Below are 144,179 nucleotides of genomic sequence, written 5' to 3' on the forward strand. Positions count from 1 at the left end.
GAAACAGGCTCCAGGCTCCGAGCCATCAGCCCACAGCCTGACGCGGGGCTCGAACTCACGGACCGCGAGATCGTGACCTGGCTGAAGTCGGACGCCCAACCGCCCCTACCACGTAGCACTTCTTATTTGAAGAGCTAGTCAAAGAGGAACTATAGAAAGAGAAAGAATGGTCAGAAGCCCAAGATTTGAAGCTGAGATTTTTCAGGTAGGAATGTGTTCAGTGTGGTAGGAAGAGAAAAGGATAAGGGTTGAATTTATTCCACTCCATTTTGAAATGTGTGCGTTAGTGATTTTTAGAGAAAAGTTTTAGTGTTTGATAACTAAAAACACATGTCAGTGAAGTGAGAAATAATTATTAATCGGGAAAATAGAGTTGACATGTATCATCTACATTAGGCTGGGAAAAGAGGTACTGACTCAAGGTCAGAAGAGGATTATTTGCTTATCGTGTGTGTGTGTGTGTGTGTGTGTGTGTGTGTGTATGTGTGTGTGTCTGTGTAATAGAAGGAAAGAGACTAGAGCATGCTTATAGTGTAAGGGCAAAGATCCGATGGGGAGAGAGAGAAAAAGGAAGTAATTTTTGAGGTAGATCAATTCCAAAGTACCGGTCTTCAGTTATGAGAAGAGCCCTTCTTCTCTAAAAATACAGAAAAGGATGGGCACTCTTATAAATATCTGTAGGAAGTGGTAAATCCATTTGGATCCTGATTACTTCTGTTTTCTTGATAAACTAGGAGACAAAATTAACAGTTGGTGAGGGTTAGGGATCATCCTTGAAGACTAGACACGTTTGCTGTATTGAGGGAAAGCTTTAAAGAGCAAAGAAGAATTGGAGAAAACGGGCACTGATGTAGACAAATCTGTTGTGAAATCTGAGGTAATTAAAACGAACCAACTACTACAAGGTTAAAAAAATCAAACAGTGAGGAATAGTATACCATAAAAATGACTCTTGACACAACTCTCCAATCATTATGTTTGTATACCTACACATATATTCCCTTAGAATCTTATCTCAAAAGGTAAACACTAAATAATTTATTGAATCTTATATCACTAAAACATGGTTTTTGCCTGTATAAATAATACACATATACTATTAAAAATGGCATAAAAATTGCATTAAAGCAAGTAAGGTAAGTCCAAGAATAGAGTCAGGGTACTATGAAAATCCAAAGAACAGATCTGTAACTAAAACATATTGGAACAGAAAATACTTTTATAAAAATTGACGACTAAGCTGAAGACCAATAATTAATATAATTTAGCAAGATGAGGTTTGAACACTTTTTTTCCCAGTCAGAAGACAAAGGCCTAAAAAGTCCTATTGGCAAGAGAAAGTATGATTTACGTGGTCAGACTCAGATACTGCTCCAAAGTCGCATGTTGGGTGTCTTCAATGCCTGTTAATGATTCCTTCATGTATTATGTTTCCAACAGAATGTTTTTATTGATTATCGACAGTGTATTAAGCACTGTGCTAGGAACTACAGATATAATGATGAATAAGCCAGGCATGATACCTGTCTTCCTAGAAGTTGGACTTATAGGGAGAAAATTAAATAAGCAGTTATAATCATGCATGTTAATCTCATAGTTTCTTTATCCCCTCAACTACAATGAGCATTTCTTCTACTCCACCCACTGAGATTCATCACCATCCCTGCCTAGATTCTCAGTTTGATTTAGCAGACTTTTTTATCCATTATTTTCCAATTCTTTGACATTCTGCCACCTTCCTCACCCTACCGTGCTCACAAACAATTTCTTCGATCCGTAGAAACAGTCATCCTACCAATTACTTCATTCCCTCCCAGTTGTTCTGTTTGGTCCTGGCCTCTCCTACTTCTCTGTCCATCTTGGGCTGCGTGGACTACAATTTAAATCACTCCCTCACTAGCACTTTCAATAACCATGAGTACTCATCCTTAGGCCTAATTGCCTAGTAAAAAACTGAATTGTAATTCAGCTTGAACTCTGCCGTCTCATGTAGGAAGCTGAATGCAAGAAGACTTCACACAACCATGATGATTTTTGTTAGAACAAATTTATGTTCTTTAACCTTAGCCGGATTCATGGCATAACTCACCAACCATAGTGTGGTGACACTATGTTGAAATATATTAATTTTCTATCTTAGAGTTCCTTTACCACGACTTTCTGTCTAACGAGCCAGAGTCACCCAGGAGCACTGTGATAAGTATTTTGCAAGGAGAAAAAAGAAAATCAATATTTAGCCTTTTACCTTAAAATTGGGCTTTTGAAGCTCATTTATGAAAAAAATACAACTGTGAAAATGAAGACTTATGATTTATAAAAGTAAGGATTTTTAGTAAGAAGACAACCACTAAAACCATTTTGCAAATGAAAAAGCATAATTCAGTAACAGCCTGTCATATTATCAAAGGTAATTAGTAGATTAGGAAGAAAACAGATGAAGAGTTGGGCTACAGTATGAATCACAAGGAAGCACAATGTGAGAATCGCTGTGCCTTGTGCTGAGGGACACTGTAAGCTCCTGGGGCTCTCTGGAGAAGGCACATGTCAACAGCTAACTGCATATCACCTCTCTAAGGTTTCACAAGCATCTGTGCTTTGAGACATCCCAAGATCATCCAAATTCTCCCACTCTCACCCAATTCCAAAGCTCCTGATACCTATAGGCATCAAGGATCAGTAAGAGGGACTTTAGATGGCCAGAGAAGGCATGGAGGTATGGAAGGGAAAGCCCCCGGCACGTGTCTTTTCTTGGATTAAATGGAAACAGCTCAAGATTTCCTCCCAAATCCAAGAGAATAGGTAAATCCAGTCCTTCACTATACAATCATAGGATCTGGCACATCGTAAATATCTATTGAATAAACACATGTGTAAATGAATATAGGGAAATATGATGAAAGTCTAGTTCTAAAAAGTGATATTTGGGGAACTGACAGATGGTCAGGAGATGAATAGGATGAAGAAGGATAAAGGGGCTATAGCTGGATAACAAGACATCAGAGGAAGGTTTTACATGAGAGTGGAGGAAGAGCTGCTCTAGAAATTAACAGGTTCCAGGTGTATGATTAGTAGGGGCAATTATTGGTATGGAATGAACACACATATCAGACATCTGTATGGACATTAATGAATGCATTTATTGAACCAACAGTAATGGGGAGTGGGGGTAATGAAAAAAGGCAAGGATATGGAATAGGTATGCATTCATCTAATAAACATACATTGGACACAATATATTCCAGGCATCCAGTTAGCCTCTAGGAAAAGGCAACAAACCAAACAGATGTGATTCCTGTCCTCTCGTGACTTACCATCTACTGAAGAAAACTAACATTAGACAAATTGATTCAAGTTGTATTTACGCATAATGTTAATTGTGAAAATATCTGTGAGGTAGAACAGAGTGACATTTGAAAGCATTGTAAGGAAGTTGAGGAAGATTTCTCTAGGAAAAGGACCAATGAGCTCAGGCCAAAGGAAGGGAAAGGAGTTAGCCAGGCATAGAGAGTTCAGAACTTTCCATTTCTTTCGACCAAGGTTAAAACGATAATGTACTGGCAGGTGGAAAACAAGCTGAAGAAACTTGTCCCAGTCAGAGCAAATATACATATGTATGCATACATGTACAAACACACACGCACATGCATGTATATATAATATGTTATAATGATAAATATAAATATATATCATGTGCCATATATAGCCTCATATACACATCTAGAAATGGGTTTATTAAGAGAATTCATTCTTTTTTTTTTTTATTTTTTTTTTTAATTTTTTTTTTCAACGTTTTTTATTTATTTTTGGGACAGAGAGAGACAGAGCATGAACGGGGGAGGGGCAGAGAGAGAGGGAGACACAGAATCGGAAACAGGCTCCAGGCTCCGAGCCATCAGCCCAGAGCCTGACAAGAGAATTCATTCTTATGAAAGGTAGTAGCTGGTTGAATAGCCCATGAGAAGCCATTATTTTTGCATCTGGTGCCAAGCAGGTAGATGGGAAAGAAAGATAGATGTGAAATAAGTAGCAACAAGGACACACTGCAGCCCACAAGAGTGAGCTACAGCTCATGCTTTCCAACTGGAATCTTTTGTTCCTCTCACCTTCTCCAAGCGTCCACCTTTGATGACTATTGGTGACCTAGAAAAAGCTGGCTCACTTTCTTACTGTGCCAAGCACACACCTGACCCAAGATTCATAGAGGTTGAAGGGCGATCAGGTGAGCGCTGGGGAATCTGCAGGTACAGCCGCTGCCCCACATCAACAAGGTAAGCGGGGAGATTTGTGGGAATTTGCTTTGCGCGGCAATTCAGCTCATGCCCTGCACCAGTCTTCCAAAGACGAAATGAATGTGGCTGCTGCTTCGCATGTCCCCTTCGAAATCCCATGCATGCCCACAGGGACGCAGGGAGGGAAATTCTGAGAAATATATTTCCGGCTTAGATAAGCTGACACAATACAAATCTATAGTACTGATCCTTATTATTAAAAAACAATCTTCCTGGAGGTCTTTAAGGATAGAAGAGACAGTTGAATAACTCTTATTGCTAGGAACTGAAGGTGGGAAGATGAGAGACTTGGCCACGTGCCCTGCAGCTGGAATGAGAGCAGACTCAGCTATAAGACAAACAGAGAATATTAAAGTTATAGTAATTCTAGTATTAGAATGGAGGACGGCTCTGTGATCCAGATCTCTTACTGGGATGGGGTATTCTGTCAAATAGAGCTGACCAGGCTAGTCTCTAAAGGAAATGGGGGAAGAAGGGAACTAAAGACAACCATAATCACATCAATTTAATAAAGTTCATCTGGGGAATACCACAAAGAAATACAAGAGTTTTATGCAGCCAGATCATGTTTCCTGTAACCCCTCCAAAAATCCGTTCCTTCTTGAAGCATCTCTAAACTAACCCCACTTGGCTTCTTTTCGTTTCAATCGCCCTAAAGTTCTTCCTGTCCACTTCCTTGAATACTGAACGCTTACTAAATGTCTCTTTACGGCTGCGGGCTTCCATCTGGCAGATGTTTCTGTCACGCGGGTTTATAATTTTATAGGTCTACCTTGCGTCTTCATGGGGCTGTAACCTCCTCAGGAGCAGCACTGGGCTTCTTGTTCCTTTTATAATATTCTTTTGGATCTTACTCTCCACATGTGGGTCCCTCTGAAAATGTTATTGACTTCCTGATTAAAGGATTGTCCTATTTGGAGGAACTATTGGTCCAATCTGAACATTCTGACAAAACCTTGCTTTCAAACTGCTGAAACAATGTAATAAAAGGTAGTAGCCTTCTAGGTAAAAGGTACTTAAGGAGTTGTTATCATGGAAACTTTTATAATTTTGATGTGAGATATTCTTTTTTTTAACGTTTATTTATTTTTGAGAGACAGAGAGAGAGAGAGAGAGAGAGAGACTGACCCTGAGCAGGGAGTGGCAGAAAGAGAGGGAGATAGAATCCAAAGCAGGCTCCAGGCTCTGAACTGTCAGCTCAGAGCCTGACGTGGAGCTTGAACCCATGAACTGAGAGATCATGACCTGAGCCAAAGTCGGTTGCTTAATCGACTGAGCCATACAGGTGCCCCAATGTGAGAAATTTAAATCCAAACTGAATCTTTTTGTTTGTTTTGGTTTATTATATCAGCACATCTTTATTATCATATTCTTTTCTTAAAGTTTGCACCCCTTTCCCAAAGAAAGTTTCTGTGACCTTTGCAAGAAGAAAGATCTGCCCCATTTACTCTGCCTGAGGTACTGCTGGTAAGTCTTACTTCTGGATTATCACTGGGTTTTGAACCTATTGCCACTTTCTCTATAAAGTCTTTCCTCCTTCTTCCCCATCAGATGTCAGTTCTCCTTTCTGATCTCGTAGGATATAATATATATGCATATATTATATGTTCTACCTCTACTGAACTTATTGCTCTGTATTCTGCATCCTGACTGGTACCTTTTCTATGTGGTAAACAGGCCACCATAGCTGGGCGCTTGTGTCTTGAATGAAGGGATGTTGTAAACCACCTACCATCACAGATCATATATGCTTTATCTCTGTACCTAGAGCCATCAAATTTTTTTTGAGGGATGACAAAAACGAGGATAATAAAGTAAACTGGATCCTGGGAAAACAAATGTCCTCCATCAAACCAAAATAGTAATGAATTAGATAGTTCCCGATCGCGGGGAATGCCAGGGGTAGGCGAGAGACATGTGTGCTGTTCCTGGTCTCAGCATATCTCATTCCATCGTCTAGTAGTTGTATAACCTTGAATTTGTGAATTCATCTCTCTGAGCTTTATTCTCTTTTGGATAGAAATATCACTACCAAGTTCATAATGATGTTATAATGGATACATAAGTTATCATGTAAAATAACTAAAATATCACAAAGCACTTAGGGGCTCCAAGCTTATAAATGTTAATTCCATCTATAACGCCCCTTTAACTTTTCTGTTCCCAGACAAATGCTAGTCATTTCTAAGCGCCCAACTCAAATCCCATTTTTTTCCTGAAAGTCAACCTCATATACACATGATTGCTCTTTTCTTTACAAGTCTAATGTACTTGAAATATTTCCCAATGTGTTTCAACTTTTGAAGAGGATTTCTTTCAATGTCAAAAGAGGTTTTTCCCCACATGATCATAATTGTTTTAAGAATTCATTAATTTAGGCAATGAATATTGACAAAAAAAAAACCTATACAGGTAATTAAAATCACCATTAGTTACAACATCATTGCACATAAAGGAAAACTCTCTTTGTAAACGTATGCAATTGTGTATTTACTCAATAGTCATGCCTAGAACACATGAAGATTTATTGGCTCCGTGAAAAACTTCAAACAGTCATCACCCGGCTTCATCTCTCCATGTCTACCCTCCTTACTCTCCTCTCTCCTAAATCTATCTGTGCTCATATTATTGGGTCCACAGTTTGTTAGTAACTGAACTATATTTTTTCCACTGGTTAGTACCTGCGTACTTTATTTACACATATGCCCCATTTGTTTAATAATTATTTTTAAAATGTTGAATATGGATTTCATGATGGCAGTGAATTTATATAGTTTACTTCTTTGTCTACTCACTATCAGCCACGTGCGGTAGTGATGTTCAATAAATACTGAATGAGTGGATGGGTGGATGGATGGATGAATCTCCAATATATTTTGTCCTAAATATAAGAAATATAAGATTTTATTAGTTAAGATGGCCGACATCAAGAAAAGTATGTTCAAATTTGGATGAGCTGGGATAGGAACTTAGGGAGATACTCTAATTCTGACTCTTCGAAAAGCAAATGTCAAAGTGAGATTAATTGTGCCAGGATTTTATTGGGGAAATATTTGCAAGAGAGAATATGGAAGGAACCAGAAAAACCTAGGAGAATTGTCACATTGGGATGTGGGGTTAATTCCAAATGAAAGAGCAAGAAAAGGAAAGCTGGGCTGGAGGGAAGTATCCTAGATTGCGATATGGTAGAAGGAAAGTTTGGCGAGGCCAGTAGGGGGCTCCTCAAGCCAAAGGCGGAGGACAAAGGAGTCTCCTCTCTCCCGGAAGGGGGCCCATGCTTCCTTCAGGCTGCTCAGAGTCAGTGACTCTGTTAACGTCCCTGCGGCGCGTGTAGCAGTCACTGGCTGTGAGCAGCCTGAAGGAAGCCTAGCCTCAGAGCAAATGTGGCAATAGATTTCTGCGTGCAGCCTCTGGGGTCCGTCTGCAGGGTGTAGTCTCATGTATGTCACAGGTGGTTCGTGGTGGAGCACGCACCCAGTAAAATAAATTAATTCAGTTTACTATGCAAGTGGCTTACAAACATTTTCTTTGTACCTGCCACTGCCTGATATATGTGCATAATACCTGCCACTGTGCATGGACCTATAGACATACATTTTTGTGTGTGGGAAACCCTCCTTCCAAATACGAAGCTTTACTTTATTTTAACTCAGTTTAACTTACCTCAACTGTAATGTATGAATGCCAGGCTATTTATTCTGTGGATGTTTCCAGAAGACAAATTTTCTCTGAGCTTTAGTTTCTCTATGTAAAAAAATTATAGATAAGCCTGCCTGGTCTTTAGAAGTCTCTTACTTCTGGGGTGCCTCGGTGGCTCAGTCAGTTGGGTATCTGACTTCAGCTCAGGTCATGATCTCCTGGTTTGTGAGTTCAAGCCCCATGTCAGGCTCTGTGCTGACAGCTCAGAGCCTGGAGCCTGCTTTGGACTCTGTCTCCCTTTCTCTGCCCCTCCCCTGCTTGTGCTCTCTCTCTCTCTCTCTCTCTCTCTCTCTGTCTCTCTCTTCTCTCTCTCAGAAATAATAAGTGATTAAACTTTAAAAAAAGTCTCTTCCATTGAAGGGGACTAACATTGTTGAATGCCTACTCAACTGGTTTGTACCATGAAATTTCAAAACATATTGTATTTAATTCTTCAAAAAAATCATTGGAGTAGATATTGGAAGTGTTATTGTCTTCATTTGGACAGATAAGAATTCAGACAAACTTGCCCAAAGTCATAGACCTAGTAGTGGATCTAGGATTCAAAGTAAATCTGAATGAATTCTTCCATGCTTTCTGAGTCAGAGAGAGAGAGAGAGAGAGAGAAGAGAGAGACTCAGGTTCCAGATTCCTCCTGTTAATCAAAAATAGTCACAGCTACAATAGCAGTGGTTCTCAAATTTTAAATCACATAACAGCATGCAGGGAGCTAGATTAAAATGAGTTTAAATAAACTTACCCCCTCTCACGTTGAATGCTGGATGAACCTTCAAATCTTCATTTGAAGAGGTCCTCAAAGAGATGATGATGCAGGTGGCCCGACGGACCATGTCTTAGAAAATATGGGTGCAGTATACACTGCAGTTAAGTAGTAAGTAAATAAAAGAAACAGAAGACTGAGTTATTGCTTCAGGATAACAAAGAACAAAGCTGATGAGGACTATGAAGTTACCACAAGACTGTTCTACACACCTTTACCCTACTCCCCATGCATATACTTTCAACCTTTTTCTTCTGAAATTGCTTCCAGATATCTACCCTAGGGAAATAAAAACTGATTCATGGAAGAAACGTTTACATAAAACGCTTATCATGATTGTTATATGACGTATTATGCTCATTTTATATCATAACAATCCTATATAGTATTCTAATTCAATTTATCCCTATATTTCATATGTAATAAAAATACTGGAAGAACGTACATCAACTTACTAAGGATGGTTGCTCACCAGTGATGGCATTATAGGAATTTTTATTTCCTCTGTAACTTCCAGTGATTTCTAAATGCTCAACAAGGCGCACGTATGAACTTTGTATTAAGAATAGTTCTTTAAAAATTTGTTAAAATTTCTTTGACAAGTTTTTCTGAGTATTTGAATGTACAGTGTACAATCCTGAAACATCAGAGCAGCATACTTGACAGAAAGTTTCACTGACACGTATATTCAGACAAAGGAGTTATTCCAGTCTACAGAGATAATCAAACAGTGACATTGATTTCTACAATGTTTTTGAAAATAAGTTCATTTTTCTTCTACAATATGCTCTGATTTAATGAATATTTAACTATGTGTAACGAATACAACTAATTACAGTAGTTTTCCTATAAAGTTATTAAAATACTAACTGGAGTGTCTTGGGAGAATTCTCAATGCCCATTTCTACATCAAATACTTTTTTTTCTATCATTGTTTTCCAAAGAGCACAGTCTGTTTTTGAGATCTAGTAAAGAATTTCCTCAGTGGAGAAAAAAAATGGCAGATTTCATTATTTTGATGTTTCCTTTTTAATTTGCATCCTTAAAGAAGTGTTACTTCATTCCAATTCATGAGTTTACTCGTTTGCATTAAGTTCGATGTGTCTAGAATTTCATGACAGTGCATTTAAACTATTCAGTCACATCTACCTCTTCTGGGAAATTTTGACATCTTTCTGTAGTGTGCTTGTAAATTTTTTGTGGTTTTCCCTTTCAAATTCGGTAATAGATCATCAAGCCTTTGAATATGGTAGCTCTGGCAGTTGTCAAAGCAAAAAGCCATATATGTTTCCAAATATAACTGATGTTTTTCCAGTGAAACGCAAGTTTCTATTTAATGAAGAGTAAATTAATCACATTTTTTCTGTATTTCAGAGGAGTGAATTACTACAATTAAATTATTCATGTAGATTAGATCATTTAAACAGTAACAGCTATAGCATTCAGAAATATATTAAGAAATCTATTTGGAAATTTAAATCCTAGAAATATAATTGAGAAGCATCTTCCCCAGAGGAAATACATGAGCACCAAATAAGATTAGAGTACTTCTAAATAATGGAGATTCTGATAATTATTTCTCCAACCTGAATATTTCCAAACTGAATAGTAAACCCTGAAAAGTGATAGTTATTTGTTTTATTTCTGATCTTATCTATGCACGAACACCTTCCTTCATTATTTGATATTCATTAAGTACCCACACTAAGTTAGACTTGTATCAGTCATACCTGCAATATAACCATGTTGGAGCACCTGAGCATAGGTCAAAACCATCCAGTATCATACAAATACAAATGAGATATTGTACAGTTCTTTAGTAGCCATATAGCCTTTATCTTCCCCTCTGTTTTGGTTTGTTTTCAGGTAAGAAAAAGAGATCTTGCACTTTCTGAATAAGATAATCTTGAGCCTATATACTATGCTTTATTTTATCGCCTATGTATATGTGAAAAACTTATTTAACCTGAGTTCCAATTTCCTTATACACAGAAAAGAAAATAATATACACCACTTTGCTGAATTGTTGAGAAGATTAAATTTAAGTTTTGTAAAGTACTCATGCAAAATGAATATATGCAAGGATAATTAGGATCATTTTTTTGTATTAGCAAAGATTATACACAGCCCAAATATACATCAGTAAGAAATTAATAACATACATGCAATAAAGTATTACATAGCCATGAGAAAGAAAAAACTTACATACTGATATCAAATTATCTCCAATATAGAATAGCATATGAAAAAAAAACGTGCCAGAAGAATGTTTGTAATACACCAATGGAAATCATTTTTTTAATGTTTATTTATGTATATTGAGAGAGAGAGAGAGAGAGAGAAAGTTTGAGCAAGGGAGGGGCAGAGAAAGAGGAGGAAAGAGAATTGCAAGCAGGCTCCACGTTCAACATGGAACCCAAAGTGGGGCTTGATCCCATGACCGACCACAGGATCATGACCTGAGCTGATATCAAGAGTCGGATGCTTAACCAGCATGAGCCACCCACATGCCCCTAAAGGGAATCATTTATTCAAGAATTTTGCCTTCAGTCTATTTTTCATGTGTGAAACTTCTAATATGTTAAAATGTATTCATTTCTTTAAGGCATTTTTGATAGTTTTAAAATTAGAAATAATTATCTAAAGTCCACACCATATTAAAATATTGATTTACCAAAAATATTGTTTATATTCTTTTTACAGTCACTTCAGTTTAATATCTGAATATTCTGAATATGTCAGGGTTCTTATAAAAATTGCCATTATCACATAATTATAAACTTGAGACTATATAAAATATAATTCTCCAGAAACACTTATTTGGGACTTCTACAAATTGGTTACTTGACACAATGGGGCCATTCACACTTATCATGTAACATCAACCTTAAGAAACTTTTGAAAGCATTTGCTAAGAAGAATGGCTATTTTAGAGGTACTGGTGAGAATTATGCAGATTCATTGTTCACACTAGGTAAGAATAAACCCTTAGACTATGTGAATTGATTAGATGATTAGACCAATCTAGATAAATTTCTAATTTTCCAGGTGCTAATCTATGTTGTATATGGTCAATTATAGCAAATTATTTCATGCCAAGAAAAGTAGGTGAACAAGGCAGGGAAGACTGTAGCATTTAGGGACTGTTTGCCCTTAGTTTGAGAGATTGAGGGATGTTTCTCAAAAGTAGTTTGACATAAAATTACTAACTAAAACCTGCAGACGTCCCGACATATTCCTTTCTTCAGTCTTTAAAAATGTTAAGATTTCATATTTTGAACAAAAGTGCAACTTCCAACTTCTTTGCCATATTAAATACAAAAAAGAAAATAATTTATTTCATCTCTTTTTTTTCCCATATGCCAGCTTTTCAGGTAGCTTGGTAAATTCAATTTTTTCTGGAAAAATTCTTGGAACAAATTTGAATATTTTCAGAATCAAGTAGCACTTTTACTATGTGAAATTACTTTAAACATTTTTTTAACACACAAATGTTTCACTTTAAGGATACTAGATTGGGCCGCCTGGGTGGCTCAGTGGGTTGAGCGTCCAACTTTGGCTTAGGTCGGCTCTGTGCTGATAGCTCGAAGCCTGGAGCCTGCTTTGGATTCTGTGTCTCCCTCTCTCTCTGCCCCTAACCCACTCACATTCTATCTCTGTCTCTCTCAAAAATAAGTAAACATTTTTTTTTTAAAAAAGGATACTAGATAAAATACCAAAGGTACAGAAGAGATCATTTGCAATATGTCTTATTCGAGAAACAAGAGGATTTAGTGTCATACAAATATGTTCTCCATAAGATGACTTAAAAATATGTTTATTTATTTATTTTGATAGAGAAAAGGAGAATGTGAGCGAGGAAGGGGCAGAGAGAGAGGGAGAGGAAGAATCTTAAGCAGGCTCCACACTCAGCATGGAGCCCAACACAGGGCTCAATCTCACAACCTTGAGATCATGACCTGAGCCAAAATCAAGAGTTGGTCACTTAACCAACTGAGCCACCTAGGTGCCCCAAAATGACTTTAAATATTGAGTTGCTAGGGTATATTTAAAATAGGGTGCCTGGGTGACTCAGTTGGTTGAGTGCTGGACTCTTGATTTTGGCTCAGGTCATGATCCCGGGCTTATGGGATCAAGCCCCGGCTTCTGTGCTGAGTGTGGAGCCTGCTTAGGATGCTCTCTCTTTCTCTCCTTCTGCCCCTCTCCCCAACTTACACGTGCTCTCTTGCTCTGTCCCTCTAAAATTAAGAAAAATTCTTTAATTAAAAAAATAAAATAAAGGCAAGTAAAAGAAAATAAAATTTATTATGCACACTCTTGGTTTACTCATTTATTGGGGTTAAGTATATGAATAAATAACCATGCCATTTAAGGAGGGAAATTTGTTTCCCATAAATTAGTCAACTCTACCTTAATATAATATATATATATATATAAACTTATATATATATATATATAAACTTATATATATATATATATATATATAAACTTATATATATATATATATAAACTTATATATATATATATATATATATATAAACTTATATATATATATATAAACTTATATATATACATATATAAACTTATATATATATATATATAAACTTATATATATATATATATATATATATATATATATATATATAAACCATACATATATATATGGAAACTTTTATTTTAAACACATATTTGAGGTAAACTGTGGTTTTTTTCAAGTTTATGTATGTATTTTGAGAGAGAGAGTATGTTCTCAAGTGCGTGTGTGATCAGGGGAGAGGCAGAGAGAGAGAGGGAGAGAGAATCCTAAGAAGACTGTGCGATCAGCTCAGAGCTGGTGGTGAGGCTTGATCTCACAAATATGATCAAGACCTGAGCCGAAAATGAGTTGGATGCTTAACTGACTGAGCAACCCAGGGGCCTTGAGGTACACTGTGTTGTTTTTTTTTTTAATAACACACTGTGTGTTTAATACAGTTGTCTTTTCTTTCTGTTTACTGTAGGTGTGTGTGTTTCCTAAAATGTGTGATTGAAAGAGAAAGTCTAACTAGACTCTATTTTCATATATATATTGAAGAAAGCACTAAAATTTTTCAGATGATTCATTTGGAAGATTTCTCACTTTTGCAAGCAAAAAATAGTTTAAGATCTCTGTAGCATTCTTAACTCATTTGGTAGTGAAAGAGCTTTGGAGAGAGACATATTCTCTTAAAGAAAGTCAGTTCTACCAAAATGTCCAAATGTGTTCATCGACCTTATAAATAAAGCTAAGATAGAAATAAATAAATTTGAAAAATAAAGCTAAGATAGAAGTAAAACAATGATTTGACAAATAAAGCTAAGATAGAAATAGAACAATGATTTGAAAAAGGGGTATTGGTAGTTGTAGGATGAAATCTGTATGAGTATTGAGGAACCAGTAAAACTTCTAGAGGCCAAATGCTATTTTGAAAGACTCCTTGAAAATGAAACAAACTCCTGTTTCACATACTTTAAATATATAATGTAGAGAGAAGTACACACTATCATTTAGCTCCTTTCTGGTTAACTCCTCTTAAAACTGCAGATGTTTGATGAGGAATGTAAGTTCAGTTTAATACTCGGCTAAGCAAACCATAATGGATATAATACACTAGATTTTGGATTATCTACAACTCCATAGCAGACAACTGAAAATTTATATGCTACAAAATATAGCACTGTATTTAGTTGTTTCAGAGTTACAGAAACATCACTAGCTCTCCTAATTGAGGTAACCAGGTGATTCCCTGGAGAAATTGTTAATTGTGGAGGATCTACAGACAGGAGGGTGTATTTTATAAACGCATCCTTAGAGAACATCTACGATGTCTCATAATATAATTGATTGTAATAAACTATATTTCAAACATGTTGCAAAATCCAAGGGAATGCTTTAGTAGTCAAAACAGAAACATTATTCCAAGAAAAACGAATCTTCAAACATGTTTCATATGAAGGCACTACAAAATATATCCTTCTAATATCTCAAATCTCTAGAAATTCAAAATCCCATCAGGTTTCTTAGAGTTGCGGAGAAAAGCTATTAACTTTCATTTCTTTTCAAGACCGTGTATTTGTGTAGGTCACTTTTTAATTTAAACTGCTTACCTAACCTATAAAATGCAGTTAAACTGAGCAATTGTTATCAATCACGACTCTAGAAATGTAACCTTTACTTTTATTTTTATTACTTGTTCAAAATGTAAAACTTTATTCAAATGTCACATTTTCCCTACCCTCCTTTTCATGAAAAGAAAAGCTGTTTTACTAAACAGTATAAAAACCATCTTTCAATGCTTATTATTGCTGAAACTGTGGGAAGCTTTACTCTAAATTTCAAAATGCACAGTAGGCTTCTGTTGTCTATTTACCTATAAAATGTGGTTTGTACATGTTGTTTCACTCTTGTGGAAACCATTGTAATCACAATGTATACCTGAAGTCTAAAACACTAATTAATAAAATATTTGCAGAGAAGATGTTTAACACCTTAATACTGTAGAGTTTTCCCGAGGCAGGTACCTAAAGTAAAGTAGAGATATGTTTCTACCTTCTGAGGACAGATTTTCAAGTTGCATGATTTAAAAATAGTATGTTGTTATAAAGACAGCATTATTCAATATCCAAATCCAGAATCATTTACATACTTATTATAATAAAATGCCTTCGAATTCAGAATAAACATTCAGATAGTATGAATATTGATTTTAAGATGCATAGGAACAAAAATAGAACATTCTAGGAGATTTTTAAGAATAGGAAGATTATTTTTTATGACCCAGAGCCAGAAAGAGGTGAAGCAAAATTTTCAGAAAAAATGAAATTTGGAGCTAAGAGAGTCTAAGAATCATTGATTCCGTTGAAGACACCCAAAAATAACAAGTATGATCTCCTTAGAACATAGAATTTAGAAGTTTCTTGTCAATACTAAAAACTTCACTGTAATGCACATTGTACAATCTAGTTTAAGTGTTATCACTGGCCATTTCTCTTTACTTTTCATAAAAATACATTTGCAAAGGAAAGGACTCCACATCTTACAGTTCCATTGTGCAGACTATGTCTACGCTAAAGAAAAAAAAATGTTCAATTTCTTTAAAATAAGTACAAGAGTATCAGTCAACTATTATCTATATTGGAGGGAATTCTTGGTTATCCAGTTTGTATTCAGTAAACGTCTTTCTATTAACTACCCTTTTATTTTACAAATTTTTAATTTAAAGTCTACTATGTGGCACTTGGAAGTCCACAATGAACAAGAGACTAAAGTTCCTATCTCAAGGAGCTTATATTTTAGTGGGGGAAAGGAACAGAAAGTGTTGAGGATGGGATGGTTCAAACTTTAACCACTAGGTCTCTGAGTGGTTATAAACATGACTGAGAAAGTCATGTTTGAGTAAAGATCTGAAGAAAGTGGGGAGCCAACAATGTGGATATCTGGAGGATCTGGTCAGAAGGAACAGTAAGGGCGAGGATCCTGAGTCAGAGACCTGGCAGTATTTTTGGAGGAAAACTGTAGAGGCCACTGTGGTTGAAGCTGAGTAAGAGAGGAGAGTAGGAGACAGGCAAGGGCACCAGATTGTCCAATGATTTATAGATTCTTATAAGGTTTATGCTTTCTCTTTGAGACAAGAAGCTATTGAAGAGGAGCAGGATAATTAACTTTGTATTTAAAGGATTACTTTTGGGGCTGGGATAAGAACAGATTTCAAGAGACCAAGTACTGAAGCAGAAAAATGACTTAAGAGACAACTGAACTAATCTGGGTGAGGACAACAAAAACTTGGACCAGAATGATACTAATGGAGTACTATGAAGTATTTGAATGTTTAAACATATTGTGGAGATGGAACCAATAAGATTTCCAGATGACCTAGATGAGACAGGTGAGACAAAGCAGTCAAGGAGATTTTTTGATGGGTGGTAAGAGTCATTAGCATACAGATTATATTTAAAGCCATGAAAACTGATAAAGTTACCAATGATATAGTGTGACAGAAAAGAGAAGTTGTTCAAGGACTAAGCTTTGCTTATTCTTTTGCAGGTTCAAGAGAGTAAGGAGAAATATCAGGGGATAAAAGTGCTTGATTGTTTCAGTACCTAATAATATAGTTTATAATTTACATTATCCAGGAAATAATTCATTAATTATTTTTTTGGCTTTGTTGATTAATTATTTGAATAAGTTGGCCAAATGGAAAAATCTGTATTTTATTTATTTTTTAAAATTTTTAATTGTTTATTTTATTTATTTTAAAAGAGAGAGAGAGCAGGGAAGGGGAAGAGAGAAAAGGAGAGAGAGAATTCCAAGCAGGCTTCACCTGTCAGAGCAGAGTCCAGCGTGGGGTTTGAACTCACAAATCATGAGATCATGACCTGAGTTGAAATCAATAGTGGGGCACTTAATTGACTGAGCCCCCAAGGTGTTCCAAAATCTCTATTTTAAAATGAAAAGCAATCTTAGTCTACTAGGGAGACAGACACGCAGACTGATGATCATACGACTATAGCATGGTGCTGAAGGAGCTGTGATAGAACTATAAACAATGTGTGGTGAGGACAGAGTGATATTTCTTAATTAGACTGGGGATTTTGTGTAAGCCATATTTGATAAAGTTGATTTGGACTGTTTTAAAGGAGTTATCAGTTGTTTAATGGGCACACAATATTTAATGAACAATAACACCATGTGCAATAGTTTAGAAACATGAAATAACCGATCCTATGTCTGAAGTAACGTATACATGTGAAGGAAGATGGCAAAAATGAGAATAGAAATATAGGTAGAGCCTACAGTTAGTGGAAGATTTTTTTTTATCCTTAATCCATTTTGAGTTTATTTTTGTGTATGATGTTAGAAAGTGGTCCAGTTTCATTCTTTTGCATGTGGCTATCCAGTTTTCCCAGCACCATTTACTGAAGAGATTGCTTTTTCCCCATTGTATAGTCTTGCTTCCTTTGTCATAGATTAATTGACCACACAAACATAGGTTTGTTTCTGGGCTCTCTCTATTCTGTTCCATTGATATAAGTGTCTATTATATGCCAGTGCCATACTGTTTTGATTACTACAGCTTTGTAGTGTATCTTAAAACTCCAGAATTAAGATACAGCTTTGTTTTTCTTTCTCAAGATTGCTTTGGAATTTCAGGGTTTTTCGTGGTTCTGTACAAATTTTAATATTATTTGTTCTAGTTTTGTGAACAATGTTGTTGGTATTTTGACAGGGAATGATTTGAATCTGTAGTTTGCTTTGGGAAGTGTGGACATTTTAACAAAATTAATTCTTCCAATCCATGAGCATGGAATATTTTTCCAATTTCTTGTGTCCTCTTCAATTCCTTTCATCAATGTTTTATAGTTTTCGGACTTGAAGACATAAAAATCCTAGAATAATTACACAGGCAGTAATTTCTCTGACACTAGTCATAGCAGTACTATTCTAAATATGTGTTTCAAGGCAGAGGGGGGAGGCAAAATTAAATTATTGGGACTACACCAAAATAAAAAGCTTTTGCATAGCAAAGGAAACCATCAACAAAACAAAAAGGCAACCTACTAAATGGGAGAAGACATTTGCAAATGACATATCCCATAAGTAGTTAGTATACAAAATATATAAAGAACTCCACATTAAAAAACTAATTAAAAAATGGGCAGAGGACCTAAAAAGACATTTTTCCAAAAAAGACATTACAAATAGCCAATAGATATGAAAAAATGCTCCACATCACTCATCATCAGGGAAATGCAAAGTGAAACCACAATGAGATATGACCTTACACCTGTCAGAATGACTAAAATAAAACAGACAAGAAATAACTTGCCGGTAAAGATGTGGAGAAAAAGAAACGTTTGTACACTATTGGTGGGAATGTAAATTGGTACAGTCACTATAGAAAACAGTGTGGAGGTCCCTCAAACAATTAAAAATAGAAATACATATGATCCAATAATTCTCCTATTGGGTATTTACTCAAAGAAAATGAAGACATTTATTTGAAAAGATACACATATCCCTATGTTTATTGAAGTATTATTTACAATAGCCAAGATATGGAAACAACCCAAGTGTCCATCGATAAATGAATGGATATGGAAGAAGTGGAATATTACATAGCCATAAAAAGGGATAAGATCATGCTATTTGTGGCAACATGTATGGACCTAAGGGTATTATGTTAAATGAAATAAGTCAGACTAGGAAAGATAAATACCATATGATTTCATTCATATGTCAAATCTAAAAAAAATTAATAAATAAACAAAAAGCAGAAACAGACCTATAAATATAGAGAACAAACTGATGGTTGTCGGAGAGAAGGAGATGGGGAGATGGGGAATATGGGTGAAGGGAAGAGGGAAATACAGGCTTCCAGCTGTGGAATGAATAAGTCTTGTGAATAAAAGACACAGCATAGGGTTAGTCAGTGGTATTGTAATAGCGTTGTATGGGCAGAGATGGCAGCTACATTTACAGTAAGCATAGCATAATGTGTAAACTTGCTGAATCACTGTATTGTATACCTGAAACTAACATAACATTGCATGTCAGCTATTTTCAAATATAAGAATTAAAAAAATATATCCTTAAAATTTTGGTGACCATGGATTTGCACTTTTTAATTGAAGACAGCTTTATTGATGTAAAATAGGTATCAAATAAACGGCCATACTTATCATGTATAACTTAACTAGTTTTGACCTAGTATGCACCCATACATCCATGGCCACAATCAAGCTAATAAACTAATCACTTGGCCCCAAAAGTTTCCTCTCACCCTCTATAATCCTTCCCTCACACTCCTTTCCAACATGTTTTTAGAATATCACAGTTTGTAGGATGGCTGAATCAGTCAGGATTCTCCAAAGAAACAGAACCAATCAGATATATGAAGATATATTCATATATAAGGAGACTCCTGTTACCGTGGGAGTTGTGAAGTCCTATTACCTGCTGTGTGCTGTGCAAACTGGAGAGCCAGGAGGGCTGGTGGTATGATTCAGGCAAGGTGTGAGAACCCAAGTGACGGGGCTTCTGGTGTAGGCCCTGGCGGTCCAAGAGCCAGGAGCTTCAATGTCTGAGGGCAGAAGAAAATGAACACCGCAGCTAGAGAGAATTTGCCCTGCCTCTGCCTTTTGTTTTTATCTGTGCCCTCCAAAGACTGGATGTCACCTGCCCACACGGGTGAGGGTGGATCTTCTTGACTTAGTCTAATGATTCAAATGCTAATCTCTTCCACAGATGACTTTACAGACACATTCAGAAATAATGATATCCGGGTATCCCTTAGTCTAGTCAAGTTGATGCATAAAGTTACCATCGCAATGACAGATGGATGTCAGGAATTAAGTGTATGGTAGGATGAACGGTTAGAAAATTTTACAGCCTTTGGGGCAAGAAATGAACATTGTCTTTGGAACTGAGGGAATAGAAGATGAGTTGGAGAAAAGTGTCTGCATTTAAGAAACATTCAGAAGGTGGAATATGCACATTTGGGAAATAATACGGTATGGAAGAAAAGAAATACAGAGCAATTCAGGAGTCCGGATTTCTAACCAGATGGATCAAACACGGAGCAGGGAAGGAGATGTTTGGGGTGAATGAGCTGAGTTCATTTAAATAATTTGAAGAAAAACAAAAAACAGAAACAAAACAAACAAAAATGGGCTGAGTTTAGTTGTAAACGTGCTAACTGTAGGTTGCTTTAATGACTTCTAACTAAAGTCGCGTGGTAAACGGTGCAGATATGTTGGGCCTGCAGTTCAGCAGAGTCCATGGCTAGAGACACCCATTTGGGACGTTTTCAAATAACCAGCGTTGGAACAGTGGATTCAGATGGGATTGTCCGCGGTGAGAAGAGGATGCAGAGAATACACGTCAGAAGCTGGAGGATGCCCCAACATGACAGGGCTTCGCAGCCAAGAATTTTTCTGTTCTCGGTGATCGAGGAGATAGCAAATCCCTCGCGTGAACGCTGCTTCCATTTCTGCCACCCTCCAATACTCTCCCATTACTCCAAAAAAAATGTCCATTTCCTTTTTTTGTGAGTGTCAGAAGTGATTTTTTTGTTATACAGCAGCAATTTCCAAACTTCTGCCTTTCCACATTTCCATTCCCTTTTTCTTATAGATACAGCAATGGTTTCAGAGATGTCAACCAAATGTAGGCTCATTCACACGTGAGAATGCTAAGGAAGGATATCCTGGAGCATGACTTCCTGAGATAGGCGCCCATGATACCCCTCCATCCAGACACACACTTAGGAGGGAACCTTAAGTGACACCAGTGATGCCTTAGGTTTTTCTTTCATTTATGGGGAATACGTTATCTCTTTCACAGAACCTACATACGACCTATATAGAGTTTATACATTTTTTATACGTATCAACTTTTGCAAAATTCAATAAAGCAATGAAGCCTAATATATATAGGAATAAAACAAAATAAATAGGATGCTATTTCCATGCTAAACTGATCATGAGCAATTTAACTTTGCACCTTCAATATTTGATAAATAGACCAGGCCAGCCAATGGTTCATGGAATATAAATGGCTTACGGTATACTTCCCTCAGCCCGCTATAGTCCTTTTCAGCAATTAGGTTTGGCTATTTTGGACAATTCCCTGTGACAATTTTATTTGAAAGCTCAGACTGACAGAACACCTCATCTCTGCTCCCACATTTACTTTGGGGTTTAGGATACAGTGATTCCATTCACACTAAATATTCAGACTTGTCACTTTAAAATATGCGCGTGGCGGCTCTGCTTCTCTTCTGCTCTGGAACGGAAGCCTTTCAAAGACCCATCAGAGTGGAAGCAGTCAAGCAAGCATATTTTAAAGTGACAGGTCTATATCCAAACTCTATGGTCTTAATGAAATCTTTATTCTAAAAACTGAACTTTTTAACTCCACTAGAGCCACTGTGGTCTCCGGCCTTTCTCCGTTAATCATTTCCAAATCAAGTTCATGGGCAGGAGAAATATCTCTAGGGTCCTCCCGAGATGTGGCTGAACTCAGCCATCAGTGGAAGCAGGCACTTCTGAGCGCACTGAAACCTTTTTTCAAATATCTTAGGCTGCAACTTTGGAGAGCCTCTTTGGGTTTCAGTTTTTATGAGGAAGAAAGACAGAAAGCCAGTTTGCCAATAGAAGTTTCAAAGGCTCTTGCATTACTAAATCATAAACAATGTTCAGTGCGGAGCCTGGTGGATATTTGTGCAATTATTACATTTTGGCACAGCACAATTAGCTTGGCAACATTTGCTTGTGAAGACCATGGTCGCTAACAGCAAAGGATCGCAGGTCAACTGCGTGATTCACTGCCAAAACTGCCTGGACACTGCTTGCGTGATGTTTGGAACCAGTCCAGGTATTTAGTCTCTAGGGAAGTTTGCATAAATGATGCTTATCCTCAAATTGACCTCAACATTTTAAAACTGTGGCAATGGAAATGGTTAATCTGAGACTTTTCCTAATTGAATTTTTGCCAGTTGCCAACTGCAATGCTTTCTCTTTCTTGCTTAACACGGATCACATGCATGAGCTTCCCCAGTGCATATATGGCCAGCTATCATTTGGAGTAGCAACCAAACATTTATGTCAAGAGTATAGAACTAACTCAAATGCAAAGGCGGTTGAAATCACAAGGGTCAGGCATTATAACAGTCAACTCACTTGCATAGTACAATGTTCTGAGTTTACTGCCCAACACTCAGTCTAGAGGGTGGACACGAGACTGTTGTTGACGGTCAAATAGTTAGAAGAGGGAGATATAATTTGAATCCCTAATAGATTGAGAAGGTCTCTAGACACCGTGACCCGTCTCGTCTGCATTGCATATTGTCACCATAATAATATATTTCTCATTAAGAATAAGAAGTCTTCTTTTTGTTATAGAACTAATACAGCACAGAGGCCAAGCATGTGAGCAGTAGAGCAAGACCTCCATGAGTTGAATTTTTGTTCTCCCACTTTCTAATTGTATGATCATGATCAAGTTACTCCCTGTGCCTCAGTTTCTTCATCGATAAGATGGATTTTGTGTGTGTGTGTGGCCCTAGGTGTAAAGGATTTGGAATAGTATCTCACACGTTGTAAGTACCATGTGTGTGTTAAGCTATTCTTATTATTGCTTAAGGATCATTTTTTGTTTGTTTCATTCCACAAACCCTTAAGAGGCAAAAACAAACCTACATTGTCTGCAGGTAAGAAATAGTTTACATAAAAAGGGCTGGATCTGAGTATCTCATTTGGCTTATTTTATAAGGTTGCTATGAGACTTCATCATTGTAAATACAGTACCGGGTCTGAAATCTGCTAATGATAAATAGTCTTATCAGTAGTGCTATTGTTGTTGTTAATGTTTTCTGCATAACCTAAAAATGCACCCCAATATTAATGAGGAATGGATTCCATTTTACTTTTTTTAAGTTTATTTATTTTGAGAAAAGAGAGAGAGAGCACGTGAGCATGTGAGCCAGTCAGAGGGAGAAGGGGCAGAGAAAGAGAACTCCAAGAAGTCTATGGCTGTCATCACAGAGCCCCATGCAGGGCTCGAATTCACAAATCGTGAAATATCCATGATTTAAAAACAACATTTCTGGCCAAAACTGCTCATACAAAAATGATCTAGTCTTCTCTCAACCTAGGCTATCGGTCCACTATCAGCTATCCCCCAGATCTTTCCAATAGATTAATTATTCTTGCAGCTTCTGCCCTTTTCTCCTAAAGTCTATTCCAAACATAGTAGGCAAAGAGATCTTTATGAAATCCAAGTCAGATCATGTCACCCGTGTGCTTAAACTCTTCCAATGACTACTATAATAAAATCAAAGGATAAGTATGCCCGAATAATATTCTAGAATAAAATCAAATAATAATAATTATATTAAAAATGATATCACAAAATAAAACCAATGTCCCCCAAACGCCTCCTAGGCCCTCTAGATTCTCCAACCTCACTTTACTAACATTCTGACCACATTTCTTCAGACCACTCTGCCCTAAAGATATTGGCTGCCTTGCGATTTTTCAAACATTCCACCAGCCTTCCACCTCAGGCCTAGGCATTTGTGGCTTCTTCTGCCTGGAACGTTCTTCCTACAGATAGCCATAAGTCTCCCCTTTGGTCCTGGTTTCATTTTCTTCACAGCACTTATCACCATGGGTCATTCCATATATTTATTTATTTGTGTAATAGCCACCTCCTTGCACAAAAATATAAGCTCCACGAAGGCCTGAATTTTGTCTGTTTTTCTATTCAATATTCCCAAATATTTCCCGAGATTGAAGTACTGAAAACAGAATCAGAGGAGGGAAAATTTTCGTGGGTGTCATTTTATGATGAATCTAGTATTCTGGTTTTGGAAGAATGGACTTCACCTTTTTGGCAAAAAGAAACTGTTGAATGACGTGGAATCTTTTGGAAGGCAGAAGTGAAATCTTTGAACTTTCTGCACCTTCAGGGCCAACCACCTTTCTTTTCAGGTGAAGCTTCACCCCAATATTATTCCCAGGTACACAAGCTCTGAAGAGGAAGCTAAGCTACAGCTAACTGGGTTCACAAAGACTTTAATGTTCTATAATAATATCCAACATGGCCTGATGAACCTTACCAGCTCCTTTTACTGGCTACTAGGAAACCACTGAAGCATAAGAAATTGAAATCATTGCTATTTACATATTTGAATCAAGAATGAGAAATTAAAAGTCATAAGTTAACATAATTTTAAAATGTAGTAAGCCTGTTTTTGTCACTGCTGACCAACATGAAAAAACAATTTGCATATTACAAAGATAACAGACCTGCTATGCAGTAAACTTCTGATATTTTCAAGGAAACAATAATAAACACATAATTTTAGTTACAATGCTGACTTTGTCATATATGACACATAAAATATGTGAAACCAAAGTCTGCAAACAAGGGCTGTGTATGGGTTTCTTGCAGTAACAAAAGTATATGTCAAGTAGATGGTGAATATATAGCAGTTGTAACCCAGCAGGCAACCAAAATTCAAGGTGAGATTCTAGGAATAGATGAGGCATTTGTCCTCCGTATGAGCAGAGAGCTATGAGTTACAAGAATTATGGAAATGTTACTTGCTTTCATAAAATATCAAACTACAAGAAATACTCCTACAGTGTGTTGGTAAACTTCCTCAGTTATTTGGTTCATTATTTTCAAGGTCAATATTGAGTGGCCTCCTGACCTTGACTCATTAATTGCCTCCTCATATAGTAGATGTTCAGTCAGACAGGTACATTTCTTAGATTCCAAAAGAGAAGGTAAATGAGAGCTGTATTCATGAGGGGCTACACTGTAACTTGCATAACTAATTATCTTTCATACTTTTTGCCAATCACGAGCTGCAGTACATATGATCCTCACATTTCCTTCCACCCCTGTCAAAGTAGCAATCCAATTCTATAATTTTGTATTTAGAGATAAGAATTCTATAAAAGAAAAAGTGATTTGGAAAAGAAATTCCAGAGGAATATCATGCAAATAATATTATATTGAGAAAAAGTATTACAAATTTTGTTTTTGACAAATACAAATAAGTGACTTTTTTATGTTTATTGATTTATTTTGAGACAGGAGGAGAGAGAGAGAGAGAGAGAGAGAGAGAGAGAGAGAGAACGCGAGTGGAAGAGGGGTAGAGAGAGAGGGAGAAAGAGAGAATCCCAAGCAGTCTCCACCACCATCACAGAGCCCAATGAGGGGCTCAAACTCATGAACCATGAGGTCATGACCTGAGCCCAAATCGAGAGTTGGACAGTTAACCAACCGAGCCACCCAGGTGTCCCAAAATAAGTGACTTCTAAAATAGAGACATTTTCTCATTTATCTGTGAGAGTTTGGACATCGTGAATAAGTTAGGGACTATCTCATGTTATTTTGTGAATAACTCTAAAGGTTAGGTAATATCTTTTTTTTTCCCATTGAGATATGAACCCAGGATTGTCTGGCTCTACCCTTTCAAACTCCCTAATAATGTAGGTGACATTACACAGCGTGTACTTTTTCTGAAGAAGGAGTTAATAATTTTCATCAGGTTCTTAATGATATAAGATGTGAAAGATACAGTAGTCCTGGTTTTCCTTGGGATGACAGAGTTAATGCAATACAGGTGGAGATGAGTCAGGCTGGCTTAGTCTCATTGGCCTCAGGATATGCCCAGCATCATGGAATAGTTGAAATGAGCTTAGAAGCTCCCTCTCTAATGCAGGGTTGGGATCTGCCCAGTATGCTCTGGTACAGACAGTATCTGTTCTGATTGGTTGGGTGTCTGACCTAATGTTTCAGATGTCTGTTCTGATTGGTCAGTGTCTTCCCTATGTTTATTGGGACATATTTGAAAAATTAAGTAAGTTTCTTCAAGTGATAAACAATATAAGCACCATTCCATACTACAAATATCGTTTATAATCAGTCACATGCTGCAACCTCTCATCACCATGCAGATCAAGTTTTCTTCATGCGTTTCTCTTCAAGGGCTTCATAATTTTCTTGTGGGATCACTTGTTGCTTCAACATTCATTTGAAAGGCCAGGAGGTAAGGGCAATTCCTCTATCTGTCCCAACTGATTGTGTTCAAAAGAATGTGAGTACTTTCCAATATGCAGCATCATTTCTTAGAACACTAAGATTACATCTTAATAAAATGAAAAAATAAAATAAAAAATACAGAAATGAAAAAGTAAAGAAATTTAAACATGTCAGTAAAAATACACCCTAATCCTTACAGAAGATCGTAAAATTTGGGGGATGGTTGAAATAGATAAAGGGGAACAACAGGACACTTATTGTGATGAGCATTGAATAATGTATAGAATTGTTGAATCACTATATTGTACATCTGAAATGAAAGTAACATTGCGTATTAATTATACTTCACTAAAAATAAGAAAAAAATAGTATCACACAGTGAGATAAGTTTGAAATATTTACACATTTTAGACCTCAGCCTCCTCACAGCATAATTGGAATTTTATTCATTTTCTGGGTCTTTTGTTTGTTTTGTTGGTTTGTTTGTTTGTTTGCTACTGGGATGTATGAGTCCTGTATATATTTTGGATGTTAACCCCCTTATAGGTGTATGATTTGCAAATATTTTCTCTCACTCAGTAATTTGCCTTTTCATTTTGTTGACAGTTTCCTTTGTGGTACAGAAGCTATTTATTTATTTACTTATTAGTGTCTCTCAGGATTTTTAAAATAATTTACTCTCTACACATCCAGTTTATCTACCCCCAAATTGTATTTATTAAATTTTAATAGGCTATTTATTTATTTATGTATTTATAAGTTTATTTTATTTATTTTTTATTTTTTTAACGTTTTATTTATTTTTGAGACAGAGAGACAGAGCGTGAACAGGGGAGGGGCAGAGAGAGAGGGAGACACAGAATGGGAAGCAGGCTCCAGGCTCTGAGCCATCATCAGCCCAGAGCCCGACGCAGGGCTCGAACTCACGGACCGCGAGATCGTGACCTGAGCTGAAGTCGGCCGCTTAACCGACTGAGCCACCCAGGCGCCCCTGTAAGTTTTTGTTTAATTCCAGGTAGTTAACATACAGTGTAGTATTAGTTTCAGGTGTCCAATCCAATGATTCCAGACTTCCATACAACACTTGATGCTCATCACAGCAAGTGCACCCCTTAATCCCTATCACCTATTTAACCCATCCCCTCTGGTAATTGTTCCCTATAGTTAAGGGTCTGTTTCTTGGTTTGCCTCCCTGTCTCTTTTTTGTTCCCTTTGTTCATTTGTTTTGTTTCCTAAATTCCACATGGAGTGAAATCACGTGATCTTTGTCTTTCTCTGACTTATTTTGCTTCATATAATATTCTGTAGCTCCATCCATGTCATTGCAAATGGCAAGATTTCACTCTTTATATGGCTTTGTAATATTCCATTGAATATGTGTGTGTGTGTGTGTGTGTGTGTGTGTGTGTGTGTATCTTCTTTAACCATTCGTCAATTTATCCACATCTTCTTTATCCATTCGTCAATTGATGGACACTTAGTCTGTTTCCCTAATTTGGTTAGTGTACATTATGCTGCAATAAACATCAGGGTGCATGTATTCCTTCGAATCAGTATTTTAGTATTCTTTGAGCAAATATTTAGTAGTGCGATTGCTGGATTGTAGGGTAGTTCTATTTTTAACTTTTTGAGGAATGTCCACTCCGAATCAGGCTCCAGGCTCTGAGCTGTCAGCACAGAGCCTGATGCAGGGCTCGAACCCACCAGCTGTGAGATCATGACCTGAGCCAAAGTTGGATGCTTAACTGACTGAGCCTCCCAGGTGCCCCATTACATCCTTCCTTCTATTGACCTTGGGTTTAGCTTTTTCTTCATTTTCTAGTTCTTTACAGTATAAATTTTGGTTTATTTGAGATCTTTATTTTTCTTAATGTAGGCATTTATTGCTATAAACTTCCTTTTTCTCAGTGCTTTTGCTGCATCCCATAAGTTTTGGTGTTGTGTGTCCATTTTCACTTTTCTCAAGATATTTTTTTTTATTTCTCTTCTGATTTCTTCTTTGACCCATTGGCCAGTCAGGAGCATATTGGCTAGTCTCCTCATATTTATAAATTTTCTAGCTTTCTTTTTGTAATTGATTTATAGTTTCATACTATTGTGTTGGAAAAGATGCTTGATATGATTCCAATCTTAAGTTTATTAAGACTTATTTGTGTCCTAAAATATGATCTTACAGAATTTTTCAAGTGTCCCTGAGAAGAATGCATATTCTGCTGTTATTGAGTGGAATGTTCTCTAAATGTCTGTTAGGTTCATGTAATCTAACACATAGTTTTCTTCCAATATGGCCTTATTGATTTTCTGTCTGGATAATGTACCCATTGAAAGTGGGATATTTAAGACTCCTACTATTATTGGATTGCTATTTCTCCCTTCAGATCTATAATTTTTGTTTTATATATTTAGATGTTCTATGTTGGATGCACAAATACTAACAAATCTTATATCTTCTTGATAAATTGACTCCATTGTAGTATATTTTGTAAGGGTTTTATTTTTTTTAAATAATGTGTGCATGTAACCATGACCTACTTCTTTATCAAAACATTAAATGCCTTTCACACATTGATCAAATAAGAATATGGATACTATTGGGGCGCCTGGGTGGCTCAGTCGGTTGAGCGTCCGACTTCGGCTCAGGGCACGATCTCGCGGTCCGTGAGTTCGAGCCCCATGTCGGGCTCTGGGCTGATGGCTCAGAGCCTGGAGCCTGCTTCCGATTCTGTGTCTCCCTCTCTCTCTGCCCCTCCCACGTTCATGCTCTGTCTCTCTCTGTCTCAAAAATAAATAAAAAACATTAAAAAAATTTTTTTTTAAATAAAAAGAATATGGATACTATTTATAGGGGTGCCTGGGTGGCTCAGTCGGTTAAGCATCCAACTTTTTATTTTGGCTCAGGTCATAACTTCACGGGTTCATGAGTTCAAGCCCTGCATAAGACTCTATGCGCACAAGGCGGAGGTTGTTGGGATTCTCTCTCTCCCTCTGTCTTTGCCCCTCCCCCCCTCTTGCTCTCTGTCTCCCTCTCTCAAAATAAATAAATCAATATTTAAAATAAAACTAATATGGATACTAATTATTGATCACCCTTTCTTTGCCAGGTTCCATCCTAGGCAGTTGCATATTATTCTCATAATAATCGTAAATAGTGATTTCTATTATCCTTATATTTTAGAAGAGGTTAAACAATTTACTTGAGGTCAGCCATCTAGTAAGTAGCAGTCATAAAAATTTATACCTAAATTTAATTTATCCCCAAATGCTTTGCTCTCCACCATAAACATGTCTACAGCCTTTGATAAAACATTACCATCATGTTTGAAAATTCTCTGATTTTACAATTGTCATTGTGTGAGGAATCTCCTCATCTGGTGAAACTCTCATTAATGGGCTTAGGAAAGATAGAAGGCTTGGGAAAACAACATACCCAACCTTGTTTCTCTTGTCTAAAGAGTAGGCCAAAATCTTCAGCCCTGGGTTTAGAAACATGCTATTGATAGTTTTATTTGGCTTGAAATCTCATTGAAAAATATCCTACATTCTTGGAAGAAATTAGACCTGTGAGTTTATCTCACTGAGAAAAATCCTTCAAAATATGTAACAGAAAGAATATGCCAGAATTTCTTTGTTGGCATAGTTAGCATGGTAAACACACACAAGTCAAAAAATAAAGGCAAAAATTTCATCATGCAAAACTTTTCAAAGAATAGGTTAATTTAATGTAAATTTCAACTTGAAAGTATTATTCCACAGATAATTAGCTCTGTAGTTGCTTGTCGTTTGATATATTGTTCCAATAACAAGACATGATATTATTTCAGTTCTAAACACTGATGGATAAAGCACGTATAGAAAATTAATTTTATTTTCAGAGGAAAGAAACACACCACTAAGATAAGATTTCTTCCTGGCATGTAGAGTTATGTAATGCTTGCAGTTTTCTAACAATGTCTCAGATTTTATTTGTATCAGGATTGTTCCTTACTTATTTGTGTTTGTTTTTTTTTAGTCTCATTATAAGAAATTTAAGCTTCTTGAGACTAGACAGTTTAATCTGTTTATTTTAAGTTCCATTCAAAATAATAAACACTTACTGAAAACTTACAATATTGCTAGCTAGAAGTATTATTTGGATGCATATGTTTAAAACAATATTACTTAGGAGTCAAATCTTTAATGTAAGGAAATGAGAGAGCTACTCAATTAATTTCATAAAACAGAACACTCTAACCTGACTGGCACCAAGTAAGTATGATCATAGTTTGGTTAAGAAGTCACAAAGCATTAAAAAAAATTTTTTTTACATTTATTTTTGAGAAACAGAGTGAGACAAAGCATGAACGGGGAAGGGGCAGAGAGAGTAGGAGATACAGAATCTGAAGCAGGCTTCAGGCTCTGAGCAAGTGGTCAGCACAGAGCCTGATGCGGGGCTCGAACCCACAAACTGTGAGATCATGACCTGAGCTGAAGTGGGACGCTCAACCGACTGAGCCACTCAGGCACCCCAAGAGGTCACAAAGCATTTATAGTTTGGGTCCTAGACATGTGGGCAGGCAACCTAAGCTTCTCAAATTCATCTAATATCGTAATTAACCATATGCTTCATGTAGGGAATGCACAGTAGCTAAAGCAAGAGTACAACAAGTCTAACTGCAATTTTCCACTTTTCTGAAGAAGAGCAAATAAGTTATGACACTATTCAGTCTGAGCTAATAATTATTAATTATAACAATTCAAAAATATTTTTCAGAGGCACTTATTTTCAAGACTAGAATTCCGCCATTTAAATATATTTTCTTTTCTATCATTAAATTTGTTATCATACATTTATTAAATCAATTTTAGAGATTTATTTTTAGTACCTACAGACACTTAGATATGTTCAAAACAAATTGAATGAGAAAGGGAACTATGAACATATTTCATAGTATGTATTTGCAAACTGTGAAATATGCTTGGATCACTTTCCTGGAAAAGATCCACAACTGAAATTATACTCCAGGAATTTTCTGGGTGAACCTAACAGCTTGATATGAATAAGTCTAAAGTCATTTTGTTGATGAAACAAATCTTTGTTTTGAGGGAATAAATAGTTATGTTGCAGAATATTTCACACTGTCCAAGTAAATGGTCAGCAAACCTTTTTATGAATATTTAATTAAACTTATCTAGTTAATAATGGTTCTTTGAAAAACCTAAAGCTGAAAATTAAGAGAAGCCATGCACCTGGGCATCTGATTGACACCACTTTTATTTAATATAATAATACCAATTGAGTTCCATTGAGAAGTTCATAATGGTCTTTATTTACATTTAATTAGCACCTCTCCGGATTAATTCTTCATTTTATAAACCTAATACAACCTTAATACTGGAAGATGTGAATCGAATATGATAACAACATGTACCTGGTTGTTTTAATTAATCTGTCTAAACTGAGCATGCCACTTCAAATTCATAAAGATCAAGCTTTATGCTACCTTTAGACTTCTCATCATATTAATTGGTTGCTCTGCTAGAAAATGATCTTTATACTATTCTGACTCTGTGGCAAGTAGGACATTTCCAGTTGGTTATGATAAGCATGGAGAGTAAACATAATCTTTTTTTTTTTTTGAGATATTTATTTAGGCTAGAAGAAAACAGAATATTAACATTGGTTAATTCTAAGTGTTGAAAGTGTAGATGATTGAAAATAATTTCCTATAGTTCCCAGAATTTTTATAATGAACATTAATTCATTTTGTGGAGAGAGGTAATTATATTACATAGAAAAATCACATATATGAAATATATATATAGTTCTATAGTTTAAATCTGTCTTGGAAGTTCGAGGAAAACTTCATACATATTTTATATTCATATTTCTACTTGATTTCAGCATTGATGAAGGTGAAGGTGAGAAGCAGGTCAAGAAATATGAGACAATGTGAACCGTAATTGTATGGTTTTTATAAAGGACAATAAGAATGATAAATCTGCAAATGAATGAATGATGTCTTATGAGCCTTCCTTTTGGAAAAGTAAATGGGAACCTTAAATATAGAGTGGTAGCTTGCCAAAATGTCTTTTTTTTCTTTCTGAAGCTGTTTGTTCAGTTGTTCTCATGGATTGGAATCAAGACAATTGGATTTACCATCAGATTCTGAGATTTGAGTTTGTGGCCACTAACTACATAAATGATCACAGGTTATATCAGAGGCACATTCCACTAATTTGTGATCATAAATTAACCATATTCAGATTAAGAAGAAAAAGAAACAATCTAGTTAAAGAAACAAAGCATTTGAAATGTAAAATAATATATCAACAAGTAGAAAGTAGCAACCAAAGGAATGCTATACAGTTCACAAATTCTAAAAAAAATAGAGCTTACGGTGTCTTATCCTAGTTGATTCTATACATTGGAATTGATGCCAAAAACCAACCAGAATTAATGCTGAAAGAGCCTAATACATAACATAAACAGTTTCTCATGGAAACATTCTCGGATCCAAGAACTTGAAGAACATAATGTTGTCATATCACAGGAGTATTTGTTGCCCTGTCATATTTGATAACGGGATTTAAAAAATTTTGTCATTACTGGAAAAAGGATAGTTGCATTTAAATTTCAAAGTTTATTTTTAAGTGAAGTTGTTACTTTATATTTGTGAGAATATTATTTTTAGGTTTTTGTCATTGTGTTTTCTTGACTGCCCCAGTGATCTCTTACAGCAGCATGCTTTTCCCTCATCTTTAACTGTCATCTTTAATTATATACTATTACTAAAATAAACTTTCATGCATTGAAGCTACAGACAGGGAGCAAGGGATAGATTGTTCCCTGGAGAAATAGGGAGGAAAGCAATGATTAAATAAATATAAGACTCAACTGGGAAAAAATTAATATTTCTGTATAAAATGTGATTAACTAACATTGCGTTTACTCCAACATTTGATAACAATAATTTTCCTACTTTGTCTAGTATAAATAAAGGCTGTATAACCACATTAAATGAATGTTCTGTGTCCAGTGGGATTAAATGGGAAATGGCAGCATTGTAACCAGGCTGAGAACCAACACACTTGTATTCCAGTTCTGGTTCTGTCTCTGCTTAGTTCTGTGACTTTGGATAAAGCACACCATTTTGAACCATTACACTTTTCATCTGTAAAGACTTACTTAATCTGTATGATTTGGGCCTGTCCTTGAATCCTTACATATAAAACTCTTGGAGGTTATAAATGAGTGATCCCACTTAAAGGTAAACCTAAACCAAACTGCTTACCAATTTGGAAGAGTACATAATGTCATCTGTTGATTCACTTTTCATCACTTCTCATTTTGTTGACCATCATTAGCTGGTATTGATAATATCTTCCTTTACTTGAGTTCAATATCACGATCTGTATTTTTACAACCTCACCATGCACACACTGTGCAGATAACAAAAGGGAATCCATAAAGACATTTTCGAAATGAGTCTAATTTGATGTGCTGTCATATTTGAAAATAAAGATAAAACATAGAGCACTATAAATTATCCTATGTGCTTATCATACCTCCATTCAGGCCAAAAAGTTAGAGCTAACAAGCAATCTGTATTGTTTAATATTACAAATTTACTATTTTCCAGTTAAAATCCCCTTTGTGAAACTAGCATTACAATATTAGTCTGGAAGTTTTAAATTTCCCCAAGAAGGATAGAAATTTTGTACAATACTCAATGGTGTTGGCCCTTTATAGTCAGAAGCAGTTAGGTGCCATATTTGAGGGGAAAGGAAAGGAATGCAGCATTATGGCTAAGAATTTGGCCGTGAGACTTCACAATGATGGGAACTTAACAAGTGATTTTCGGGGCGCTTAGGTGGCTCAGTCAGTTGAACATCTGACTCTTGATTTCAGCTCAGGTTATGATCCCGGGTCTTGGGATAAAGCCCGGTGTTGGGATTCATGCTGAGTATGGAGCCTGCTTAAAACTCTCTCTCTCTCTCTCTCTCTCTCTCTCTCTCTCTTTCTGCCCCTCTCCCCTGCTCACACTCTCTGTCTTCCTAAAAAAAAATCCTTTAAATGACTTTCATTTTTCTCAGTTTTTGTTATATTGTCTAAAAAGCAGAGGTAATAATACACTCAGTTCATGGAATTGCTATTGTTATTAAGTGAAAATATATATGTGAATTGCTCATCCTCATGGCTCTTATCACCCTTTATGTAAATGAGAAGAGCCAAGAAAAGCATTGCAATGTTTAAAAATAAAATAGAATTTTCTCAGGTGTTTATTTTTCTTCTGCTATTAAAACTTTATTGAGATATAATTAAGATACCTTAAAACTCATCTGTTTAAGTGTACAAGTCAATGTGTTTAATATATCCATAGACTTTTGCAATGGTCACTACTACATAATTGTAGAATATTTCTTCACTCCCCCCCAAAAGCTCCATACCTAAATTTATTTTCTGTCTCTATGCATTTAGCTATGCTGGACATTTCAAGTCAAAATAATACAATATGTTGTCTTTTGTGACTGACTTCTTTCTTAAAATAATATTTTCAAGTTTTATCTATGTTAGAGCATATATCAGTGCTTCATTCCTTCTTTATCAGTGAATAATATTTCATTTCATGTATATATCACAATTTATTTATCCATTTGTCAGTTGATGGATATTTGAGATGTCTTTTGCTTTTTTTTGGCAATTATAAATAGTGCTGCTAAGGATATTTATGTGCAAAATTTTGAATGGATATATATTTTCCTTTTTCTTGTGTATATACACATGAGTGGAATTACTGGCAATCATATGGTAATTCTGTTTAATATACTGAGGAACTCCTAGACAATATTTTTCCCCCTGTTATTAGCAATATCAGGGGGTGATTAGCAATAATCACACGTTGGATAAGCCATATTGGCTATGATACTGCCACTGTGCAAAGCTTTCCCTGTGGTTTCTAGTCATCCTAGTAGGTATGAAGATGTATCTCATTGTAATTTTGATTTACATCTTTTTAATGACTAATGATATTGAGCATCTTTTCGTGTGTGTGTGTGTATATATATATATATATATATGTATATATATATGTGCATATATATATATATATATACATGCCTGTTCACTTTTGCTCTTTTAAAATTCAGTTACTTTTTGGGTGTTTGTTTTATTTTGTTTTATAATTGAGTTCTAAGCTTTCTTTATATATTCTGGATATTAATCCCTTATCAGATATATAATTTTCAGACATTTTCTCCTTTGAGTTATCCCTGTACTTTTTAAATTATATTCTTTGAAACATAAAGTTATTTGATAAAGCCCAATTTATCTCTTTTTCTTTTACTGTTTGTGCTTTTAGTGCTGTATCTAGAAATCATTACTTAACCCAATGTCACAAAAATTTACTCTTAAATTTAATCTAGGATTTATAGTTTTAGCTGTCACTAAATCTGTTACTAGATCTGTGATTCATTTTGACTTAATTTTCATAGTGGTATCAAGAAGGGATCCATCTTCCTTCTTATTCTTTCTCCACCATCAAAAAATCAGCTCATTATCAATGTAAGCATTTATTTCTGTGTTCTCAATTCTGTCCCATAACCTGTATGTTTATCCTTATGTTAGTAGCACACTGTTTTGATTACTGTAGTATTCTAGTAAGTTTTGAAATTGAGAAGTATGAGTCCTGGCACTTTGTTGTTCTTTTTAAAGAATTGCTTTTGTTATTCTGGATCCCATCCATTTTCATATAGATTGTAAGATCAGCTTACTAATTTCCACAAAAAGATACTTGGGATTTTGATAGAAATTCATTGAATCAGCAGACCAATTTGGGGACTCTTGCCATCTTAACAATTTAAGTCTTTTGATTCATAAACATGAAATATCTTTTTATTTATTTAAGCCTTCAATATCTGTCAAAGGTTTATAGCTTTCAGGGCAAGTTTTGCACTTCTTTTGTTAAATATATTCCTAAATTTTAAGATTACTTTTGATACTACTATAAATAGAACTGTTTTCTTAATTTTATTTTCTTCTTTTTTTTTTAATTTTTTTTTAATGTTTATTTAATTTTGAGACAGAGAGAGACAGAGCATGAACGGGGGAGGGTCAGAGAGAGGGAGACACAGAATCTGAAACAGGCTCCAGGCCCTGAGCTGTCAGCACAGAGCCCTACGCGGGGCTCGAACTCACGGACCGCGAGATCATGACCTGAGCCGAAGTCGGCCGCTTAACCGACTGAGCCACCCAGGCGCCCCATCTTAATTTTATTTTCATTGTTAATTGCTAATATGTATAAAGACAACTGACTTCATATTATTAGTCTTCTATTACCCTGCAATTGTTGCACTTGCCTATCAGTGCTAATAGTAATATAGTAAATGTTTGTTAGAACTCACCAGTGCAAGATCTGAGCAAGGGCTTTTTGTAAAAATTTTTAATGTTTATTTTTGAGAGAGACAGGGAGGGAGGGAGAGAGAGAAAGAGCGGGGGGAGAGGTAGACACACACACACACACACACACACACACACACACACAGAATCGAAGCAGGCTCCAGGCTCTGAGCTGTCAGTACAGAGCCCGACACAGGCTTGAACTCACAAACTGTGAGATCATAACCTGAGCTGAAGTCGGACACTCAATTGACTGAGCCACCCAGGCACCCCCAGGCAAGGGCTTTTTATAAAGGTAAGGTTTAAACTTGTCTATTCAATATCTTTATTATAAGTCCATTCAGATTTTCTATTTCTTTTAAAATCACTTTTGATTGTATGTGTCTTTCTATGCTTTTGTCCATTTCAACTAAATTATCTATTTTTGGCAAACATTTTTTGATACTATTTCCTTATAATCTTTTTCATTTCTAAAAGGTTGATAGTGAGGTCTCATCCTTCATTCTTGATTGAAGTAATTTGTATCTTCTCGCTCGTCTTCTTGGAGTTCTGTCAATTTTATTGATTTGTTACAAATAATACATTTTACTTTCTTTACTTTTTATTTTGTATTTCTATTCTCTCTTTCATTATTCCTGATTTGCCCTTTCTTAGTTCTTTCATCCCACTTACTTTTGGTTTAGTTTGTATTTCTTTTCTAATTTCTTAAGATGGAAGTTTAGGTTATTAATTAGGTTATTAATTTTTTAGCTGTAAATAGCTGTAAATTGCAATGTTAGGCTCTGATTAAGCTGTATCTTGTGAGTTTTGACGTGTTCTTTCTTCATTTTCAGTCATCTCAAAGTATTTTCTAATGTCTCTTGTAATTTATTCTTTGGTCTATTTTATTCAGAAATGTGTTGCTTGATTCCACATATTTGTAAATTTACTGTTTCCTTTTATTTTTTCATCTAATTTCATTCTCCCATGGTCAGAGAACATACTTTGTGTGATTTCAATACTTTTAAATGTAATGAAGTCTGTTTTATGGGCTAGTATATGATCTACCCTAGAGAATCTTTCATATGTGCTTGAGACAAATGTACATTCTGTTGTTGTTGGGTAGAGTGTTCTACAAATGTCCATAAAGAATAGCTGGTTTATTGTGCTGGTCAAGTCTTATAAGCCTTTGTTTATATTCTTTCTACTTTTTTCTATGCATTATTGAAAGTTGGATATTGAAGTCTTCAACTGTTATACTTGAATTGTCTGCTTCTCCCTTCCATTAAGTCAGTTATTGCTTTATGTACTTTAGGGTTATGTTCACTGAAACCTATTTCTCCTGCAGTGTACAACCTGTAATGTTGTTCTTCAGAGTGTGCAGTCTTGGGCATTCAGTCACCTTGTCTCCTTGCCCCCACTCCAAGGATAATAGAGGTTTTATCTGAGCTATTCAACTGTCTTCCCTGGTCTCCCTTATCTCCCTGTAAGTTTCTCGCTTGTCTCTCTATATTGGTATCACACCCAGATATTAGCCCTTACAATTGCTAGCTGATTCCACTCTTATTTATAAGAGCATACATTGTTCCACAGTCTGATCAGATTAATCTCTGGCCCCTTTGTATGGGTAGTCTTAAACTCTAGTCTTTGAAGTTTGCTTAGACCCTGGTGTGGGAAAGGGGGGGTTCTTGTCTAAAATGTCCATTGTTTGAAAATGCCTTTAGGCTCAACTTCTCATACGTTTTTTTCAAATACAGTCAGACTTCTAAGGGTACCCAAGTTCTTGGCTGTGCCTGCCTTGAGTAAGGCTTTTATTTTTTATAACACTGAGCTGGGTGGGGGAAGGAAGCTGGCCATGGCTTGACTCCCATAGACTCTTACTATTTTTTATCAAGATTTAGTAGGTTTTCTTGAATAAATATGCCTCAATTTCCTTAAGACAATTTCCAGAGACTTGATATTTTTTGTTTGTTTGTTCTCAAGTTTTACCTGCTATAGCTGTTTTTCTGGAGAAAGAATTTGCAGAGCTCCTCCTGCTGCCATTCTGGAGTGCTTTTCTTCCCCAACATGTTTTTAATTGGTTCACATACATTGTTTGTATTTTTTCAGTAGCAATATATGGAAAAAGCTCTTAGCGGTACAATTTTTGTCTTCCACAAATATTTTCTGGCTACATCAGGCTGTGAGATTACTCCAGTCAGCAGTCCAATGACCCCAAACCCAAGACAAACCCTAGAGCTGTGAATAAACATGAAAGAGGACCTTGGGAATCTGCCTGCTCAGGACTTCCTCAGCAGATGGCTCTCACTTTATGTCCTGATTTATAATTTGTGGGAGGAATAAGAGTAAGACCAGTATTTTACTGAGGTTTTAGTTTGGTTCATTACCTAAACAGACTGCACAGAACCTTTGGGAGTCATGGCAAGCACCTCAAACAAACATATTCTGCTTATTGGTCATCTGCATCAACACAATGAGTGTGGACTTAAAGTCTGGCAGCCTCCAAATCTATATAATGAAATGACACTCAGTGCTTCATATGCTGGTTAATTGTATCTGCGATTTCTGGAATTTTCTAAATTCCTATCTTTATGCATTCTGATCTATAGTTTCATAGCTATAAACCCGCAGTTTGTTTGTTTGTTTGTTTGTTTGTTTGTTTGTTTTTTCTGTCCCAGACACCATTAACAGTTTTGTTAAGGTTCTGCTGATAAGAGGCATGGATGGGATATTGGAAAAGGAAAAGAAGGGAGGAGTGACTTCTTTCTCTCCTGTTTCCAGGGGCATCAGCAGCAATGATGGAGCAGGATCAGGAGGTGATCCTGCAAATGTCAGAGCAAAGGCCTTGGTGGGCAGCTCCCAGTTCTTAGTCACTATGGACAAGAGCTTCCTAGAGCTCTCAGGTGCTAGGAGAGTTCTGCTGCCATTTTGCCCCTCCAGGTCTGGTTTCCATAGCCACTAATCTTCAGGTAAACTTACTTTCCCTCCTTTTGCTCTTCCTGCCCCCACAACATCCTCATAACCAGTTCTGAATTAAATTCTATCTAAATAATAAATATACTACAGGTGGTGTCTCTTTCTGACTAGACTCTAACCCATATACAGTATTTATGTAGATCTTTCCCTCTAGAGTGGGAAAATGAGGAGGAAAAATGGAGTCAAGTACTTGCAAAAGAGTTATGTTACTATGATTCATTAAAAATAAATGAGGGATCCTGGGAAGATGGCGGCATAGGAGGACACTGGGCTCACCGCGCGTCCTGCTGATCACATAGATTCTACCTACACCTGCCTAAATAACCCAGAAAACCACCAGAAGACTAGCAGAACAGAGTCTCCTGAGCCAAGCGCACACGAGAGGCCCACGGAAGAGGGTAGGAAGGGCGGCGAGGCGGTGCGCGCTCCATGGACTGGCAGGAGGGAGCCGGGGCGGAGGGGGGGCCTGCCAGCCAAGCAGAACCCCCGAGTCTGGCTGGCAAAAGCAGAGGGGCCGGACGGACTGTGTTCCGACATCAAGCGGGACTTAACATCTGGAAGGTTATAAGCTAACAGCTCTGCTCAGAGAACGGGAGGGCTGGAGGACAACAGGAGGGAGAGTTGAGCCCCAATGACAGAGCTCAGCTTGGCGGGGAACAAAGGCACTCGCCAGCGCCATCTCCCCCGCCCATCCCCCAGCCAAAATCCCAAAGGGAACCAGTTCCTGCCAGGGAACTTGCTTGCAGCGCACAAACACCCAATGCTGTGCTTCTGCAGATCCATCCCTCCGGCGGGTCTGACTCCCTCCCTGTGCCACAGGGCCCCTCCCGAAGCAGATCTCCAAAGGAAAAGCGAGCTGAGCCTGCCCCTCCCGCCCCTGTGCACCTTTCTGGTCCACCCCAGCTAATACGCCAGATCCCCAGCACCACAAGCCTGGCAGTGTGCAAGTAACCCAGAGGGCCCACGCCACCCCACAGTGAATCCCACCCCTAGGAGAGGGGAAGAGAAGGCACACACCAGTCTGACTGTGGCCCCAGCGGTGGGCTGGACGCAGACATCAGGTCTGACTGCGGCCCCGCCCACCAACTCCAGTTATACACCACAGCACAGGGCAAGTGCCCTGCAGGTCCACACCACTCCAGGGACTATCCAAAATGACCAAACGGAAGAATTCCCCTCAAAAGAATCTCCAGGAAATAACAACAGCTAATGAACTGATCAAAAAGGATTTAAATAATATAACAGAAAGTGAGTTTAGAATAATAGTCATAAAATTAATCACTGGGCTTGAAAAGGGTATAAAGGACAGCAGATAATCTCTTGCTACAGAGATCAAGGGACTAAGGAACAGCCAGGAGGAGCTAAAAAATTCTATCAACGAGCTGCAAAATAAAATGGAGACAACTACGGCTCAGATTGAAGAGGCAGAGGAGAGAATAGGTGAACTAGAAGATAAAATTATGGAAAAAGAAGAAGCTGAGAAAAAGAGAGATAAAAAAAAATCCAGGAGTATGAGGGGAAAATTAGAGAACTAAATGATGCACTAACGAGAAATAATCTATGCATAATTGGTATTCCAGAGGAGGAAGAGAGAGGGAAAAGTGCTGAAGGGGTACTTGAAGAAATAATAGCTGAGAACTTCCCAGATCTAGGGAAGGAAAAAGGCATTGAAATCCAAGAGGCACAGAGAACTCCCTTCAGACGTAACTTGAATCGATCTTCTGCACAACATATCATAGTGAAACTGGCAAAATACAAGGATAAAGAACAAATTCTGAAAGCAGCTAGAGATAAACGTGCTCTAACATATAAAGGGAGACCTATAAGACTCATGACCGATCTCTCTACTGAAACTTGGCAGGCCAGAAAGGAATGGCAGGAGATCTTCAATGTGATGAACAGAAAAAATATGCAGCCGAGAATCCTTTATCCAGCAAGTCTGTCATTTAGAATAGAAGGAGAGATAAAGGTCTTCCTAAACAAAACAAAAACTGAAGGAATTTGTCACCACTAAACCAGCCCTACAAGAGATCCTAAGGGGGATCCTGTGAGACAAAGTACCAGAGACATCGCTACAAGCATGAAACCTACGGACATCACAATGACTCTAAACCCGTATCTTTCTTTAATAACACTGAATGTAAATGGACTAAATGTGCCAACCAAAAGACATAGGGTATCAGAATGGATAAAAAAACAAGACCCATCTATTTGCTGTCTACAAGAGTCTCATTTTAGACCTGAGGACACCTTCAGATCGAGAGTGAGGGGATGGAGAACTATTTATCATGCCACTGGAAGTCAAATTAAAGCTGGAGTAGCCATACTTATATCAGACAAACTAGACTTTAAATTAAAGGCTGTAACAAGAGATGAAGAAGGGCATTATATAATAATCACAGGGTCTATCCATCAGGAAGAGCTAACAATTATACATGTCTATGCGCCAAATACGGGAGCCCCCAAATATATAAAACAATTAATCACAAACACAAGCAACCTTATTGATAAGAATGTGGTAATTGCAGGGGACTTTAACACTCCACTTACAGAAATGGATAGATCATCTAGACACACGGTCAATAAAGAAACAAGGGCCCTGAAGGATACATTGGATCAGATGGACTTACAGATATATTTAGAACTCTGCATCCCAAAGCAACAGAATATACTTTCTTCTCAAGTGCACATGGAACATTCTCCAAGATAGATCACATACTGGGTCACAAAACAGCCCTTCATAAGTATGCAAGAATTGAAATCATACCATGCATACTTTCAGACCACAATGCTATCAAGCTTGAAATCAACCACAGGAAAAAGTCTGGAAAACCTCCAAAAGCATGGAGGTTAAAGAACACCCTACCAAAGAATGAATGCGTCAACCAGGCAATTAGAGAAGAAATTAAAAAATATATGGAAACAAGTGAAAATGAAAATACACCAATCCAAATGCTTTAGGATGCAGCAAAGGCAGTCCTGAGAAGAAAATACATTGCAATCCAGGCCTATCTCAAGAAACAAGAAAAGTCCCAAATACAAAATCTAACAGCACACCTAAAGGAAATAGAGCAGAACAGCAAAGACAGCCTAAATCCAGCAGAAGAAGAGAAATAATAAAGATCAGAGGAGAAATAAACAATATAGAATCTAAAAAAACTGTAGAGCAGATCAACGAAACCAAGAGTTGGTTTTTTGAAAAAATAAACAAAATTGATAAACCTCTAGCCAGGCTTCTCAAAAAGAAAAGGGAGATGACCCAAATAGATAAAATCATGAATGAAAATGGAATTATTAAAACCAATCCCTCAGAGATACAAGCAATTATCAGGGAATACTATGAAAAACTATATGCCAACAAATCGGACAACCTGGAAGAAATGGACAAATTCCTAAACACCCACACCCTTCCAAAACTCAATTAGGAGGAAATAGAAACCTTGAACAGACCCATAATCAGCGAAGAAATTGATTCAGTCATCAAAAATCTCCCAACAAATAAGAGTCCAGGACCAGATGGCTTCCCAGGGGAGTTCTACCAGACGTTTAAAGCAGAGATAATACCTATCCTTCTCAAGCTATTCCAAAAAATAGAAAGGGAAGGAAAACTTCCAGACTCATTCTGTGAAGCCAGTATGACTTTGATTCCTAAACCAGACAGAGACCCAGTAAAAAAAGAGAACTACAGGCCAATATCCCTGATGAATATGGATGCAACAATTCTCAATAAGATACTAGCAAATTGAATTCAACAGCATATAAAAAGAATTATTCACCATGATCAAGTGGGATTCATTCCTGGGATGCAGGGCTGGTTCAACATTCGCAAATCAATCAATGTGATACATCACATTAATAAAAGAAAAGATAAGAACCATATGATCCTGTCAATCTATGCAGAAAAGGCCTTTGACAAAATCCAGCACCCTTTCTTAATAAAAACCCTTGAGAAAGTCGGGATAGAAGGAACATACTTAAACATCATCAAAGCCATTTATGAAAAGCCCATAGCTAACATCATCCTCAATGGGGAAAAACTGAGAGCTTTTTCCCTGAGATCAGGAACACGACAGGGATGTCCACTCTTACCGCTGTTGGAAGTGCTACCATCAGCAATCAGACAACAAAAGGAAATCAAAGGCATTAAAATTGGCAAAGATGAGGTTAAGCTTTCACTTTTTGCAGATGACATGATATTATACATGGAAAATCCAGTAGACTCCACCAGAAGTCTGCTAGAACTGATACATGAATTTAGCAAAGTTGCAGGATACAAAATCAATGTACAGAAATCAGTTGCATTCTTATACACGAATAATGAAGCAACAGAAAGACAAATAAAGAAACTGATCCCATTCACAATTGCACCAAGAAGCATAAAATACCTAGGAATAAATCTAACCAAAGATGTCAAAGATCTGTATGCTGAAAACTATAGAAAGCTTACGAAGGAAATTGAAGAAGATATAAAGTAATGGAAAAACATTCCGTGCTCATGGACTGGAAGAATAAATATTGTCAAAATGTCAATACTACCCAAAGCTATCTACACATTCAATGCAATCCCAATCAAAATTGCACCAGCATTCTTCTCGAAACTAGAACAAGCAATCCTAAAATTCATATGGAACCACAAAAGGCCCTGAATAGCCAAAGTAATTTTGAAGAAGAAGACCAAAGCAGGAGGCATCACAATCCCAGACTTTAGCCTCTACTACAAAGCTGTAATCATCAAGACAGCATGGTATTGGCACAAAAACAGACACATAGACAAATGGAATAGAATAGAAACCCCAGAATTAGACCCACAAATGTATGGCCAACTCATCTTTGACAAAGCAGGAAAGAACATCCAATGGAAAAAAGACAGTCTCTTTAACAAATGGTGCTAGGAGAACTGGACAGCAACATGCAGAAGGATGAAACTAGACCACTTTCTCACACCATTCACAAAAATAAACTCAAAATGGATAAAGGACCTGAATGTGAGACAGGAAACCATCAAAACCCTAGAGGAGAAAGCAGGAAAAGACCTCTCTGACCTGAGCCGTAGCAATTTCTTACTTGACACATCCCCAAAGGCAAGGGAATTAAAAGCAAAAATGAATTACTGGGACCTTATGAAGATAAAAAGCTTCTGCACAGCAAAGGAAACAACCATCAAAACTAAAAGGCAACCAACAGAATGGGAAAAGATACTTGCAAATGACATATCGGACAAAGGGCTAGTATCCAAAATCTATAAAGAGCTCATCAAACTCCACACCCGAAAAACAAATAACCCAGTGAAGAAATGGGCAGAAAACATGAATAGACACTTCTCTAAAGAAGACATCCAGATGGCCAACAGGCACATGAAATGATGCTCAATGTCACTCCTCATCAGGGAAATACAAATCAAAACCACACTCAGATATCACCTCATGCCAGTCAGAGTGGCCAAAATGAACAAATCAGGAGACTATAGATGCTGGCGAGGATGTGGAGAAACGGGAACCTCTTGCACTGTTGGTGGGAATGCAAATTGGTGCAGCCGCTCTGGAAAGCAGTGTGGAGGTTCCTCAGAAAATTAAAAATAGACCTACCCTATGACCCAGCAATAGCACTGCTAGGAATTTATCCAAGGGATACAGGAGTACTGATGCATAGGAGCACTTGTACCCCAATGTTTATAGCAGCACTCTCAACCATAGCCAAATTATGAAAAGAGCCTAAATGTCCAGCAACTGATGAATGGATAAAAAAATTGTGGTTTATATACACAACGGAGTACTACGTGGCAATGAGAAAGAATGAAATATGGCCTTTTGTAGCAACGTGGATGGAACTGGAGAGTGTGATGCTAAGTGAAATAAGCCATACAGAGAAAGGATACCACATGGTTTCACTCTTATGTGGATCCTGAGAAACTTAACAGAAACCCATGGGGGAGGGGAAGAATAAAAAAAAAAAAAAGAGGTTAGAGTGGAAGAGAGCCAAAGCATAAGAGACTCTTAAAAACTGAGAACAAACTGAGGGTTGATGGGGGGTGGGAGGGAGGGGGGGGGTGATGGGTATTGAGGAGGTCACCTTTTGGGATAAGCACTGGGTGTTGTATGGAAACCAATTTGACAATAAACTTCATATATTGAAAAATAAATAAATAAATAAATGAGATGAAAATAACACTTGAGTATTCATATAACCCATTGCAAAGTATAACATTATTTTCACAACAAAAATGAGGAAAAGCTAAAATTATAAAGGTTTAGGACAAAACACAAGGAGAGTATCTTGCAATCTGCAATTAGCCAAAGATTTTGTAGACAGTACACAGAAAGGAATAATCATAAAAAATAAAATAATAAACGTTATTAGAATGAAAAATTCCTTCTTCCCATAATGTACTAAGGAAATGAATAAGTAAGCCACAGGATGGGAGAAAATATTTGCAAAACACACATATCTAAGAAAGCACCTATATCCAAAGCATATAAAGAATTCCTGCCATAATAATAAGACAACACATTTGTGGAGGGGAAAGACTAAAATATACTTTGTGGAAGGATGATAAACAATTAGACAATAAGCACACTAAAAGTCTTCAACATGAGCAGTCACCAGAAAAACGTAAATGAAAATCACAATGAAATACCACTTAACAACTACTAGAATGGCTAAAAATAAAAGACTGACAACACTAAGTGCTCACAAGGATGAGATTACTGGAAGAAAATCTGAATCTCAACACCAGGAGAATGGAAAACAATTTGTTATATACATACAGGGGAATGTTATTCAGCAATAAAAATATAATGGATGCCTGGGTGCCTGGGTGGCTCAGTGGCTTTAGCGTCTGACTCTTGTTTTGGGCTTAGATCTAAGGGCTCGAGTCTGCGTCAAGCTTTGAGTTCCATACTGACAGGACAGAGCCTGCTTGGGATTCTCTCTCTCTCTTTCTCTCTCTCTCTCTCTCTCTCCCTCTCCCCTGCACACGCATGCATGCTCGCTCTATCTATCAAAATAAATAAATGAACTTCTGAACTTCAAAACAAATAATGGGGGCGCCTGGGTGGTGCAGTCGGTTAAGCGTCCGACTTCAGCCAGGTCACGATCTCGCGGTCTGTGAGTTCGAGCCCCGCGTCAGGCTCTGGGCTGATGGCTTGGAGCCTGGAGCCTGTTTCCGATTCTGTGTCTCCCTCTCTCTCTGCCCCTCCCCCGTTTATGCTCTGTCTCTCTCTGTCCCCCCAAAAAACAAACAAACAAACAAACAAACAAACAAAAAACGTTGAAGAAAAAAAAACAAATAATGGATTGGGGTGCCTGGGTGGCTCAGTCGGTTAAACATTGGACTTCGGCTCAGGACATGATCTCGTAGTTTGTGAGTTTGAGCCCCGCGTCGGGCTCTGTGCTGACAGCTTGCTCAGAGCCTGGAGCCTGCTCTGGATTCTGTCTCCCTTTCTCTCTGCCCCTCCCCTGCTCACACTCTGTCTCTGTCTCTCTCAAAAATAAATAAACATTAAAAATTTTTTTGAAAAAACAAAACAAAACAAATAATGGATCATTTCTATAAGTAACACCATGAATGAATTTTACAGATAGTATGATACATGGAACTAATGAGATAATGAAGAGTACTTACTGTGGGATTGCACTTAATTTATAGTAAAAGCAAACCATAGTGGAAAAAAATGGCAAAGGTTTTCTTTTGGAGTTTGGGGAGGATCGATGGAAAAGGTATATGAAGGAACATTCTGGGATGAGGGATATGTCTTAACAGGGGTGTGGATTATATGAGTGCATGCATTTGCCAAAACTCTTCTTTTTTTTTTAAGCTTATTTATTTAGTTTTGAGAGAGAATGAGTGACTGAGAGGGGAAGGGGCAGAGAGAGAGGAAGAGAGAGGATCCCAGGCAGGCTCCACAACTGTTAGCACAGAGCCTCCCATGGGGCTCAAACCCAAAAACAGCAAGATCATGACCTGAGTGAAAATCAAGAGTCAGATGCTTACCGACTGAGTCACCCCTATCAAAACTCCTCTTAAAGTTCTCTTTAAGGAGTTATGCATTTTACTTTATGTAAACTTTTCTAGTAAAAGAATTTTTTAAAACGATGGGTATAAAAGAGTCAGAAATCCACTCCTTCACTTTTGTCTAACTCTATTGCAGAAGTAAGAATTTTACTTATTTGGTAGTTGATTGTGAACAAGTAATAAATACAAAGTGTAGTCTCCTTGAAAGTTAAATAATTTGAAGCAAGAATAACTATTAGCACAGTCTAGATTCAGTATTTGGTGGGAAGAGGCAGACTATGGAAATTCACAGCAAATGTATGGGCAGGAACTTGAAGACAGGCCATGTCTGTAAACATGCAAGCTTGACCTGAAAAACAAACAAACAAACAAACAAACAAAAAAACAACAAAGAAAACCCCCTGTTATTCTAAAAAGAGACACAGGAAGTTATCAATCTGAAAATTATTTGTATTAAATTAAGAAGAAAAAATAGAAGATGAGATATAATTAACATGAGAGAAACCAGATTATAAACACAGACAAGAAGACAGAAAAAAGAAATAATTTCAAATAAAACTAACATGCCTTAGATTTGCCTTATATTTGTGGTTTGTTTGTTTTGTTCATTTGTTCGTTTTAGACTTACTCTCCCTAGTGTACCAAACTTCAATGCAATCTGTTAAAATCTTTGGAAATTCTTCACTTTCGTTCCAAATCTACTGAGACAAAGTCTGTTTCCTGTCAGACTATTTCTGCTAATTCAAATTGTTTGTAGGGTTGCTTGGGTGGCTCAGTCGGATAAGCATCCGACTTCAGCTCAGGTCATGATCTCTGGTTTGTGAGTTCGAGTCCCGTGCTGGGCTTTGTGCTGACAGCTCAGAGCCTGGAGCCAGCTTCGGATTCTGTATCTCGCTCTCTCTCTGCCCCTCCCCTGCTCACGCTCTTTCTCTGTCTCAAAAATAAATAAAACATTAAAAAAATTTTTTTTGTTTGTGTACTCTTCTCATTTTATTTACTTAAAAACGTAATAGAAATGAAGAAAAATAAGTTCCATAGATAAAACCTTGACCTGCTGAGTAGACTCTTGAGGCGAATATGTAACATTCAGGTTTTCTGACACGTAGAAAAAAATTCCTATTCGGATACCATTTGACAAGCTCTTCACAAAACTGATAAAGCAAAAAACACAGTTGTGCACCAGACACACTATGTCTAGGACAGCACAAAGTTGAGAACATGAGCTGTGCAAGAACCTACAGCTGGGTTCAAATTTCAGCTCTGTTGCTTAACAGCTAAATACCTTCACACCAATTACTTAACCTCTTTGAACTTCAATGTCTTCACCTGCAAAATGCAAATAGTGTTTACTGCAAAGGGTTAACAGGATTAAGTGAGAAAAATAAATGAGATTACTCAATACCTGACAGTAATATTAAGCATCATTATTTTCAAAGATATCACTAACAAGAAGGCTCTACACAGTTCAGATGCCTGCTTTTATTATAACTAAAGTTTATTTGAATCAGGGTTTAGCAATCACCAAGATAGATCTGGGGGAAAAAGCAAGGCAACCTAAGGGCACACTATGTACAGATTCTCTTCCTCTAATTTATTACCAGCCTAAATGTAGTGCAGGATTTTCAAGCCTCAGAGTATTCCCCTAATAGATGGACAAACTTCTAGCTTTAGGTAGACTGGTGGAAAGTTCTATTTAATTCTTCACTTAGGCTCTTTTTGTTCCCTTTCCCTTTTGTCCCAGGTAATGGATTTTCCAGATCGTCATCTATTGTTGCCACTAAGGCTTTTAGTCTTAGGCTCTTAACTCTGTCTGATTATTATTCATTCAATCATTTAACAAATACGTATTAATTTCTCATCTTATGCAAGCTGCCATGCTAAAAACTGATGAAATACGTACTGGCTGAATATGATAGGCGACGTCTCTCTCCTCCAAAAAAAGTTAAGAAGCTTTAAATCACTCATTAAACATTTAGTCATTTCACAAAATTACTATTACTGACAAAGAGAAAAAGCGGCCGAATGACAAAACATTATTTTGGCAAGGATTAGGGCTTTGGGCAGAAAAGAATTCCCTAAGAGAGTAGCATTAAACTGAGATCAAAGGGGTGCAGGCATTTGTAAGTGCTGCCTAAGCAAAAAGCCTACCGTACGAGGCACGTGATGCTTGAAGATACTCAAAGCCTATTGGTTGGAGCTCAGAGGGAAAGAAGGCAGTGGCTCCAGATGAGGATTATGGAAGAAGACTGGCGCAGGATGATAGAAGTCCTTTCGGACCACGTTAGATATGCTGTACTTTGTAAATGCTGACGTTTCCTAGTAGGGAAAGGTTTGGCTCTGATGCTGCAGTGCATTGCCTTTGTTGACCTTCATCAATTTATGTACGCCATCAACCTGTGTGCTCCCTCGGTGCTGTGGACTCAGTCTGCTCTAAAGGCTGGACTTCTCCGTGGCTGCCTACGCCCTTGGCTCTAACTCACGTTCCCTAGGCTTCTGAGATGACTCTCCAGGCACAGGTTAGTGATAGCGCTGGCTCTAATCCTTGACCCCAGGGCAGTGCCCCCTCTCAGCCTATTTTCTCAACCAGGACCAGGATCTCAGCCATGATTAACTCTCTGAGTGTGTTGGATTCTGTGCCGAGGAGTTCGCCCTCAGACTGGTATCACTTCTCCATCTGGTCTCCATCGTTTATAGCAGCCTCACCAACCACACAGTTCCCTTTTATTAGACATTTATATGTGCCCAGCCCTATTACATCTTACTTCTCTTCTTCCAATAGCTCTGCAAGGTGAGTATTCTTAGCTACGACTTACCAGTGAGAAATGTGAGCGTAAAGGAGATATGTTCACTTGCCCAAGGTTACACAGCGAGAGCAAAGTACTAAATCTAAACCCAAGTCTCTGGTTCCAAAGAAAAATAGCAACAGCAGCAACAACAACAACAAAAAGCAATGCTAATTATTTTGCCCCTGTTACAGAAGAAAAGCCCTGATTCAGGGCTCTGGGCACCAAGTAGAATAAAGAGTATCTCCAAAAGTACTATCCCTCAAGAGACAAGACCTCTTTCTTACTCTTCTTTTTCCTTTTTAGCTATTTGCTTTTCTATTTATGGATTGATCCCCACAACCAGTCACTTCAAAAGTCTTGCAATACTTCCCAAGTTCTTTAGCCCTCTTCTTTCTCCCACTCAGTACTGCGAGTTGGTACCAAACATCTGATAATTTCACAAAATAAACCACCAGAGCTTCAAATCAAAGTTTTAATTCTGTATTCGACAGGTCCCACCTTTTGGTGACACGTTTCTCTGGTAGTTTTCAAATTTCTTTCAGCAAGTCCAGCAAGATTAAGTGAGGTGGAAGAAAAAACTATTTATTACTTGTAAGGTGGAAAAACACATTTTATTTTGATTTTCTTTTTCTCTAATTGCTGATGTTGACCCACCCCAAGGTGAAGGAAATGGGCTTCATGAAGGAGAAAGGCACAAAAAGTACCAGATAACCCAGGATAAACTCAAAGGAAGGCAAGAGGTTATTAATCTCTCTAATATGCATCAGCACTGGAGCTATAGACAGACTCCAGAGTTGCTATCATTACTAACGAAAATCCTTATACTTGCCTCTATTTTTTTGAACCAAAAAAATATTTCAAGAAATTTTTCTATTAAAGATGACTACGTACTTGACCTTAATTTTTACCTCTTCAGAAAACTGTAGTCCTTAAAGTGATTACTATAAATTGTACAGTGCCAAAATCACAAAGTCTACAATAAAACAGAATTGCATAAAACCCAGGAATACTGTGTTATATAAAGTAATAGCCCACTAGGGTTTACCCATCAAAAATATGTGACAACTGGGACTAGACCTTAGCGAAAAATGTATGGATTTTAATTTCAGATGATGAGATGGAGAATTGTCGAATGGTTTGTTAGATGTGTGTTTGTTGTGATGAGCCACTGTAATTTATATTGTATTTCATTTGGGGCTTCTCGGTATTCAAAATTGACTCCTTATTGAAGCTTTTTGTATGAATGACATCCTTTCTGGAGCATCTATTTTCTAACATTTAATTAATGTGTCCTTTTGGCACTTAAAATATCATCTGACTAGGTTTTTGTGTGTGGGAGATGTGGTAGTTTAAACCAAAGAGGAACGAAAATAAACACTGGACTCATTTTCATCATATTGCCAAGAGACCCAGCTCTAGACAAGCATCCACTGCTATGATAAGCAAGAAATGGATCTCAAATCCCATTCAGGGTGCTGAAAATACCACCCTTAATATATTTGTAAACACATTGTCATAAAATTAAACTCTTAGCCTGATGTTGATGCTACATCACTGAAAATTGTGCAGGGGACTTGAATCTAGGAAATGTAATTTCCCTGTTGCTTACCTTGTGAGAAACCCTGTTTTTAATATCAACTGGATATGAGCTAGAATGATTGTGACAACCTCATCTCTAATGCGACAAGAATTGTGGTTATTGTATAGAGGTTTGCTTATAGAAAAACACAGAAGTTCCATGTAGAGAAATACATACTTCATGGGTCTGATGCTGATGATTCTGAGTAGACAATCTACATTCATAATGCAGAAATACAAATGTGCAAAAGGCTTTCATGTTGGGGGACTTTTGGGTCAAAAAGAACCTAGTCTGTACAAATTCTCATGATGCAATTCAGTGTAATTCACTTAAATAAATAGTATTTTCCATATGCAAGTAGTATGCAATTTAACAGTTCCTGTTTCTGTTTTAAGCATGATAATATGTGGTGTTGAAGTACATTCTTTGCATAGATGGAATATATTGCCATTCAAATTTGTCCACTGTAGTATTGTTTGTTACCTTCTTTTTATAGGCTGATGAATGCCCTATGTATTAGATGTTCCACCTTAAACCACCGAAGAAAGTAAGATAACTTACCATAATATTAGACACATTCCATGTAAACATATTTGTTAGCATCCACTATTCAGGTTGAAGACTATTTCAACCTGGTCCATGGCAGTATTTGTTTTTTTATTTTATTTTATATTTTTACCCTCTCACATATTTGATTTAGAAATGTACATTATTCTCAGTTTACATTATTCTCAGTCACTTTTAAAATCATGAATTTAGCAATGTTAGTGGTGATTTCTTTAGTAGATTGCTAACAATTCTGTTTAAAATTATTTGTTCTTAATGATGAATATTTTTAATGTTAAGAAATCATTAATAATGGAGAGGAAATGATATTCTTTATTCTTCCTTTCAGTAAATATTCAAGGTTTTTTTTTTATAATGTTTGTAAAGTTGATTTATTTATTCTGACAGAGAGAGAGAGAGAGAGAGAGAGAGAGAGAGAGAGAAGCAGAGAGAGAGAGTGGGGAGACAGAGAATCCCAAGCTGGCTCTGTGCTGTCAGCGCAGAGCCTGATGCGGGGTTGAACTCATGAACCACGAGATCATGACCTGAGCCAACATTAGAAATCGGACACTTAACGGACTGACGGACTGAGCCACCCAGGTGCCTCCTCAGGGTTTTTGTTTTGTTTTGTTTTTTTAATAGGTGACGATTTAAGTATTGGATGCCCATTCAACCTGTGTAAGAAATCCAATGAAATTCTTTTACAGTTGATTACACTTTCTGGTTCCTCCTAGCTGAACTGAGGCCTTATCTCATTTGTTTTTACTGACTGAGTGCTATTTCCAAAGTATTAACTCTCTGCTGCTAATGCCTTTTATGTCCCAGGACACTGAACAGTGCCTGCCATTTAATCACACTTCTGAGAGCCTGGCAGGACTGCAATTCTTTCCTTAACCCAGAGCTAGTCATCTTAGATTTTTTTTTCCTTGGGAATTACAATTAGACACCCACCCTCCATGAGTGATATCCTACTCTGCCAGCCTGTTGACTGCTGTCTAGCCCTCTCTGCACCTCCCAGAATCTTAGCAAAAATCCCTAATAAACAGTAATGAACTTCATATAGTGGCCCTGACTGGTATGTGAGGCCTCCTGTGATGCAAGAGTCTCACACAATCTTTCCAAATTAAGCTTTAGGGCTATTCTTTACTAAATTAGTAGTAAATTACTCCTTTAAGCGATAGCTTGAGATATCTAAAAAGAAAAAAGTGGGTAAAAAGGACTAAAATGGAAACATGTGAACTCCTGGACTACATCAACCTTTGACAAACCAAATGTAGCCAAATACCATCCAAGACCAAATCTCTTACTGTGCTCAGCATACTGAATGGTATAAGAAGGAATTTTAGCTCCAGGTAGAAAGAAAAAAAAAAAAAATGGATAGCTTTACTCTGGAGGTGGGTGTAAAATAATGGGAGTAGTTACCATAAAGTTCTCAAAACGTGTTTTAATAAAAATAATACAAGTTTTCTATAAGTTCAATATGTTTATTTCATCCATTGCCACATCCTCAACGTCTAGAACACTGGCGCACACACGTTGCAGAGCAGATATCAGTTACATGAACATTAAATAAACAAATCAATTCCGGGGGAATACCTTAAGGCTATCTGTCTGGTACTCCTCTGTTAGTAACTGTTCTCTTCACTTTCACATGGTTGGAACAAGAACAAACAAATTAGTGGTGACCCAGATCCCTGACCACAACTCATTCACCCAAACCGGGCTAATCATACTGCCCTCCTTTTATCCTTTCCCACTGCAGTAGGAGTGAGTGGAATCGAGGCTCCAATCTGACAGAATCCGGGCCAGTGTGTCCTTTTACTAGGAACCGCGGCTTGAGTAAAGAAGGGAGTCAAGTCAATATTTTGGGGATGATTGATTCTGAGATGTAAATTTCAGGAACTCTAAACAGCCTTGTGTCCCACAATAACATGATATGAAAAAGATGTGTTATGGTATTTCTGCACTTGTCCTAATTGTCCTCAAGACCCAAATGCATGTATGTTCTTAAGTTGTGAAACACTTAAGCATTCACAAAATAAATTCTTCGGTTTTCCTACATAGCCCAAAGTTTGTTTCTCTTTACCTGTTACTTGCAACTAAAAGAGATCTAAATTTATTCTCTCTCCCTTCCTTCTTTAATTTTCTTCCTTCCTCCTTTAAAATTTTTTCAACGTTTTTTATTTATTTTTGGGACAGAGAGAGACAGAGCATGAACGGGGGAGGGGCAGAGAGAGAGGGAGACACAGAATTGGAAACAGGCTCCAAGCCATCGGCCCAGAGCCTGACGCGGGGCTCGAACTCACGGACCATGAGATCGTGACCTGGCTGAAGTCGGACGCTTAACCGACTGCGCCACCCAGGCGCCCCTTCCTTCCTCCTTTAAAATCAGCCATTGGGGTGTGTGGGTGGCTCAGTGGGTTAAGTGCCCAACTTTGGCTCAGGTGATCTCATGGTTCTATTTGTAAGATTGAGACATGCATTGGGCTCTGAGCTGACGGTGCGGAGCCTGCTTGGGATTCTCTCTCTCTCTTTCTAAAAATAAATAAACAAACAAACAAACTTAAAAAAAAAAGCCATTGATCTGTTTTTTCCCTAAACTGAATATCCTTTAAAAGACAGGTAAAATGTCAAAATGGAAAGCCAATGATAAATTGTCAGTTCCCCAAAGACAGTCACCTCTGGTATGGGCATGCAGAGCCCAGCCATGGATTGGGGAGAAATTTTAGTCCCTCAAATATGCTTTTGTGGGTTGTGTATCAACCCATTTGTGTTGATACATGCTTGGGGACTTAAAAGAAGATTAACATTATTAACGGAATATTCTTTCTTAATAAGTTGTGGGTTTTTTTCCCATTAAGTCTAAATACTGCATGTTTCTTGACAGCATGACTGATGTAATTATTATCTCTAAGTGCCAATTATTGAGGAAAGAGAGCACCCTATGCTTAGTCTGAAACTGCCAGGAAGCTTCTGGGTCAAAATGTCTGAATATCTGTAAGTTCAAAACACACTCAGGACTTGTAGCACTCACCCTCATTTCCGAACTCCCACCCTGGAGGTTATTTAATCTTAATAAAAATTATCTTTGCTGTTTGAGAATCTCCGCCTTTAAAATGATATTGTGAATATTTTTGAAAGAAAAAAATGGAAGTTTATTTAAATGTATGCGATTTTAAAAATCTTTTACTAAAAAGACATCAGTTAATACATATTATCTCTGTAGCATTTATTAATAATAGTTAATGATGGCTAATGCTGATAATGCTTACTAGGTGCCATGAATAGCTTTATAAATATTGATTTACTTAACTTTCTTAAAATTATCTGAGTATCCTTATAATCCCCATTTTATACTTAAGAAAACTTCAAAGCAGAGAAGTTAAACAACCTGCCAGTTTCACTGATGATCTGTTATGCAATTTGCTAGGATTTTAGGGAACTCAGATGCCAGCTTTCTACACATCCATACTTGTTTGTAAGAGAGTAAACTGACTGAATTAAACCTTCCACGATCCTTCTAGAATCAACAATTCCTCCTGGTTATTTGCTCTTCTTTGTTATATCATAGGAAGTGTTCAGACTACAAAATAAAATGAATAACGAACCTGAAGGATTTATACAGAAAAAAAATTCTAGTCTTAAATAACAAGACTAGTCAAGAAGAATGTCCTTTGGGTCTTCATTTGATAAACAACTATTTGATTTACCTTCAGGACAATGAATGTGCCCTAATGCAACAAAGATGAATTTGGGAATCGGTAAGCCTGGATTCTGGTTCCTGGATCTACTGCTTCTATCTGGGTGAGCTCTTTCACAGCACATCACATTTCCAACATTAGACGACTCATCTTTAAAATGAAAGTAAGGATTCATGCTTGACAACCCATAGTGATTTTCTTAAGGAACAGAAAGGCCATCCATGTATACTGCTTTATAAAATGTGAAGCACAAGAGTGCATTACAAATATAAGGTATTTTACATTAAAGCTATAGGCTTTGAAATGTTAAGTATCAGAATTTCCAATTAACCCCGCTGAAACACACTACGTAATATTGTCTTTATTGACCTTGACATAGTATTACTTGCTTTAAAATGTCTCATTGGAACGTGTTTTGTTAGATGTAAAATACATTTGATGACTCAAATAGTTGTTCGATTAGTCACAAAGGCTTAAATATTAAAATTCAAGTTTAAATACGTCTAAGTTTGCTTACTGATATTCTGAAGATTACTTCTTATTTTAATCATGAGTAATATTAATACAATCCCATGTCAATTGTTTTCGTATTAGATAGATAAAGGATAATATTAGGCAACTGGTTTTAACATTTACTGCAGAGCTGGGGAGAAGCAGAGGTGATGGTAGCATTGAACTATTTGGCACTTATGAATTTATTTATTCATCTGAGTTATATTACCAATTCAAAGCTTACAGAGTAAGAGGGAGTCTGTCTTCAGAAATGTTTATAGGTTCCCTTAAGAATGTTGACATTCATTAGTATATTTACACATCATTCATTTATGACTTACTAAAAAACATTTTTAAACAGATTCAGCTATATCAAAAATATCAAAGCTTAACTTGGTTTTAAAAGGTATATAACTTCGCTCTAACAGGACCGTCAGCTAACCATTGAATACATTCTCATTCACAGAGCTTGCCCCTCAGAATGAAGGTTTAGAAAAATTGAATTGTATCATTACCTCTGAATAGGATTTTACAAAGTCTGATTATTTTTCATTGCTTTTTAAAAACAATTTTTTAAGTTTATTTATTTATTTTGAGAGAGAGAGAGTGAGCGAGCATGAGAGGGGGAGGGGCAGAGAGAGAGAGGGACAGAAACAGAATCTAAAGCAGGCTCTGCATTCTGTCAGTGTGTAGAGCCTGATGTCAAGCTTGAACTCACGAAACCAGGAGATCATGACCTGAGAGGAAACCAAGAGTCAGTTGTTTAACCAAGCCACCCAGGCACCCCAGAGGAAACAAAGCAGGCTCTGCGCTAACAGCAGAAAGCCCAATGTGGGGCCTGAACTCAGGAACCGTGAGATCATGACCTGAGCCAAAGTCAGACACTTGACCAACGGAGCCACCCAGGCGCCCCCTTCTTTGTTAATGTTATAAAGTATCATGGAAGATACCCATTTTTCAAAAATAAGAAGAATTACTACAGATGAAAGAGGAAAGGAAGGAAATAACTTTAAAACATGTTCCCCAGCAGTATTTAAATTTAGTTGTATGCCTGTATACGTAGGTACTGCCCAGAGGTAAACTGGAACAGAGAGAAAATGTTGGGGTAGTGGGAACATTTTGGGTTTTTTTTACTTTTTAAAAAAGGTTTGTTTTATTTCATATTTTTTTTGAGAGAGAGCGAGAGTGAGAGAGAGGTAGAAAGTGAGGGGGAGAGGGACAGAGAGAGAGGGAGACAGAGAATCCTGCACAGACTCTGCACTGTCAGTGCAGAGCCCTACGTGGGGCTGAACTTCACGAACCGAACTCGACCCTGAGATCATGACATGAGTCAAAATCAAGAGTCAGTTGCTTAACCTACTGAGCCACCCACGCACCCAGGATGGTGGGAACAGTTAAAAGCAACTCTTCTTAGATAAAAGTAACTCTTCTTACTGTGGTGAGGTTACAGCTTTAGAAATGATAATATCTACTACTCAAGAAGAGTTTGTAAAAATCTTTTTTTAAAAAAATTTTTTTAACGTTTATTTATTTTTGAGACAGAGAGAGACAGAGCATGAATGGGGGAAGGTCAGAGAGAGAGGGAGACACAGAATCTGAAACAGGCTCCAGGCTCGGAGCTGTCAGCACAGAGCCCGACTCAGGGCTCAAACTCACGGACCGCGAGATCATGACCTGAGCCGAAGTCAGCCACTTAACCGGCTGAGCCACCCAGGAGCCCCTGTAAAAATCTTTTAAGGCCACAACTTTCTCTGTGGAGCATCCACACTGTGCCACCCATTCTTAATTTTGTCATCCTGTTCCTTGTCTTAACTCCTATGTCAGATGTTTGAAAGAATTTAAGCATCTGGCTTCAGAAGGTATACTGTGTTCTATGCAAGTTCATGGATTCCATGGAAACTAAATACAGCCATGTTTAAAATGGCTTTAAAATATATATATATATATATTTAATATAAATAAATTTTATATTATATATATATAATATAAATAAATTATATATATAGATATATAGATAGATAAATGTTGTAAGAAAACTCCACTTTCCCCAATTTTTATCAATTTTCTCAGGCTACTTTCTCAGTAAATGAATTTGGAAATTTCCACTGCAAGAGTTTTCACTTCAGACTCACAGGAGAAAAAAAGTCAGTAGTATTTTACTGTCTCTACCAGTTACTAATTGGTGACTCTGCCAAAACTACTTAACTTCTCATGGCCTTGGCTTCACAACAGATAAAGTTAACATATTCAGTTGTATCTCTCTCATAGATTGGAGTAAAGATCAGTTATTATAAGTAAAATTGGTAGAAAAGTGCCTGCCACATAGGAAGCCCTTGAAAACTTTAGCTATTGCTTACTATCGGATTCATACTTTCTTTGTGCACAAGAAATAACGGAAATCTAAAGACGTACTGGGCCTCACCAACAGTGCTCAGCAGTATCAGGAGGAGGCGAGCCACTCAGCTAGTCTTGTTCAACTGGATTCTTCCTTAAATCAATACCAATCAGCTCCTCCTTTGTGTTACAGTGTTCCTCATACACAACTCTGTCACAGTTATCACACATTGGATTTTGATTATATATTTCTGTCTTGACCCATACCTCCCCTTGTTCTAGCGACACATGAGATCATTGAAGCAGGAAAAAATGTGTCTTAGTCCTTAGCACAGTGCCCTGGAATATGCTGTTAGCTCAATAAATATTTATTGAATGAATGAGTGACTGTATAAGTTAAGAGGTTTTGTTGATCGAGGAAACCGACCTTGTAAGTATACTCCAGATGAAATGATAAAGGCTCTTCCTGTTAGTCTTTTGTGGTTGTTCCTAGTATAGTTCAAACCAATTCTGAATGGGTAGGAAGACAATCTCAGTCACACTGTCACCCCTCTTTAGTAAATGATGCAAGTTCTGAGTAAAATAATTCAACTTCTCTTAGTTGTTGTAATTATTGACCATCTGATTACAAGTGGGTCTTGCTTAAGTGAAAACTTGTTCTCACGTGTTGTTGCAATAAAGGAATTTAGATGAACGCCATATTGATTCTGCTGTATACTGAATAGAGTCCTTAACCAGGACTCTGTTAGGTTAGCTTCCGGAACCTAACTAAAGTGATGCCCAAGGACTGTTTAGATTGGCATAACTATTCACACTAATTATGAAATCAATTTAGACCTTGTAGACGGAGAATTAAAAAATGACAAGCTACTAATTATCTCTAAAGCAGAGAATACCAAATAAAATTAAAGAAGGGCATTGAAAACATAAATGGGGAGAAAAGCATGAGGAAAATGAGAAGATGAAAAGTAAGAAAACTGAGTAGTTTTTAACATTCACATCTCAAATGATGTATGTTTTTTAAGCCTCGCTAGTTTTGCATGTTTAAGGAATAAAGAACAATTAGTCTAGTAAAGATGGAAGGTTGTTATCAAGGGGTCTCCTGTTAATTAAGTGACAAGTGAAGAATATACTACGGAAGAGAGTAATGGGGAAGAAACTCCAAAAGAAGAAATAAAGCAGGCTAGAATAAATGTGAAAATGATTTTTAAAAATGGGAAAAGCCATTAAATAAATTAGTAAGAATTTATTTCTTATCCTTCTTTTTGTGCATTGCATAAAAACGAAAGAAATATTTTGGTAGAGGTCTTCATTATAAGCATTCAACCCCTTACTGCCTGAATTGTTTTGCTTTCTCAAATGTGGCTCAACCTTGAAAGAGTATCTAAGGCAGAGAAACCCTTTTTCCCCCTCTGTATGAGGTCTCTTTCTCACCACTTTGAAGTAAAAAGATTAGGGAATAAAAGAGAATACAAAAAGAATTGACATCATTATTCAATGAATCTGTGTTAAGCACCCACTCTATACAGGGCATCAGGAAACAAAGATGGATGACAAGTTATCTTTCCACACACGGCTTATGAACTAATATTTTGACAGATTTAATGTGGTTGTTCAACAGGATAAAATATTCATTTATGGCAATTGAGCTGGTCAGTTTTACAAACCAGGGTTAAACATTTACAATTGCTTAGAAATGATTTTTTTTTCAAGTCAGCCATGGATTAGGAATCCATATCTCTCTCAACTTTTAAAAATGTCCTGGCTTCTAAATTTTTTTATTAGACATTGTTCCTTTGATAGTTCCATTCTGTGTCCTTTCCTGAAGGAAAATATACCATAAAGTGCTAAATCTTGAAATAAGGAAAGCAAAATCTAAAATCTAGATTTAAAGTAAGAAGAATAGCCCATTAACATGACTAAGAAAAAATAGGTTTGTTCTAGTTACAAATCCCTAATGATCCCTCAAATGCCATGCTAATGACTCAGTGCTTGTTCACCCATCAGACAAAACACCCTATACTTAGAAGCCTTCGAGCCTACATTAGATCCTCACTTGTCTGAAGGTCACCTGTAATTATTCACTCACCCACCTCACAGGGGCACTGGCTGGAATGGCTAATGTATCATTGATAACTACTTTAAATGGTACATATTAAAACCAGATTCACATCTTGTATTCCTTTATGGAAAGTCATTGAAAAGGTAGGATAATGAAATAGTCTTTGGAGACTTCGAGCAAAAGAACCTGTTTGAATGGATGAGAACTCATTTTTAAAACCAAACTCACCAAGGAAGGAGTGCAGCTGCTATAAAGCGTCAGCCCCCAGTGGTATCTTAACAAATACTCTCGACATACATTACATTACATCACTGCTGCCACCTGTACGTAACACTATTTTCTGGTGAGAAGTGAGTGAGATCAGACGCAGCTCTTGAGACTATTATGACTTTATTTTCAAATGGATGTGTTTTAGTGCTTCAGCTTTTAGCACAAAACACTATTGTATTTTAAGCCAGAGCTGTTTCTTTTAAAAGTGAAACCAGTCTTGAAGTTGTGATTTAAATGTACATTGTTTTCTTTCAGTATACTCTATGAACACCCCCCCCAATATTCCGTTTATTTTTTTGCATTGAAGGAAACAAATTATAGCTTAAATCCATGGGGAATCACACATTTTAAATTGCTCATGCTCATTCTTGTAAGTTAATAGGAAAGAGTATTTGAAGAAATGGAGAAAAATATTCTCTGTAGTTTCTAAGGGGAAGGGAAGTTATGAGCTCAGAGATAATTAAACATGAAGCCAAGGTGTTCTGGATCATGGTGTGATATGGCTCATAAGGAACAAGGATAAGAAAAAAGAAAACCAGCTCCAAATGTCACTGTGTCTTTGGGAGGGAAAAGAGGTAGCTGTATTGAAAATGTACAGCTCACTGACCTTTTGATTCAGCGTTTGCCTCATCAGCTCTAAAAGCAAATGATACATGATGGCAAGATTCTTTATGAGTTAGAGTGGTAAACATAAAATGGATAGGAAAAAAGTGAAGTGCTAATAAACACACAGAAGTCTAATAGGCAGAGTGTACCCATTTCCTCTAAATGTGTCCGTAGTCTAATCCCTGAGACCTGAGAGCATCTTACATTTCATATCAAAAGGGAGATTGCAGATGTAATTATTTTGGATTAGCTGGGCCGAATCTAATCACATAAACCCCTAAAGGCAGAGAACTTTCTCCAGCTGGAGGCAGAAGACATGCATTAAAAAAAAAAAAAAAAGAAAGAAAGAAAAAGAAAAGAAAGGAAAAGAAAAGAAAAAGAAAAGAAAAGGAAATCTGAGAGATTGGAAGCATGAGAAAGTCTCATCCTTACTGACTTGAAGACAGAGGGGATAACAAACATGACCAAAGATTCAGGTGGTCTTAAGGAGCTGAGAGAGGTTCCAGGCCATCAGCCAGCATGAAAATGGGGACCTTAGACCTACAACTGCAAAGAACTGAATTCTGACAACTTAGAAAGCTTGGAAGTAGACTCGTCTCCAGAACCTCCAAGTAAATGTGAACTGACACCTTAATTTGGTCTCGTGACATCCTGAGCAGAGGAACCAGCCACATCCACCGGGACTTCTGATCTGCAGAAGTTTGAAATGATATGTTTGTATTGGTTTTAGTCACTAAATTTGTGGCAGTTTGTTACAGTAACAATAGAAACTAGTACAAAATGGTAGTTTGTTATCCCTGATTGCATATTTACTTGGTTAACTAATTTATATCAGTATGGACCTGAGACTCAGCTTATATTCAGGTTTTGGAGGCATCTTTACACTGAGTACACCTTATTGAAAGGCACCATGCTGCATGTCAGCATGGAAGTTTAAGTGCTAAAAAGACGATGTCCATAAACTCAAGGGAAAGACCAATGGAGAGACTGATAAATACATGACTCGCTCTAACCCACCAGGATGATAAAAGCTATTTATAGAGATTCAAACAAAACTCGATGACAGCCAATATGAAATGACCATCTGAAGAAGCAGGGAAGTTTTCACAGTAGTGTAAATGGAGTTGAGTCCAATGGGAAGAGAGTCTTGGAATTGTCTGGGAATCTCACTGTTGCCATACCAGTCTAGACACTATCACATGTAATGAAGTACCTTGATGTGCACCACATTGGGTACCATTGTGATGCTCAAGGGCCACTGCGAGCCAAATGAATACAAGGAAACTCAGCAGATTCCAGAAGGGTGGCCAGGGTTATTCTCATAGGTACAGCCTCCGAGTTTTAGCTGCTAAGAAAAAAGTCAAAAATCAAATTTGAAGCTTGCTGTCACAGTGGGTATTTGAGGTTCTCTGACAGGATCCAGGAATGCTAACTTAAAGGACTTAGAACAGTTGTTCTTAATCTTAATTATACTTCAGAATCAACCATAGATTAAAAAAAAATAAGGTAGCCGTATTCCTAGCCCAGGATTATAGAATCAGAATTTCCATGTATGAGGCTTGGGCATATATATTATTTTTAACTTCTCAAGTTTATGAACTTCATATTTTTGTGAACTCCTCCAGGAATATTGGTTGCATAGCCACATTTTAAAACATATTTTATTTACTTTTGAGAAAGAAAGAGAGAGAGAAGCAGAGTACAAGCAGGGGAGGGGCAGAGAGAGGGGGAGACACAGAATCCAAAGAAGGCTCCAGGCTCTGAGCTGTCAGCACAGAGCCTGATGCGGGGCTCTAACTCGTGAACCGCGAGATCATGACCTGTGCTGAATCGGACCCTCAACCGGCTGAGCCACCCAGGCGCCCCATGCACAGCCATATTTTTGATGAGGATAGTGGTGAATTCAAGGTTACATAATATGACAGAAACCCCACCTGCAGTATGCTTGCCATGTAGCAACCCAGGAGAAGGAAGAATCACCATCTTCTTGTGAGCTTATTCCAAGAGTCCTGTAGTAACTTCGCCTAATACACATGGTTGGCAGAGGAAGTAGAGTGAGAGGCCGCAAAAATTCCTCACAAAAAGTCCTGGTTTCACTTCAATATGCAGGAAAATTACTGCTCAAAATTCTAGAGTTTCAACTTAGAAACATGATTCCCATAAACTTTACTTGGAAAGAAAAAATGTAAACCACATACTACCATGACTCAGCATGGCTAAACACAAATGTTAATATTGAATTCCTAGAAGGGAAAACACTTTGGGATAAGTTCAACTCCAAATATGCCTCTAGATAACTAAATGCAGTAAACGTCTGTTGCAAATGGTTGAATGTAAGCTGCCTAAATATTTAAGACCTTCTGATTTTGATTTTTTGGTAGTGATCTCCATAATTTGAGACATTTTATTTAGAAAAATAAACAAAAAATAGGAGTATTGAAGAGCTGACTAAAAAGCCTGCTTATTCCTCTACAGTGTTGAACTGAAACACACATGCAATTTATCCTAAAGGAAATGACTTAATTTATAGAAAATATTCAATACAGTATTATCTTCAAAACTTGAGTGCATATGTATGTGTTGCAAAGGTAGAGACCTCTTGAGTATTCACCCTTCTTATAAAGTATAAGTAATTTTCTCCTGATCCTTTTGATCAGCTTTGAAGAACTGCTATTTCTTTATGATGTGGAAGTGGAATGGTCCCTCCAAAAGCAGAACTACTGAGATATGATTATCTGGAAAATTCCAGTAGATGGTTTCAAATATTATCACTTAGTTTAATTGATTGGCATCATTTATGTGAAAAGCCTTCTTCTAAAAATTAATGAACACTTTATAAAACAAACAAACAAACAAAAAACCTGCTAGTTTTCTAAGGAACTTATTAGTGGTGAATCTGCCATAAGTATATTCTACATAACTCTGGTAATAACTTATAAAAATGTGTAGAAACTTTTAATAAAGATTTATGTCTAAGGAAAAATGTTTTTCAGGGAGAGGGAAAAAAGTGGTGAGGTGGGACTGTTTCTAATGACTGATTATCATAACCAGAGATATTTGAAGTCAGTTCCTGATCTAGGATGAGGTAAATATTTTGCTATCTTGATAACAAAAAGGATTTGGAGCAATGATAGATACAGAAAAGTTGTACATAACACATTTATGTTATACAACTTTACATGAGAAAAATGAAAATAATTATTATTCTCATAAACTATATAAAATGAGATGGACAAAGTCCTGACTTGTAGAACATGTGCAATTCAAGCTGGAGGAATAGTACACAGGGTCAGGTTATAAAAAACCTGAACCGATATGGTCAGATAGAGGGAGTTTAATTGGGGAGCAGTGCAGCCCAGAAAATCAAATGGATAAAGGCAATTCAGGTAGCAAGATGCTAAATATAGATTTCTCTAAGGAAACTTCCAGTTGATATATCTGTTTTTTCCACGTAGTTGAATAGATCCAATTGGTTGGTCTTCATGCATTAAAGAAGAGGAAGAGGAAGCATTAGTAAGAGTAAGCGAGATTAGGAGTCTTTGGCTTAATTTTTAAGGAGTTTAAGCTCTGGATTTTATGGCAGGAGAGTAGTGGACGTGGGAATCTTGACATTTTCCACAGACTCTACAATAATATAACTGCTTCCAAGAACACAAATGAGTGAGTATTATATAGCAGAACCCTTTCAGAAGAGATAACTTTCAATCATGTTAAAACTATAATTGAAAGCAACTGTACATGAAAAGTCAAAGTGTGCAAATATGTTAAAGCGAGAAATCTGTCTAACACCTAGAATTTTAATATCACAAACAGATGAAGTTTCTTTTTTTAAAAAAAAAACAACAGTATTTCTGATAGTGCTTATGGCATGTTACTTAATATAAATAGAATAAGCACATTATTTGTATTGAGAATCTCAGACAATAGGAAATACTATTTTAGGTATAATTGATAAAAAACTAGTATCTCAAAATCTCAGGACTTAAGAGTGGAGGTCTCTACAAAGTTTAGTTACTCTGAAAAATAAAGATCATTCAAATTAATAATGCATAAGAAAGTACAACATAATGCTTTTAAAGCACTGGTCTTAGGAGGTAAGATATAAATTTAAAAAGCGACTAAAAAAGGTAATGCTACATGATTTGAAAGAGGGCTTGATAATTTTTTAATTTCTATAGCTTAAATGTATTCTGTTAGCATCACATATTTTTAAAAATCTTTTCTCCATAGTTAACCAAATTACTCATTTAAAAAGGTGTGTCTTAAGTAGATCAAGTTAAACTAAGTTCTACAATAATATCCGACTTTTAAAGCCAGGTTTGTATCATATAGTGCCCATAATTAGTTTAATTCATTAATAACAAAGCAATTGTTTTCAATCCTGTTCTGACGCATGAAATTCTGAAATCTGTTCACAATGGAGTACATTGTATTGAGTTAAAGTAGATGGAGAAATAAGTTAAAATCACAATGTGGTTCAAGTATTTTGCAGGAGGTAAAAAGCTTAAATGTGCTCCATCCAGTGTCAATTGCACATCCATCTTGGAAACTAAGTGTTCTGCCACGAGAGCTGGCATTCACATTCACAAAAGAGACACAATTTTTGCTTTGCTTCACCACACTTCCTTGGGAAACATACAGCAGAAGAGGTTCAGCGATTTCACTCAGCACGAGGTGGTTCAATAAATCATATACATAGTGAGAATCTTAGTTTGAATATGTTAACCTTGAAAAATAACAAGTCATAAAGGTCTTTAAAAATGTCCAAAAATAAAAGATGAGAAGCAACTATAATTTTATATTTTTTAATTATTTAAAAAATTTTTAACGTTTATTTTTGAGAGAAAGAGACTGAGCGTGGATGGGGGAGGGGCAGAGAGAGAGAGGGAGACACAGAATCCAAAGCAGGTTCTAGGTTCTGAGCTGTCCGCAGAGTCCGACTGGGTTCAGGGGCGGGTGACTTCAACTCACCAGCTGTGAGATCATGACCTGAGTTGAGGTCAGATGCTTAACCGATTGAGCCACCCAGGCACCCCTAATTTTTTCTTTTTTTTCAAGCTCTTAAGTCTATATTTATCAAATATTAAAACAACATTACTTTAAAATGTTCAAGTGAAACAAAGCAGAATATATGCTCTTACTTAATTGCTATTTTGTTGTATAACATAGCCACATGTTCACAACATACCAACTCTATTTTAGTATTAGTCTTAAACACTTTTTCTCCAATTAAACAAGATAAAAATAACAAAATAATTTGCCATCATCCCTATTTTTTGTAGCCTTGTAAAATTCATAGGAAGCCACTGTTCCATAATCTGTGAGATATATGAGGTTGACACATATACATTCCAATAGTGACCCATTCTGGTTCAGTGACTGGAATTGGAAGGAGTTGATTTAGGAAAGTTATTGTGTCCTGAGTCTTACTGGCAAGTGTCAATTAGGCAGAGGGAATGATGACATTTTCCAGGAACTATTAGGTGGTGAGTATTCAATGATAAATAAAAATATCTCTGGTTCCAAGTTGGAGTTAGGTATTGACTTAGTGGAAAAGTTCCCAGGATGCTGAAATCATCACATAACTTTTGTCTGACTCTTCAGGTCTTGAATGGTTGGGGCTCTTGGAGTAAAACTGGTCCAGAGTGAAAAGGGTTTCCTCATGAACAAGGATCCCAGAGCTCTTAAGATGTCAGAGGAACAGCAAGAAAATCCAAAGACATCTAGCCCATCAAAAACTGAGAAGCAAGTATTGTAGAGAGGATCATTGTGAGATGACCCTTGTGATTCTCCTTCATAAGGCCCATCACACCCACAATTCCTTGATAAAAAACCTCTTCCCCAGTAAATGGTTAACTTAATGAAGGTTGGAAATATTGGAGTCAATCTTATTCACTGATTTTCCAATGCCTCGAGGAGAACTTGACATAGAGTAGGTGCTTTATATTCACGGATTTATATATTAACCAAGAAGCTTCTTCTCAGTAAAATTGAGATGTGACTCAACTCCCAAGGACTGCCCTTTTACCAATCAGAGGGGACTAAGTCAAAGGCCTTTGAATTGAACACAAAAGTGAAATTCTTGAACCCAATTATCCTTTTTCTTCTTACTGCCTTTCTCATGTAACATATTCTTTAGGTACATAAAAAGTCAACAATTTTGAAACCTTTAAGATCATCCCCATGATATTTCTGGCATTGCCATGGCAGGAAGCACAGCATGCTGATTGGAGAGATTATACTCCTTACACTCCTACAAAAAAACAAAACAAAACAAACCTTCAGTGAATGAGAATAAAATATTCTCTCTGCAATAGTGTCAATTTAAAAGCTTATTTAGTTATTTTGAGACAGAGAGAGGATGCAAACAGTGGACAGGCAAGGAGAGAGTAAGAATCCCAAGCAGACTCTGCGCTGTCAGCATGGAGCCCAAGGCGGAGCTTGATATCACGAACTGTGAGATCATGCCATGAGCTGAAACCAAGATTTTGACACTTAACTGACTGAGCCCCCCAGGCACCCTGCAATAATATTATTCAATCATAATTTTTACTCTGTCTCCCACATGTTTGCTTTAATCAACTCTATACGTAGACAAGATCCAAAAGTCATTTATATGTAATTCATTTTTATCACAGATTCCAATCTGATTCAACAATTATTTATCGAATATCCAAAAGGTAGCAGGCACTATTCTAGGCTATGAAGTTACAGCATTGAACAGGACTAATCTCTTTAATGAATCTTAAATTGTATTAAGAGAAATCAATAAGCAAATATATATGTTGTGTATGAGGGGTGTTGAATGTTGAATAGTATAAGAAATAAAGCACACGGTAAAGGGACTGCTCATTACTGGGGATGGAGGAGGTACTTTAAATAAAGCAGTCAAATAATTATTTTCTAAGGAGATGACATTTGAGTAGTGACTCAGATGATAAGCAGGAGGAACTGATGTGAAGGTCTAACAAAAAGCATTTCCTGTGGGTCAGTGTAAAGGCCCTGAGATGGACAAGAGTGTAGCACATTTAAGAAGCATCAACAGTGCCCATGTGGTTGGAGTGAGTGACTGAGTGAGTGAAAAAAAATTAGCTATCTTAACCTGTAGGGCTCATACAATGAATGCAGAAGATTTCCTGTATTATCTATAATGTGATGGGAAGCCTTTGAAGGATGGGGTTGGATGATGAGTGGAAGATGTAAAGTCTTGAAGGATATCATCATATTTTATTTCTTTTTCCTTTTTTTTTTTTTAACATTTCTTGAACTTTTTCAGGAGCTGAGTTGCTGATTGCCTGGATAAAGCAACTTGAGGAAAGTGGGAAATCAAAGAAGATTCTTAAGCTTTTTGCTAGAAAAACAGAATGTGTTGTAGTGCCTTTTATTAAGATATGGATGAGTTATGAGGATCAGATTTGGGCATGTAAATGGGTAGCAATCAGAAAATGGGTAGAAATCAGGAATCAGAAAATCAGAAATATTTTTCAGGTCTATAATTTAGGGATGGTAATAAAGGTTTAAGAGTCGGCATAAAATCCTACTGTATTCAAAGCCATAGAAGCAAGTGGAATTTCTTTGGGATGTAGCGATAAGTAGAGAGGAGGGAAGAATAATTTAATACAGTCAATGAAGTCGGAGAAAGAAACAAAATGTATCGGTGTCTTGGAAGTCAAATGAATGGGGATTGACTGGCCAAGACCAAAAGAGTAAATATTTGTGTCCATTGCTGTTGAGGATTTGAACACAATGAGAAATAAAATTGGATTTTACACAACATGGATCTGTTGGTGATTTTAACAAGAGCAGCTTTAGTGGTGTGGTGGTGACCAAATCCTGACGATCATATATTAATAAGGGGATTAGAAGTGAACAAGTAGTCAGGGAACACAAAGCAATCATTTCAAGGAGCTTTGTTTCAAAAAGTTACTGAGAAATTTGATGGCAGCTGGAGGTAGAGGGATTTTTAATGATAAGGCCATTCAGCTTTCCTTTTGAAAATGATCCAACAGATCTCGCGGTCCGTGAGTTCGAGCCCCGCGTCGGGCTCTGGGCTGATGGCTCAGAGCCTGGAGCCTGCTTCCGATTCTGTGTCTCCCTCTCTCTCTGCCCCTCCCCCGTTCATGCTCTGTCTCTCTCTGTCTCAAAAATAAATAAAACCTTAAAAAAAATTCTTGAAAATGATCCAACAAAGAAGGGAAAATTGGTAGCAAAGGGAAAAGACAAAATAATTTCTGGAGCAAAATTCTGAGTAAAAGAGGAAGGGCTGGAGCCCAGGTTAAGAGGTTAACTCTGAAAAGAGAAATGGTTTATATTTGAGAGAAAAAAATGGAAAGAATAAAGTTACAGGTGGGTAACAGATTTAATTATAAAAATATGAGGTTATTTTCTTCTCACTTTTATTTATTCATTAAAATGAGATTTTTTAGTTATTTTGATGACCAGATCTGAGTGAGGAGTATAAAAGGGGTTTTGGAGTTATAAAAATATCTGCAAGAGAGACATTTCAATGATTTTAATGATGGGCCATGAGGTCTAAGATAATAAGTAAACTAGATAAAGATATGTACAGGGGCGCCTGGGTGGCGCAGTCGGTTGAGCGTCCGACTTCAGCCAGGTCACGATCTCGCGGTCCGTGAGTTCGAGCCCCGCGTCAGGCTCTGGGCTGATGGCTCGGAGCCTGGAGCCTGTTTCTGATTCTGTGTCTCCCTCTCTCTCTGCCCTCCCCCGTTCATGCTCTGTTTCTCTCTGTCCCAAAAATAAATAAAAAATGTTGAAAAAAAAATTAAAAAAAAAAAGATATGTACAAAGACAATAGAGAGTAAATACATGGTAGGGACAATATACTGGAGCTCTTGTGTAGTTGAAGTTGAGCTCACAGAGAAAATCAACTGGGCAAATAAGAATGTAGGCTATTTGAATTTGGGCATTTAGAGGTGAGGCCATTATTGTTGATAGCAAATTCTAATTTATGACCATAGGGTTGGATATCTGAAGTGGGGTAGAGGAAAAGAGGATTGGTAATATGGTCAAAGAACTGAAGCCAGTGTCCAGATGAATCACCTTTGTGATTTTCGAAATTGCCGAGAATCATGCCAGGATTCTTCTGTAGGGGAAGATAGTGAGCCAGGTGCCGAAACATTCATGAATGTGGAGAGTACGGGTGAGGTTGTACATGACTGCACAAAGAATCACAGTGGGTGGCATAGTGTTATGGAAAACCCTTCTTTAACACTACTGTGATTGACAGGTAGTAGGGAAGGCTACTTAAGAGATGAAAATCAAGCAGGGCACCTCCAGGCATCATGATACACGGGGTGTGGGAGCAAAGGTGCCTCCACTTGAAAGCAGGTGCAGAGTCTTCAGAAACAGTCAAGTTTCAATAACAGATGGAAGGGGAAGGGAAACTTTATACATGATATTGAGACTATGGGAACTCTGTTCACAGAGAGTGAGCCCTAGTGAATGTATTATGGAACTCATTTTTGTAGACTTGGAATACTCAAATACTAACAAGTACAATTATAAATATGATCATTTTAGACATTAGTATTCTTAGGTGCTTACTATGGACCAGGCATCGTGATGTGATTTGCATATATTATCTAAATTCATTCTTAGAGTATCCTATTGATCAGTTCTATTACCTGTATTTTATGGATGTAAAAATTAAGCATCTGGCCCAAAATAACTTAGTCAGGATTTGAATCCCTATCTCTCTGACTCAAGTGTCTAGATTTCTAAAAATTGTCTTGTTTTTCGTTACAGTCATTATTTATAGCATTCATTTTTTAGCCTTGCTTCTCTTTCTTGATGTTGGTATAAGGACCCATCTATAGAATGTGATTGCATTTCATTATAAATTAGATAGGCTATATTAAAACATGTTAGTATCATTATAAAATATCTGAGCATTTTGATCAATTACAAAAAAGTTTGTAAAATGACTTTAGTAATATTATCTGCTCATTGGTGAATTCAAAGGAAAGAATGTCCAACATACACTTTCCCTTCCCCATTTATAGATCCCTCCTTTTTCTGGATCCCAAAGCTAGGGCCATTGGGACTCTGATGTTTTTCAGTTTAAATTTACCGCTTATTAATTTATTCATAGAGCAAATATGTATGAAGCCCTCATATTATGTATGAGACACTGTGTGAGACATGGTGAAGAGCAAGACTGATAGAGTTCCTTGCATCCTACAACGCAGAGCCCAGTGCAGAGAACAGACACTAAATAGATAATTGCACATTTAAAAATGCTAACGTACAGTTGTGGGAAGTGCTTTAAATGAAAAGCGTAGTTTCCAACAAGAATATAGAGGCCTATCTTCTTTTTACTGTGCTTCGCAGATATTGTATCTTTTACACACTGAAAATCTGTGGCAATCTTGAATCAAACAAGCCTATTGGCACCATTTTTCCAATAGCACTTGCTCAGTTCATGTCTCTGTGTTCTATTTTGGTAATTCTCCCAATATTTCAAACTTTTTCATAATTTTTGGATTTGGTGTTGTGATCTGTGATCAGTGATTACAACTCATGAAAAGCTCAAGTGATGGTTAATATTTTTAGCAATAAAGTATTTTTTAGTTAAGGTATGTGCATTTTGTTGAATAACGCTATTGCCTACTTAATAGACTACAGTATAATGTAAACACGAGTTTTATATGCACCGAGGAACCAAATAACCAGATAACTCATCTGACTTGTTTTCTATTGATATTTGGTTTATTGAGGTGGTCTGGAAATAAACGCACAGTACCTTGGGGGTGTGCCTGTATAATAAAGGGATGCAGCTATCCTAAGATAACTTCCTCTATACAGTTGAATGTCACGTGCAGTTACTCTCAATAGTGTGTTTACTAAAAAGAAGATGGAATCTGTCCCCAATCTCATTTGTCCCTGGTTAGATCAGATTTATGCCGATCCAAAGCAAAGCAAGGGATTGAGCAATTCTATAACTGATATAGATTTCAAAACTTCCAATCTTGATCCTGCAGGTCAAGAAACCCAACCATCTCAGCTTTTCCAACAGATCAGACAATACAGGAAATGAGACCCAGGACTTCTGTCCCCTAATCCAGTTTATATCTTCTAGACCACAAACCATTTCAGGATTAATTTTATGATCCAACAATTCTGAACAAATTCTTCACTATGCTTAGTGCTCTGTTTTTTGAGTTAAAGGAAAAAAAAATCATTCTTCCTTTGACCTCAGACAGTAAAACATGATCATAAAATAGCCACATCCTCTATTCTCTGCCTAATCTATCAGAAGAGTCAAAGAGTATCAGAAAACAGCTATCAGAAGCCTGCAAAAGACATGCAGATACTCTGGCCTGAGAGAAGTTTCGTCCTGACGACTATATTGGCTCATCTCCAGAAATAAAGTGTGTAATTTCAAATGTTTTCAATAAGTTGTCAGCACTTTAAATTTCCTGCTGGAACTTGAAATTTGATAATTGCAGAATTATGGAGAGACCAGGTATCTTTACCAGTACCAGACTTCTCCCAGCTTGTTCCCTGGACTCAGCTAGCCCATCAATTTCAGATGCTATGGAGACCAGCACAACTAACGCCATCCCCTTGCCTTTTAGTCACAACCCTTTGGCAAAAGAATAAAAAGGAAGCCAACCTTCAGAGTTATAGCTTCTAATGTCTTAGCTGCCCCTTAATAAGTATGTATTCAGAGCACATCGACAATAGTGTGACTGACATTGTTACTAATATAGAACAAGTCAAAATACAAAGAATTTTAAATGGCTCACATTCTTTAAAAATGAAATTGAAAACGTTTCTTCTTCTAAACCAGAGTCTCCTGCTGCTCCTGTTGGTAGTGAGATCTCTAAAGTGCCAGACAATGGTGACCGTGATGAATGGTCTTCATAGTCAAAGGTGCCCTGAGTGAAAAGCAAAAGAATAAAAAGCCGGTCTCACTTGTGTGATGCCAGTCTTGGAGACAATAAATGTCTGTGCATGTACTTTTAAAGTCAGATCTTTTAAGTTGATTGTTAAGCAGTTAACTGTTAATACTTTGAAACGTTCCATTTTTTGTCAGTGGTGAGTTTGTGTCGAAACTTTCCGTGCAACTGTAAACCTAAAGCTGCCTTCAGTTGAGCTTAAATAATTTAATTGCTGCTTTTTAACATGGAAGCGTTTAAGCTTTTAAAAGACTGAAGAAAATATATATTTCCAATAATCAGGGAAAGAATTATTCACTATAATTGACATTAATGTATAATTTACATACTATAATGGTCCTAGTTCTTAATAAGTACTAAAAAGTAAAACTAAGAGTGAGAATAATTACCCCACAAGAGAAAAAATAAAAACATCATCCTTTTCTTTGGTTATGATTTGGGGGGTTGTTATATTTTGTTTTAAATGACAAGTTGGAGTTTCTTTAAGTCAGGTTTAAAAGATAGAGAGGCTAATCAGCAAAAAGTTCAAAAAGGTTATTTTACTGGTCACCTAAATATGTTGTTCTATTGAGTTCCAAAGGAAGCAAATCTATATTAAATTGTACATTTAAAAAAAGAAAGAGAAAAGAAAATTAAGCCAGCAACTCTCCCCCCAAATCCCACTATAGTGTAAAATTGCATCAAAAGTATTATGATATTACACCACTACCTACATCAATAAAATGCCAGTTTGACATATTATAAAGAAAAATCAGTTACACTTCAATAAGCCCAACTCTCTGGAAAGAAAAGGAAGTGAGACGTATATAGTATGACTCATCCACAAGTCATCAGAGACCACAGAGCCATATAATTCTGCTGTGCCACATTTCAAAAGAAGTGGTTTCCAGCACAAGGAATCTTGTATCCTTAATACTACATTTCAATAGCATGTCAAGACAGACCGGTGACTCTGAGGAATTAATGGTGAAATTAGAATGGGATCATGATATTCCATACCATTTTATTCTCCTATTCCAATCTTGTCTGCACATAGCTCTGGAATCTAGCTTGTATTTCAATATTCATAGTAGGCTTTTCACTTGGATTATAAAAGCAGCCTCCTTTAAGGAGACCCCATGACTGCCAGCATTTGATCATTAAAAAACTAAAATGTGGCACCTTTCTGTCTTGATTTATAGCACCTGAAGTGCAAGCATAGATGCCAACTGCAAATTTACTATGCATTGAAGCCCTGGAAGAATGAAGAGGTATAAATAATCAGACAACTCTAGATAGACAATAAATCTGCTTCTGGCTTTCTCTCTTTCTACTGATGTTTCATAAAGGAATCCAGGATATTGTGGGAGCGTGTCCCTGACCTTTGAAGTTGACATGAAGGGGATAGCCATTTACTTCTAGAAAAGGCTGAGAAGAATACTGGAATACACAGAATATTTATCTGATCCAGGAGAAAATTGCTTATTTATTTTTTTATCTGCTTTATCTTGAGGTTTGGGAGCCATCCTTCTCCTGAATAGGTAATGAAATGCTCCCAACATAACATTTGACCCTTTCTAGTCACAGCTACTTTGACCAGACATCTTCTATTCTATTTTTTTTTTTTTTTGAGAGAGAGAGAGAGTGTGTGAGTGGGAGAGAGGATCGGAGGGAGAGAGAGGATCTTAAACAGGCTCTCATGCTTAGTGCAGAGCCCAACGCAGGGCTTGATTCCGAGAGTGTGGAATCAAGAGCTGAGCCAAAATCAAGGGTAAGACACTCAACCAATGGAGCCACCCAGGCATCCCAGACATCTTATATTCTATAATCCCGTAGCTTTTCCATAATCCTCATCACTATTTTTGAGGTGTAAAAACAAGTGAAGCCCTATAATTGATTTTACCAACCTTCCTCTACCCCCACTCCTATCAGGGTTCAGAAAAGAAATGTCATTAATTGGGAGATTAAAAATTGCCTTTGTAGAAAAGTAACATTTAGAATGGGCTTGGGAAAAATGCTAGCATTTTTTTGATAGAGTTGTGAAGGGTGTGCTCTGGGTGAAGGGGTACATATGAACAATGATACTTGAGGCAATTAGTTGAGTTGAGCACTGGGGAGTTGGGATGACACGTTGAAGCATGAGTTGGAGGCTTTACCCTGAAGGGCCTTGAAAAACAGGAGGCATTTCTCTGAATTCCATATGAGGTGGATTGAACATGTTGAGGTTTTGAGAAAGAACAATATAATCTAAGCTCTGTTGTGCAAAGATTAAAATAGCTATAGTGTGTAGGAAAACTAAACAGTGGGGGGAGAGGACAAGAGAATCTATTTATACTGAGAGCTGACTATGAGTTGAATGTAATAAATGGAAGAATTCTTACACTCTCCTCCAATTCTTTGCTCAGGGTGCTCTCTCTGTCTTGACTGCTCAGTTTCCATCCCCCAATCCAGCTACTGAAGAATAATTCCATACCTCAAAGCACAATTCAAGTCTCAATTTTTACAAAGAATGTCTGAGATCTCCAGGGGAACTCCCTAATGCCTTCATATTTTGTAACTATAATAAGTTACATGGTTCATGGTCGGCAGCCAAACAACATGTATCAAATGACTGAATACAATAACACACAAAAATTCGGATTGTGTTAAAGTTACTTTGTGTGAATTTGTCTTACTATCAGAGAACAGGGTCACCTATAAATCTTTCATCTCTATAAGGTGAATTGCACATAGTAGGTGGTAAACAATTGTTGAATTAAATTGAATTAACAAATTTTCTGACGATGTATAAATCTAATAAGTCCATATGTAAGTATGCACAATATTATAAAATAGTTGAATTCATACTATGTGTTGCACATAGAGTTGTCTGCAGACTATGATATTGAATAATTTTAGAATACATCAGTTTTCTGAATGTAAGTTAAAATAAGGACTGATTTTCATCAGAGGATCCGAAAAATCATCAGCATAATTGAAAACCGTGGCAATAAAGAAAGCAGAGACTTCCTCATACCAATGAGGGTATGCTAGTTACCAGTTGATTGCTTCTCAACTTCAAATCTAGCCTTCTTTCCACACTTTTTGATGCTGGAGCACCTGTCGACCTCTCTCCTTGCCAACTGCAGAGTGATGGTAAAGGTATCCTTCTGGATACCCACTTCAGCTTCCTGTTGAGTTCCGCCATTATCCTAGTGATAGCTTGCCAGCCAGTCTCACCAGCACCAGGGTAGGTGGCTTTCCAGTGAGCTCTCTTACTTCACAGCAAGCAGCTTCTTAGCGACTCTCAAGGCCACTCCAAAAGATGAATTCCTAGTAAGTTTCATGGGCAGGGAGAGGTTTCCTGCAGCACCTTGGTGAATTTCTCTCATCCAAAAAGTGCTCCTCCAATTCCCTCAGACACTCTGAGTGTCAGCTTTGTGCTGGAGGGTAGGAGGCATCCACTTCCAAGTTTGTTTCTCCCTCAGTGCTGGAGTTGGTGACGCTTCCTACTTTTGTAATCCCTGTATGCTTTGGGGTTCTCTTTACCCCTTTTAGTACTTAATCCCCTTTTACTAACTTAATACTTCCTCATAATAAATTTTCCTGGTATAAATTAAAGGTGTTGTTATTGCCCACTGAATGGACTTTAATTTAAACAGTCTGTAAGGGAATTTTCTGGAAGCAGGTGGCCATTACAAAAACAAGATGTTTGCATTCCAATATTGGTTAGGTCACACAGGGGACCTATCTGTTTCAAATGGTAGAGTCAGAGTCCCTGTTATACCGATAGCCCTTCCAAGGAATTCTTATAAACAGGTCTTCATGTTTTTACTATATGTCCCCTTCACCTGGAACACAAATGAATGACTTTTGCAGACCCCCAAATCCCGTACGTGTTCAGTGGATTTTGAGACATCCTGGCAATGTTTGTTCTTTCCGAAACAGATTCTCTAAGCTGATAGTGACCAAGTTATTCAATCAATCAGTCATTTTTTTCTCTAACAGAATGAATCATGGTTAATAGGTGGAATCTAAAGTAAGACCCACTTAGCAGGAGCCATGAGATAGTAGAGATAGTAGGGAGCACAAATAAATAGAAGACACAAGGTAAAAACACCTGTTACTTGTTCTCATGGAAAATTAGACCTAACTTTCATAGCTTTTTCTTAATTGTTGAATTGTATTTAGATACTTTTTTTTCCCAATAGACTCTGAGCTTCACAATAGTAGGGATCATGTCTGTCTTGGTTTCATAAATCCCCAGTATCTAGTGTAAGAATGGGCACTCAACAAATATTTGGCGAATGAATGAATGGTTGAATATCAGTAGAATGCAGTTGTATTGAGATCATAGAAAAATATTCTTGAAATAATGGAGACAGCATAGGGAATAATAGCTGGCGATAACAGAGGGGTCGCCCACAAAGTAACTTCTTTGAGTCTTGCATGGTATCCTGAAGGCTTGTTCTAGTTCCAGACATATATTTCAGTCTCCATGAAGCCTAGCTGATTCCCTTTAAGGCATGGTAGTGGAGGTGATTCATGATGTTGTCACTTCCCCAAGAATTCTTGCGAGTTTTTAGAGAGGAATTTAGTCTTTGTTCTTTATTCCTTGTAATCAAGAAGAGACTGGAATGCTGATGCTAAGTACCTCAATTGCTACTCATGAGACTCTTGCTGTGCTTATACTATTGCCCAACGAACTTCAGTAGGCACACATTTTGCAATAGTAGTAACACAGGGACTAGGCATTTAGATGGTAAAGGGAAAATGATGCACATTCTTGGACTTCTCTCACTTGGCTCTGTGCCTCCATCATATATATATATACATATATACATACATATATACACACATATCTATATTGACTATAAGACAATATATGTACTTCTTTTTCACATAAAGAAACTATCACTGATTAAAGACCACCTGCTTGAGGTGCCATAAACTATCTCTAAGAAGAATGTATCAATATATTTCACATATGTGTTGCTTATGAGTTTCTTCCACTGAAACTTCAACAACTCTATTGGGTTCAGGCCTAATTTCTAGCCCCAGGGATATAGCTATCTACTATTAGAGAGCCCTTGGAACATGATAAAATACACTCTCTTACCCTCAGGGAAATTCTATTATGGCTGCAGAATATTCATGATACACAGGGATCTTTTATCATATACTTTCCTTTATTATAATTTTGCTTAATGGCTTAATTTTGATCAATTGCAAGGGCTTGATCACTTAAAGCTATTGTGACAGATGATAACTCATGTTTATATTTTTGTTTTGGAAACTGATGAAATGATTCAGAAGATTGTGCATTTGTATCTGGTATGATATCTGATAGATTAAAGGCAATCCCCAGCTGTTGTTCTGTCCCTGGTGATTAAGGAAAATGATGAGTATAAATATTAGTAATAATATGTATTATCTCATGTGAGAGACAAGTTTAGTGAAATTTTAATACATGTTTTTATATATTATAAGGAAATGAATGCAATTTACAAATCCACATAAATAACACATTGGAAATTCCACTAAACTGTAATATGCCTTAAGTCAGCCATGATTGAAATGGCATTTGACAGGGAGAAAAACAGTATTTCTCTTTCCAACAACTCCCCACGTTGTCATCATGGCATGGTTGGGTAGTAGTGAGTGCCAGCTGAGGACCCTTCCCTCCTCTGTGTCACCATCTGGCTTCAGTTCCACTTCAATCAGTTTCTATTGGGTTTTTGATTTATGCTGGAATTCATAAGCAGAAATTAAGGAAGTTTGCCAATACATTTGAGATAACCCTTTTTCTCCTCATTTTTGTCCCTTTGAAACTTGTATAGGGAAATTTTGCACTCAGAAGCATTGGCCCAGTTAATTTAAGCTTTACCAGCAGCAAAGATATGCCACCATTCCTGCAAAATCCTACATGTTCTTTTGCCAAATCGTGATGTCAATATTTTCTCCCCTGTGGTTCTAGTGTGATCAGGAGTTTCATTTGTACGAGGTCAAATGTTAACTGTCCTTTGTGAGTAGATGATATTGTTGGCCTTGCTTAATTTTAGTTAGCTATGAAAACCTTTTTTTTAGACCTTGAGTTTATGGTACTTTGTTTCAAAAATTTGATACCTTTCTGTATTTACTTTTGGGATTTCAACTGTAAAACACTGTGTATTGACATGGATATGAAAGATGAGCTGAGTAAATTCGTACAAAAACCATATAATTTCAGGTTCCTACCCACTCAGCAAAATCAGGGGTAATACAAAGCTGGGCTCCAGAACAGTTTAGCATAGAGTACAAGCCCTCAGAAGAGGCTAAAAGAGAAAGTTATTCACCAATCTGTGATCACAGCATGGTCAGCTATTCATAAATGCCCATTAGAGGAGATACTGCTAATACCACTCTCCTTAATGGCCCGTTGGTTTTTCCATAGAAACTCATTTTCAGGGTTTAATATATAAACATTCTACTTCCTAGAAGATGTAAAATTATGCACATAGCGTTGAAACTCAAAAATGAGAGTTGGAAGAAAATGAGTTATTTTTGGTGTCTTTGTAGCTCCGCTATTTAACGCAGTTCATATGTACAGATTCTTTTTAATTATTCAAAAAGCATTTATTGATCATCTTTCATGTGCCAGGAACTTACAAATCATACTCTGAAAGAGCTACTGCCTGCCTGTGAAGGTGAGAGTGTGTGTGTTGTGTGTGTGTGTGTGTGTGTGTGTGTGTGAGACACTGAATATTAGAGCTGGCTTGGACCATAAATTTTATCAAAACTGGATTCTCCAACTTTCTAAATTGAAATGTTAAGGTCCAAAAAGGGTCTTTTCCTTGAATGTGATCAAACTGGATATGGCACCTGGTCTAACAATGTGTCTACTGCAGCATGCCGTCAAAACCAAATGTATATCCAGGGGTTCACATCCATGAATATGGAGAGAATTTCATGAAACTTGGGCTCTTCATCTGAGGGAATTAACAGCATATGTTGCCTAATTATCATTTTAGAAACAATCATTTTATACAATGACTGCAGGCCAATAAGGAGAGAGATACCTGAGAGAAGAAACTTTGTTGACAGAAACCAGAATCACCAATCAGCAGGCAAAGCATCAAAGAGATATGGTCAATGAGAACAAAACAACATCTCTGTTACAATGTTACTAAATGCCTTTAGACTTGCCTCAGAACAAAAAAAAAAAATGAACTGACAGACATGATAAATTTGTGACTGCAGGTGCAAGTATATGCTCATTGAAATGCGTATTTCCCAGAGTATGTGGTCATTTTCAAGTGTTCTGTTTTCAAAACCCTATTAACATGAATTTCATGGAATTTACAGTTGTTCATGTTACTTCATGTCTGGGGGGAAAATATGCTTTCTAGATATTGAAGCATATCTGATGATCAAAAAACGACTCGCTAAAAAAATCTCTAACTTCCGCGTTTCCAAAGCCTTGAAAAAGAAATGAGACAATTCGTCTGTTTTTCACCTTAATTCAATGAGGTATTTGATTTTCAACTACTGTCTCAGCACTGTATTAAAACCCTGTTACTAGGGAATAAAAGAAAATTACCTGTAATCCCCTTTCCTCAGAAAGCATGTTATTATAATGGATTTCTCACTTTAGTCTGCCTTAGCTGCTGTCTAGAGAGAACTTGGGGCGCTTTAGAGTGCCCGAGCTGCTAAACCTCCTCACCAGCAGGCGATGTTCACCTTCTCCAGCTGAAGGAACAGCATTGCTCTGCCCACTTGGCTCCAAGAAAAGACAGAAAGCTTGTGGATTAAAGTGACCTGTCATGGATTTCATGATTTGGGACAGGTGAAGAGGAAGCTATTATGGAGGCAGACTTTGGATGACATTCTAAAATAGAGCAGCTGTTTTTTCAAAAGATACTTCTATATTTGAAACTATTTTTCTATTTTTGGAAAATATCATAGGAGTACAGAAAATATGTGGCTTTGTGAATAGTGAAAGATGTCTCACCACACCCAAAATAGCTGTCTTCTTTATTTTGTGTAGTGTGTGTGTGTGTGTGTGTGTGTGTGTGTGTGAGAGAGAGAGAGAGAGAGAGAGAGAGAGAGAATCCTAAGCAGGCTCTACATTGTCAACTCAGAGCCCAATGAGGGCTCCAATTTGACGCTTAACTCAATGCCCCAGAAGTAACTGTCTTCTTATCATTTACTCCTTCTCATTTAATACAATGGGACCACATTATGAGAGCTTCTTCCTTTAGGCTCCTGCAGGAATACCCATCTCCACTTTATGCACTGTCTATGCTCACATGTCTATGACATGCTAATAAGACCTTAGCAAATAGTTCTCATTACCGCTGTCAATAATTATTTAATGAATGCTATATAGAAGAGATGGAAACAGACACTTATGTAATATTTAACATGTGCCTGTGCCCATATAATGTGTGGGACATTTTAAATTATCTTACAGAAACCCTGAAAAGGAGATATTATTAAAGAGGAGATACTGAGGATTTAAAAGTTTTCCCCAGGGGTTGTGAAAAGGGTTATTAGTAAAACAGTTAAAGTATTAGCATGGATGAGGTCATAAAAGGCACAAAGAAATAGAACCTCTAGTCTTCTAAGACCTTACAACATACTAGGATAAATATGATACATACAAATGTCATGATGCACCAGTGTATATAATACATAATCAGCATTGGAACAATTGAGGGGAAGATGAGATCATGTCTGAATGATAGAATTAAGTACGTTTGAGAACTATTTAGGTAAAGAGAATAACAGCTAACATTTACTGAGAGCCCACCACTTTTCATATTTCTGATGCCGTTCTCAGAGCTTCATACATAGTAGGCGAAAAACAAAACAAAACAAAGTAAAACAAATAAACCAAAACACTAGGAGGCAACTCTATTCATCCCAATTTTATGACGAGGATTTTAAGGCACAAATGGTTTATGTACATGCCCAATAACACAGCTAATGTTAATGTGTGGTGATTGCGGACTATACCCACATACTTTACAGAGCATATCATAACTTGAGTCCACTCTTCCACTTACTGTAAGTTAATCATCATTAAGCTCTTACATATTCTCAAATATTCCCCAAATGTTCTGTTTATCTTTTTTTCTTTTTAAGCCAACACTTAGCTGTCCCCAGAAGACACTGCTTTCCACACAGGCCACTTTGGAGGTGTTTTGTTGTTGTTGTTATTTGTTTGTTTAAGTCCCATGAAGCACCACTTCAGGTCTTGTAAGGGAGGTAAGTGTCCCCATTTCTCTCAATGGCTTCTTTCGCTCATCGATCTGTGCAATCAGAAAGGTGGAGATTCAAATAATGGAAATGGACCATCTTTTGAGTGGAACACTTTGCATGAAAAAAAAAATCAAAAATCTAATTTAGGATATATTTTTTTTGAGTTGTTAATTAGGCATCCAAGCTGAGTAGCCAGTGGATATCCAGATGTAAATGTCAGTAAGTGAAAAGACTCCGGGTGAGTGTGCTTAGGTATTCCTGAAGTCATCTATGTCTGACTTACTCTTTCTATTCACACCTTCATCTTTCCAAAATCTGCCTCCTTTATTCAATATCTTGTGAAATTTCTCTCTCGAGTTCCAACAGTATCTAACAACTTTCTCAAAGTACTGTGTTCAGTCTTCATTTTACTCACTTTTCTGCTGAATTAGATGCTTTTCATCATCTTTCTCTGTTCCTTTGGATCTGATGGGAAATAGCCATCTGGTGTTTCTCTTAGGAGTCACAATCACTTTCTTCAGATGCTGGGTTTTTTTTTCTGCTAAAATGTTGTGTTGTTCAGGGATTTTTTTTTCTTGTCTTCTGTTCTCATGGTCATAATCTTTAATAATTTCGGGAATCAGGCAGCAAACAAAAATGAGTGAAATAGCCTGGTGTAGAAAAACAGTGGAGGGAGGACGGTGACAACCTGCCATGTGAACGCCTTGTCTAGAAGAAGTCAAATGCGAAGTTTTTAAACACTATGCAAATAAAACAAAATTTGTCCACGGATCACCAGGGCTTGTGATAGATCACTGTGAGTCAGCATTCTCCCCTAGGTCTCTGTCCCTAACCGAAATTAAGCAATTACCTTTAATAAGTAATTTGAAGACAAATATCACTAGCTCAGATCTTTCTCACATTATAGAGGAAGCAATGAACTACAAACGGGGAGAAACTGTGAATAATATTCTCTTTCATCCTGAAGACACTGTACTTTCAGAGCCATTTCCAACTGTTAAATTATATCTATACCATTGATGTCCTAGAAGCACTAAAACTCTACCTATTAAAACCTTGAATACATTATCCTTTTTGGATAAGTAGTTTTTCTTCTAATGTCTCCTACCTCAGTAGTGAGTTTCACAGGATAGGAACTCCCAAGTCAACATTAAATCCTACTGTTTCTTTACTAATAGTCACCTGTCCTTTGAACCATGCACATGAGTATTCCAGAGAGGCTCTCCTCAAGGACTTAAAAATTGGCTAAGACTGGCTTCTGAGACACATGTTGGATCAAATCAGAGATAGGCACAGTTATCTTAAAGAAACAGAACAACTCCCACATCTGGAAGACTTACTAGTAAACTCCCATCATTTTTGTGCCATTTGAATGGTATCCAATGAAACCTAGAAGAAAAAGAATCACCAAGACAAATATTGGCAGTGTCTTCTCAGGGATGCCCAAAAGGTATTTAGTAATTTAGTTCCTTTGGTAATATTATTTTACTGTGAGAATAACATATTAATCAATTTAATGGCTGATGTCAGTAAGTATTCCATTGCTATAGTTCTCTCTTTTTGATCTATATTTATGAGGTAATATTTGATTGCTATTTGGTTTGATTGGCTACTGAGAGAAATTTCTTGGGGAAATAGATTTCCAGTCCAATTCCAATAATGATTATTTCTCCATAGGGGAGAAAATGAGAGAGAGAGATAAGGAAAGAGAGAGGAAAGGAAGGAAGGAAGGAAGGAAGGAAGGAAGGAAGGAAGGAAGGAAGGAAGGAAGCGGGGGGGGGGGGGGGGACTCTTAATATGGCTTATCTTTGTATTTCACCAGAAGAGCCCCTTGAAGAAAATGAGCAGATCATTGTGATTGAGCAATCTGCTTCCTGTGATAGAATTCCCAAGGGAAATTATTAAATAATCCCCCCATATTAATGCAGTGGTCTTGTGAACTTGGTAATGTGAAGTTCCTGAAATTTCAAGTCATAAGGCTAGACCAGAGCTAACACCATATAACTGTATTCTATGGAAGCTCCTTGGAGATTGGCAAATATACATCCCTTTGCTTAGATTTTTATGCTTGTCTGCTTTCCCAGTATATACAGATCCTACTTGTCATCACACCTCCACACCCCTCCATTCCACTGTCATTGCCACACTTCTAATCCTGGCAATCCTAGACCTCCTAAGTGATCTTTCTGCCTCTCACTATCTTTAATTTGTTTGTTGCTGCCACATAGAGCTTTCAAAATATAGATAATGCCATCACTTCTATCTTTTCACATCAAGAGCTCTTCAAAGAAACTTCACCCAGGGCAGATGACTGGAATAAGTAGATATTCGGGAGTAGTGAGCCATAATGGCAACAAGGCCACCATTCCTCCTTAGAAAACCCCAAATCATACTCACTGCCCAGAATCCAGTTAGGCTTCCTCTTCTCCCCAAGGCAGACAACCATACCTTAGGTATATCTCCATTTAGGACAAATTGGTTTCTTTTTTTTTTCTTTTCTTTTCTTTTTTTTTTTCTTTGAGCCAGAAAAACATGCAGCTCAGGTTGAAATGAATTTGAAATATTTGCTTTGTCTTCAGTGATGTTAATTTTCTTAAGAACAGCTTTCAAGGGTATTTCTTTCAAGCAATACCACCTTGATCAAGTCTACAACATTAAAGGCATAGATTTGTTCCATATGGTGAAGTAGGGATTGTGCATCTTAGGTTCTAATAATTATGGAAAGGTACGCATTTAAATCTAATATAAACTACCAAATGAGTTTATGACATATTCTGCAAGGTAAATTCCTTTTTATAGCCTTATGCATAGAAAGACGAGCATTTTGCAATGCATTAGGCTCTGGCAGTGCATGTAGCATCACCATGAAAGGGAACAGCAAAAGCATAGAAGATGGTGCATTTTGGCAAAGCTAGAGTTTGCCAACTTTGACACACTGAGATTTTTTAAGAGCGGAGATGAAAGACTAAGTTTATGAGTGCTCAGTTAGAGTCACAAACCTTCTTATTATTAATAGGTGTGCAAAATGTGACCTCGGCAAAATTTATTATGCGCTGTACTAAATTTGCCTTGTAAAGGATGTCATTTTATTCAATGTTGTTTACTCTTTGCTACGTGCATCCTCAAAAGGCAAAGTTGAATGATGACTATATTCTCTGCTGTCAGAATGTGCAAAGTAAACAAAAATGCTATTATTGTAGAAGCTAGGCCAAGGGGGTAAATGGGGGTGCAGCTGTAGATTAAGTAAACAGATACCATTGATCATTTTATGCCCCTAAAGATTAGAACAGAATCATGCAAATGAAACTTTGTAAGAATTAATAATATGGTCATAGCAGCTAAAATTTTATCTCCCACTAAACTGAAGGCCTAAGAAACTCCAAATTGGGCTTTGATTGCCTTAATGTCAAAGACAGATCTTTCTTTGAGTCAGCTCAGTATATAGCATAAAACAGCTGTTCTGGCTATCGGAGTACAATTCTGAGCGAATGTGATGAAGGAGCTGAGAAATTGCTGTGATGTATGATAGTGCCTGCATCGAAAGCAAATTTGTCTGCAACCTCCAGGGCTCACTGAATATTAAGATAAGGCAACTGGGATTGGCGCTTATTCCCTTCAGTTTAAGAGCTAGGACATGTGGAAATGATTGTAGGCCTAGACTATCACATTCCTCCTAAAAAATGTTGGCAAGTCCTCAGACTCTGAGGCCATTATTATTATCATTCTCCTGAACATCATTTGGGGAAAAATAAGGCCTAATAGAAAAGAAAGAGAATTCTGGCACCTTTGTGAATCCAAAAGAAGTTTTATTGAAAATACAACTTTGGAAGAATGATATGAGAGAAAAGAAATCAATAGAATTTGATGACTATCTTTTTAGACCTTAGAAAGGAGATTGATCTCAAAGTTAATTTCTGCCTTATTAGACTAAACCATGGGCCAGGAAAACCTAAAAATATGGGCTAAATTCAAGGGAATCAATTCAGTTCTCTTCCTTGTGACAGGAAATGGTGCAATTTAAATTTACAATATTAAAAAAAGGTGGGGGGAGGGTACAAGCCCTGTCTTCTAAATACCAACATAAGGATGAATAAAAGTCCTATTCACTATAACCCAGAAGCTATTCTCTAGTGCTTTGGGCTTTTACATAAGAATGGAAGTCTCCCTATGAAAATGACATGTGATAGTCAGATTTGGGGTGCCAAAAAAAACCCCTAGAAATCCTAGTGTACGTTTTTAAGGCGTACTTGATTGGCAGTGTTGAGAAGAAAGTTTATTTAGGAAAACACTTCTGATAAACTACCACCAAAGTAAATGAGTTTTACTTTGGCCTCTATACAAAGGAACATCTAGGCATAAATATAATTGCCATGTGTAAATGTAATGAAAATAAACATGGCATTCAAGGTCCATGGCAGATGGATTTTATAGAAAGTTTTTTTATAGATTTTATAGAAAATTTCCTTAATTTTACTGAGCACCACTTCTTTCATCTGTAAAATTAAGATGACGTAACAAATCGTCATGTGTAACAATAAAATAATGCATATAGCAGACTCAACACAATGTTTGTACAATAGCTGCATTATGAAAATACATTTCAAATATTAAATATTTAGAAAAATAGAAGACAAAAATTAGATACTCTTATAGTCTGAGACCTGGGTTCATTTTAAAATATTTTGAGGCCAGGGACGCCTGGGTGGTTCAGTTGGTTGAGCTTTTGCCCCTTGATTTTGGCTGAGGTCATGAGCTCACAGGCTGACAGTGCTGTGGAGCCTGCTTGGGATTCTCTCTCTCTGCCCCTCCCCACTTGCACATGCTTGCTCTCTCTCAGAATAAATACATGTAAATTTTTTTTAAATAAAACATTTTGAGGTCAGAATTTGTGTTTAATTGACTATGGTTCATCATCCTATTCCCAGTGCCTGAAACAGTGTTGAACGGGTGAATAAGAAGTTGTTAATTTTATTTTTAAAGTGGTGAGTCTAAATTGTGGATTTTGATCTGATTTGATTGTTTTAAAGTCAATTTTAAAAGATTGCCTTTGTTTTTCCTGTCTATATCAGAATATATTTCCTGTCTAAATCCTAGATGGAGTTCATAAATCACTTGCTAATACAACAGCATCCTTCCCGTAAGGATGGCGTCCTGTGGCCACTTGGGGTGAATGCCAGATGCTGTATGAAATAGAGGTATGCTCTTACAAGCTCCTCTCCTAATATGACATCCTGCAGAAAGGATCAGCTTTCTCTGGAAGCATACTTCACGCAATGCTTATGTGACCTCTCAGTGCATTAACGACAGCAGGTAAATCATTGGGTTTTGTCTAGCAGACGAATTGATTTAGGGATGCAAAGAAAGTACTCGCTAAACAATGTGCTATCCAGCTGGAGCATAATAAACACACTTATAGCCAAGCAAATAGGTCTAAATGCTTAATTAACTTTTGTTCACCTTCCAAACAACGAGGAACCAAAAGTACAATCAATCGAATCTGTTTAGCACGAATCCACAGCCAGATTCTTTGTATCTACCCAGAGTTAGTCTTGATCAGACCTAGTTAAATATCTGAAGATTTGCTTGTTAATAGTCTCCATTTTTCACAGGAAGAAATGCAGAAACCTAGGGAAGTGTTGGCTCACCCAACTGGACATTCACTCTGCTCAGGATCCATTCGGTAAAAGGATGCTGCTTACCTTATCTGTGTATTTCAGACACTAGATTTTAATGTTAAAAGAGTCAACAGTGATGTAAAGTCCATGTTGAGAAATGATTGTAGATAAAAATAAATTTGCACAGAGAAGTGAAACCTTTTAGTCTGTCTTGTGGATAAAAGAGATGATTTTTCCAAATGTCCCCGGCCTCAACTCAAGTCAAGAACTGTTCTTTGGAATCTTCCTTCCTAAGATTTAAGGAAATCTTAGGTGTTTGTATTTATGTTTACGTAGAAGAAAAAAACTCAATGGCAAGTGATATTTCTCTTATTCCATCTCCATTCTGCCTTATAAACTTTTTTCATGCAGATGAGAAATAATGACCACCTGATACATAACAACCAAGAAGCCGGTGAGCAGGAAAGATGATATCAATATACCCTATTTTATTTTCAATCGGTATAGTATATATACTATATCTAAGATTTCCTTAATTCTGTGTTATTACAGAGAACTCTGGAGTCAGATTTTGTGGGATCAAATCCAGCGTTCTCCATTTGTTACCTGTGTGACCTTGGCAAGTTACTTAACTTCTCTGTGCACCCATGTGTTCATTTATTAAATGGATATAATCATAATACCTTCCTCATAGAGATGCCATGAGACTTAATATTTGGAAAACATTTACAGCAGTACTTGGCATATAGTAAGTACTATATAAGTACCTTGTCTATCTATCTATCTATCTATCTATCATCTATCTATCTTCAGCATCATTTATAAATAATACGCTTAACGTAACTAAAATGGCAGAGATCTGGCTGCAACGTGTTGAGTTTGTAAAAAAAAAAAAACTGTGGGACTTCTAGATGTTTTTTTTTTTTTTATTTTAGCTTTCTATTTTGATGGAAAGCATGTGATGTTTACATGGCTGCAGTACAAATAGAATTACGAGTCCTGCTTTACAATTATAAAGCTGACTACATCTGCTATCATGTTTAGGATTCCATCATATTTTCAGCATAAAACGCTCTATTTGGTTACAATGGAGGATAGAAAGATGACTAACATACAGAGGAGCTTATAATCTATTGGGGTTGATTCAGACATGCACGGAAATAATATTATGACATGAACAAGAGGTAGACGAGTGTGAAGAAGTGTCAACGGAAGACAGAAGTAGATAAATTGTAGATTTCAAAATGGTGTTCCGTTTCAAAATAGATAATGCTAATTTTAAATGCTATCGGAGCAGTTTGGTTAATTTGAGAGTGTTTATCCAGTGCGTACGATAGGAGAGCAGGCCAGATAGAAGACTGCTGAAAAGTTTTGAAAGTTGTCGGATTAACACTTCTGGGTTCTTGAGTTTTATCGCAGCATTTTGGCAGGGCTACTTTGGAATGTGAGTGATGCTCATTTCAGGCATGTAGGAGAGTATACAGCGTTAGGAAAATTTGGCAAGACAGCTTTGAAATCAGCTTTTACCTGAGTCATTGATAAGAACTTTGTGACACCATTACCGTCAACATCCATGGCCATGGTAAACATAAATTCTGTGTGTCTCATAAAGCGTCATTAGAAGAAGTTACATTTGATATGTTCCTTTGCAGTCCTATCACTTCTTGGGCTAATTTCCCATTTCCTCAAGTGGGGCAAGTTTTATTTTCCTAAAATGGCCCAAAGCATGTTACCCTGAGATATCCAGAATGTTTATTAAGTTCTCAACCCACTTTACATTTTGATAACTTTACTGGTTCCAATGGTGTAGCAAACTATAAATAAGTATTCACTCATCAAAAACATTCTTTGGATGAGTCTGGGACAAGAATTAAGAGTAAGGTGGTTAGACTCATTTGACAGCAACCAAGAGTGTTTTGACACTTGGGAAATTAAGTCAAAACATAAATTGGAGTTAACATCATATCAAAGCCCGGATGTTGGGAATATTACTGTCGTGCTTCCTCAAACCATTTACTTTTGCTTCTATCCCATGTGCTTCTGAAGTTATCAAAGTTTAGGTTTACATGGATCCATTATCTACTGCAGCAAGGAGAAAATTTTGAAAGCAGAAGGTCACTTTTACTTTAGAAGGGGAAACAATGTTGATATTCAAAGTGTCTAATCCTTAGACACTGAAATTAAGGAAACTAGGTACCAAGTAAATGTTCAAGTCAGGCATGACAGAGGTATGATCTCTTTCCCCATTCGGAATAAAGATACTTATTTGCCCATTGCCAAGAGAAAATGTGTTCCAGGTGTTGACAATTTGTGAGAGTCTCTTCATTGTGTACTTTGGGGGAATAAAGCCAACTACTTCTAAAGCTAAGAGAGGAAAAAAGGAAGAGAAATAAGAAATGTGTTTGTGTGCACATGTGTATGTGTGTCTGTAGTCTCGCTAAGTGATGTCTCCACACCGAGAGGAATGTGAAGCAGCCCCTTGTAAAGTTAATACCGGGTGATCTTTTTCACCGTGCATCTCTTTTAACTTAAACATTTAGGTCCCTGCCAAATATCTGTTTTCAATAGAGGTGAAGTTTTCAGGGAAAAAAAAATTTGATGGGGTAAAAGACATGCTTAATCTCTGTCCCCTAGGATGACCTTCCTCATACCATGGCCTGTGTCTTCCCTAAGTTCCAGCACTAAACAAGAACACCTGAATAGCAGGGACATTATAAAATCAAGTGTCAGTCATCAGTTGAATCCATGCTCCTTTCTTTTATTTTCATTGTCTGTTCCAGTGCTGCTAATGAGTTTTCTGGTTCTAAAAACATCTTCCTGATACTCTGATGCTAAAACATGCTAAAACATTAGAGTTTCCAGTCTAAATGTTCACAGACACGTCTAAAAGTTTTGGTCTTTTCTTTCCTCCAAGGTATGTTTACAAAGAGGGAACACAGGTAATGTTTCATTATCCAAGCTAATGAAAAGGAAAAGAGTGAATGGTTCAGAAAAGGAAGTAATCCTTCTGATAAACCTGTGAACAGCAGCGTAAGAGTCTTTAATTTGGAGAAATAACAAAATAAGCAAGTAGCTGAGAGGTATTCTTAGGGGAGGGCCTGACAAATGAGATGAATTCTTAAAATCATTCCTTTTCCCATGTTAATATGTACACTCTAGAAAGGCCCTTTCCATTTATTTGTTTGTTTGTTTGTTTGTTTGTTTATTCATTTATTTACAGAAGTAATACCTACCTTGCAGGGGATTTTAGGATTCGAGGAGATTCTTTTGTTGCTAGAGAGAGAGGTGGTGTGGTAGTAGGCACATACTGAGCTCCGTAAACGTTAGCAATTATCAGTGGCTACAAACTATGCCAGTTGAAGGGTCTGCTCTTTAAGGTTACAGGGAAGTAAGATTGAATTAATGGCTCTGTCACTTTCTTTGTGTTCTCAGACTTAGTGACAAACTGTGACTTGCTTTTTTCATGTGCAAAAATGAGAAAATAAACCTCCTTCATTAAACTGCTTTGAGTGAACCCGCATGAGTTAATATGTTTACAGAGACTAATTCAGCAACTGGTGCATGTTGGTTCCACCCTGGGAAACACAGCTAGACCTGCAGCTCTGTTTTTCTTCTGCACGAAGTATTGGCCTGGGCCCAGCTCACTTGGTGGCATATAACACTGAATTGCTAACTCCTATAGCCAAGAAAGTGAACCTTGTCCCATCTACCTAGCAGTAGACAGTCTATTGGCTACCTGTCGCTGTGTAACAAATTATCCCAAATTCCAGCAATTTAAAATAACAAACATTTACTATGTCACACAGTTTCTTTGGGTCAGGAGTCTGGGAATGTACAAACAGTAGGTATCTGACTCTGGGTCTTTCATAAAGTTGCAGTCAAGATGCCAGCTGGAAATGGAGTCATCAAAAGTTTGATTGTTCTGGAAGATCTGCCTCCAAATGCTCTCATGTCGCTATTGGCCAGTGGCCTCACTCAGTTTCTCACCATGTGGGCCTTACACTAAGGCTGCTTGCTCATCACATGGCAGCTTGATTTTCCCAAAGGGAGTGATCTGAGATCCAGACACTGTTTTTCACAACTTAATCTCAGATGTGACACGCTATCACTTCTGCCATATCGTGTTGGGCACACAGATCACCTCTGGGCCAGTGTGGGAGGGAACTCCACACGTCCAAATACCAAGGGTCAGAGATCACTGGAGCTATTTGAAGCTGGTCTTCCACTGAACGGACTGAACGTCAGCCAGCGGATGCAACCTTATGCCTGACTGCAAGTTCGAGACTCTGTATGGTATTTATTGCTGAGAATCCTCTGGCTTCAAAAACATACCATACCTGCTAAAAGCAAGCTATAGCTTGTTATTTTGTTTTGTTCTATTGGTCATTCCCGCATCCAGGGAAGTTTCTCAACTGATAACACCTGAGTTCATTACAGAACCATCCATAGATCACAATACTAGTGTTCAGATTAAAAAAGCCTTCACGAGTTCTATTTTTGATGCCAACAGATGCCCACCCAATATATAAGATTGGGTCAGTTGCCAAGCATGCAGACAAGCTCTGCTTTGTGTTCCTAGGGAAGGAATTAAATAAATCTTTAGGAAATTAGGGAACAACAGAGAAATGGGGAAAATATGACCCGGCAGCACAAACGGAACAAGAAAGCCACAGAGCCTGTCAAAGGACAGAAGGGATCTGACGGCATCAAGATTGCCAAGTGTTGACTATAGAAAGCATATTTAATATTCCAACTAACAACTTCTAGTTATAGAAGCCATGTTTCTAGTAGGTTTCATTTTAGGAACTTGTATTTTCTTATTACTTGGAAATTTAAATCTCCAACTACGTTTCACCTAGGGCAGCATTAGCTAGAATAAGTCAGTAGCTCTTCTCTGACCCATACAGTTTTTCTGATATTAGAAATGGGACAAAGAAAAAAAAAGATTCCACAAAATTAGAATCATATATTTATGTAAAAATGCTTTTTGATTAAGGTTGTAAATGATCTTTTGGAGCCATAACAAAACCATATATAGTATTTTTAAATTGCTGTATTGTTTTGCAGTAAGTCTTTTTTTAATAAAAAATGTAACAAAAGCAAAAATATTAAGTTCGAATAACTCTCTGTACTCAATTTTGTAGTGACATATTGCGTTAGCTGCAGCATAATTATTGTTCTGTCATTACATTTTTATAGCTTTTTAAAGTGTAGTTGATGGATTTAATTCCTGGATAAAAGCAGGTCAAACATCCTCAAACATTTTTCATTTTTCTGTAAGCAGATACTTTTTTTATCATCTGACGTAGACGTAAATAGTCATTCTGGTTTTTTGATGTCACTTATAGGAGGTTATGCTGAAAAATAGGTTAACTGTAAATTAGTAAGTTTCTCTCTCTCATGGAACAAGACAATACCCATTGTCTAGGGAAAAGACTTATTGCTAGGAATCAATAAAAATTATCCTGTGGCTTTCCCATGCTTCGTAGTTAATTCCGTGCCTTTGATTACTTTGCGTTATGTTTTTCGACTTTGGTCAATGGGTATTACTCAAACAGGTAGAACTAGTCTGTATGTAAATGACAAGGCCATAGATTTCTTCTCAGTGGATCTGGTAGCCTCAGTGCACAAGGCTGTATTTATTCACTTAAGCAAACTCAGGCTTATAGCTGTGGGGTTGACAACAGCTGTACAATTGGAAAAACCAATTCTCCTTGACTGGTGCTTACGGAAAGACTGCAAGAAACTCTAGCATAAGCAAAGGACAGAGACGGGTTGCAGGTGCACAGAGCTGGCCTCCACTCTGCCACACATGCTCAGCAGGCTTACAGGCACTGACGCAGGAGGACAGTAATGAGAAGGAGGAGAAGGCTGGGACAGAGAAGCCTTCACATCTGCGTTCATTGCTAATGAGCAAAGCATGCTACTTTGCCCAACAATTGCATTATTATCCAAGTATTATATTTGGAAGAGAATGCAGAGTATCTTTTTATAGATTTATGTTATTTGCTCTAAATTCACACTGAGAGATGGAGGTTAACAGGCAAGAGGAAGGAGAGCATTCTATGGTGTTATCAAAAAGAAACTTTGTACTGAACCAGAGCATGTGGGAAAGATATGATCATTAGCATTTTTATGAGCTTTTAGTTTCCATTTTTTTTTGACACTGATAAGAGATCTGTCTTCTCTTAAATGTAATGATTTGTATATTTGCCCTCATTTGCAAGTTCAGAGTCTGAGGGAAGACAAATCCAAGTACTGTCTAGTACCGAAATTTCCTTAGGCTGCTCTGACGAAAACAAAAAGGCATTCATCCTCAAATTAGTGACTTCATGCAAAAGGGTACAACAGAAAAAAAATGAACTATTTTTGGCTCAAGAATTCATTCCCTCTGGAGCAAATCCTCTGCTGCTGTTCTGTACATAGGCGGGAGGGGTAGTTGGGAGGAAAGCGGAGCATCTCCCTTACAGGTGTTGGTCCCTAAAAGAAAGACATTATACACCTATGCATCAGTCATAGATGCGTACATCAAAATACATCATTTTTGTCCAAAGTGTTTTTAAATGTTCTAAATATGGCAAAATAAGACATTGAATATTTGGCCGCTGTGAACATTTTGCTCATCATCACATGAACTGGGTTACAAGAGGGTTACACATTTGATATGTCTCACTTTTTCAGTAATGAAGAGATAGCATAAAGGGGTGCTTCAGAACCTGGATTCTGGACCCTTACTCACCCATCTTTTGAAACCCAGTTCCATTCCTTAGCAGCTGTGCAGTCTTGGGCAACTCATTTAATCACTCCATGCCTCCTCCATGACTTTATTCATCTATAAATTAGGGTTAAACATCATGGGGCTTTGGCAGGCTTAAATGAGATAATATACGTAACGCAATTAGAACAGTGCCTTGCATGTAGTTGGCATTGTATTAGTGATTGCAATTATTATCGTTGCTTTTTCTGTCTCAGGAAAATACCTTTTTACGTATTTAATACGCTAAAAATGCAAAAATTGAAACCAGAGGTAGACAAATTTAATAAAATAAAGAAAACCTTATCTCAGTATTTCATGATTTGCCTTTAGATTCCCAATTGCCTTGTGTCCACTTGTCCATTGACCTCTGTTGGCTTTTTGGAGTAAAAGCCATTTCTGGAGCCCTCTTGTGTCTGTCAGTATACATGTAATTAACATTCTGATAGTTGAGAAGAGTTCAGTTTTGAAATGTGAAATAACCAAATTATTGGACATTGTGTTTCAGGACCTCAAAAGTTTAACTACCAAGGCCCTGACCCAGAGATTCAGGACAGTATCCCTATACTATCCCTTACTAGAACCTTGCCTCCAACAAGATACCTTTAATAAGTCCACAGTTTTGACTGGAAGTAGTTAAAAATCAGCCATACATGCTACTTCCTCGGTGACCTCAATCCCAATGTCCCTTTAGCTCTCTCTTCAAAAGTAAATCTAAATTTCTGTAGTTTTTTGATCAATGCAAGATTATGAAACAGATTAAAGCTAATATATCTGCAACAGATAATATGATGTCTGTTTCTTGCTTGACGTTCAGAAGAGTTGCCAAGTGATTTCCTGTAGAGGATGCATTGGGGAGTGGATTTAAGGGGAAAATATTTTCTTACTACCACATTTATAAATTCTTTCTGTTTCTTGTTCTATATCGTCACAGTCTGAGTTGTTCTAATTGAGACTTTAAAACAACAGAATGATGGATGTGTGCCTCTTTCCCAGAATAAATGCATGTTGATACAAAATACATGGATATCATTTGTAATTTCACTGAACACTTCCAAAGGACACCCCCACACAGATGTTGGTTTGCTTTCACACACACACCTTTCCTCCTCTTGAATTTATTTCTTGTTTGGGGAGGGTTAGGATGGGGAGAAGAGGAAGACATGAAGTGAAGTCTTCCTTTTCTGTTTGCTGTTCCCTAAGCACTCGCTAGGGGTAGGTGAAGACCCAACAGCCTTGGGTACAAGGGTCCCACCCCATCTTTAATGTGGTGCTCCCTTGGGTCAGTCCTCTGGGGGATAATGCAGTGGTACTGAGAAATAATGGGGGAAGGGTATGGTAGACATCGGTAGCAGTTGTGAGAAACAACAGTTCTCAAAGGACTTATGGAAGGCAGGAAGTCTCTTGTCAAGATCTGGATGTTCCTCGAATCCAAAATGGTATGTGTTTATGGGCCTTTGTCTTCAGCTGTAGGTTTGAGAAGACATTTCCAGGAAAACAAGATGCTTCTTTACACCATCATATTGAAGTGTTTTGTTTTGCGTTTTTTTTTTAATCATTAATAATAGCATCATAGCTAGCCTCCGAGTTGGGCCACAGTGAACTCTGTATCCTGGCACCTGGTATCCAAACTCTTGCGTAGGCCCCGTCCCTGTTAAACAGAGCTGACTTCTGTAACCAAAAGCAGAGTGCGGAGATGATGGAGGGGGACTTCTGAGGCTAGACCATAAAAGACATGGCAGCTTCCATCTCTGTACTCTTTGATTAGTCTGGGGAAATCCAGCTGACATGTGGTGAGGACACTTGAGTGGCCCTGCAGGAAAGCCCCCCTAGGGAAGAACGGCGGCCTCCAGCCAGCAGCCAGTGAGGAACTGAGGCTTCCTGCCAACAGCTCTTGCTAGAGGGCCATCTTTGAAGCAGATCCTGTAGTCTCCGTGAAGTCAAATAGCGGCCACCCTGGCTGACATCTTGATTGCAACCTCGTGAGAGACCCTGAACCAGAACCACCAGGCAAAACTAAGGATTCCCGATACCCAGAGATTTTGCTTAAAAAACAAGCTACTAGGTTTTGAAGTAATTTGTTATGTAGCAATAGATAACTAAACACAGAAGAATATCCATATGTTAGAACAGTAATTGAAAAAACAAAGCGCGAAACAGAACAACACATTCGGTATCATTCTATCACTATAAATTGCATATAGAAAGAAAGAGGAAAAAAATCACCGAAATAATTATATTTACCATCAACTATTGGATAACTCAGAATCCTTTTTACATTCAAAATGCGTGAAGTATACACTTTGTTAAAAATACCTTTAAAAATATTTTTAAAATATTTATTTCATTGTTGGAAAGATAGAACCCATTTTTATTTTCTCAATAATATGTGTGGGAATACTGGTAACAGCTTAAAAATCTAAAATATGAAATTCTGCTTCTGGCATCAGGTCAGTTTATAGAGTTATTTTTCATGTACCCTTGTGCCTTTATCTAAGTCTATCTGAGTTTCGAATATTCTTCTAGCTTCAACTGTGAGCGTAATTATCGAAGGAACCAGCGTGGTTCCAATGCTCCAAATGAGGATAAGCCTGCGGCAACTCTGAGCCACCCCACCTAGATGCTAAGATATTATATATCTTATCAGAAAGATGATAATTAAGATAATATGCAGGGAAATGAAAATTAAAATTCTCGTCCACTTTTAAAACTATCTTTCTGCTGTATTATACAGTAGAGGCAGTATATCACACAATAGTTAAGAGATCAAGTCTGGCTTCAATATATTACTACCCATGTAACCTTGGATAAGTTTCTTACTTATTTTGTAGCTCTTTATCCTCATCTTTAAAACAAAGAGGATACTCAAACTACCAATTTCAAAGGCCTACCCTTAGAGAGTAAACCTCATCTGGCATACAGGAAGTGCGAGTGATTGCTCTTTGCTTAAAGTTTCTTGATGTTCAAAGTCAGAAAGTAGGATCCATAGGATGTTAACGTTTGAGACGTTATATGATATCTCACAATAAATAGGTGATGTGAAATGAGCGACTGTATAACAAAGATTGGGCTTTGCCATCTCATAATTTGAGACTCTAATTCTCTTGTACTGATTATTAGCTCTGTGGCACTGGAGAGTGCTATAACCTCTCTGAGTCTTATTTGTTTCATTGGCAAGAGGAATGGATCAACTATCTGATAGAGTTGTTTCAAAGATTAAAAGATAACCAAAACGAAAGGACCATAGTTCCTTGTATATAGTAAGTACAGAATATGTGCTAGTTTCCTTTTCTCTCTCTCTCTCTCTCTCTCTCTCTCTCTCTTTATTCTCTATGTATTGGGTGGGAGTTGCAGGGCAAGAGAAAATTAGTAGGAAGAAAATGAGAAGGTGAATTAATGTGGGGAAAAAATTGTAGCTCTACATCATTCCATTTTGTTAACCAAAAGAGGAACATGATAAATAATAATAATAATAATAATAAACTTATTAGATGTTTGCTCATTAATCTTACTGTGGCATATTAAACTGCCTGGTAGAAATGTCATAGCTACTATTCACAAAAGCAAATATGACTGAATATAATTTGGATGTACTTGGAAAATTCCCCGCTTCAGCTTGTTAGAAAAAGCTAACACTCACAAAGCAGATAATGGTAAGTCACAAGATGTCAACTCTATCCTTGTCATGAAGAAACAGGAATGTCTTTGTAAGGTTAATTCCAGGTCTCTATAACTCTATCAAAAGAGTGGCACATGAACATTTGGCATTCTTAGGACCTCAAGAATTGCTGAATAGCTCAGAATTCTATCATTATTGCATAGACTTCCCTGCCACAGTAATAGGTGTCCGGTATTGAATATTAAGCAAGCTGACAATTTCTGATCCTGATGCACAAGATAGTTTGTCTACTGAGTGTTTTCCTGAGAACTTACTTTTTCCTCTTCCTTTTACTAATGTGACTGTTAGTTGTTTAGAATATGTAATTAATGATTTTTGAAAAATCCACTCATGCCCTGGGGCTTTTCAAAACAAAAGATATAATTTTTGAAACTCCAAACAAAAATTAATTAATTAAAAGAGTCATTGCAAGTCATTATCTCAACTATCAACTGGGAATATTTGAACACGCAAAGAAGTTGGCATTAAAACAGCTTCCTGGATTGTACTATGCCCTGTGAGACTTCTCGGAGTCCCTCTGTCCCTTGCCTAAGGCATACTTTCATACCATCACTTTGCTGCATGGTTTTAATGAATATTGTAGCAATCACTCTTTTCGAAAGAAAAAGCAAAAGAAGCAAGGGAGGAATGAAAAAGGACACGGAGAGAAAACTAGCTCTTTGTCTAGGCCAGATATAGGTTTTACTTCACCAACTTTAATTTTTCAAAACCAGTGTAACTTCAAAAACATAAAGGAAGAGAGAAAATGCACGGGCAAGGAAAGAACATAGTTACCGATGTGAATGTCCCTTTTTTCCCTACCTCATTTTCTATAACGCAGCCTCTTGTTTTAATGTGCAGTGATGTCAGTTGAAGGAGAACAGTAACAGCACTTTTTAAAGAATGTGTTAAGTACTTATTCTTTCTCAAACCCTTTCACTCAATATGTGCAAGGCATGCAATTTAATATCCCATTTTATAACTGAGGAAACTGGAGGAAATGAGCTGGGACATGCCCAAGGTTGCTTAGCAGTGCAAGCCATCCTGCCTGATTCAAAATGTTGGTGTTTCCATTGTGCACGGTGGTCGGCTTGCTGCCTGGACCTCAGGCATTTAGTCAGTTCCCTGGCAGTATTGCTGTTCGGGGGTCAGTTTGAGGTTCATAGGTTTTGGTTCATAGGTTCCCCTCCCTATCCCTGTACCAGTATCATACTGCCTTAACTGGTGTTATGGCTTTATAGGTGCCCAATTGGTTTGTTTATTTTTGAGGTTAGATTTTTTTTTTTTTTTTAATTTTTTTCAACGTTTTTTATTTATTTTTGGGACAGAGAGAGACAGAGCATGAACGGGGAAGGGGCAGAGAGAGAGGGAGACACACAGAATTGGAAACAGGCTCCAGGCTCCGAGCCATCAGCCCAGAGCCTGACGCGGGGCTCGAACTCACAGACCGCGAGATCGTGACCTGGCTGAAGTCGGACGCTTAACCGACTGCGCCACCCAGGCGCCCCGAGGTTAGATTTTAATTCATGATTTCATTTATTTAATGGTTACAAGTCCACTAGGGTCTTCTGGACCATCTTGATTGAGTTTAGTCATTTATAAGGTTTTAGAAAATTTTCATCTCACCTGACTTGTCCAGTGAGTTGCCAAAAGTTATTCACCATATTTCTCCCTTTTTGAAAGTGTTCCTTTATTCTGGGCTTGTTCCCTTTTTATCCCTAATATTGCTGATCTTTGCTCAGTGTTGGCAGAGATTTGTAAAATTTTTTAGTTGTTCAAAGAGCCACACTCTAGATTCTCTCTGATATATTTTTGTTTCCTATTTTATTATTTCCTTCCTTCTACATTCTCTGGACTTCTTGTTTTTTCCTTTTTTGGAATTCTTAAGCTGGATGTTTAGCTCATTATTTTTAGCCTGTCTTCTTTTCTTAAAAGCATCTTAGAATATAAATTTCCAACAAATAACTGCATTAGCTTTATTCAACATGTTCAAATAATGTATTTCTTATTGTCATCCGCAACTATTTCTTATAAACAGAATCTAAATGGGTTCTTTTTGTCTGATCTTATATTCTCTACCTCTGATTCGAGTGTTCAATTCTTTTATTTTTATGGTATAATGGACATTTTGTGTTTAAATCTACCACGCTGTTTTTCCCCCCTCTTGTCCCATTTATTATTAATTGTCCTTCCCTTCCTTTGTTTGAACTAATTGGGAATGGTTTAGCCTTCGATCTTATCTCTTCCATTTTTTTTTTTTTTTGGCTAAAATTCTTTGTAGTTTTAATAGTTACCTATGATTAAAATGTTCATCCTTATGTTAGAACAATCTACCTAAAATAATATATATGACTTCATGAGTAAGATAAAAATCTTATCATATATTTCCATTTCTATAGAGATATATCTGCTTCCGGAAAACAAGTTAGCAGCTTAATACAATAATGACATTGATTCTCCACATCTTGTTGGTCAGGAATTGAGAGTTCCCAACTGGGCAATACCTCCACTCATCGTGATATTGGATTGGGCCACTCAGATGGCTGGCGATTCCCGTCAATTTAGCTGGAGCTGGAGTTCCTGAGGTGACATTTCATACCTCAGGGTAGGTCTCCACATAACCTGGACTTATTCAGTAGTCTAACCAGACTTTATTCTAACATGCAGCTGGGCTCCACTAAGAAACATTCCAAGAGGACAAGTCCTTGTGTGTCAACTCCTGTCAAACTTCTCCTAATGTCATATTTGTTAATTGATCAAAGAAAGTCACATGATCATGCCAAGAATCAGTGTGAAAAGGGACAGCATAAGGGCATTCACATTGGGAAGTATGGTGAATTGGGGGTCATTAATGTTCAAATATAACTGTATAAAAACCGACCTACTAGAGGTACCTTTAATATACGCCCAAATATTCACTCTTTCAGCTGTTCTTCATTCCTGCCTACAGATTCAAATATAATGACACTTCCTTTCCATCTGAAGAGTTGCTATTAATATGCTTCAAACTATAGGCCAAATAGGAAGAATTTATCTCTTTTTTTCCTGCTTGAAATTAGCTTTATTTTGCTTTAACGTTTGAAGGAAATCTTCGCTGAAGACAGACTTGTAGTTTAACATTTTGTTGTTGCTATTGTGGTTTTAATTTTCTATCAGCACTTTTAAAAAGTTATTTCATTGTTTTCTAGACAGTACTGCTTCTTGGTACTTTTCCTTCAAGTTCAATTGATCTCCTTGGGTTTGTGAGTTGAAGTTCTTTTTTTTTTTTTTTTTTAGTTAAATAAACTTAAAAAAGCTTATTTATTTATTTATTTATTTTGAGGAGAGAGAGAGAATGAGAAAGAGAAAACGAGTGGGAGTGGGGCGGGGGTGGGGAGGGAGACAGAACCCTAAGCAGGCTCCAGGCTGTCAGTGCAGAGCCCCATGTGGGCCTCGAAGCCATGAAACCTCAAGATCATGACCAAACCAAGAGTCAGACACCCAGCTGACTGAGCCACCCAGGCACCCCTGTGAGTTGCAGTTTTGATTAGGTTTAGTAAGCTCTTGGCCATTATCTTTTCAAATATTTCTTCTGCCCATTCTCTCTCTGTTTTTCACTCCTATTGCCAGCTTTCTGGGTAAGTGGAGGTTTGTTTTGCTCCTCAGTCCTGCCCCAGGCTTTCCGCCACTTTGCAGTTTGCTCTGCTGGCCTGTCTCTGTATTTGGTGGCAGGTATCAGACCCTGTGAAGACCCAAAATGTGTAGGTGGTATTTCCTATAGATTTCTTGCCCTGCCCCTGCCTTAGAAAATTTGGAGCATCACACAAGGGTTTTTTCCAGTTCTCTTGCTCAACCAGTCATTTGTAGGTGAGAGCGTGATGGCCTCCAGTGGATATCTCCCAACCCTCTAGTTGTGTACTCTGTCTTCTATAGGTAGAAGCTTGTAGTGCCTCTTATGGATGTCTTTGTTCTACATTATGTCCTCAGAGGAGGACAAAGCCTCACGACTGATCCCTCTCAGATTCCCTTTCCTGCTCTCAGGCTTTACCACAATGCACTCCTTAGGGAAGGCACATAGGGAAGAATAGGTAAGTGGGCATAGACTTGGTCAGTGACTCAGAATTATCATCTGTCCTATGATCCCACATAGGATTGGTAAAAGATCATTTAAAGTTCAGCTGACACCTCAAGCCTCAATCTTGGCTTTTAAATACTAACATTTGCTAAAAGGAAGCCAAACTCCTTGGGGAAATATTTATTCCATATCTGGGGCTAGGATATTTAAGATAAACCTGAAATATCTTGGTGTGCCAGAAAGTAACCAATTCCTTAAAGAATGATAGGGCTCTGTCAGAAGGATCACAGGAGTTAACCTGAAGGGATTCCCAATGACCAAACCTGGGTCATTTTAAGCATCAAAATAAATAATGGTTGTAATGTGCTATGTCCATTAGAAGAAAATGGGGATCCATAGGACCAAACTGATTTTAATAGTTAATAGGGGAGAGAGAAGGACAGTTTTCTTTAGAGTAAAATGCCATGTAATAAAATAAGTGGAAATAATGGAATTAAAGTATTACTAATTGTCAACCACCATAGTAATAACTGTTTCAAGCAAAAAAAAAAAAACAAAAAACAAAAAACTATACACAGATGGTAAAATTAGTGGGTGAAAGTTTGATGAATAATGAGAAACTTACACAACCTCAAAGTATCTTTCTACAAGTTATAGATTAATTACAAAGGAAAAAGTAGTAACTTAATAGTGGAGAAAACCCAATAGACACCATTTTAACCAAGTGACCAAAATTAACGTCACTAATAATGGGATAACTGGATGGCCATATGCCTACACATCATTTCTGTTGTATTTCTGACAAAAATGCATATCCTGGATCTAATCATGAAAAAACAATAAAGTCAAACTGAGCATCATTCTTAAAAAAATTGTATCTGTACACTACAAAAATGTCAAAATCATGAAACAACAAAGTGTTGCAGAAGTGGTTCAGATGAGACACGACAATTAAATGAAACATGGTCCCCTAGATCTGATAGTGAATTAGAATAAATCACTTTGCTATAAAGGACAACACTGATGTTATTCACAAAATGTGAATAGAAACTATAGATTAGATATAGTACAGTAATGTGATGATGTTAGTTTCCTGAATTCAATAATTGAATTGTATTATAGTATAATATCTCTTGTTTTTTAAAAAATAACATAATGAAGTATCTGGAGGTAACACAAAGGTAAGATGGAAGCATAAGGGTAAGTTAAGATAGCTAGTGTCCTTATAAAAACCAATAGTCATGAAGGCGAATGCTTAGGTTATTTCCTTTTAGAACTATTTAAAAGACTCAGGCTTTTTATAAACACCTAGGACACACAGATGGAACAATGGACACAAAATGTTTGCATGTAAGACCAAAGGAGACCTTAGCCATCACACAAAACCAGGTTCCATTGCCTTTTAGCAAGGAAAGGCAAGATGAGAACAATTCACCTTCCACATTCCCACCTGGCAACCGCTATCATTTTTCACCTCCTAAGTTTCACTTATAACATGAGGAGTTTAGTAGAAAGCTATACAACTTATATGATTTGTGGCTTCTGAATGACCTCAGGGGGAATGTCATCATAAATGATCCCATCATTCAAAATGACAGTACTTTTTTTTTTAAAATTTTGGATTTTACCTAATGCCTAAGAAGTGGTTTCTTTTCCATACCTAAGGGTCTGTCTTATAAATTCTGTCATGAGTCTTTTGAAATGCACACCTGGTTTCTCAGCCACAAAACTTGAAATGTTATACCTACCAGTAAGGGATGTTATTGGGATTTATATTAAACAAGAGGCCTAAAAAGTTCTTGCAATTTCATGTTTCTATAACCTGTAATATAATTTGATTATGTATATATACTCTTCCTGAAGATGACATGTGGAAGAAATCTGATGAAAAGGAGGTCAACTGCAAATTAGCATCAGCATTTAAAATGCAGGTTTAGTTCTCTGTTAATCCAGCGAGCCCCTCATGATGGAGCTTTCAGCGGGATCACTATGGTTCAAAGTAAATTCTGTTGTATCAAAATGACACGCTGTGCGGGGACAATGCTTGCACACGCGCACACACATGCACACACACACACACACACACACACACCTCACCTTTAGGATCATTCAAATATGCCAAATGTAGTGGGAAGACTCAATTGGTACATGTGCCAGGAGACAGGAACTGCCTAGCTTAGAAATTCTAAAAAAAAAGAAAAGAAAAGAAAAGAAAGGAAAGAAATTCTTCAGTGAATAGAGGGAAAATACTGAAAGTGGAAACCAACACTTTTCAAGACCTTAATAACAAGAAAGGAGGAAGAGATTTCCCAAGCAGTTAAGACACTGACACAATATGTGACCGCCATGATAGCCACGGTGATAGAGTTATAAATATAGTTAGCAGAAATTCTGACAAGAGGTCTCATACATAAGTTTTTTGGCAAACTTCACAGAAGTGTTTTATTTATCCAATGATCATTCAGTAAAGCTTTAAAATCTTAAAATAAAACCATGAGTATTGCAACTAATGCAGATAATCACCTGAATAGTTTATTTAGACAATTTAAGTAGCTTGAGATTTCGAATGATTTAAAAAAACACATATTGCACTTAGCACGCTTTCTTAATTTATAATATTTTGATAATCTGATATTTCTATCCCCAGAAAGGTAAGTTTCTGAGAGCAGTATTTGGCATAGACTCGAAATTCAGATGTCAGATGGCTGCGTATTTTCCATACTTGCTCTTCCTCATTCATGAGGAAGGATTATTTATCTTTACTGCATTGCATTATAGCAGTCTGTTTACTCACTTCTCACCCTCTTTATTGTGAATATGAATGTCTGTGCTTGGGCACAGAATAAGTGGTTAATAAATATTAAATAAATAATTGAATGATTGCACTGACATCTCTAACATAACACCCATGTAATTTGCTCTTTAATTTGTTTTTACCCAGGGTTAAATTTGTAATAATAATTTGTCTACTCACATCAAGAATGCCTTGTGACCAATGTGAAGCATTTTTTCCTTTGGAGTATCTATATTTGTGATGATATTTACTTAGTCTATTGATTCAGAATTTTACAGAACATTTAGATGAAATAAGCCCGAGATGACAGCCTATGAATTAGTTGCTCAGTCTGGTTTTCGTGGACCTAAATGACTTTTTGTCTATTTGTTTTTTGTTTATTGGATGGTTTGTTCACTTATTTTGTAAATCATTGTTACTGGTATAATTTACATTTACATTTAAAAATGTACTCATTTGAACATGCAGGTTGGTGAATTTTGCATGTATACACCCCTGTAAACCCTGCTGCGTCGATATGAAACATTTCTATCATTCTAAAAGAATTTTTGTTTTTTTTACTGGCAAACTACACGCGTGCACGCGCGCACACACACACACAGACACACACACACAGAAAGTCGGCTAGCCGTATTCAGCCAGTAATCTGATTTCGGTCACTGTAATTTAGTTTTGCCTGTTTTAAATGTCATATACATAGAATAATACATTATGTATGCTTTTATATCTGGCTTTTTTCATTCAGGATAATGTTTTATTCCTTGCTACCCATGCCTTTCTCACACTCCCCCTAAACTTGCTTTCCCCCATTGTTAGCACCCAGTATTAGTGTGGTATACTTGTTTCAATTGATGAACAAATATTGCTTGATAAATTATTATTAACTAAAGCCCATAATCTATATTAGGTTTCACTCTTTATGTTGTACATTGTATGGGTTTTAACAAATTTATAATGGCATGTATCCACCATTACTGTATCATACAGAATAGTTTCACTGCCCTAAATTAAGAGATGTACAAATTCACCCATTACTATATAGACTGTTTTTAGTTTTTGGCTATGGTGATAAAGCTACTATGAAAAGATTTTATGGTCATATGTTATAATTTATCTTGGATACTTCCCTTGGAGTGGAATTGCTAGGACATTTTTAATTTTAGCCATTCTAGTGGGTCAATCATTTAACATTGTAGAACTAATTTGAATTTCTCTAATGACTAATGATGTGTGAATACCTTTAATATGCTTATTGGTCATTTATATTTCTGCCTTTTTTATGTGTCTGTACAAATCTTTTGCCTATTTTTAATTGGGCTGACTTTTTCTTATTATTGAGTGGTATAAAATGCATACTGTGAATATTTCCTCCCAGTCTGTGGCTTGATCTTTCATGTTTTTTAATTATATCTTTTGAAGAGCAACGTTTTTAATTTTTATGAAACTCAATTTACCTTTTTTCTTTTATATTTAATGCCTCTATGCCCTAAGAATATTTTCTAATTTCATATTTGTAAAGATGTTGTCACATGTTCTCTTCCAGAGGATTGATAGTTTTGGCATTTCCAGGAACGTCTATGATTCATTTTGAATCAATTTTGTATTTAGTGTGAAGTAAAGATTGAGGTTGATTTTCTTTTTCCATATTGATTTCCAGTTTTCCTGCAGCCATTGTTGCAAAGATGTTTTTTCTCCCATTGAATTACCTTAGAACTTCTGCTAGAAAAAAATTGACCATATACGTATTGGCCAATTTCTAAACTATCTCTTCTGTTTCATTGATCTATTCCTCGATACTATGTCAGTAAAAGGTTGCCATGATGATTCTGCTTTATATGTAGTATTAAGTGTAAACACTGTTCCTTTTTTAAAGTAGTTTCACTTTTTCTAAGTCCTTTACATTTCCATATAAATTCTAGAAGTAGCTTATCAAAAGTCTACAATGTTGTCTGCTGGAGTTTTGTTTTGGATACAGTGGAATGTGTAGCTCAATTTGGGGGGAACTGACATTTGAACAACATTGAATTCTGTTTTTCATGGGCAGTTAGGCCTTCTTTAATTTCTCTTTTGTAGTCTTCAGAGCACAGGTCATACATTTTGTTAAACTTACTACTAAATTATCTCAGAGTTTTGATGTTATTTTAAACAATATTTTCCAATTTGATTTCACAGTGATTTGCTGAAAGTATATATATAAATGTAATTGATGCGCATTTATTGATTTTGATGCCGTAAACTTTTAAAATTCACTTATTAGTTCTAATTATATAATTAGAACTAAAATCTAATAGGATTTTCTATATGCCCATTCATGTTCTCTGTGAAAATACAAACTTGCTTTTATGTCTTTTCCCTGCCTTATTGTACCGGGTAAGACAATCCAGTACAGTGTTGAATAGAAATGGTGACAGTTGACATTTTTGGCTTGTTCCTGTTTTTAGGGACAAAGCGTTGTTTCCCCACGAGTGGGTCTTCCCCATTTTGTAGAGCATAAAGATCCAGTTACCAATCCAAAGTTAGGATCTCTACCATGTGAAGGATAGCAAAGAGTACAACAATGCCAACCATCAGAACTAGGAGCCCACATACTTGCTCCATTACATCTTCTACAGGGTCAGTGTTGCTGAGGAAGACTCAACACACAAGCAATGGGAGCAACCATGCTTTTTGCAGAGAAAGTACAATGTAGACATAGGTCAGCATCTGTTGTGTGTGCCAGTCTCCCATGGCCAGTGGGTTCCTCCTGATAGCAGATATAGGGCAATGGGCTGCACACATCCCTTTTGTGCTGCAGGCAAAGACCCTGTCCCCTTCCTGTGGGGGACAGATGCACTGGTGAGGATGGCCAGGTACCATATAATGCACGTATGTAAGCAATACAAGGAAGTTCACTGCATATCCAAAACAGGGGGAAATTTTCTCTTAATAGGGAAACTATGGGGCTAAGTGACAGCTCAGCACTAAACTTCCATGTAGGGGAATGTTACAGGCTGAGGGCACTGATGAAGCAATCCCTGAGAGGGGCAGTAGGTCACACTGTGACTACTTTACATACATATTTTTTAAATTTCCCCATGTTAACATTCCCTTAAGATGTTATGTACAAGTTTATTTGTAAATACTTTTTATCAAGTTAAAAATATTTACTTCTATTCCCGGTTTCCTGAGAGTTTTACTGGGAATGGGTATTGAATTTTGTCAAATGCTTTCCTCTTCTATTGAGATGATCCTACAGATTTTCTTAAGTCTGTGGTACTAAATTACATCAATTGCTTTCAGAATGTCGAACAAACCTTGAACTTCTAGGATAAATCTCACTTGGTCATAATTTATTATCCTTTTTGCATATTGCTGAATTTAATTTGATAACATTTGCTAGGGATTTTTTCATCTTGATTCTATAAAGATACGGGTTGGTTTTCTTTTATTCTCCTCCTGCTCCCCTTCTTATTTTTCTTCTTTCAAAATGTCTCCTTTTTAAAAAAAATTTTTAATGTTTATTTAATTTTGAGAGAGAAAGAGCACGAGCAGGGGAGAGGCAGAGAGAGAGGGAGACAGAATCCGAAGCAGACTCCAGACTCCAAGCTGTTATCACAGAGCCCAATGCAGGGCTCAAACCCATGAACCATGAGATCGTGACTTAAGCTGAAATAGGACACTGAACCGACTGAGCCACCCAGGCATCCCAAAATGTCTCTTTTTGATTTTGATATTTGGATAATGCTAGCTTCATAAAGTGGGTTATGGAGTGTTTCCTGTCTGTTTTCTGATAACTTTATTGAAGGTTGTTATTGTTTTTTCCTTAAGTGGTTGGCAGAATGATATCAGTGACACTATCTGGGCCTGGGATCTCTTTCATATGAAAGTTTTTGATTATAATTACAATATCTTTAATAGATGTAAAGCTATTCCTATTTTCCATTTCTTTTATTTGTTTTGATGATTTATTTTTTTAATTACCCATTTCTTCTAAATCACAAAATTTATTAGCATAAGTTCATTCATGATATTCCCTTTTTTTTTTAAAGTTTTAATTTGAATTCCAGTTACTTAACATAAAGTGTAACATTAGTTTCAGTTGTACTATATAGTGATTCAACACTTCCATATATCACCCTGTGCTCATCACAAGCGCACTCCTTAATCCCCATCATCTACTTCATCCATTCACCCACCTACCTCCCCTCTGCTAACCATCACCTTGTTCTCTATAGTCAAGAGTCTGTTTCTTGGTTTGCCTCTTTTTTTCCCTTTACTCGTTTGTTTTGTTTCCTATTTTCCACATATAAGTGAAATCATATGGTATTTGTCTTTCCCTGACTGATTTCACTAAACATAATACTCTCTAGCTCCATCCAAGTCATTGCAAATAGCAAGTTTCATTCTTTTAGATGGCTAAGTAATGTTGTGTATGTGTGTATATATATATATATATATATATATAGTATATATATGTATATATACTATTATATAGTATACATTGTATTGTATATTATTATTATACATATATATATTATATATTAGCAACATTATTATTATATACATATATACACCACATCTTCTTTATCCATTCATCAATCTATGGACATTTGAACTTTACCATAATTTAGCTATTATTGATAATGTTGCTATAAATATCAGGGTGCATGTATCCCTTTGAGTATTTTTGTATTCTTTGGGCAGATACCTAGTAGTGCAATTGCTGGATTGTAGGGTAGTTCTATTTTTAACTTTTTGAGGAACTTCATACTGTTTTCCAGAGTGGTTGCACCAGTTTGCATTCCCACCAACAGAGCAAATAGTTTATTTTTGCTTTTGTTTCCCTTGCCTCAGCAGACATACCTAGAAAGAGGTTGGTTATACTGCTGTGTAAATTTCAATTTAGTCAACATGATTGATGGTGTTATTCAAGGCTACTATATTCCTACAGCATTTCAATGTGTTTTTAGCTTAATATTCTGTAAATTACTGAAAGATATTGTTGCAATCTTATACTGTATATGGGTCTATTTCATTTTTGTTCTGTAAGGTTTTGCCTTATTATTTTGAAATGCTATCATTAGCTGCATGCACATTTAGAATTGTTTTGTCTTCTTGATGAATTTACCACTTTCTTATCATGAAATGTAGCTTTTTGAATCTCTAAAATTTACTTTTTTATATATTTTTATTGAAATAAATTTTGTTTGATATTAGAATAGTCATTCCAACTTTTTATGATTAATGTTTATATGGTATATAAGTTTTCCTTCCTTTCCTTTTATCTATCTTCATATTTAGAGTAATTCTTGTAAAAGCATACAGGTCAGGATTAATTTTTACTCAATTTGAAAACCACTGGCTTTCACTTCATGTGTTTAGAGTGTGTACATTCAATGAAATTATCAATGCACTTGGTTGCAAGTCTTTCTTTCATATTTGTTTTCTATGTGACTTATCTGTTATTATTTTTCATTTTATTACTATATTCTTGACTTCTTTGGTTTCATTGAGCATATTTTCATATTCTATTAGATCTTTTTTACCTTATCTTTATCTTACTTTATCTTTTTAAAAAATTTTGTGTGATTCTTCAGTTTATAATATGTACCTTTATCTTTTATAGACTTCTCTCAAACTATATTAAAACATTTCATATATATATACATATATATGTATATATATATATATATATATATATATGAATCTCACAATCTGTTTCTATACTCTGTAGGTTATTTGTTACACATTTTTTTCTAGATTTGTTATGAACACTTCAATGTATTGGTATCTTTGCTTTCAAAAGTCAATTATCTATTAAAAGGAAAAAAGTCATCTTTCTGTTTGGCAGCATATTTATAAATGATCACTCTTTTTTCCATATATCTGTTCATTTTTTTCTAGCTATTTACAGAGGAATGGCAAATGTAGTATCACTTACTCTATTGCTCCTAGAAAAGGAAGTTCACAGGTGTTTTTATTTTAATTTGAAACTTTTAAGATCATCATCTTGAAAGAACTGCAAGTTACTTGACACTCTCAGATCTCCTAAAATCTATGCAAGACAATAGAGAAAGTAGCCTCCAAACACAATAGCATTTAAATTCCAAGTCTCCAAGTTCTATGGTGAATGTATATGTACCTTGAATATAACATTACAGGGCAGTGGAAACTCTACAGTCGAGGAAATACCTTAGAGACTAGATGTAAACCATTTACAGTCAATAAACTTACCCTTTGACTACTATTACTATAATTTCCAAGGTATATATATAATGTTATGAAGTAATAATATAGCCAACATTGGAGATTTATTTAGTGTCTTTCCTTGGAGATTTGTAACTATCTATGTTACATATTTTCTTATTAGAGAATAGAATTTGAAGAAAGATTAGTGCATTTTGAACCCCCATGCAAAATATTTTAATTGCTAAAATAATTATAATAAAACAGTACATATTTATTACACTTTTTAGAGAAAAGAGTGAGGTTTCAGGATCAGATTACAGTTTGGCTCTAAATTACTCATAGTTATATGACCTTGGGTTGGTTATTAACTTCTGGAAATATTAATTTCTAAATCTATGAAGTTGGAATAATCACATGTAACACTCAGATTACCGTGAAGATTACATAAATCAGTGTCTGAAGAACTCCTGGTATTGTGCCTAGAAGAGGTTTTCATTAAATTTTAGTTTCTCTTTCTGGCAGTTACTCATATCACAAATAACATAATAGAAATTCAAAGGTTAAAAGACTTGCTCAATGTCAAACTCTTAGTAGTGTCAGAACTCAATCTCAAACCTGCCTTTTAGTTCTAACGCTCTTTTTTTTTTTTTTTTTTTTTTTTTTTTTTTTTCCAACGTTTTTTTTTTTATTTATTTTTGGGACAGAGAGAGACAGAGCATGAACGGGGGAGGGTCAGAGAGAGAGGGAGACACAGAATCGGAAACAGGCTCCAGGCTCCGAGCCATCAGCCCAGAGCCTGACGCGGGGCTCGAACTCACGGACCGCGAGATCGTGACCTGGCTGAAGTCGGACGCTTAACCGACTGCGCCACCCAGGCGCCCTCTTTTTTTTTTTTAACTACAACACAGCTACCTCAGAAGCAGCAGTAGGAGCTTTTTATAACAGTTCACCATTGTTCTATAGCATAAAAACTAAAAAAAGCAAATCCCTGTCTGGGTACATGGATATGAAAATTATGTTGGACAGGTACTGTCTCATCACTGAGCTACAGCATGAATGTTCTAAATTTGGGTATTCACTGTTTCATCACTGGTCTAAGTAGTAGCTGTTACTACATAATCAGTCACTGAAAATAGCTGATTGTCCAAAACAACCTAAAACAAGAGCTTTTTTTTTCATTTACTGTTTTGCTTTTGTTATTGCTGTTCTATTTAATTAATGAGATCTATTTCATAAATGGGATGATTTAAGATAAAAAGAAAAACACTTTGTCAAGCCTGTCAACTTTCCAACATCTCTAGGAGATTGAATCAACCCACTAAAAGGATAAAGATATTTCTCATTAATACACTCTGTTCTATTTCACTTTTTGTTTTTGGGCATTGTGAAGGAATCTCTTTCAAAGTTGAGTTCTCATAGGAATTTTTAAAACTCCACGATGTTGCCTTTCAAATTAAATGACACCTGGCATTCTATTTCTGCACTCTGAACATAGATATTACAGACAAACTGAAGATAATTACAGATAATTTTAATTTCTGATCTTTTTTCTTTATTTCTCTGCCTCTATATTTGAATGATAAAGTGATGGGGTAAATATCCAATGTATTGTCTCTTTGGGTATAGATTCTTCCAAAAGCCCAAGCCCACATACATGTACAGCCTCTGTTTATAAATAATAATCAGCAGATTTATGGTTAACATGACAGCAAACAAGATAGGGTTAATTTTATGCAAAAAAATTAACCTAAGAAAATGATTAATGTTGGAAAAAGTGGAATTTTACATTAAAAAGTGCTTTGATAAGCACTGTGATCAATCAAACTTTCAGCTTTAAGGATTGTAGAGACTATACCTTCATTTCAAGGGTCCATGACCAATTATAATTATGGGTCATAGACTTGGCAAGGAGGAGAATTTTATAAGAAATGGACAGAATACATTTTATAACTGTCAGTAAACTAAAGCAAATATGTAAGTAAATAAAAGAGAATTTAAAATATTTTCTAATGAGTAAAAACATTAGTTAAAAATAAAATTACAGGGGTGCCTGGGTGGCTCAGCCAGTTGGGTGTCTGAATCTTGATTTCAGCTCAGGTCATGATCCCAGATTTGTGGGATCGAGCCCTGCATCGGGCTCCACACTGAGTGTGGAGCCTGCTTAAGATTTTCTCTCTCTCTCTCTCTCTCTCTCTCTCTCTCTCTCTCTCTCTCCCCCTTTTCCCTTTCTCCCCACCCCATGCTCTTTCTCTCTCTCTAAAAAAATTATTTAAAAAAAGAATTACAAACTATGTAGAAAAATGAGAATAAACCACTTTGATAAAAGCTGTGGAATGTTTCTAGGGAAAAAAATGTTTATTCAAGAAAAGCAGACTACTGAAAAAGAAAACTAAAAACATTATCAAAGAAGTATCTACAAAAGAGTTCCTGGCTCAGTTTCAGAGTTCTAAGAAATAAGGATTTCCCATATCCTACCATCTATTCCATAACATCAAATAAGAGTAAAAACAAAAAATCAAAAAAAACCACTTAAAGTTGATCCTTGCCAAAACAACCTTCCACCAAACAAGAAAAATCTTAGCTATCTCAAAATAAAAATGTTTTAATTGCCAAAACCATTAATGAAAGATTTGGATTATAAATTAAATAGTATCTGCTTTAAACATGTAAGGAAAAAATTAGGAATGAAAAAATGCATTTAGTTTTAGGGAAATACATTAATATAATACATCACACAAACAGATTAAAGAAAATATGAACATTTTAATCGTTTCTTATGGCAGGCTATGGCCAGACCTCCTACTGCATTGAAAATACAAGGAAGAGCACTGACACATGAAGAAATGGAAAAATAGAATTTACCAAAAGAAAAAAAAAATATATGTATGTATACATAAATAATCATTTTAAATAAAATAGTTATATGTAATCATTTTAAATAAAAATAATGCACAATGGGAAAAAATTGAAATACCATTTTTGACATCATCACATTTATCTAAATAAAGAAGAATAATACCTAAATTTAGGAAGGTTACAGCAAACAGAACTACTATTAAGAATATTGTGGGGGCATCTGAGTGGCTCAGTTGAGTGACTTCAGCTCAGGTCATGATCTCACAGCTTCGAGTTCGAGCCCTGCGTCGGGCTCTGGGCTGACGGCTCAGAGCCTGGAGCCTGCTTCTGATTCTGCGTCTCCCTCTCTCTCTGCCCCTCCCCGGCTCACACACACTCTCTCTCTCTCTCTCAAAAATAAATAAACATTAAAAATTAAAAAAAAAAGAATATTATGTAATCTTCCTGGAAGATTTTGGCAGTTGATGTCAAGAGGCACAGATGCGTTCATATGCTTTTACTTTGCAATTCAATTTTTAGGCATTCAGTTGAAAGCAAGATTCATAATTATAGTTGACATTTAAGTACTTTGGGATGGGTGGGTAGCAGACTCTGACAGTACCCCACTCACGCCACCTGGGCACTCATCATTCCCATACACCCTATCCTAACACATCGCACTGCAGGGTCTGTGACTTCTTGGGTGTGCAACCTGTGCAATTGCACAGGGTATGGTGCTCTGCAGGGCCCTGATTTAATGCTCTGCTGTTCTCTTCTTGAAACTCTTAACCATTTTTAAACAAGGAGCCTCACATTTTCATTTTGCACTTGACCCTGCAAATTATGCAGCTGATTTCACCTCTGACTCTGCTTCAGAATTTCCTTTGACCCTCACAGCCCACCAAGTCCATGTGGGACTGAAGAAAGCTAAAGTGGTCCCTGTTCCCCAGAATATCCAATGGGACAGGTTATATGTCTCACAGTGTTCACCAGAAGGCTCGAACCCTAGGTACCCACTGTGGTAACTTGCTTAATAATAAACATTTTTTAAAAATTATTTTTCATTTCTGCACTCCTCTGTGGGTGTTTCCTGGTATCATCTCCCAAATGGACTATTTGTACTCCAATCTTCTTTCAAGATCTGTTCCTGAGAAGGAAGGCAATCTGAAACAAGAGGTAAGAGTGCAAGCAGGAATTCAGGTAAACAAGCTATCATAGAAATCTAAGCAAGATGATCATGGTGGGCTGGATCAGGATGATAACAGTGGAGACGGAAGGGAAGCTGGACTCTGGGTATTTCTGAATGTTCTTCAGTAGATTTTGCTCAAGTTTTGAATGTGGGATATGAGCCCATGAGGAAAGTGAACAATTAATTCATGGGACTTGGCCTAAGCTACTAGAATAGAGATACTATTAACTGGGACGGCAAAGCCTGCTAAAGGAGGAGGTGCATGGTGCGAAGCTGAGATTTCAGCTTTGTACATGTTAAATGTGAGATGCCAAGTAGACATGAGAAAAATGTCAAGTGGGTCACTGAATGGATGACAGAAGTAGGGCTGCAGTTAAACACTTGAGAGTCTTGAGTATAGAGACAGAATGTAAACCCCTGACACTTGATGAGTTCAGTAAAAATGTAAGTGCTGATGGAAAAGAGAAGCAATCCAAAGACAAAGATTTAATAACTTAGGGATACGGGGAGGAGGAATCTGAACAGAGACATAGAAGCAGCAGCTAGAGAGTTGGGAAGAAACCTAGAAAGCATGGTGCCCTAAAGCCAAGTGAAGAAAGTGTGTCAAGATACAAGAGGTCACCTACTTCCAAAATAACTATTGGATTGCACATTATGGAAATCATCATTGACCTTCACGTGAACAGTTTTTTTGCAGTGTTGGAGTCCAAAGTGTAAATGGAATGAAATCAAGAATAGAGGGAAGAGAGGAAGTGCCAAAGAGAAGAACCAACATAGACATTTTCCTTGGAATTTTGCCAAAAAAAAGGAAAAAAATGTGGTAATTTGAAGGGTAAGAAGGATGAAAATTATGTTCATTTTTTTAAGTTGTGAGAAGACACAGTATATTTTATGCTCCTGAGAGAGTCAATAGAGAGAAAAAGAGAATAAAGTTGTTTTATTGTTGTTATTAAGAAAATAAACAAAACCTTATCTGGTAAATAGCTGGAGATGATTGTTTTCTCATAAGAATATAAATCTTTTTTTAGTATTTATTTGTTTTGAGACAGAGAGAGAGCAAGCACGTGAGAGGGGCAGGGACAGAGAGAGAGGGAGAGACAGAACTGTAAGCAGGCTCTGCACTGTCAGCACAGAGCCCAACGTGGTGTTTAATCCCAGGAACCGAGAGATCATGACCTGAGCTGAAATCAAGAATCTGACACTTAACCAGCTGAGCCACCCAGACACCCCAAGAATATAAATCTTAAATATTAATTATTCTTCAAAATTATTAACCAGGTAATTATTCAAAACTTCAACATAATATTCCTTAAAAATGTTTTTGACAAATTTCTTAAAATCCATTAGGCCTTTGCAACCTATATTTAAAGCCTTTGTATTTAGTGGGGTAAAGCCAGGGAAACATATATATCCGTATATATCAACACAGCCACAATAGGAGTAGACAGGATAAATGAAAGTACATGTACACGTAGGCTGACAAAATGGAAAATTTTTATGGGGGTGAATAAGTACATTTTGAGAGGAAAATATAAATATTCCATAGTAATAAAGTAGTAAAAAAGCACTCTTTCTTGTGATCTTTTATAAACCTCCCTCTGGGAGGGAAAATTCTATTTCTGGTTGTAACTTCTGAAATATGATCTCAAAGCCTAACATTTTACACAGTGATCTTTAAGAGGATAATCAGAGTTGTGAGTAAGTAATACTCAAACATGTATTTATTTTAGATCGGCTAGCAAATTATCATTGACCTCCTACTATATTCTGTGCAGAATATATAAAATTATAAGACATGGTCTCTATCATCAAGAAAACCTGTTTGGGGGAATTCTTTTAATATGGTTAATAGAAAAAACAATTTTACAGTAGGAATATCTGTGTTCTTTAAAAGATTATGCTAGGAATAGAATACTTTGGGCAAAGCAATTCAAACACCTGTTTTATAAATGTGCATTCTGAGTAATCTTCACGTTAACTTTAGAATCTAATGGTTGGAAAGACTTCACTTTTTCTGCCTAAATATATCTTGAGTTTTATGAGGAGAGCTGGGCTGGGGAGTTGAACCTGTTTTGTTTTGTGTGGTTTTGTTTGCTTTGCCCTTTTTTTTTTTTTTTTTTTTTTTTTTGGAAGAGAGGGCTTGAGTGTTTCTGACACATCAAATAATTTATGTTTGCAGTGACCATTTACTGAAGGTCAATTTATTCTTCAGACAGGAAACTAGATACACTGTTTTCTAGTTTTGTTGTTACTAACAGTGCTTGCCTATAACCTCATTCCTGGGTAATTAGGGACTGAAAAGGTAATCAGAATTCAAGTGTGTTGAAGCCCACAATTGGGATTTGTGCTTCAAAGCCTTAGAAACTTACAGAGAAACCCCCCTCTGCATCCTTTAAAATGGTCCAAAAGTCTAATCACCAACTCGAGAGAGAGGATACTGCAGCTCCTTGGAGTCTAGCAGTTATAGAGAAGACCCCTTGAAGACCCCTCCCATCTCTAAGTAAATAAAGTCGCTTTCATTGTCAGTTTTAATAGGGCCTGGAACCCACCCAAATGTGACTGAAATGAAAGTGTGGTTTTGCATGTCCTAAATATATCGTGTTAAACTTCATCCCTAAACACCAATCTACTGTTTATCTACCAGTTAATGGTTTATTTCGTTTAGCCATGTAAAACGGACTATGCTTCTTTTCTACATCATTATAAACTAGGGTTAGAGAGACTTGGTAATATTTTAAAATGAAATAAAATATAATGGGGTTCCTTCTTGAAATGTGAGGCCTTAGTCAAATGGTCCTGGTGCATTTCTTTAACTAGGTAGAGAGGATTCTACAAAACTCTTTCAGAAAAGTATTTATTTATTGATAGTTCAAAAATTAGATGATCAAGATCAATAAGTCTTAGTTTTCCGGCCATTGTAAATGGCTCCTTGGATAGTCTCCTAAGACAGCTGGAGGAATAATCAGTACATTCACCAGTAACCCAGTTAACAACTGGCTCATTTAACTTCCTTGTACTTTTTGTCCTTGTCTCCAAAAAGGACAAAGTGAAATAGTATTTGGTCAAGCCCTGATAAATCAATAACTTAATGCAGTTAGTTACACTTACTTAGTGCAGTTAATATTAAGAGCTTGTAAGAGTTTCCTTGTATTTACTTCTTTATTCCCACATCAGCCGTTACAGAACATTCTCATTTTCCACATGAAAGCCACAGGAGCCATTTCACAGCTCAGACCCAACAGACTGAACACCAAAAGATTAAGTGGCTAAGCTGCCTAGCATTGCTTGTTTAGCTTTGCCCACAGGATTTGAATTTGCACTACACTGTTGAACATCCTAAAATAATTTAACCACATCCCAAACACTGCATAAAGAAAGTCTGTTCCATTTCTCGCCTCTTTAGATTGCACGTCCAGAGCAATTTCTCCCAAATTAAATGCCATTTGGTTTGTGTTGGAATAATCAGGACAAGTGCAAACATTAATAAGTCCGCAATAATAGCAAAGTTATTTTCTTTTCCAAATAGCCCTACGCATACCTAAGAAAGCGTTCCCATCCCAATTTGTTTTCTTTCTTTCTTTTCAAAACAAAATGAGAACTTATATCTATAAAGTGAGAACTGCCATCAGGTATCATACATTTAAAAAGTGTTCAGTAGAACACATTTACCAGTAAACCTTAGGCATATAAGATCACTTAGTTATGTACTCTAAAATACAATGGAAGAAGCCTCAAAAATGGGGAAGGTGGCTATTAATAACACCAACAATTAGCCTCTGAGGGAGAAATCTGGAACAAAACTACAGTGTAAGAAGCTATTCAGAGCTTCTTAAGGTCACTTCAAATGCAGAAACATCAAGTTGAATGTCAGTACTTTTCTGAGATAGTACAATAGATTATTGACCACTGGATGTTACAAAACTTCAAAATGGGATTACTTGGCTTACATTATAGTTTTCAAGAGGTAGCATAAATTTGTTAGAAATTTTACATTTTTCTTTACATGTTTCCTATCCTTCAACTCTCTTTAAAGGAGACAATAAAAATTACTAACTTCTTTTTTACATCTTCGCATTTCCATTCCTCTGTAAAGTCCCTGCAAGAAGCAAAGGCCTGAAAATATTTGACATGGTATCATGATATTTAAATCCACTTCCATTTTTCTAAATAAGTACCCAGACAAAGAGTAGCATTCTTTCCCAGCCACTTCATTTGTTAAAGAGCCTTCCAGTGAATTCACCAGTCTCCTACTTGAACCACATGGATATTGTTCTAACGTACATACCAAGATTTCTTTTCAAAGTTAACAATTGTGATGTCTAACATCACAGCAGTGTTTTTGTTTCTGCTGTGCTTCTTTGATATTGGCAGGAATCAGTTCAAAAGAATGCAATGAAGCCTTCATTAGGGGACTATGATACTCATAGACTCTGGGAAGGCAGCCAGGGGAATCAATTGGCGAAACATTCAAAGCAAAAGGTGTACCACCCTCTTTTACATTCTCACATGCCAAAGCTGACTGCTGAGGCGTCAAACTAAAGATCCTTGTCTTAGGCTTTGTGGTGTTCAATTTCTCTTATTTCCTTAAACCTGGATACCTGTTTTTATTACACTGCTTTCAGTGTCATGTGTTATGATGTGCTGAGATTTCACTTCAAGGCACTGGCAGGTTTCTTTTACGTCTGTGCATTTACTAATCATGGAATGGTACTGGCGAAGAGACTGCAGGGCAGGTCATGCGATAGAAATTGTAAGGATACTTGCATACCGCCAGAGGACACTTGGTCTGGAGATGTTCTTTGCCTGAGTCAAAGCAGGGCAAGACGTTCATGCTCTTGAGACAAGAAATGCTGACTTTTTTCTTTCTTATTAGAATAGAAGCCAAGCTGAAAAGCACAAGGACTCTGTGAAAGAAAAAGCGCCGGATCGTCTGGCTCCAGTGTTCACCTGTCAATCCCCTGTTCCAGACCCAGATTATAAAGAAGGAGGGAGGCAAGGAGCAGGAGAAAAGAAGAGGCAAATTGTCTCACATAGGCAATGTCTGGATTAGCTAATAAAATCTGCTAAGCTTTTGAAAACCCCTTTCAAAAATCAGGCTATTAATTTTATCTCCATTTCTAATCAACAGCAGCCAACATGAGTTTTTGGAGCACAGGCAGAGAGAATAATTTGGTAATGTTACTTGGTTAATCGTAGTTTCATACTCTAAACTCTAAAGTCTTTAGAAAGCTTAAAGAATCACAGATTGCTGCGTGAAAACCACGGAATAAAATGACCATGTTTATCAATCTAATATAAAATACTAATTTGCAGTGCCACGGTTGCAAAGGAAAGCATGCTACACTTTGTAAAATTATTTGCGTACGTTATACTATGAGCGCCCTAAGCATGTTTTGCACAGGATTTATACTTACATACATATTCTTTAAATCCGCCCCCACTGCCATTTTATCAGAAATCTCTAAAAATGGAGGTGAAATCGTAAGGTCATCACAATTTTGGAGGTGTCAAGAGCTTTGAGGTAATATAATCCAATCTTTTCATCTTATAAAATGGGAAACTGAGGCCAGAAAGAATAAATATTTAGCTCAAGACCACAAGGCTAACTAGCACACAGGTCTTTTCTTATTCCCAGGTTTTCCAAGACAAAACACTGCATTCACAGAACAGTGTACGTAGTTGGCAGGACTTTTCCATGTGAAATCCAGTTTTTGCAAGTTAAGCTACGATGTATTGAAAATAGCATTACGGTTTTTATGGAATGATTAACCACTGCAATAAATTATATTATATTGACTAACTATGTATAATTATATATAATATAATCTTTATAATAAATGATATATATTTAATAAGGAGCAGCATTCAATGGCTTGCAAGAAAGACTGCAGAGTTACAATAAGTAGTTAAATTTCTGCAAGACGCTAAGTGCCAGTTTAAGACTTTCACTGTTCTTCAATAAAATAAACACGAGTAATGAGTTTGAGAAAATCTGGTATTCCACGAATGAATTTAAAAAATGCATTGGAAATGTTAAAGTATTATTCCTTAAATTCTTTCCTTGCCAAAGAGATCTTTTCAAATGTTCAGCTACAATTCTTTCAACAGTGAGTATAAATTGTAGAGACTTGTTTTTTCAGCTTCTTTCTAATTTGGTTGACTGAACACCAGATTGACATGTTCTCTAGTCACACAGACATCAATTGGGGTAATAATATAACAATAACAAGCAAGCTTTCTTGACAAATACTTTAAATAGTAAATAATAAACTGAGCCAAAAATGAAAAAAAAAGAGGATGTAAATGTTCTTTAAAATATTTTTATAAACATACTGAAATGCAGACAGGAACATATACAACAGGAAATAGAACAAAATGTGTTTTCAGGTGGCATTTTAAGCAAATGGATGAAACGAACATTGGGAAAAAGATACATTGTCTACGTATAGGAGTTAACTTGAAACCGAAAGTGTAAGTTTATATATGGAATGCAAAATGAAGGCGATTGTAAATGAACCAGAAGAACAGAATAAGCCAAATGAGGATGATTTTATATTTAATTTAAAAGATGAAATGAAAAATGTGTAATAGAGGAAAGAAAACATTTTGACTTGACAATGAAATCTATCAGTAAGCAGAGTAAGTGATGGATAATGTAATGAGATGGCCCATTTTAATTAAATTTTCAAAATGTAAGTTAATCAAAATCTATATAGGCCAAATTAAAAAAATAGAAAATGAATGGTAAGCCAGGATGTGAAGAAAAGAATAAGAAGGAACACAAATTACAGAAAACTGTCAGTTCACTGAACTTTGTTGACTAATTGCTCAAGGCAGTACTATTGCTAAAGAATGAGTCATCAGGTGCCTCAGAGCACAGTGGCTCTCAATTTTTATTTCTTGGCAACATTAGAAAAGTCGAACGGAGACAGTACACAAGGAACTGAAGAGTAATTTGCAACATAGATAAAATACAAAGTAAATAAATTGTATTTTCTATTGTTTTCAGTTTTATTCATATATCAACAGTGGGAGGGGGCGGAGGTAAAGTTCTCTAGGGCTCCACTTCCTAAAGATCAAGTAATTCACATAAAACACAATATTTTTTTTTGGTAACTGAAACAAAACTTGTGGATTTGACAAGCCACTTTGACAAATTTGTGGAAAAGAAAAACGTCATTACTACAAGCACATATGCAGCTCTGAAATTTAGTAAACTCTTCTTGAAAGGTTTCTACAGGATGCAACAGTGCCATTAGACAAATAATTTCTCTTGTCTTCAGTTTTATGCAAAGGTAATTTAGTTTTCCTGCATTTCTCAACAATGACACTTGCGTAGGATTTTCAAGTAGTTGTATTTAGTTTTTGCCAACGCTCAGGTAGAAATTGAGTATTTATCTTATGACACGGAACATTTCAAATTTTGTACTGATATCTAGTCAATCAGCTTGACAGCTCCATTCTCCAGTTGGTGTTCTCCCGCTCTTTCTTCTTTTTGATTGACTTGGCGTAACCGCTGACACAATAGCCTCTGACCAAAGGGAATGGTTCTTTTCTAGAGTCATTGTTTTGAATTCTATTCACAGTTAACTATGTCTCACCGAACCCTTCCAGTATAAACAAAATACATGAATTACTTTCAAAGTAATAATGCCCAAAGGCAAAATTTAATATAAAACCCAACTTTTTTTTTTCTTTTTTTGCAACTCAGCAGAAAGACCTACAAAATATTTAATGCTTGGCAAAATGACTGGGATCGATGTTTATTGTCGTATCAGGTCAGCCACTATCTTATCCAGTAAGCAGATTGTTTCATTTCTGTTATTTTTTTAAAGCACATTCTGCAAGCGGCAAATGCAGCATCAGCTGTTCATGACCAATTCATATGTAAATATGGGAATGATGCACCTCCCCCCGCCAACCAATTCGGGGAGGAGTCACCTCAAATTACTTGATGCTTCTCCAGCTAACCTTGCGGTAATTAAAGAAAAACTCTGTTGTGCAGAATCCATGCCGCTTCAGTCATCAACTTAGCAAATTAATAATAGTCAGCTCCTAAATACTTCCCTGAATAGCTTACAATATGTTAAAGGGGATGATTAAAGACTCCAAGTTCTAGAGAATTTTTCTTCATCCTGTTCATTATCGAGATAAAATATCTATCTAAATATGAAATATTAGTAGGTAAGACAATCTGATCTTGGCTGTCACTGGTCTTCAAAAGGAATTTGTATCAGTTAATTCTTCCTAGGAACATTTTCTCTGACAAAAATCACTGACAGCATACAGAGGAAGTTGTCTGCAATTTGTCGGCTCTAAATGACTGATTCTTAGGAGGTATTTCTAGACTCAAGGACCGTGGTTAATAGTCACAGGAATATTATTTTTCCTGATGCCCTACAGTCAGAGTTTCTATTTTTTCAATCTGGAAGTAACATGTCTGAAGTTATTTTAGCATTATGTCTACCCTTGGACAAAATGAAGGCACGTTTCTGGATGGTACAAGGAATAAAATTATAAACTGAATGAAATGAGTCTAGTGCTCAGTATAAACACAAGCAATAAGATAGTGTTGTTATAACCAACAGTCACTGGCTTATTCCTGGTTTATTTAGAAATATTGGCATGGAAATTTGAAGAGGCACATTGTGTGTGCCAGAGTCATCATGGTGTTTTGCTAGAGCAGTGGTAGGTATCGTATGGCTCTCATCACCAGACTTTTTCTTCTTATACTTCTGTTGTTTTTCCTTATCTTTCTCATGGCCTCTAATGTTCACCTAATGAAATCATTAGCTTTGGAGTCAAACAAACCTGAAATCGAAGCTTGACTTTGAGAGTTATTATGTGTTTGACCTTAGCTAAGTTAACTTCCTTGGCTTTGGCTTCTTTAGTGGTAAAACGGTGAAGTAGAAGGAGCAACAGTGAAATGAATACTGCGGGGTTGGTATCTGTACACACACAGACACACATGCAAACAATTATTTTTAATAAGGCGAAGGTATAATTAAGTAAATACATAAATATACGTGCATTCATGCAATTACTAATACAGAAATACCTCTTCTCCCTGATACTGTGCTGGTCTTTGGCAAATAAGGACACAATAAAATAAGACTGTAGATTTTGAAGAACATACAGAATCTATCCAGGGAGATACCTATGTGAATAACTCACAATAAGGCGACATAGTAAGTGTGACAGTAGAAAAATGACTAAAGAAGCAAGGAGGGAATGGTTTATCTCTTCATTAGGAGGTATTCAAGGGAGGTTCTAAAGAAGAGATAGCCCTAGAATTTGACCTTGAAAAATGAGTAGGAATATGCCATCTCAGCAGAGGAAAGAGAAGTTCCAGCCAAGACAATGAGCAATACTTCAGAGGTGTTCAGGTACACATTGAGCCTGAAATGTGAATTAGGACTGGTGAGAGGACCTGATGATCTCAAGCTTTACTGAAGAAACGATCTTTTTCTCAATTTCACCATTGTTATTAATAGCAACATTGTTGCAAATACATAATTCAACCGGTTTTGATCTCTCTATCCATCAGTGTTATGATCATCTACTGCCAAATATGGTTACCTTTGTTTTCAATAATGGATTTTGGAATATTTTATTTCTATCCATTTCCTCTACTCATACATTAGCTAGGATGACATGACCTTATTTATTGTCTTCTAGGCACTCCACAGTCCAGTCCCATTGCAAAAAAAAAAAAAAATCAACAACTTGTAGGAGCTGATAAATACATTATTCTGCTGAATAAAATTTTTAAAAATATCCAAATACTTCATTTGATTTCAAGAGTTGCTATCAACCTTTATAGACTTATCATCCCTCTCTTCTTTCCCATTATTTCAATCAGGTCCTCATTGGCTCAGAATATTGATTTTATTCAAATGTAGCATTAATGGAACAGTTAAGATTGTGAATTCTGAAGCTTGACTGACTGGGCTTGCATTCTGAGTTCACTGTTCCATAGCTATATGGCTTCAGACAAGCACCTTATCCTCATTGCCTTTATGTGCAAAATGGTAATGGTACTAATACTTCTCTCATATGGTTAAATGAATGAAGAATAGGTGAATTAATACACATATGGTATTTAAACAGTCTGGCACATGATCGACAGTCAGTAGGTTTTTAGCTAATATTACTATTTTCTCTTCAAAATATAAATGTATAATTTGGTTATTGTAGATAATGTTGCTATAAACATCAGGGTGCATGTAAGCCTTTGAATTAGTATTTTTGTATTCTTTGGGTAAATACCACACAGTGCAATTGTTGGATTGTAGAGTAGTTCTCTTCTTAACTTCTTGAGGAACCTCCATACTGTTTTCCACAGTGGCTGCACCAGTTTGTATTGCCAGCAACATAGCAAAAGGGTTTCCCTTTCTCCACATCCTCACCAACACCCGTTGTTCCTTGCGTTGTTGATTTTATCCATTCTGACAGGTGTGAGGTGACATCTCCTTGTAGCTTTGATTTGTGTTTCCCTGATGATGAGTGATATGGAGCATTTTTTTATGTGTCTGTTGGCCATCTGTATGTCTCCTTTGGAAAAGTATCTATTCATGTCTTCTGCCCATTTTTAATTGGATTATTGATTTTTTTGAGTGCTGGGTTTTATAAATTCTTTATATTTTTTGGATCCTAACCCTTAATCAGATGTGTCATTTGCAAATATCTTCTCCCATCCCATAGGTTGCCTTTTGCTTTTGTTGATTGTTTCCTTTGCTGTGTGGAAACTTTTCATTTTGAGGAAGTTCTAATAGTTATTTTTGCTTTTGTTTCCCTTGCCTCAGGAGACATATCTAAAAAGAAGTTGCTGTGGAATCAGCTCAAGTGTCCATCAATTGATGAATGGATAATGATGTGTTTATTTATATACAATGGAATATTACTCAGCCATAAAAAAGAATTAAATCTTGCCATTTGCAATTGCATGGATGGAGCTAGAGAGTATTATGCTAAGCAAAATAAGTCAGTCAGAGAAAGACAAATACCATATGATTTCACTCATACGTGGAATTTAATAAACAAAACAAACGAGCAAAGGGAACAAAAAAGAGAGGGAGGCCAACCAAGAAAAAGACTCTTAACTAGAGAGAACAAACTGATGGTTCCCGACGTCATATGGAAGTGTTGAGTCACTATATTGTACACCTGAGACTAATATTACACCATATGTCAACTAACTAGAATTTAAATAAAAACTTAAAAACAAAAAAAACTCACGAAAAATGTAAATGTATAAAATATAACTTTAGGTTATCACTTCAAATGACTTTTAAATGACTCATAATGATTTTGTCCAAATGATGCATGAACATATGCTTGTTCTAAGAGGGGCAAATGATGACTAAGTATGTGAAGTATAACTAAAGCTCTCCCCTTACTCTTTCCACTCTTACTCCTCATTTCAGAGGGAACCCCTAGAAGCAGTTTAACAGGTATAATTCTGGGTTTTTTTAAAATCTCTGTTTGTTTCTTTGAAGACAAATTAGACCTTGTCCAATGAATTGCCCTGGAATTTAATTATTTTTGACTTAACAATTTATTGTAGATACCTTTCCATACAAATACATATTAAATTCATTTCTATATTCTACATTCATAAATATTTCCCAAACAGTGATAACATGGCAGGCTTTTTTTTTCTTTGCTAGAGACACATCGGGGAACCAAAACCCCCTGCCCAACTGAAGCTTCCATTCTCTTCAATGTATAGATTATTCATTTCTAATGACTGCAATACATCAGAGAGCATGAATCCAGACTAAACTCTTTCATCACACTTCTACTGAAAGAAATGTAAATAGTTTTCAGTTTGGGGCTAATATAATAGCATTGACATCCTTAATACTCATGGTTCTGTGAGTGTTTAATTTTTAAGAAAGATTCTGAGTAGTGGAATTACTGATGTAAAAGTTTTTACAGACACTAACAAATTGCCTTTCAAAAAGACTGTCAATTTATACTTACTCAGAGTGCTTAAAAATAGCTATTCCCCTACATCATCCAAATTGATGTCTGCAAAACACCGTCTTCAAGAATGTTTACAGAAGTGGTGCAAAAAGGATATTCTTTGGCCAAATGAATTTGAGAAACATTATAGTTTTTCCTTACTGAAGATTTCATGTTTAAGTGCATTATAAATATCTGTTGGTGCATAACACACAGTATTTTTCCACCATACATATTTTCACAAATTGAGGAGCAATGTCCTATTTGTTTTTATGTGACAAATGGTGTGTGAATTGGTTAGAATTATGCCAACCCTTTTAGACCTATAATATCTAGGAAATATGTAGACTACCTGAATCTAGAACATGTGGTAAAGCTTTTCTTATTTTTTCCCCCAACATTTTCTTTTTTTTTTTTTTAATTTTTTTTTTTAACGTTTATTTATTTTTGAGACAGAGAGAGACAGAGCATGAACGGGGGAGGGGCAGAGAGAGAGGGAGACACAGAATCTGAAACGGGCTCCAGGCTCTGAGCTGTCAGCACAGAGCCCGACGCGGGGCTCGAACTCGTGGACCGTGAGATCATGACCTGAGCCGAAGTCAGACGCTCAACCTCAACCGACTGAGCCACCCAGGCGCCCCTCCCCCAACATTTTCTTAAGTGAAGACAGGTTATAGTAATACTGTCAATAAATACAAACTATATAATGGATCATATATAATAATAAGTATTTTTCACTCCCATAACAGTAGATGGTGGCTATTCCTGAGCAGTTAGCTCCTCTTCAACACACGGTCGAAGCTTCCCTCAAAGAACTCCACTGTCTCTTAGCATCTCATTGTCACTGCACTCCAGGGGGAGACAAACAGAGTATGGAGTAGGCAAACCTTAAGAGGCTTACTTTATGTTGAACGGAACGTTTTGATACATTCCTTTGGCAAGAACTGTATATACAGCGACACATAACTGTGAGAGGGTCTGGGAAGTGAAATCTAATGCTGCACCTAAGAAAAAAGGGAAATGATCATTGGCTAAAAATTACCATTCTCTCACACATCTAATAGGTCTGTGATAATAATACGCTAACAATGGTTGAACATTGATTATAGGGCAGGCTCAGTACTAAGCACTTTATTTGTATTAGCTCATATAATATTCAAAACTTCCATGTCATAAATTGATACGGTGAATTGAGGTCACCTAGCTTGTGAGTGGTGGAACAAGGATAGAAGCCTGAAGCCGGGGCTGAGTGCCTAGCCCTCCCCATTTTGCCATGCTGCCTCTCATCTATGCAGGGTGCCCCATGACCTGGCACGCTGGGGTCATGGTTGCCTCCCACATAGTCTCCTTTGTCTCTCATACCCTCTGACTTTTTCAACAACTTGACCCTTCTCCGAGGGTTCTGGCTCCATTTTTAAGAGTGAATATTAGATTCTTCACATCCTGCCCTTTCCCTGAAGACACTTCAACTCATCCAGATAATTTATAAACAAGAACATTCTCTTGCTAATGTCAGTCACATCATCGATATAATTTTAATAGTTGGTTTTGATGATTTCCTTCTTGGGTTACTTTTGACTGTCTTCTCTGAAGAACCACAGCCACAATTTTCCCTCTACTTTCTGGTACTCTCCTCCCCTGACCCTTCCAAATTGTTTCTTTTTTGCTGACCAAACATAAATATTGGTGTAACTTGAAATTCACTTTATACGTCTTTTCTCCCTCTTTTGGAATAATCCTATTCAGTACATGACGTTAGATAAAATCATACCTGTTTTCCAACCTGTGGTAAGAGTAGGCTGGTTGTCAGGGAAGCAGTGGTGGTCTCAGAACACTTCATACAAGTATGAGGGCACCTCAAAGCATCTAGGATACCTTTGAAAATTCATCTTTCTTGACATTCACTGCACCAAAAATTCTTATACACTCATTGTAGCAGTTAGTTATTGCTATAATAGCTATTGCTATAAATGCTGAGCAGCAAACCACTAAACTACACCTCAGTGACTTAGAAGCATTATTCTCATACTCTGGAGTCTATGAGTTGTCAGAGTAGTTCTCTTTTAGGCTGTAGGTCTGTAGGTTGATTGGGACAGGTTTCCTCCACATATATCTCATCTTCCTGAAGTCTGCAGGCTGCCTCAGGTTTGTTCTTCTTGTAATGATGGTAGAAATGCAAAAGAGCAAGCCCAGCCATGAGAACACATTTTATATCTCTGTTTGCTGCATATTGGCTAAAATTCTGGTGATCAAAACAAGTCACATGCTGAGCCCCAAATCAAGGGGTAGGGAAGTATACTCCATGTCCGGTGCAGAGTCAGGGGTGGGTACTGCAAAATCAGAGGGGACAGGAAATGAATAAAAGGGGGGAGGAACTGGGAAAGTAATTTAATATGCTGCGTTCTTACTTTGAAATGTACAGGTACAATCAGTGACTTTAGCTGATTTGAGTATCCTGAAATCTATCAAATATTCAAATACGTTGAGGTAGAACAAAGCATGAAAATCACTGGGATAATTGCTGATAACTAATAAGCATATATCTTTGACTCAGGCCACTCTCTTAAACTTTCAATATTTTGTCTGTTAATTAATTCTTCAGTTTGTATCTGTTGAGTACCTACTAAATATAAAGCACTGTGTAGGACACTGGGGATACAGAAAGAAGAAAAGACACTCATGGCCCTGTTGCCATGAAACACATGGGAAATGAGGGAAACTCATGGGAAACTCAGGTAAATATATTAACAATAATAATTAACTAATTTAAATTGTGAAAAGTTCCTTGAACAAAGAGTGTTAGTTATAAACTAAGTATTCATAACTGGGAGATACAACCTACTCTGTTATTATAAGAAGGGTTCAGTCGAAGTGCACTAACAGCCTTAGTTAAAATTAACTGGGTGAAATCTAGGCAGAACAAAAGCATATGAAATATACTGCAGATAGTATAGGAAATGATAACAAAGTCCAGCTGGGAGAACACAGGAAAAAAAAAAAAAAGACTGGTTACAACTACCAAGAGAATAAAAAGCATAAGGTGATGACCAGTCAGAGGTCAGATACTTAGGGCCTTGGTTTAGTTCTTAAAAGTAATGGGAAGTCATTAAAAGGTTTTAAGCAGAGGGGCACCTGGGTGGCGCAGTCGGTTAAGCATCCGACTTCAGCCAGGTCACGATCTCGCGGTCCGTGAGTTCGAGCCCCGCGTCAGGCTCTGGGCTGATGGCTCGGAGCCTGGAGCCTGTTTCCGCTTCTGTGTCTCCCTCTCTCTCTGCCCCTCCCCCGTTCATGCTCTGTCTCTCTCTGTCCCAAAAATAAATAAAAAACGTTGGGGAAAAAAAAAAAAAGGTTTTAAGCAGAGGTGAGACATGATCAAATTTGCATGTTCAGACTGGATCTAAGTAAGGAAATAGGAAATATCAGTTAAGAAGTTACTGCAGTTTTTCATGAAAAAGACCAGACTAGTGGCAGAGGATATAAAGAGACTGAACACCTCGAAGAGAGAGTAAGTGGTATGGTTCACAGAAATTGATGATTGAATTGACATCTCCCACTTAGAAGAGTATGGTCAAGAATGACTGTGGCTGTCTGGGTTGTGCAACTTAGTGAATGTTTGTACCATTTGTTGAGAGGGAAAATTAGAAAAGGATCAGCTTTATGGGGAAGATCATGAATTCAGTTTCAAAAGTGTTGAAGAAAAAGATAAATGTAGAAATGGATGACCTATTTAGATAGATGAGTCTGGAAGAAGACCAGTTTCATGGGGAAGACCATGAATTCAGTTTTATAAAGATGTTGGAGAGAAGACAAGGCATACATGCATATATGTGGATGACCTAACCTAATTAGATTTGTGAGTTAGGAGCTCACAGGAAATGACCAGACAAGAGAAAGAAATTTGAGAATCATCAGTATATACATATACTTTGAATCCACATGTGTAGATGAGATCATCTTAGGAGAAAATATAGAGAAGACTGAATGACAAGAGCTTTTGGGTGTCATTGAAAAGTTAGTTTTCAGAAGAACCAACAAAGGTTAGAAAGAAGAAGAGAAAAGAGGGGTAGAAGAGAAATCAGTTATGTGTGATGACACAGAAACCATAAATGTAACCAAGAAAACAATGTATTAGTAGTTTTTAGTACTGCTGAGAGACCAGTCATAATGAAGACAGAAAATACGGTTGGTAAATACTCAACTGAAATGACTTCTCCTATACTTCTTGTTGGCAATCTACTCCAAGAGTCACCCTAGATCTTATCATCTAATCCACTCATGGCTCCCAGTCACTTTTCAAAAATAGCTTTCTCTGTTTCCAGGCTACATGTTCAGTTTCTCCTAGTGCCATTCTAATGTATAGTTATGACTGTCTATTATGAGTCACTCCATTAGTATCTTCTTTTATTTCGTTTTTCCTCCTTCAGTTTATAACATTCTGACCAATACATCACTCGCCTCTACTTTCATGGGATCCATATGGCAAAATCTCAACCCTGGATTAACAAAAGTATGTACTGGGTCAGTGGAACACAATTGGAGAAAGCCACAAAATAGGGGAGGCTCTTTGTACAAAATATTCTTGACCACCATTTCATCTGGGCCCTCAACAATGTCTGTCAGTTTTACCATGTTTCTCTGATAATCAATTCCATACTCTCCAGAATAACACACAGTAAGGACACAATAAAAAAAATTCTGTAGATAAAACCTTTCCAATGTTTCTCCATTCCCCTAAAATCACCACTGGCTCACAGTTCTTTCATTCTTAAAAGTTGATTCTGGCTCTTACTGCATTACCATCAGGTAAGAGTCACTCTACTGCTTGGGTTTTTTTTTTTAAGTTTATTTACTTACTGAGAGAGAGATAGAGACAGAGACAGAGACAGAGAGACAGACAGGCAGAGGGAGAGGGAAAGAGAGAACCCCAAGAAGTCTTCATGCCATCATCACAGAGCCCCGACACAGGGCTGGAGATCATGAACCGTAGGATCATGACCTCAGCGGACATAAAGAGTCAGATGCTTAAACCAACCGAGCCATCCAGGTGCCCTGTGAGTCATTCTACTACTTGTTAACAAGCCTAAAAACCTTTCTGCATCTATGTTCATCTTTTCTCTTTCTCTCTAACTCAACACATTAGGCATCCATCTCCAATCTAAAGCTAAGGATTTTGCCTAAATTTTGTATCCCATCCTTCATAAAACTGCACTGTATGATTTTCTTTTTACTCTTTGTGATTTCAACTTTGATCCTTCTCATCAGTGCTTAAAATGCTGAAATATTCATGACCTTAGAAGAAGAAGCCCTCCCTTCTCCTGGATGATGTGACTAATCACTTAGATTGCCATCTTCTGAACATAGACATTCATTCTGCTAGTTGCCAGAAGTACTTACTACTGATGGCTCACAGCTGAGTCCCTCCGCAGGCATTGCCATAAGTAGTGTTTAAAAAGAATCTCATCTCCTATCAATAGAGGGGGGTGAAAAAGCTGAGGATTAAGCCCGGATCTTAATTATAAGGGTAGCTGAGCTCTAGTGAAGGTTAAATTTCAACTCCACAAGTCTGGTATACCAAAGTCAGTGCTCTAATTAAGAAAAAGTAGAACTTGACATTTTCAGATGAGAACATCTGGATCAATGAACTCAAAATTTTTAATCCTCAGATTCTGCAAAATCATCTGGGCCTCCAGAAGTGGTCTATTTCTTCCTCTTAAAGACTAGCATTAACCATTAGTTGAAGACAAGCCAAAGGCTCTGTCTTGCAAGATAGTGGACATACTTCCCAGGATTTAATTTTACCTCCTCTCCTGGTCATCAGACTAACAAAGAAAGTCAAGGTACAATATAAATCAGTTGGGAACATGATGCAGCTTCTGAGGAAGGAAAGAGACTATACCTGAAAGAAGCTAAAGAACTTAACCAAGATATACTTACAGAGACCAGGGAAATTTGTGTGGTTTTAGATCAGGAGAGTTCTCAGTTCAGAAAGGAGGTGGTAGAATATAGAGATGCATAAGAGAGAGTTTATCAATATGGGAGTACTTTCCCCAAATAGAGGAATTAATACCTTGGTAAGAGCCCTAGAAGACTGCAAAAACCTGCTGGGAAGTCTCTTAGAAACTGGGAGAAAGTGACAACCAATACAAAGTGAAGTAAAATGCAGAAATTACCACGAAAAGTGATGGAAGAAGTCATTAAATAGCTCAGAAAAATTAGTATTGTAGGAGAGGTTTTTTTTTTTTTTAAGTTTATTTATTTTGAGAGAGACAGAGTGGGAGGGGCAGAGAGAGAGAATCCCAAGAAGGATCCATGCCATCAGCGCAGAGCCCGACACAGGGCTCAATCCCATGAACTGTGAGATCATGACCTGATCCAAAGTTGGATGCTTAACCAACTGGGCCACCCAGGCCCTGCAGTAGGAGAGTTTTACATAAGACCTGCGATAACCATTAGCTAACTAGGTTCCACAAGGGATGTCAGAGACACATTTATCAAATTATTAACGGATGTCCCAAGAATCTCAGTGGTAGCTGTCCTCTCTAGACCAAGACTGACTGTAGGAGATGTTATTGCAAAACTGGGCTTTGTGCTAATAAGGATGAGAAGCTTCAAAATAATCATAATAAAGGCCAGAAAGGAGTGCTTAACTGTCAGAGCAAGGTGAGAACAGTTATCTTAATGAACAGCAGGTTGGAGTGGCAGTGGTTTGGGGACAGTACTGACTCACAGAGAGCTATGGAAATGGTTTATAGTACATTATACATGCAAGGGCAATGAAGAGGAGCAGCCAACAAGGGCATTATCAATCTAAATAATCAAAAGAAGTCAAGGTTGGATGATCACCAGGCTAAGGAAATGGCCATCATAAAGAGTCCTGATCCATTGCCTAGTTTGCAGACTAGTCTGCCAGTTTTCAGATTGAGTACCCATGAAATGAAGGAGAAGTTGGTTCACCAGAAGAAAATACCCTACAACCCCATATCAAATGTTTCTGGGGACTTTGGGAACATTACAAAATCTGTCTCTGTTTTTTCTTTCAAAAAATAGACGCACTACCTGTTTTCCTCTTGGTGATCTCATGTGGATTAAATGAAATCATGTATGTGGCCTTTGATAAATGTTTAAAATATTAGATATTTATTCTGTTACAGAAGTGGGAGAATTATGAAATTATATGTTTTATGTACAAAGGACAATTATAAATTTAATATTTGTTGCTAATAACACACAGGGATAGTCTCTTTCCAAAAATTTCAACTTTCTCTCACACATACATGGTTCAATGAGATTCAGTGACCACCTTACTAGTTGTTTTATCTGTTCCTTGGGTTCTTCTGCACAACCCATCTTTTATCTAATCTCTTTCAACTTTTGAACTGTGCTGCTTGATCTTTCAATTCTTGATCTGTAAAGAAGAATATATTTTTAATAATTCACCCTGAGAATCAGATCATTGTCTATCACTCAACCTCTTTCTGATGCCACCAACATAAAGCTTCTGGATTCCGTTTTATCATAAATATTTCAATAAATCCATAGGTAGCTTTGGAGATTTATTTTTGAAAAAAAAAAAAAAAGAACATCCTTAGATGTTTTAAAAAAGCCTCTTTAATACTTTTAAAATGCAGTAATTGGGCCCAAACTAATTATTTTATGAATTGTGGATATTTGTATCTTATTCAAATTTTTTCAGATTTTGCACAAATACATAATTATTTTAAACTGCATGCCAATAATTTGTGGAAGTTTCATGTTTTGAAAATGAAAGAAAAATTCAAAAGGAGTAAAAAAGACAACCCTGTATAACTTGACTTTTGCACACTCTGAGAGAAATTCTACTTGGCAAGAGAAGAAATGGTAGCTAGAGTCTTCTGTCAGAGACAGAAACTAAAGTAATTCAGTTTTTAATTTAAATGAAGACTAATAAGGTTAAAATTCACAGTTACCTAACTTTATGTTTACCCCTCTTGCGGCAGAGCTAACTTACCACTATCTTCTGAAGAAAGGTCGCAGTAAGTTTAATTACATCACTAGTAAGTCATTCCACTTTAGAAATATTTACTGAGCTCAAAATGCGTGTGTAAAGTTGGCCTCCACTAGGTACCATCAGTCTGCAAGTATGAATGAGTTTGATCCTTTGACCTAAGGAAGTTAGAATGTAATTGGGAAGACTATATGCATGCCATTAGCACTGATAAAAGGAAAACTCAGTAATGGATTGCCATTCATTGGAGTTGGAAGATCTGGTGGGATAGCTGACAGATAGGCTGGACCTTGGTGGGAACACCTTCCTCTGACAGTTGGAAGTTATGGTAAAGGGCAAGATAAGAAAAAATAGAAGCGTTCAACTTGAGAGGCACAGGGCATGGAACGAAACGCTGAACAATCCAATGGGGTGAGGGTTAATAGTGGTGATAATGTGGAATAAAAACTAAACCTGGATTGGCAGGAGTCCCTTTCTTTGAGTATTTCCATATGGTACTCAGGAATTTAAGTTTTATTTTGAAAAAAGAAGTCTCCATCAAAGATTCATTGTGAGTTTTGTTTGCTGGTGGTGGGAGTAGTGGTCAGAGTTGTATAGTAATGTGTTTACACTTGTGTTTGGAGAAAAGTGCTAGCAAGGAATCCAAATGATGGGTACTGACAGCTTTCTTTTTAAAGAAGGTCAGTAGGAACTGTGACTCTTCAAATTACTACCTTTCATTCTCTTTCATATCCTTGTTCCCATGCATCTAGCACAGACCCTTGTCTGATATTCAATACATGCGTGTTGAAAGCTTTTGGTTTCAAGAAACCTATCAATAAAGACATAGCCCCAATACTTTAGGGAATGAGTCTGTTTCTAGGAGGTGTTCTAAACAAAGAGCTACAAAGATAACACCAAGGGGGAAACCTAATTCTGACTAGGAACGCAGGAAAAAAGAACAACGAGCACAGCTCTGTGGAAGATGATGCGTTTGAGCTAGACTTAATTTATTGGCAAAGGTCTAAAGCAAAACAATGGCAATGAAACTAAAACTTCCAAGAGAGATCATCAATGCCTAAGAGGGAGTGTCCATGGAGTTGAGGGAGGGAATTCTAAAATGGACATGGATCAATTTCCTAGAATCAAAGAATGGCCCAGTCTGTGGAGACACAGATTAGGGGAAACTCAAGTTTATCCTATCATATTCTGCATGAGTATATGGATCTGTCTGGTATCGACAAGAAATATGTGACACTCAAATCGTATAGTTTGTGGAGAGTATAACAGAGGGCCCACTTACTTACAAAGATGTGGATAGGATGTAGGGGAAGCACCAAAGAAATTGCAATAACCTGGGTCCAATAACACCTGACGCTTTTACCATGTGTAGCTCTCAGGCAGAGAAGAGAGGCTACATGAATGGAAATGGAGAGAGAGCACTGTGAGGAGTTATCCCTCAGGAGTTTCTACCTGCGGTCAATGGTAGAAAGTTTGTAGACCTGAGCAAGCCACAGAGAGGACACAGAGGACCTCATTCTCCTCCAGCTCTGATCTCTTTCTGCAGACCCTCATTTGCTTAGCCAAACAGGAAGCTGATGGGTAAGGGAGCCCATTAATGTTGGCCACACAGTCAGTCTCATGGGGCATAGAGCTGGATGAGAATGTATTTGAGGGAAAAATAGGAGATGCAGGGACAATGTGCCAAATCATCCTTGACAGATAGAGTTACAATGAAAATACAAGAACTGAACAAAATAATACATATGTACCTGGATTATCACCAGAAAACATTATTCTTCTTTTACGATATATTTATAAGTGCCAACTTACTCTTGAAAATTTTTCTGCCATAATTTTGCTATTCATACCTAGACACACAACTTACAAATTAGTATCCAAGTATAATTACAAAATATAGTTTGTATATTACATGTGTATTTTCTTGTCTAAAAGCCCCTCATCTAGTGACAAGATTTTTTATTTGCTATGTGGAATGATAGCAAATGTGCCCAAATTTGTAATATGAACTTTAAAGCATGGTTTCTTATATCTTACCCATGCTGTCAAACCTCACAGAAGACCCTATTTCATCAAAAGGAAATATGACAACAGATTTTTTTTTCAAATACCAAGATAAGTGAGGCGCTACTATATATTCAAAATATAAAATATGTGAATCAATTTTCACCACATGAGTTTTTGTAATATTACTTTATAACCATTAAATTATAAAAATTATAGCCCTAAAATGTTTTCAAGTAGAAAACAATATCTCTACTCTCTAATAATTAAGCTACAATTTAAGAACAACAAAGATGATCAGATATAAGTATTCACTCTTTATTTGGAATCTAGATTATATAACATATTTACAAATTGCTCATCACAGGCCCAAGTTAAAAAGGTCGAGGCTGAAGAAGACACCCATCAGGGCCACACAGACTACATAAGAGGACTGAAGCTGGCTAAAATCGGTCAGTCTGTATCCCCATAGAATTAGGCATTTTTAAAATAAGGTATCCAAACTAAACAACAAAATAAAAACCAACACTAATTTAAAGCTTCTTGATTTTTTTCTTTAAAGTCTCATGATCTTTGAAAGATTACATGGTAAGAAAATAGCAATGTAGTTACTCTAAAGAGCAATGAAAATTAAGAAAATTACTAATTTATTCTGATGTGAAAAATCAGAAAGGGAGACTGTTTTTAACCCATAGTAACATCCTATACACCATAAGCAAAGCATTAAAAGTTCAATTTCCATTTCAAACCCCCTGTTTTCATTCTCATTGTTCATAGTTGCTTTGATGTTCTTGCACTCTGACAGAGAGCATGGTTTCATTTGGGGAAAGGAATCAATTTCTCAATGTAAATTGTGATTTACACACTTCCTTTCCTCACCTATTTTTGAATTGATTTGATTCTAGAAGCACTAAGACATGTGAAAAACACTGTTTTGCTTGATTTAATAAACACTTGGAAAATGGCTTGTTGGATAAGCCTTAGACCAAAAAACTAGCAATTCTGAAGGAATGCATTTTCCTTTTTTCTGTCACTAAGCCCTGCTTAGTGTTCATTGTTCTACCCTTTAATTAAAGTATAAAGGAATTTTCAGGTCAAGAGGAAGCTAACATCGTTGCATAGGGAATCCATCTATCCTATAATATACTGTTTTCAGGAAGCACTTAATTTTGGCTTCAAAGTATGGTTTATTAAAATTGAATGATAGTGTTAACATTGTCAGAATTCAGGACTCAGTCATTTCCAAGGGCTTAAAAGGAGTAAAACAGTGAAGTAGTTTTTTTTTTTCTAATAGTTACATCAATGGGCCAATCAAAAACAAGCAAACTTTTAATAGTCTCTAGGGAGAAGACACTAAATAAGTTTCCCTCAAAGGTAAATACTTAATAATTCAAGTGGTTTAATTAAAGAAATAATGAAAGGATAATAGGGCAAAATTTTGATCACATACTTTGGAATAGGTAGTCTGTTACTTCACTTACATCATAGCTAATACTCCAAAGCAATCAATATGTTCATTTCAAGACAAGACATAGGCAAATTTATGGCAGTTTCCATTTTCTTGAACACCTTTGTTCTCATTAAGATTAGAACATAGCCTGAAAGGCAACTTAGTGAATAGGAGAAGGTATTTGTAAATAATATATCTCATAAAGGGTTAGCACCCAAAATATATAAAGAACTGATACAACTCAATACCCAAAAACAAATAATCCAATTTAAAAATGGGTAGAAGACATAAGCAGACATTTCTCTAAAAAAAGCATATAGATGACCAACAGACACATGAAAAGATGCTCAACATCACACATTATCAGGAAAATGCAAATCAAAACCACAATGAGATATCCCCTCAACAACTGTCAGAATGATTAAAATCAAAAACACAAGAAACGACCAGTGTTGGTGAGGATATGGAGGAAAAGGAACCCCCCTGCACTGTTGGTGGGAATACAAACTGGCGCAGCCACTACGGAAAACAGTATGGAGGTTCCCCCCAAAATTAAAAATAGAACTAATCTATGACCGGCAATCACACTACTGAGTATTTACCCCCAGAATACAAAAATGCCAGTTCAAAGGGATACATGTGTGTCTATATTTATTGTAGCATTATTTACAATAGTGAAATCATGAAAGTAGCCCAGGTATCCAATGACAGATGAATGGGAAATTCTATAGAAAAGAATGAAATCTTTCCATTTGCAACAAAATGGATAGAGCTAGAGAGTATAATGGTAAGTGAAATAAGTCAGACTAAGACAAATACCATATCATCTCACTCATATGTGGAATTTAAGAAACAAAACAAACAAGCAAAGAAAAAAAGAGAGAGAGAGAGAGAGAGAGAGAGAGAGAGAGAGAGAAACAAACTAAGAAACAGACCTACCTATAGAGAGCAAACTGATGGGTACCAGAGGGGAAGTGGGGGGGGATGGGGGGAATAGGGGATGGGGATTAAAAAGTACATTTATCATGGTGAAAAAAAAATGGGAAAAAAATTAGAACATAGACAAAATCTCTCAGATAACCATGTGGTAATCAATCCTTCATTGGCAGAGGTAGACGTGAGAGTGATTCTGAATCACTAGACCTCCCTCTAAATCAGGATAACCCCACATTCAGCAGAAGATCTTCACTGGGGAAAGAAAGTTGAATGCTGAGTAGAAAATTTGCTATATTGGTAATCTTCTGTCAGGAAATATTCTGGAAGTCAAAGGAAACCAGATCAATAAATATTGTTGGGAAAACACCATAAAGCCTTAGAAAAGCCTAAAGGAGTCTGAGTACATAAAATCTGCAGTCCAGTTTTCTTTACAGAAATCAAGCCAGGTTGGGGAAAGGGAATGAGTTTTTTGTTTTTTGTTTTTTCCTTCTGATGAACATTCTCACCAAAGTTCCAGCAATTCTTGTGGTAAATATGGCCTAAAAGATTAACTTCAAAGCAGAGTTCCAAAACAACTGTTAAGTCAAAATATGAAATGGGATCATTACAAATAAAGTCACCAGAAGAAACATTGGAGAAATGGACCGAATTTAATCTAATCAACTTGACTTATTTACATGTGACAATAAATATGTATTGAGCAAAGAATTTTTATTTTTTACCATTATAAGGTGATATTCCTCTATGCAAATTATTGGAGGTACTGCTATATAGAGGCAGATTCTTCTCTGCATTTCTCATTTTACATTTAAAGTTAAGCAACTATGATACAGGAGATGATGGTTGAGAACATTCATATCTGGGAACAGAAAGACATAGGTTAACAACCCTGTTCCATCTCTTAATGGCTCTGTGACTTTATCAGGTTATTTTATATCTCTAATCTTAATTTACCTCATTTATAAAATGGAGATAAGTATGTTGTTATAAGGATTACAAGTAATATAGATAATTTGTGTAAATTTCTCTACAAGTTGATTAAACATAGCATAAAATAATACTGGCTAAGATAATAATAATAATAATAATAATAATTGTTACATTATGTTACTTTTCATCAGAGGCACAACTATCATAAATTACTAATTGAAAATATGAGAAAATCTCCAAAATATTTTTATTAAATAGCAACATTTAGAACATCATTACCAAGGGGGTTTATTTATCCAGCTCATGATTTTGGTATAAAATCAGAAAATATTTCATAGTCAGTCACTAGGCATGATAAAGCCTTTCTCTAATTATCCAAAACAAACGTCTAGAAAGACACATCACTGGGTAACTGCCATCAGGTTAACCTGGCAGTAAGTCTGAATAAATGATCCAGAGGCCTGACATGACTGTGGAGACCCAGCTGTAGTGAGCCATGGTGAGGCCCAAAGGAGCTGGCATTATTAAAAGAGGATTTTTCCATTAGAGTGTCAGAAGGCAAAGCAAACAATTTGAAAATAAAGGAGCACTTTTTAGTTGAAATAAAGAGAAATATTTGAAGATCTTTGAATGCTATATGTCCTCTTATATCATTGGGACTTTATATATGTGGTTGTCTCTACCTGAAACACCCCATCCTCACCTGGGTATCTTCTATGTGTCCTCCAAGAATTATTTCAAGCATACTTTCCAATTTATTAGAGTTGGCATGCAAAGTGGATGCTATTTGCCATCCAGATTTATAACCTGCTTCAGGTTATACATGAAAAGAGTATTAGGTTCGAATCAAAAGGCCAGATTTGAAGTTCTGGGCCCAGCCCTTATAACCTCTATAACCTTGGACAGATCTTCTCTGATCAAGCTTCTCTGAAGGACCTAGATTTCCTCATCTGAAAATAGATTATTTTAATACCTTCTACTGCCTATCTCATAGAGGTGTTACAAAAATCAAATGATAGAAGTTGAGGGTGCCTGGGTGGCTCAGGCAGCTAAACATTTGGCTCTTGAATTTGGCCCAGGTCATGATCTCCTGCTTCCTAAGACTGAGTTTACTAGCAAAAATATCTATTCTATCAATTTCTTATCAATTTGAGGTGGTGGAGTAGAAGGCAAGGACAGAATGGGAGCTAAGGCAGGAGTAGCAACAGAGTAGTCACATAGCATTTACTCATGGATGACTCCTTAATGTCTTTTATTATACCATGTGAAAAATATACTGGAAAGTTTCAAACTATAAAGAGGAAATAAGGAGCTCTAGGTAGGTGAGACCATGATCAAAGGGCAGAGTTTCTTAAAAGTGGTGATTTTTAAATTTTATTTTAAAATAATGTTGAAAGGCATTCTAGATGTATCCACAATCTATGCTTTTCCTTGAATGGTTCTCTTTTTTTTCATTTTTTCATTCAAGTTGGTAAAAGGGTTGTTTGTTTCTTTGTTTCCTTCTTTCTTTGTCTTAAGGACTTTCCACAACTAAAGAAGAAGAGAGAGAGATCTATGGGTCCCACAGGGTAGAAGACGTGTTAGGGGCTCAAAGTAAGAATTTACCCTAGAGTTCATCATAGGGTGAACTAGGGGTGGGGATCCCAGAATTGCCAAAGATTCTCTGCCTAAAACAGGTCATAGCAGAGCAGTGGGGATGAAGCAACACTGCTGGATGGCACACTGGGATCCTCATTTATAATTAATGTGGACATATATTGGACAACCAAACTTCCCAGTTTGATTTCTCGTATTGCCAAACATCCTGGAATCTTGGCAGCCTGACAGACTTCAGATGTGGAAAGAATCCCCATGGTTGAATGATGCTAAATTTTCCACTTTCAGTGAAGGGAAAGCTCACAGTTTAAAACTAAGTTGATCTAAGAAAAGTTCAAAATACAGTATTTCTCCCACAGTTGAATTGTAGAAACACATTTGTCCATGCTATAGTATAATAGTTAAAATTTATTGAGTCCTTGCTATGTGCTGGGAACTTTAATAGCATTTACCTTGATTAGCTCATTGAAGTCTGATATGACTCTGCAATGTACGTAGTATTGTAATCTCCATTTCACACATGAGAAATTTAAAGCATGGATGGTTAATGAACGTGTTTCTCCACTAGGTGAAGAGACAGATGCAGGTTAGAAGGCCAGGCAACCTAACTCTGAGACCACATTTGAGGCTAGTACTCAATATCATATTAAGAAATTTATCTCCCTATATATTTGAACATTAATTATGTAGTAAATGCTAATATTTACTATGATAAAATTCATTAGATTTAACATAATTAAACAAGAACTCTAATATAACAATTTTAAATAATTAAACTTACTATTAATTGAGGGGTACTTTAGAGGGAAGTGGATAATAGAAACTTTTCAATTTTTTTTTCAGAAAAACTCCCATGTAAATAATATTTTATAGTTAAGGCAAAAATAATGTAAAACACAAGGGTATCAATAACATACTGTAAAATAAAAATTCTATGTGTTTAAATGAATCAGACTATGTGGAAACATGGAAGAAAGTTTGTTGATTTCTATTTAAACAAAATGAAAATTTAATGTGTTTAGTTTAGGCCCACGATTATCCTATAGAAAACAAAAAACAAACAAACAAAAAACAACCCAGACC

The 144,179-nt window shown here is 36.8% G+C and overlaps 1 long non-coding RNA gene across 1 annotated transcript; it reads right to left on the reverse strand.

The window, feature by feature from the left end:
- Positions 1–27,123: 27,123 nt before the first annotated feature.
- LOC131504489 (uncharacterized) lies at positions 27,124–100,698 on the reverse strand. The gene is made up of 2 exons (XR_009258019.1): positions 100,652–100,698; positions 27,124–27,268 (listed from the first exon to the last, which is right to left on the reverse strand). It is a non-coding gene; the product is annotated as an uncharacterized LOC131504489 (long non-coding RNA).
- Positions 100,699–144,179: the final 43,481 nt, after the last annotated feature.

Source organism: Neofelis nebulosa, chromosome 2 (genome assembly GCF_028018385.1).
Source record: "Neofelis nebulosa isolate mNeoNeb1 chromosome 2, mNeoNeb1.pri, whole genome shotgun sequence".
Classification (NCBI taxonomy): Eukaryota; Metazoa; Chordata; class Mammalia; order Carnivora; family Felidae; genus Neofelis; species Neofelis nebulosa.